Source organism: Gymnodraco acuticeps, unplaced genomic scaffold (genome assembly GCF_902827175.1).
Source record: "Gymnodraco acuticeps unplaced genomic scaffold, fGymAcu1.1, whole genome shotgun sequence".
Lineage (NCBI taxonomy): Eukaryota > Metazoa > Chordata > Actinopteri > Perciformes > Bathydraconidae > Gymnodraco > Gymnodraco acuticeps.
In genome coordinates this window covers 100,835-245,013 of record NW_022990255.1, presented here as the reverse complement: position 1 = coordinate 245,013, position 144,179 = coordinate 100,835, and the positions used below count along the sequence as shown (strand labels likewise).

General features: G+C 40.6%; 7 protein-coding genes across 11 annotated transcripts in view; 5 read left to right on the top strand and 2 right to left on the bottom strand.

Annotated features, from left to right (window-relative positions):
• Positions 1-11,018, top strand: part of nenf (neudesin neurotrophic factor) — an 11,482-nt gene extending 464 nt beyond the window's left edge. The window contains 5 exon segments of the mRNA XM_034220603.1: positions 1,866-2,110; positions 3,592-3,652; positions 6,324-6,412; positions 6,414-6,428; positions 9,888-11,018. Coding sequence (XP_034076494.1) covers positions 1,970-2,110; positions 3,592-3,652; positions 6,324-6,412; positions 6,414-6,428; positions 9,888-10,064 — 483 coding nt within the window. The 5' untranslated portion in view covers positions 1,866-1,969 and the 3' untranslated portion in view covers positions 10,065-11,018.
• A 190-nt stretch (positions 11,019-11,208) lies between these two features.
• Positions 11,209-34,062, top strand: ezra (ezrin a). The gene is made up of 13 exons (XM_034220599.1): positions 11,209-11,483; positions 17,032-17,115; positions 19,181-19,276; positions 20,365-20,639; positions 20,955-21,038; positions 21,704-21,850; positions 23,248-23,344; positions 24,409-24,572; positions 25,322-25,452; positions 28,815-28,975; positions 30,334-30,426; positions 31,564-31,851; positions 32,916-34,062. Exons 1-13 carry the CDS (start codon positions 11,472-11,474, stop codon positions 33,078-33,080), a joined length of 1,797 nt encoding a protein of 598 aa, XP_034076490.1. The 5' UTR covers positions 11,209-11,471; the 3' UTR covers positions 33,081-34,062.
• A 7,959-nt stretch (positions 34,063-42,021) lies between these two features.
• kcnk3b (potassium channel, subfamily K, member 3b) lies at positions 42,022-48,542 on the top strand. Its single transcript, XM_034220598.1, has 2 exons — positions 42,022-42,366; positions 43,316-48,542. Exons 1-2 carry the CDS (start codon positions 42,084-42,086, stop codon positions 44,185-44,187), a joined length of 1,155 nt encoding a protein of 384 aa, XP_034076489.1. The 5' UTR covers positions 42,022-42,083; the 3' UTR covers positions 44,188-48,542.
• A 4,174-nt stretch (positions 48,543-52,716) lies between these two features.
• marc1 (mitochondrial amidoxime reducing component 1) lies at positions 52,717-67,070 on the top strand. Its single transcript, XM_034220622.1, has 7 exons — positions 52,717-53,028; positions 56,646-56,816; positions 57,414-57,567; positions 58,954-59,094; positions 63,413-63,474; positions 65,141-65,212; positions 66,759-67,070. The coding sequence occupies exons 1-7, from the start codon at positions 52,778-52,780 to the stop codon at positions 66,883-66,885; spliced, it is 978 nt and encodes a 325-aa protein (XP_034076513.1). The 5' UTR covers positions 52,717-52,777; the 3' UTR covers positions 66,886-67,070.
• Positions 67,071-73,007: 5,937 nt separating this feature from the next.
• On the bottom strand, positions 73,008-90,741 carry hhipl2 (HHIP-like 2). Its single transcript, XM_034220620.1, has 10 exons — positions 90,388-90,741; positions 89,194-89,583; positions 88,507-88,769; positions 85,122-85,265; positions 83,779-84,116; positions 82,772-82,898; positions 78,699-78,844; positions 77,417-77,498; positions 77,186-77,268; positions 73,008-73,634 (listed from the first exon to the last, which is right to left on the bottom strand). The coding sequence occupies exons 1-10, from the start codon at positions 90,739-90,741 to the stop codon at positions 73,192-73,194; spliced, it is 2,370 nt and encodes a 789-aa protein (XP_034076511.1). The 3' UTR covers positions 73,008-73,191.
• Positions 90,742-95,291: 4,550 nt separating this feature from the next.
• wdr32 (WD repeat domain 32) lies at positions 95,292-114,693 on the top strand. Its single transcript, XM_034220610.1, has 7 exons — positions 95,292-95,943; positions 98,691-98,804; positions 101,059-101,256; positions 106,980-107,182; positions 107,534-107,614; positions 109,647-109,792; positions 110,932-114,693. The coding sequence occupies exons 1-7, from the start codon at positions 95,474-95,476 to the stop codon at positions 111,301-111,303; spliced, it is 1,584 nt and encodes a 527-aa protein (XP_034076501.1). The 5' UTR covers positions 95,292-95,473; the 3' UTR covers positions 111,304-114,693.
• A 2,589-nt stretch (positions 114,694-117,282) lies between these two features.
• LOC117549042 (otoferlin-like) overlaps positions 117,283-144,179 on the bottom strand; it is a 48,790-nt gene continuing 21,893 nt past the window's right edge. For 4 of the 5 annotated variants that reach the window (XM_034220614.1, XM_034220616.1, XM_034220617.1 and 1 more), the window contains 22 exons: positions 143,029-143,163; positions 142,143-142,304; positions 140,460-140,579; positions 139,146-139,307; positions 138,379-138,541; positions 135,718-135,791; positions 135,344-135,370; positions 135,111-135,242; positions 134,938-135,007; positions 133,836-133,942; positions 132,724-132,861; positions 132,403-132,534; positions 128,252-128,379; positions 127,466-127,636; positions 126,646-126,806; positions 125,499-125,641; positions 124,255-124,343; positions 123,996-124,094; positions 123,279-123,520; positions 122,405-122,583; positions 121,981-122,081; positions 117,283-117,835 (listed from right to left, as the gene is read on the bottom strand). In XM_034220614.1, the coding sequence (XP_034076505.1) occupies positions 117,655-117,835; positions 121,981-122,081; positions 122,405-122,583; positions 123,279-123,520; positions 123,996-124,094; positions 124,255-124,343; positions 125,499-125,641; positions 126,646-126,806; positions 127,466-127,636; positions 128,252-128,379; positions 132,403-132,534; positions 132,724-132,861; positions 133,836-133,942; positions 134,938-135,007; positions 135,111-135,242; positions 135,344-135,370; positions 135,718-135,791; positions 138,379-138,541; positions 139,146-139,307; positions 140,460-140,579; positions 142,143-142,304; positions 143,029-143,163 (2,916 nt within the window). In that variant the 3' untranslated portion in view covers positions 117,283-117,654. Of the gene's footprint in view, positions 117,836-119,047; positions 119,459-121,980; positions 122,082-122,404; positions 122,584-123,278; positions 123,521-123,995; positions 124,095-124,254; positions 124,344-125,498; positions 125,642-126,645; positions 126,807-127,465; positions 127,637-128,251; positions 128,380-132,402; positions 132,535-132,723; positions 132,862-133,835; positions 133,943-134,937; positions 135,008-135,110; positions 135,243-135,343; positions 135,371-135,717; positions 135,792-138,378; positions 138,542-139,145; positions 139,308-140,459; positions 140,580-142,142; positions 142,305-143,028; positions 143,164-144,179 lie in introns of those variants that run through there. The other variant, XM_034220615.1, reaches the window with a different exon arrangement.

Here is a 144,179-nt window from a genome sequence, read left to right as displayed (position 1 = left end):
TTTGCACATTTTGCTCAGCCTCTCCCCTTAACTCCTAACAGTCATCATCATGTCAACCACAACACAGAGAAATACTGATAGAAATGTGTGTGTAGTTGTTGATACATTGCTGACAGAGGGAACTACATTTGAATACAGATTTAAGAAGTATCAGTTTTTGAGCATGTAATAAGCACGTTTTGTCTTGACTATATTACAACTATACTATAATAAAATAATATAGTATTTATATTATCGAATTGATTATGATTATTAGTAGAAATAGTTTATTTGCATTAATTATATTTTTTAATGAATATATGAACGACATACATGCACATTTACCATTTACCTCACTGTATAAAAAAGTAACTGTTGATAATAATAATAATAATAATAATAATAAACAGGAATTATATTTGCAAAGTACTTTGTTTCCAAAAATAATTGTTTCACTCCTGTCGGTTGGGGGGGGGCTCATCCCTCATCTCACAATAGGCGCGTTCACACCGGAGTACTTTTTCCCGTTTAGTTCCATTGGTACCTCTTATTTTTCGTTCACACCAAAAAGAGTACTTAGTGCCGGGCGGGAACTTTAACCCCCATTTTTAGTGCCTGCTAGAGAGGTGGGACTGTCCTGGGGAGAAAAAAGTACCAATTGGCTGGGCGAATTGCAAACCACGTCCCGTAAAACTGAAAAGTTTTGTGAAGCCGCCATTGTATTTGCTGGCATTAGCATTATTAGCATTAGCCCCAAGCACCAACGGAGAGAGAATAACTTATGGCAACACAAAAAAAACATGGAAGCGGTGGAGTGATGAGGTGTCGGCGTTCTGGCGATTTACTCAGAAGGTTTCAGTAGCTTCTACTGAAGCCAGTCTTCTACTGAAGCCAGTCCCCAACTCCGGGGACTTCCGGCCGGGGACTTCGGGTGGCAGTATAGGCATGGATGTATAATAAGAATGACGTGAAGTTGTTTGCGGCCTGCCAGTAAACCCAAAAGCAGAAGAAGACGTCAGCGGCTTCAATTGCGTAATCTTCCCTCAGGGAATTTAGGCCCCGGCCACACGAAAACGGCTAAACGCATAGGATTAACGCAATCGCAAAAAAGCTTCCGTCCACACGCAATATTCACCGGATAGTGTCTGTCCACACGAGACCGCTCCGTTTAGCTCCAACCGCTGGAGAAGCTGCAGTACATATGCAGGAGCCTGTACGTGGCGCTGTAACTTCCTCCACAAAAGCAGCGAAGAAGCATGGTTGTCATGGTTGCCCTTCTATTCTCCGCAGTGGGGGCTGAGGGAAGCGGGCAGAGTTTTTCGCCAGTCAACGTGTATTTATTAAAGTTTAAATCTTCCGGACAAAATTATAAAAGTGCCGGTCAAAGGTCTTCTTTGTTATTTATTGAGCTTTAAAACAAATGAATAACGACTCTATATAATATAATAATAAAATACACGGAGCCTCTCTTTTTCCTCCCTCTCTTGGGGGGGGCACTAAGTGCCGGCACTAAAAGTACAGCAAAGAAGCCTACTTGGTGTGAAAGCGGCTAATCGCTTGGGGCCCCAAGTTGGCCAGGGACGGCCCTGATTAAACCAGTTAACCAAAAAATGAAATAAAAGCATTAAAAAAGTAAACAAAATGTAATTTAAAAATCATCTCTTAGAAAAATTGGCCAGCTAGGCGTTTATACAATTATTTATTTATTTCCATATGTATTATTGTATTTATTTAGTCCTGTATTTGTTTCCACGTGTATTCATTATTTAATTTATTTATGAATATATGTATTTCCGTTTTCATTCATTTATTCCTTTATTTATTCTTACATGTATATATTTATTTAATTATTTATACTTATGTCATGTTCCGTCCTTCATATAAAGATGGAATCGGTCGAGGTCGAGAGGTATCCCTAAATATTCCGACGACATTGAATGCATCACCGCTTCCCTCCAGCAGCAACACGGAAGTGGATGAAGTTTCTGCCATGGCAACAGCGAGAATCTGCGTCCTGCTGCTCGTCCTTTCTGCGACTTTAGCGGAAGATTTAAAACTAAAACACAAAACCTCCAGAGAACCTGTGAGACTTTTCACCGAGGAGGAGCTGAGCAGATACGACGGCGGAGAGGTGTGTCTGTGTGTGTGTGTGTGTGTGCGTGCGTGTGCGCGTGCGTGTGTGTGTAAATGCATGTGTTTATGATCAGTGGTCGAAAGTGACTAAGTACGTTTTCTCAAGTACTGCTACTTGTACTTTAGTTGCATGTTTTAATTTATTTCTTTACGTTTTTTCTACTTTGCACTCTACCCCACTACCAATCAGAGGTCGATTATGTACTTTTACTCCACTACATTTATTAGTACATTTAGTTACTAGGCAGATTTGGATGAATGATGTACAGAGGTGGGAGAAGTACTCAGACTTTGTACTTGAGTAAAAGTAGAAGTAGGCCTACTCAGATCTTGTACTTGAGTAAAAGTAGAAGTATTCAGATCTTGTACTTGAGTAAAAGTAGAAGTAGTCAGATCTTGTACTTGACTAAAAGTAGCAGTACTCAGATCTTGTACTTCAGTAAAAGTAGAAGTACTCAGATATTGTACTTCAGTAAAAGTAGAAGTACTCAGATATTGTACTTGAGTAAAAGTAGAAGTATTCAGATCGTGTACTTGAGTAAAAGTAGAAGTACTCAGATCTTGTACTTGAGTCAAAGTAGAAGTACTCAGATCTTGTACTTCAGTAAAAGTAGAAGTACTCAGATATTGTACTTGAGTAAAAGTAGAAGTATTCAGATCGTGTACTTGAGTAAAAGTAGAAGTACTCAGATCTTGTACTTGAGTAAAAGTAGAAGTACTCAGATCTTGTACTTGAGTAAAAGTAGAAGTACTCAGATCTTGTACTTGAGTAAAAGTACTCAGATCTTGTACTTGACTAAAAGTAGAAGTACTCAGATCTTGTACTTGAGTAAGAGTAGAAGTACTCAGATCTTGTACTTGAGTAAGAGTAGAAGTACTCAGATCTTGTACTTGAGTAAGAGTAGAAGTACTCAGCTGTTGTACTTGAGTAAAAGTAGAAGTAGTCAGATCTTGTACTTGAGTAAAAGTAGAAGTACCAGAGTGTAGGAATACTCTGTTACAGTAAAAGTCCTGCATTCAAAATGTTCCTCAAGTGAAAGTAGAAAAGTATCAGCATCTAAATATAGTGAAAGTAGCGACAGTAAAAGTAGTCGTTGTGCAGATTGGGCCATTTCAGAATAATATATATGATATGTTTTATAATGATTGATCATGAAAGTGTTCTCAAAGCTGGTGAAGGTGCAGCTAGTCTGAATGACTTTGTATACTGCAGGGTAGCTGGTGGATTTACTCCAGGTGGAACTAAAGTCTGATTTAACACTTGATTAGATTTACCATCATTCATCCACATCTGTAAAGTAACTAAAGGTATTAAAATACATGTAGTGGAGGAATTAACCTTTACCTCTGAATTGTAGTGTAGAAGTACTAAGTAGCATAACATGGATATATATATAGTATATGGTTCATGATAACGGTTTGTATCTGGATTTATCAACATGTGTATCTTCTCCGTTGTGTTCTTGCCGCCCTGTTTAGGAGGGTCAGCCGATCTACATGGCGATAAAAGGAGTTGTGTTTGATGTCACCAAGGGGAAAGGTAAACAAACCCCTCCAACAAACCTGAGGGAAATCAAGATATCATGATCTACTAGATAAAAAAACAAACGTCTGATAACTTAAATGTGTTTTTTCCATTCAACAAAACCTCAAAAGAAAGTACAATAGGCAAGGCAAGTTTATTTATAAAGCACTTTTCAACACAAGGCAATTCAAAGTCCTTCACAAAAATGAAAGACATTAAGAGCGTAAAACACATTAGAAACATTATAAAAGCAAAGATAATAAAACATGAATAACAACGTAGAACCTTTCTTTTTAAAGATAGCTGCAGATGTTATTGCTCTTCCTCTTACTACTCTTTTTAACCTCTCTCTCAGCACGAACAAAATCCCAAAAGTATGGAAGTCAGCGTATGTCCTGCCACTACTAAAAGGAGGGGAGGCCAGCTTATTAAACAATAATAGACCCATCTCTAAATTGTCAGTTCTGGCCAAGGTTATTGAACGCTTAGTGAGTGAACAGGTAAAGGTGTTTTTATGTAACAATGACATCCTGTCTAAACATCAGTCAGGCTTCAGAAAGCAACATAGCACCATCACTGCCACAATGAAAGTGGTGAATGATATTACGAGTATTTTAGACAATAAGCAGAGTTGTGCAGCTCTATTTGTTGACCTATCCAAAGCTTTTGATACCGTCGATCATCGCATCTTAAAGCAGAGGCTGGTCAGTATCGGCATATCCAGCCATGCAGTGGGTGGTTTGTGAACTACCTCTCTGAAAGGTCCCAATGTGTTCAGTTTGATGGTCTGTCTTCTGAGTGGTTAAACATCACTAATGGTGTACCACAAGGTTCAGTTTTAGGTCCACTTTTATTCTCCATCTATATTAATAGTTTAGGTGAAAATGTCGAAGGAGCAACCTTACATTTTTATGCGGACGATACCGTTATGTACTGTGCAGGTCCCTCGATTAACGAGGCTGTTGTTAAATTACAGGCTGTTTTTAACATTATTCAGGCTCAGCTCTCTGAACTTAAGCTTCTTTTAAATGTGGATAAAACCAAGGTAATGCTCTTTTCTAAAGCTAAAGCTAAAAATACACCAGAGACTGCTTTGGATATTGTAACTACGCAAGGAATACAACTTGAAGTGGTTACCTGTTACAAATACTTGAGTATCTGGCTTGATGACTGTCTCACTTTTAAACTTCATGTCAATAACCTGCTTAAAAAGCTGAGGGTTAGGCTAGGTTTCTTTTACAGAAATAAGTCCTGTTTCTCTTTTGAAGCCAGGAAAAGGCTCTGTGACCTTTTTACCTGTGCTGGACTATGGTGATTTGTTATATATGAATGCACCTGCCAATTACCTGAGCAAGTTAGATGCTGCGTATCACAGTGCACTGAGATTTTTGACAAATTGTAAAGCACTTACGCATCACTGTACCCTGTATACCAAGGCGGTTATGCCATCACTTACTGTACGGAGGCTCAGTCACTGGTACTTTTTCATTTACAAAGCCATGTTGGATAAACTACCATCTTATATCTGCTCCCGGATCTCTCTGCGAATTGAAAGTACTTATTGCCTGAGATCGCATGCTGTGGTTTTATTAAATGTGCCAAGTGCTAGGACTGTCTTAGGGAAGAAAGCTTTTAGATGTGCAGCTCCACTAACATGGAACAGTCTGCAAAAAGAATGGAAAATTACCAAGCTAGTACCACTACATGTTTTTAAAGCTCGGTTGGATGCTACACAATCAGATGCTGTTGGTACCTGTACTTGTGGTTAGATATGTAAATTGTAATCCCTGTACATTTTGCTGTATGATGTCCTTTTGTTGTTCTGTTTGTTTATGTCTTCTTGTGGAACCTACTGCTGCAGGTCTCCCTTGAAAAAGAGATCATTGATCTCAATGGGATTTTACCTGGATAAATAAAGGTTTTGAATTGAATTGAATTGAAGGTACATGAATGAAAGTTACAGTGCAGTGTGAGATGTGAAGAGTTCAATTAAAAGCAGCGGCAAAAAGAAAAGTCTTCAGCCTGGATTCAAAAGTAGTCAGAGTTGCAGCGGAGTTTGTTCCAGATATTTGACCAAAGTCTCACATTCCTCTACCCCTAGTCTTCTCGTGAAATGATAGTTCTTTTGACACTTTTCTAACCTTTTTATATTCCTTTCATCCATTTCTTTCTATCAGGGTTGGAGTTATGTGGGAGCCAATGGGAGGGTCTGAGCTCCTATGAAAGCAGTGAAATCATACATCTGTGGGGGTCGCTAATACATTACCAACAACCATTATTTTAATCACAAATAGTGCATTTTTCTATGTAACAATGTATTCTTTACGTTAACGAGGTAACACATGTTTTCCAAAAGAACTACGCATCGTATTCTCTCTTGAGAGACAATATGTCTGCACTTCAGCTCCAACGTGTGCAATCCATACCTGTGAGCGTGCTGCGCGAGCCCGAAGAAGATTCTTCACCCGTTATTTACGTTATTACCCGGCTGTTATTGATATATTTATCTCCGCTCCTAACGTTAGTTTTAAAGACCCCCATGAAGCTCAGATTATAACTCGAACCCTGCTTTCGATCATAGACACATTGTCTCCCGTTTGAAAGTGTCCAGCCTTAATGTGAATCTACACTCAGACTACACATGTATCCACTAACAATTCCTGATGTGTTATTTTTCCCGCTGCAGAGTTTTATGGAAGAGACGCTCCCTACAACGCTCTGGTGGGTAAGGACTGCACTCGGGCGGTGGCTAAGATGTCTCTGGACCCTGCAGACCCTGACATCAGATACTGTGAGTTTCATTTCATTTCAAACCTTTATTTACCCAGGTGTATCCCATTGAGATCATTGATCTCTTTTTCAAGGGAGACCTGCTCAAGTAGGTTCCACATGAAACATAAACACATAAACAAAAGGACATCATACAGCATCATTACAGGGATTTATACTTTACATAACTATCCACATGAGCAGGTACCAACAGCTTCCTTAGTTTATCACAATACATCCACCCATTGTTCGACTGCAGCGTTTCCCATAGTCACAATGTATTTGCTGACTCCCATGGGGGAGGAGCAGCGACATCTGACACCTGAGTGTGAGGCTACGAACAGAAAAGCATTCATGTAATTATACAGTACTTACACACTTTGTCAAATTCAGAAAAGCTTTATTTGCAGGACCAAAGCACATCGTACAGGGTGGTACAACAGTAAGAGAAGCTGATCAGATTACCCGTCAACCGAATCAATATTATTTGAATACTTAATTAAGTGTCAATGCACCAAATGTTCAAAAGCTTCTTCCTGTTCTTTATTTTCCATATCTATAATAATGACATGATACTAATATAATAGTCAAGTCTATTTTATTTAGGTCCCCTGTTATACTGTTTTTCATCAATATATCACAGGTCTCAGATATATACAGAGCCTGTCTCTGATTGGCTGAAACACCTTGGTTGGTGATTGGCTAATGGTTACACAAGCCAAAACATGTTACTTATGACATCATCAAGTGGCCAAAATCTGATCAGCTGATACATGTTGATGTAGAAGAGACATGAAGAAGAGGGGACACATGTTGATGTAGAAGAGACATGAAGAAGAGGGGACACATGTTGATGTAGAAGAGACATGAAGAAGAGGGGACACATGTTGATGTAGAAGAGACATGAAGAAGAGGGGACACATGTTGATGTAGAAGAGACATGAAGAAGAGGGGACACATGTTGATGTAGACGAGACATGGAGAAGAGGTGACACATGTTGATGTAGAAGAGACATGAAGAAGAGGGGACACATGTTGATGTAGAAGAGACATGAAGAAGAGGGGACACATGTTGATGTAGAAGAGACATGAAGAAGAGAGGACACATGTTGATGTAGAAGAGACATGAAAGAAGAGGGGATACATGTTGATGTAGAAGAGACATGAAGAAGAGGGGACACATGTTGATGTAGAAGAGACATGAAGAAGAGGGGACACATGTTGATGTAGAAGAGACATGAAGAAGAGGGGACACATGTTAATGTAGAAGAGACATGAAGAAGAGGGGGACACATGTTGAAGAGACAGAAGAAGAGGGTACACATGTTGATGTAGAAGAGACATGAAGAAGAGGGGACACATGTTGTATTGTAGACGAGACATGAAGTTTAAGAAGGAGACACATGTTGATTGTTAGAGTAGAAGAGACTGAAGAAGAGGGGACACATGTTGATTGTAGAAGAGACATGAAGAAGAGGGGACACATGTTGATGTAGAAGAGACATGAAGAAGAGGGGACACATGTTGATGTAGAAGAGACATGAAGAAGAAGAGGGGACACATGTTGATGTAGAAGAGACATGGAGAAGAGGGGGACACATGTTGATGTAGAAGAGACATGAAGAAGAGGGGAGGGGACACATGTTGATGTAGAAGAGACATGAAGAAGACGGGGGACACATGTTGATTGTAGAAGAGACATGAAGAAGAAGGGGACACATGTTGATTGTAGAAGAGACATGAAGAAGTACGAGGACACATGTTGATGTAGAAGAGACATGAAGAAGAGGGGACACATGTTGATGTAGAAGAGACATGAGAAGAGGGGACACATGTTGATGTAGAAGAGACATGAAGAAGAGGGGACACATGTTGATGTAGAAGAGACATGAAGAAGAGGGGACACATGTTGATGTAGAAGAGACATGAAGAAGAGGGGACACATGTTGATGTAGAAGAGACATGAAGAAGAGGGGACCAATGTTGCATGTAGAAGGAGACATGAAGAAGAGGGGACACATGTTGATTGTAGAAGAGACATGAAGAAGAGGGGGACACATGTTGATGTAGAAGAGACATGAAGAAGAGGGGACACATGTTGATGTAGAAGAGACATGAAGAAGAGGGGACAATGTTGATGTAGAAGAGACATGAAGAAGAGGGGACACATGTTGATGTAGAAGAGACATGAAGAAGAGGGGACACATGTTGATGTAGAAGAGACATGAAGAAGAGGGGATACATGTTGATGTAGAAGAGACATGAAGAAGAGGGACACATGTGATTGAGAGACGATTAAGAGGGGACACATGTTGATGTAGAAGAGACATGAAGAAGAGGGGACACATTGTTGATGTAGAAGAGACATGAAGAAGAGGGGACACATGTTAATGTAGAAGAGACATGAAGAAGAGGGGACACATGTTGATGTAGAAGAGACATGAAGAAGAGGGTACACATGTTGATGTAGAAGAGACATGAAGAAGAGGGGACACATGTGATGTAGAAGAGACATGAAGAAGAGGGGACACATGTTGATGTAGAAGAGACATGAAGAAGAGGGGACACATGTTGATGTAGAAGAGACATGAAGAAGAGGGGACTCATGTTGATGTAGAAGAGACATGAAGAAGAGGGGACACATGTTGATGTAGAAGAGACATGAAGAAGAGGGGACACATGTTGATGTAGAAGAGACATGAAGAAGAGGGGGACACATGTTGATGTAGAAGAGACATGAAGAAGAGGGGACACATGTTGATGTAGAAGAGACATGAAGAAGAGGGGACACATGTTGATGTAGAAGAGACATGAAGAAGAGGGGACACATGTTGATGTAGAAGAGACATGAAGAAGAGGGGACTCATGTTGATGTAGAAGAGACATGAAGAAGAGGGGACACATGTGATGTAGAGGAAGAGGGACACATGTTGATGTGAAGAGACATGAAGAAGAGGGGACACATGTTGATGTAGAAGAGACATGAAGAAGAGGGGGCAACATGTTGATGTAGAAGAGACATGAAGAAGAGGGGACACATGTTGATGTAGAAGAGACATGAAGAAGAGGGGACACATGTTGATGTAGAAGAGACATGAAGAAGAGGGGACACATGTTGATGTAGAAGAGACATGAAGAAGAGGGGACTCATGTGATGTAGAAGAGACATGAAGAAGAGGGGACACATGTTGATGTAGAAGAGACATGAAGAAGAGGGGACACATGTTGATGTAGAAGAGACATGAAGAAGAGGGGACACATGTTGATGTAGAAGAGACATGAAGAGAGGGGACACATGTTGATGTAGAAGAGACATGAAGAAGAGGGGACACATGTTGATGTAGAAGAGACATGAAGAAGAGGGGACACATGTTGATGTAGAAGAGACATGAAGTAGTGGATTTTGAATAATAGGTGACCTTTAAAAGTCCCAGATAAAAACGTGTTAATTAAAGGTCTTGTTTCCCCCCCCCCCCTATAGACGGGCCTCAGCGAGGACCAGCTGGAGTCTCTGGAGAGTGTGTTTGAGGGAACGTATAAAACCAAGTATCCCATCGTGGGTTACACCGCGTCTCGAATCCTCACGGAGGACGGGAGTCCCAACAAAGACTTCAGACCTGAGGACCAGCCTCTCTTCCAAAGCAAAGATGAGTTCTAACCTCATGTTGTTGTTTTATGGAAGCTATAATCGTGAAGAAGGTTTTTTTTTAAATCCCTCGAATGCTGAGTGCATTACGTGAACAAGAGAAGAACAAATACATATAGAAACGTGTTTTATTGATATTTACTTGAACTAAATGTTTACATTATGCTTTATTATGTCTGAGAGCTTTAATTGCACAGTGCCTTTCAAACCATTTCAACACTTTAACCCTTTTTCTGTTAAGATTAGGAAATACTGAGTAGACATATTTAATAAAACTCATATTTGATTTAAGTATGTTTTATCATTTTGTATTCATCATTGATAGCGAAGAGTTTAATCTTTAGGCTATACAAATTCAGAAAATGTTCAAAAGTCTTTCAGAACTCATGGTTATTGTGTCTTTCAAATGTATGACTTTGTCCAAAAAACCAAATAATGTTTCTGTCGATTGAGTCTTCCAATTTTTGAATTGTCGTTAGATTTTCCTACCCAGTGGTGTCATTAAAATGCACTGCCCTCTAATATATATATATATATATATATATATATATATATATATATATAATTAAGGAGGCAATAGGCAACTTTTTAAGTCGTTCTAATGCTGCTCAGAGTCATTGAAGTAAACTGATGTTCCCTCCCCTCCTCTTGGCACATGTGAGTACAACATGAGCCACTTTTAGCGACGACTTTAATTGAAAAAGAGTTGATACCACTGCCCTGCATTTAGTTTTCTGCTTTTAGGGGTTTCCCCTCTCCTGTAGTGTGCTCTATTGGTTTGTGTGCATGTAAATGGTCTGCAGAGGCTAAAATCCCAAAGTTCCATGACATCACTATGTAACGATAAACGATTTGACCCTGAACATGAGCATTATATGTCCTCTTTAAAGATAAAAACTTGTATATTTCCACATCTCTGTGAATCCTGATTTTGTTGTTCCTGTCATTAAAGTGTGTACATCTGAACCTGCTCGAGACCTTTCTGTCCCCTGAGTCTCACCACCAGCAGACGTTATCTTGATGTCTTTATGGCCGCTCATGACTCACTCATGTCACCTCCAGGCAGGCAGCATGATTAGCTCGTCCGGGCCTTTTACAGCCGTGCACGCGCCGACCAAAGGTCACCACTTCCTGTGCTGAGGCAGGAGATTGTCTTTAGGTGGAGCTGTTCGTGGCCTCGCTGCTGCAGGTAAGTCCTCTCTCTGGAAAGTGTGTGTGATCGCTGCGCCTCCCACGTCACTGAGAGCGATCTGCAGCCGAGTTCAAAGGACATCAGCCCTGCCCTTGAGTCTGCCAGCGGAGCGGAGCTGCCTTTTTTCTTTATCAGGTGGAGATTCTGCTGCCAGTCACCCACTGCAGCCTCGGTCCGCCTGGGAAACAATTTCTTCTGCTGGATCCCCCTCAAAAACATCCGCCAAGATGCCCAAAACAGTAAGAATCTGTGATTAAGTTCGTTAAATACGTCACTTCAAAGTCTCTTCCTGGTTCACGTGTGAAAGAAAGAACGTGGGTTTATATGTTAAAGTGACGAAAAGCAGATTTGAAGCTCAATAAGTGTGTTTTTATAGTTTTAAACACATTTGTCTCTCTATGTTTAAGCTTGTGAGTTGTTTCTATATGAGCCACCTTCCCTTCTTCTTCTGCTTCTTGGTCTTTACTCATTAACCAAATGTAGAGTTTGACCCATGCTGCACACATTCCTGTCAGAAACAATGCTACTTAAACACTCCTTTATCACCACAGCTAGACAGAGTGTGGTCGAGCAAAACTGATTATAATCACGTTAACCAGCTTTGAAGTGATTTTGTAATCGTCATGAGTGACTTTCACCAACATATCATGACTGTATGCTTTAATAACTGTTTTCTCCCTCTGTGATTCGGCAACAATAATCAATGTTCCGTTAAAAAGAGTCCTAAATGTCCTTAGCTAAGTTTCAGCATCAGTCTGTAGGAGAACTGATAAGAAGGTTGCATTACGACATCAGATCGCAGCGTATATTGACTTTCCCAAGGAGAAAGCCTTTCCCAAGGAGGTCATTCTGACATTTACCTCCATTTTACTCGCGTTAAACTCCACATTTTAAAGTCATGGCAGCAGGTTTAAAAGTGTTAATCAGGAACATTCTTAATCAAAGATACCAAAAAGAACACGATGTTAGACAATAGAAAGATTTAAATGTATTCCTGCTCCAGTAATGTTGCTTTTAACCGTCAATGATCGGAGGAAAGGTCGGCAGCATCAGGTGGAGTTAAGGTTTTCTGGGTAAATGGAGAAACTGGTGCCGGTTTCATAAATGGATTTGTGTTGCCTAAGTCTCAGAGTGTTTATCTTTATGACACTCAGGGTGTGCTCCAGTGTAACTTCATAAAAGGATTGTGTAACCTCGACCAACTCAAAGTGTCCTGCAGCTGATTTCAGAGCCTTTACTTTAAAATACTGATATCACACTGTCAACATAGTCTTTGTAACATCCATACAGGACTGGAAATGTGCTTTTTTCCCACTGCAGTTGTATTTACCTTACATAACAAACTTTACATACGTTTATAACATATGATGTTTTGTTATACATCAAATTACCTAAGAGTTTATCCAAGTCACGCTGAAATATCTGTTTTTAGAACATTTAATGTAATTTCTTGTGCAAATATTATCGTCTCAAATGGGAGGTTTTACTTAAAAAAAGTTCTAGTTTACAGTATTTTCAAAATGTAATACTTTTACGTTATACTTCAGGTACTTTTTGCTGATAATACTTCATTTAAAGAGGACCTATCATGCAAAATGCACTTTTTGATGTATTTTATACATAAAGATGTGTCCCCGGTGTGTGAGGGAACTCACGCAGCGTCAGAAAATAAAACCCTCTCTCTTTTCCTCTGTACCCAAATCTCTGAAAACGGGGAACAACGGAGCTGATCCAGATTTGAAACAATGCCCGACTGTTTTGGACGTAATATGGTCGGTGTTTACATTAGCATCGCTAAAACTCAGAGCTAACCTGTACTGGAGAGCATGTGTGTGAAGAAGCAGGAAGTAAAAAGGAACTCACCTTGTGGTATAACCGGCAAGAGAGAAAGCCTTTGAGCTCCAAACTGTTTCAGAGAGAATCCATGATAATCCATGATATGGCGTTTCATCACGGTAGCATTTAGTTTAGACAGTAGCTGCCGGGTCCCGCATGAGCTCAGACCCCTCCTCTTTAAAGCTTTATACCCAAAATCAGCACTTTTGAAACAGGAAGTGAAATAGAGGGATATGAGGTACTGCTAGAATGGGTGATCTGCAAAGCACTTCATAGACATGTTTTTTATATATTTTTATATATCTGAGACCAATAAAAATAGCATGATAGGTGACCTTTAAGTGAAGTTGTGAATGCAGGGCTTGGAGTTTTACTTGTAGTAAAGTATTTTCTAGCGGTAGAGGAAGTATTCAGATCATTTAATTAAGTAAAAGTACTAATACCACACTTTGAAAATACTCCATTACAAGTAAAAGTCTTCAGGTAAGAGTGTTCCTTAAGTAAAAGTACATATCAGCTAAAAGTACTCAATAGGCGCATTCACACCGCAGTACTTTTCCCACAAAGTTTCATCAGTCTTCCGAAGAGGTACAGAGGAAGCTGGAGCACAATCGGCCATTGTTGTTGTTGAGGTCTCAGCTGTGAGGGGTTTCCGCGCGGTTTGGCTTTATGATGGTTTTATTATTATTAGGGCTGTCAAACGATTAAAATTTGTAATCAGATTAATCACAGCTTAAAAATTAATTAATCATGATTAATCACCATTCGAACTATGTCCAAAATATGCCATTTATTTATGTATATTGTTGTGGGAATGGAAAGATAAATGAAAGAAGGCGGATATATCCATTTAACATACAGTATCTATGTTTATTATAACATTTTTCTGCGTGTCAAAATGAAAGACAACCCACACACCTATCAATCATCAAACTGTGGGGTCTTAATTCAGTACATTTCTATCAACGGGGGAGTACTTCAGGAAAGTCGACAGAGGGGGGGGGGGCGGCGGCTAGTGGAGTACTTCGTGACCACAGTGTGAACGTTGTGATCAGCTGTTTTAGCGCAGTGCTCCAGTGAAGGGGGGGAGTCTCCCTCCGCAGCCGGTTGGCGTAGTTTTGGCACAATTCCGTTGTACAGACCGGCGTTAACAGCAGCCCTGCCTGTGCACACGGAGACCGACTCTGTCGTCCGGTGATCTAACCGTCTTCTGGAAAAGCTTCAAGTACGTCGGTACGCAAATGCGCTTTGTGACACAAGTGACGGTGCGCTTTGTGACACAAGTGACGGTACGCATTTCAGAGAGATTACGCACATAACCTGCGTACCAGTTATGTGCACCCCTGTACTACAGCAAAAGTATTCTCCGTCGGGACTTCCTGCAACAACACCACGCCGTTATCAAAGATGTTCTATTGAGAAGACGATCACTACGTGACAAAAGTTTTCAAAACCGTGGCTACTGAAATCAATCTTACTAACTGCTGTCTGTGCAATTTACTACGCGCGAGTTGGCAGACTTTATTTTGCTTACTTTAACATCATTTTTCATGGTGGGGCTTAGCCATTTCTGGTGTAGCCTACCCCAGCCATACCCTGGCGCTGCCACTGGTGGCACGTATGGGGCGGGCCATTCTGCACATGCGTTAAATGCGTTAAATATTTTAACGCAATTAATTAAAAAAATTAATTACCGCCGTTAACGCGATAATTTTGACAGCACTAATTATTATACAATATTATATTATTCTGTGAAACTACATATTAGAGTATTTTAATGCTGTTATTTGTCGTTGCCGGGAACACTTTGAATACTTTGTGTACTTCTGGTAGATATATTATATAAATATAATATGTTATTTATGTAGAAAGTACCTAGTAACTATATCTGTAAAATAAATACATACATTACAGTACAGTACATTTACTCAAGTACTGTTCTTGAGTAAAACATTGAATGTGAAGATACTCAAGTAAAGTACCTCAAATACTTTATACTTTTACTACATTTCTTTGGCAAATGTTGTACTTTTTACTCCACTACATGTATTGTACAGATGTAGTTACTAAGTACTTTGCAGATTTAGAATAACAATAGCAAATATAATTAAATATGATATACATTATTCTATAATAGTATAGGTTAAGCCACCCAGTACTACAGTATATCAAGTATTTCAAATAAACCCCACACTCACCAACATAGTAGTAATGAACACATTAATGCAATAATACACACACTGCCTTAAAATCAGTACTTTTAATTGTGGTACACTGTGATGCTAATATCTAACTTGTAATTGAGTATTTGTACACTGTAGTTTTGCAAATTGTACTTAAGTAAATGATCTTAATACCTCCTCTACTACTAGAAAATACTTCACTACTAAGTAAAAGTCCAAGCCCTGCATTCAAAACCTTACTTTAATGAAGTATTAACAGCAAAATACACTTAAAGTATGAAGTAAAAGCGCTCAACGATGAACACAAATTAACACGTTTTTTTTAAATAGCAGGAAAAGCAACAAAACCTCAAATTTCAGACGATTGTTAATCTTTTATTTCAGCTGTACTTACTTACACTCTTAGGTCATTTGGTTTATAACAAAACATGATATTTTATAATCTCATATAAAGTACGTTATGTAAGGTTAGTAATAGTAGCATGAAAGCAAAGAACTAAAGTACCTCAAGTTTTAGCAGATGTTGAGTAAATGTACTTTACGATTTTCATGCTGAAACCCTCAGATGTACGTGTCAGTTGAATCGCTGTGGTAATTAATAAAAAAATGTCGATTTTTCTAACGCCTGACAGGTCTAAAGGCGATTTGTCTCCGCTCATATTTTGATAATTTAATCTGTGTAGGGGCAACCTTGTGGCACCTCTGCAAGGATAGTCCAAAGTCTGACGAGATACAGAGCAATTAGGGTTTATGAACGACCAACAGCTCCACATTAAAGGCATCACGCACGCACGCATGCACACACACACACACACACACACACACACACACACACACACACACACACACACACACACACACACACACATACTATGTATACATCAGTTCAGGGGACATTACATTGACTTATGCATTTCATGAAGACTTATCCTAACTTATCCTAACCTTAACGGAAGACTTTTCTTTTTGTCGCTGCTTTTAATTGAACTATTCATATCTTAGACTGCACTGTAACTTTTATCCATGTATTTTTTCTTTTAATGTTTATTTTATTAGCTTTTCTTTTTAATGACTGATTTTAAATGCCCTTTTCTTAATGTCTTTCATTTTTTGTAAAGCACTTTGAATTGCCTTGTGTTGAAAGGTGCTATATAAATAAACTTGCCTTGCCTTGCCTTGCCTTGCCTTGCCTTGCCTTGCCTTGCCTTGCCTTGCCTTGCCTTGCCTTGCCTTGCCTTGCCTTGCCTTGCCTTGCCTTGCCTTGCCTTGCCTTGCCTTGCCTTGCCTTGCCTTGCCTTAACCATAACCAACACATGCCTAACCAAGTCTTCACCCTAAAATTAACGACTCCCCTCATGAGGACCTCCATTTTGTACCCATAAGGGAGGCGAGTCCCCACACGTGACTGTGTAAACAGATTTAGGTCCCCACAAGTATAGTAATGCTAGGCCACACACACACACACACACACACACACACACACACACACACACACACACACACACACACACACATTACTTTATTATGCATGAGTTTAACTTCAAAGAAAAGCTGTTTCGTAATGAAGCAGTGAAAAGCAAAGGTGGCAGAATTAACAAGCACATTTTCTGCAACTTAAGGTAGAAAAATGTGGTTAAATGCATGATTGGTGGATTCAGATGTATATATATTGGTACATACATGCTTTGGTTTAATAGAGAGGGTTTTTTTTTGCGTTTACAAGCAGAAATCCCTGTTTTATCGTCACTGAACAGCCTTTTTTCTGCAGGTCAACGTGCGCGTCACCACCATGGACGCAGAGCTGGAGTTCTCCTTCCACCCGAACACCACCGGGAAGCAGCTGTTCGACCAGGTCTGTGGGAAAACACCAGAAAAATATGCACTCATATGTAGGATTTATTATAGTTTTCTGTCGTTTGGGACTTCGCTCTCATTGCTTTCAGTTTTCTTGCACATACATTAAAGTTATGCTTTGCTATCCTATGAAATGCACTGGAATGCAAGAAGAAATTAACGTAAAATGAAAGCCATGAAATACATTTGAAGTATACCTCCAAAAAGATAGCTTACTTCCAACAATAGTGGTTGTATATCAAACAGCAATAACCACCTCCAAAATATATTTTAGTAAATAATATTGGTATTATAGAGCAATGAAACCACACTATTTTTATAATTATTTAAATGTATTCTATTGGGTAATAAAAGTGTTGTATTGTTATATCAGATGGATAATATAAATCTAATTAGATGTTTGTTTTTTAAGATAGAAACACATTTTATTAGGTAAGATCTTATTAGATAAAATTATTTTAATTTATCATTTTTTATTCTTGTGGGTTTGTTTTTTTTAGATAAAAATGCATTTCAATTTTTTATGAAAACTGTGTATTTTTATAAAACATTCCTTATTTTCTATTCACATTTTTCTTTTGATTGACTGGTTGCTGCAGCTGTAGTTTTAAGGTCCCTGTCTGTCTTATGATACACATCAAAACTGATACAAAATGTGAAATGCACCCCCAACGAGACTGTTTCCTCCCTGAATAGTTGACTCATTGAAACACACCCAAAAGCCTAATCCCCACTAACTTCCACTGAAGGTGAATCACCTGCAGACAGAAGAACGCCCTCTTTCCTCAGAGTTTACTGAAGCACTAAACCTTTGTACTGAACATGAACGCAGCACCGTCTTAAAGGGGTCCTCCTGAAGCTCAGCTACTGTCACAGAAACCTTATCATAAGTCAGACTGATGCATTAAACTGTATCTGTGCTGTATCACATCCAAAGGTGGTTTAATTCAGCCTCTCGCACCTCCTTGATTCCTCCACTTGACTCCCTGAGCAGAGGAGGCGAGGAAGAGACTCGAGGAGAGAGAAGTCGAGGAAACAGGCATTTAGAGAAATGAGAAATGAGGCATCAGCTGCCCACTGTTTTTCACATTGCTGTACTTTATGACCTCTGTAACAAAAGCATAACAGCTTTTACATATACTTGGATTTCAATTCACTACATTGCTAAATGTGACAGTGTACAGAAGCAGGCAGCAGCCAGGACGATGTGACTAAGACGTGCTAAATGACCACATAAGTCTACGGTCTATCAGAGCATTAGCATAGGAACATAAAACAATCAGGCGAAACAGAAAGAGGGCCAACATCTCTATTTACAACCATAAAAAGCAAGCAGGGGAAACCAAAAAGAACTCAGAGATGTGTCCTGTCTATCTGCTTCTTCACACACACACACACACACACACACACACACACACACACATACATACATATATACATATATAACAGAGTCACACACACATAACAGAGTCACACACACATAACAGTCACACACACACACGCACACACACACACACGCACACACACACACACACACACACACACACACACACACACACACACACACACATACATACATATATAACAGAGTCACACACACACATAACAGTCACACACACACACACACACACACACACACACACACACATACATACATATATAACAGAGTCACACACACACATAACAGTCACACACACACACACACACACACACACACACACACATAACAGAGTCACACACACATAACAGTCACACACACACACACACACACACACACACACACACACACACACACACACAGAAAAAAACATTGAGACAGGCCTTTAACATGTCCTGTGTGTGTGTGTGTGTGTGTGTGTGTGTGTGTGTGTGTGTGTGTGTGTGTGTGTGTGTGTGTGTGTGTGTGTGTGTGTGTGTGTGTGTGTGTGTGTGTGTGTGTGTGTGTGTGTGTGTGTGTGTGTGTGTGTGTGTGTGTGTGTGTGTGTGTGTGTTGTGTGTGTGTGTGTGTGTGTGTGTGTGTGTGTGTGTGTGTGTGTGTGTGTGTGTGTGTGTGTGTGTGACAGGTTGCTCGGACCATCGGTCTGAGGGAGATCTGGTACTTCGGGCTGCAGTTTGTCGACGCTAAAGGATTCATGACCTGGCTGAACTACGACAAGAAGGTAAACGAATGTTTTCCCTGAAGGAGCGAGAAGAAATCTGATATACGGTTTAGTTCTTGTTCATTAAGCTCTATCCTGCTCTTCCTAAATACACCATACTCTAATTAACTATATTTTACTTTTCATATATTTCTTATGTTCCTTGTTAGGGTTGATGATGGATTTTAGTCTGGATCTTACGTTATTATTTTTGACTAAGGAACACCTGGTGCCAAAGAAAGTACACATCCTGCTGGGCTAAAGCTGCACAATTCATCTACATTTGATCAAAACTGTAATGTGCACTTTATTCATATCGCGGGAAGCAAAGTATTTGTTAAAGGCTAAATATGAGTTAAAACCGGCATATGGATTGTTATCTACAGATTTAAAGAACCGTATTTGCTATTTTCCAAATTGTGCAGCCCTAGCACGTTCTACTGTCATCTATCACACTTTCTATTTATCCTCTACAGCACATGTGTCAAACTCGAGGCCCGGGGGCCAAATCAGGCCCTTGGTGGATTTAATTTCGGCCCGCAGGATCATTTCTAATGACTATTAGATCTGGCCCGCCGGTATATTGCACGCACACCTTCACTCCATCCTGAGGGTCTCCTCCGCTCAGAGCCTGAGCCCAAACATTGATGACCTTGCACCCAAGATGAGATGCCAAGTATCTGAGCTAGCATCACAGAGCAGCACACTGAGTTCAATGGATGCTTCCTTCTGCACTTTCTCTCAGGACAACAGGGCATGTTTGGTTTGCTCTTTGAGGGGAATAGTTTTGTTGAAGCTGTTGTTGGCCTGTGGGAAAATGTACTCATAAGACATGACTCTGGAAAAGCTGCAGATAGAGCCATAAGAAATGAATGCAACTGATTATTTAATGTTTAATGTTGTTTTTATAGGCAATAATTTAAGCTTTGTTAGTTCCAGGTTTAATATGTGCAATAAGTTCATTTCAATAAGTTCTGCAATAAACATTGAACCAGTCCGGCCCTCCACTAGTACCCATTTTCTTTATTTTGGCCCACTGTGTATTTGAGTTTGACACCTCTGCTCTACACTTATGTATTTAATCCCCTTCCTCCCCTCCTCTCCCCCAGGTGATGTCCCAGGATGTGAAGAAGGAGACCCCGCTGCAGTTCAAGCTGCGGGTGAAGTTTTACCCCGAGGACGTGTCTGAGGAGCTGATCCAGGACGTGACGCGCAGGCTGTTCTTCCTGCAGGGGAAGGATGACGTCCTGGGGGAGGAGGTGTACTGCCCCCCCGAGTCCGCCGTGCTGCTGGCCTCCTACGCCGTGCAGGCCAAGTACGGAGAGCAGGATAAATCTGCCTTTCAGCCCGGATACCTGTCCAACGAGAAGCTGCTGGCCCGGAGGTGAGAGGGGGGGTTAGTAAAGTACACACATCCTTTACTCAAGTAGAAGTACAGATACTCGTGTTTAAAAATACTGTGGTAAAAGTAGAAGTACTGACTAAACTTCTTTACTCAAGTCAAAGTAAAGAACTTTGAAATGTACTTCAGTAAAAAGTACCCATAGCTAGCAGCTGCTTTAAAGAGTACCTGACCTAAGAAGTGGTCTTCAGTGTGTTTCTGATCACTTCTCCCCCCTCAGAGTGCTGGAGCAACACTATAGTAAATGGTAAATGTTCTGCATGATATATATTGATGTTTACCTCTGTGATATCTCAGAGTTCTGGAGCAACACAAGCTGACGAAGCAGCAGTGGGAGGAGAGGATCCAGGTCTGGCACCAGGAGCACCGCTCCATGCTCAAGTGAGTCATGAATAACCCTGATGTTATATCTAACCGCAACCTCAGGATACTGCAGAAATATAATTTTGTATTGCTATCAAATGAAAGGGGAAGAATACAGACTGGTCTTAAAAATGTTTTATGAGAAAGCACTTTGTAACTCTGTGTGCTATCTATGAGTCATTCTATAATTTAGGGTACATTTCACCTCAACAAAACATTTCATTTCTTTATTACTTTAAAAAAAAAAAAATATATATATATATATATTTTAAAGTAATAAAGAAATGAAACCTTAATATTACACCACGATAAGCTCTTATTTGATCTTATTTGATGAAAAACTACACAAAAAGTAAACACATCTATATTGTTGCTTAAAACCAGATATGGATTATTATTAATATTCATCTGCCATCATATTTAGCAAAACAAATTCACAGACTGGCACGCTATTAAACATTTTTTTAAAGCGAAATCTTCCGGTATTAAGTATTATTGTTATTGTATAATTATTGTTATTTAACTAAATCACTGCATGAGTTATACATGTCTCTCTTTTTTTACCAGCTTGGTAAAATCTTAATTTAATTGGTTATCTGAAGTCGCCCCTACTTAATAAAAGTCTAATTCATAATTGTAAAAAGATCTCCTAACCTGATGACCTGTGTGTTTGACCCGGACAGGGAGGAGGCGATGATCGAGTACCTGAAGATCGCTCAGGACCTGGAGATGTTCGGCGTGAACTACTTTGAGATCAAGAACAAGAAGGGATCCGACCTGTGGCTCGGAGTGGACGCTCTGGGGCTCAACATCTACGAGAAGGACGACAAGTAAGACCATAGATCAGGGAATTGTTGGAGAAAACCTTTGTTGAAACAGAGAAATGTCTGGATGAATTGAAGTAGATGTTGGCCCCATTTAACAACAGCCAGAACGAACTAAAGAAACGTTGTCATTTTCCATTATACACTTTAACTTATAGTTTAATATTTTAACAAAATCCCAACACCAAGTAACCCTGCCCTGTTGTAAAATAAAAACATAAATTCAATGGTAAGCATGAAAAACAATTAATAAAGAAAGAAAAGCAAAAAAACAAAATATAAATACAATTACTAAATAGTAAAATAGTGAATTAAACAGATGTCTAAAATGTCCTCATTGACTTCAATTCTTAGAAATTGTTTAAAGGGGACCTATCATGCAAAATGCACTTGTGATGTCTTGTATAAAGATGTGTCCCCGGTGTGTCGGGGAACTCACGAAGCGTCAGAAAATAAAACCCTCTCTCTTTTCCTCCGTACCCAAATCTCTAAAAACGGGGCTACAACGGAGCTGATCCAGATTTGCGTCCGATATGATGTAATATCTGAAATGTGGACCCACGGTCCAATCAGAAACGTTGCTATCAGAAACAATGCCCGACTGTTTTGGACGTAATATGGTCGGTGTTTACATTAGCATCGCTAACACTCAGAGCTAACCTGTACTGGAGAGCATGTGTGTGAAGAAGCAGGAAGTAAAAAGGAACTCACCTTGTGGTATAACCGGCAAGAGAGAAAGCCTTTGAGCTCCAGACTGTTTCAGAGAGAATCCTTGATGATCCATGATATGGTGTTTCATCACGGCAGCATTTAGTTTAGACAGTAGCTGCCGGGTCCCGCATGAGCTCAGACCCCTGCTTTTTATTTTAAAGCTTTATCCCCAAATCAGCTCTTTAGAAACAGGAAGTGAAATAGAGGGATATGAGGCATGGCTAGAATGGGAGAGCTGTTTGGTATTTTGAGCAAAACACTTCATAGACATGTTTTTTATATATTAAAATATATTATATATTATTTTAATGTTCACAGTAGCAGCACATAAGAAACATTGTCTTTATATATTCACAAACAAGAAATGCTTGTTTTGTATACATAAGTATTTAATAAGTATTCCTCCCATTGGCGTTATAATGTATCTCCTAAAATACCAGATGTTTTTTTATTGATTTGATGACATCCAGTTTAAGAGCCAACAAACTCCCAGTCATCGACCTCTGCTGCCTGTCTTTCAGTCTGTGGAGTTATAAATATCACGTTTGACCGCGTGGCTGATGTTTTGAGAGGCCATTGACCGACTTCTCCTGATTCTGCTACAACGTGAAGCTCTGATATCACATGTGTCAGAGCTAAGAGTCTTCTGACTGAGAACATGTGATGTAAACAAACTCTGTCTCCTCCTGCAGACTCACTCCAAAGATCGGGTTCCCCTGGAGCGAAATCAGAAACATCTCTTTCAACGACAAGAAGTTCATCATCAAGCCCATCGATAAGAAAGCTCCTGTAAGTATTTCATAAACCTTAAGATCCTAAAAGAGATTAATACACATTATGAGAATCAAACAAGTACACAGACTTTCCTTCTTAGGAAGTACAACCATCCAGACTAAGTTTAGATTGGCCTAAGCAGCTCAATGCTTTTTAAAGGTCACCTATTCTGCAAAATCCACTTCTTCATGTCTCTTCTACATCAACATGTGTCCCCTCTTCTTCATGTCTCTTCTACATCAACATGTGTCCCCTCTTCTTCATGTCTCTTCTACATCAACATGTGTCCCCTCTTCTTCATGTCTCTTCTACATCAACATGTGTCCCCTCTTCTCCATGTCTCTTCTACATCAACATGTGTCCCCTCTTCTTCATGTCTCTTCTACATCAACATGTGTCCCCTCTTCTTCATGTCTCTTCTACATCAACATGTGTCCCCTCTTCTTCATGTCTCTTCTACATCAACATGTGTCCCCTCTTCTCATGTCTCTTCTACATCAACATGTGTCCCCTCTTCTTCATGTCTCTTCTACATCAACATGTGTCCTCTCTTCTTCATGTCTCTTCTACATCAACATGTGTCCCCTCTGTGGAAAGAGACTCTGAAAGTTTCAGGAACAAAGATTCTCTCTCTTTTTGATCCATTTCTATAAAAACCTGTCTGAAAATGAGCTGATCAGATTTTGGCCACTTTATGATGTCATAACGATGTTTTGTCTTGTGCAACCATTAGCCAATCAGCAGCCAAGGTAACCCCCCCCCCCCCTTATCACCTGAATCTCCTCCTAGAGCACCATTGAGTTCTTTGTAACCAAATGTCTCTCAGAGGGGCGTGGGGAGGGGCTCCTTATTTTCATCTAAAGTAACAGACAGAGAATCAGCACTTTGGAAACAGGGCTGAAACAGAGGGGATTATGGGTAATGCTGCAATGATCTGTTTGGTGTTTCAGCCAATCAGAGACAGGCTCTGTATATATCTGAGACCTGTGATATATGAATGAAAAGCAGTATAATAGGGGACCTTTTAAAAGAACGTTTGAAACCAGACCCTGACATGGTGACTTTTCTTTTTCTTTAAGGATTTTATTTTCTACGCCCCCCGCCTGAGGGTCAACAAGCGCATCCTGCAGCTGTGCATGGGGAACCACGACCTGTACATGCGCCGCCGCAAGACCGACACCATCGAGGTGCAGCAGATGAAGGCGCAGGCCAAAGAGGAGCGCATGAGCAAAAGGATGGAGAGGTAAAAGGGGGGGGTCTGTAATGTTCTGTAATGATCTCTAAGACAGAGGTTCTGCTGCAAAGAGCCTCTGGCATATACAAACATATTCTCACAAATGTCCTTTGGATTAAATAAATGTATTAGAAAGATATTAGACATCTATAAGAAGCTTAAAACACAACCAAACCTTTTTTAAAGTGTGCAGATCAGCATTATTATCTCATTAATACTAATACACCTCTGTATATACTGTACATGTTATATATTGTAGTTCAATGTGCACATTTTTACTGTAATTTCTTATTTTTATATAAGTAAATATTAGTTTTTTTTATATTTTATTGGATATTTTGATACATTTCTATAAATATTAAAAATGTATTTCACATGTTTTACTTTAATTGGCTTTGTTTATATTGTTTTTCTTAATTGTTTTTATTTAATTATTTTGAATTCTAAAATTGTCACAAAACCCAATTTCCTCCTGGAAAAATACAATAATCTGATGATGTATTTATTAAACTGCCTGCAGTGACAATACATCAAGAGCAGTGAGAACTTAAGTGTTTCATATTCATTCAGTTGTAATGCATTTGTAAAAAAGAAACATTTGAAAATACATTTTATATCATGATAATATAAATACATTTAAACTTTTCGCGCGGCAGATTACCGTAGATCCCACTTTGAGAATAACTGCTCTAGTGATTTCTATATTTCCATGCTGGGATTAAAATGTATAATCAGTGTTTTGTTCCTGTGCTCTGCAGGGAGCAGCTGGAGAGCGAGAAGAAGAAGAGGGAGGCCATCGAGAAAGAGAAGGAGGAGATGGAGAAGGAGAAGCAGGAGCTGATGCTGAAGCTGCACGCGTTCGAGGAGACCACCAAGAAAGCAGAGAAAGGTGAGAGAGACACAAAGCTAACATTTCAGACACAAACCGCTCATAATATCCTGCAGAAACACACAGCACTGCCCTCCTCTGGTCATCTGCTTGAACTACATCTCAGTTTGAACACTTTCTTGCCAGAGTCAGAGAATAACTGGGCCCTCATGTCTAACAGTCATGTCTTAGCTTTCTGAACAACTTCTTATTTTGAAGAATGATAACAGCTGTGTGACTGTTTGATAACAGAACGCAGACTTCTGAACTAGAAATCAGTAGCGACATGAATTCAGCTTCATAGTAAATGCTTAGAAAGAAATGTCCCAGGCTGCATGATGGTCTGATTTGGGAATCACTTTTGCACGTATGCTTTAACCCTCCTGTTGTCTTCGGGTCAAATCTGACCGATTTACTACTTTCATCGATCAGAACTTTTTTGTTTTACATTCGATTGCATCAAGGCTTCATGATATCCTTCACAGTAGACATGTGAACATATACAATTGCTGATCACCACTTTCATTGAGTTTTGGATGATTTAGTCAACTTTGTAACACCCATGGTGTTCCCGCTCAAACATGACCGCCATAAAGAAAAGGAATTAGTAACCATCCGGATCAGATAAAACACACACACAAACACACACACACACACACACACACACACACACACACACACACACACACCACACACACACACACACACACACACACACACACACACACACACACACAACACACACCACACACCACACACACACACACACACACACACATACTCTAGATGTGTCCCCCCCCTTATGTGCCCATCCCCCCACGTGAATCACACCTGGCACACACAAACACACACTCACACACTCACACACACACACACACAAACACACACACACACACACAGAACAATTTGACACATTTCCCGCTCTTATGTGCCCATCCCCCCACATGGATCACACCTGGCACAAGCAATACATGTTCAGTGTCTGTTCTTTGTATATTTACTGCAGTTTTTCATGTATACCAGTAGTCTGATACAATATGTACAGTTTGAAAGGGTGTTAAATGAAATTTGGTGATGATTAATGGTTTTTGTGTTAATGTAATAGCAGTTTAAACAGGACCGGTCAAATTTGCACAAAGACAATAGGAGGGTTAAATCAGTGGTTCCCAGCCAATGTATCCCAAAGAAGTCCCATAAATATATATATAAGGGTCCCCATATGATTAAAAATGATAGTATAATGAACTTTTTAGGACTATTTGCTAAATGTCTTGCTTTTGTTCTTGTGAAATACAGCATATTTGACCTCCCTATGGCTCTGGAAGACAGTCAAATCTGCCGTTTGTAGAAACAGACCGGCAGGAAGTAAAGCAATGTACGGCTGTGGACGTCTTTCAGACACCTAAAACAGTTTTAAGTGTGCGCTATATTTTGAATATTTTCACTGGTTACCTCACTGTCAGACATCTATTATCTGGAGCGTAGCAACCAGACTCCACTTATTAAATGGAATAAGTGAGTTTGTGGCGGTTATTGGTCTAAAGAAGCCTGAATATGTAGGTTAGTTTGTGTTATTGTGTGACTGGTGTATTATGGGTTTAATTCGGATTCACAAACTAATTGTAGATCAGAAACTCCTGAGTCCGGCAAAGAAAGATGTCTGTCGTTTTAATGGAGTCTGGTGGTTTTGAAGAACACATAGACGTAGTTATTTTAGACTCCTAAAACAGTCGCTTTCTCTGTGCTATGGCCTTTTTCTTATTTTTTTTGAGGGGTGTGAAATAAATACGTGTATGCTCTCTTCAAAACCACCAGACTCCCCTGACAGAAACTGTGATTTAACCTCAAAGAACACAGGAGTTTCAGGTCGGCTGCTGCCTCGATCAGTGAGTTAGTAAATGGTTGATTTGGATTCACTAAGGTCTCACAATAACACAAACACACTTCCCAAATCGTGGATCAGAAACCAGAAACGCTTGTGTTCTGTAAATTAAAAGTATTGTTTATGTCAATGGAGCCTTGGACACTCGAACCAAGTGAGCCCCTTCACTTTTTATATGTGTGTGTCTAAAAAAGGCTTAAATGCTCTTTTGGGGCGACTGTGGCTGCTAGCCAAAAGGTTGTGGGTTCGATCCCAGCCCGTGCAGTCAACATGTCGATGTATCCTTGGGCAAGATACTTAACCCTGAGTTGCTCCCGATGGCCAACGGTGTATGAATGTTAGGTCCTACAGCACATGTGTCAAACTCAAGGCCCGGGGGCCAAATCAGGCCCTTGGTGGATTTAATTTCGGCCCGCAGGATAATTTGTAATTCCTATTAGATCTGGCCCTCCGGTATATTGCACGCACACCTTCACTCCATCCTGAGGGTCTCCTCAGCTCAGAGCCTGAGCCCAAACATTGATGACCTTGCACCCAAGATGAGATGCCAAGTATCTGAACTAGCATCACAGAGCAGCAACCTGAGTTTAATGGATGCTTCCTTCTGCACTTTTTCTCTCACGACAACAGGGCATGTTTGGTTTTCTCTTTGAGGGAATAGTTTTGTTGAAGCTGTTGTTGGCCTGTGGGAAAATGTACTCATAAGAAATGTCTCTGGAAAAGCTGCAGATAGAGCCATAAGAAATGAATGCAACTGATTATTTAATGTTTAATGTTGTTTTTATAGGCAATAATTGAAGCTTTGTTAGTTCCAGGTTTAATATGTGCAATAAGTTCATTTCAATATGTGCAATAAGTTCATTTCAATTTTTTTTTGAGTTTGACCCCCCTGCTGTAGAGTAAGGTTACACGGCTCTGTATGAATGGGTGAACAAGTTCAACATGTAGTATGTAAAGCGCTTTGAGGGGTCTTAAAAGACTGGATAAAGCGCTATATAAGTACAGTCCATTCACCTTTTACAAAACCACCAGACTCCATTGATAACCTCAAACAACACTGCTCTACTTCTGACTCCATTAGTTACTTAGTTTGTGTCATTGTGTGAACTTTTACCACTCTAAAGGCACACAATAGCACACATAAACAAACCGACTGAGGCCTCTGTTGACTAGAAGCTCACTTGTTCTACAAACAAAAATTCCTGCTTTTTTTGCAATGGAGTCTGGTTGATAGAAAACGGCTTCAGTTCCCTTCAAGGCAAAGAGGTGAACATATTCCATAGCGTACACTTGGCCTGATATTGGCTTTTAAGGTGTCTAAAACAAGTCCACATTATCACATTGCTTCCCTTCCTGCTGACTGTGTAGAAGTGCCTCCTCTTCAAATGATCACTTGTAGTCGTATAAATCTATATTTCACAGATTTATAACAGCACCAGCATGCGGCGAGAATCCGAGCAGAGATTTTATTATTTGTTTGATGAGTGCCGTTGTCCCTCAGAGCTCCAGGAGCAGCTGGAGAGGGCTGTTCGGCTGGAGGAGGAGAGGAGGAGGGTGGAGCAGGAGGCCGCCCGGCTGGAGGCGGAGAGGATGGAGGCCATCATCGCCAAGGAGGAGCTGGCCAGGCAGGCGGAGGATCAGATGAGGAACCAGGAGCAGCTGGTGAGTGGAGGAGAGAGGCGTGAGGAGAGAGGAGAGGAAAACACCAGGAGCACATCCCACACTCAGGAGGAACACACACACAGGACAAACACACACATTCAGGAGGAACACACACACACAGGACAAACACACACATTCAGGAGGAACACACACACAGGACAAACACACACACACAGGAGGAACACACACACAGGACAAACACACACATTCAGGAGGAACACACACACACACACAGGACAAACACACACACATACAGGAGAAACACACACATACACACACACACATACAGGAGAAACACACACACACAGGAGAAACACACACACAGGACAAACACACACACTCAGGACAAACACACACACACACACTGGAGAAACACACACACACAAATACAGGACAAACACACACACATACAGGACAAACACATACACACACACACAGGAGAAACACACACACACACAGGAGAAACACACACACACACACTAGATAAACACACACACTGGATAACACACACATACACATACAGGAGAAACACACACACACTAGATAAACACACACACTGGATAACACACACATACACATACAGGAGAAACACACACACACTGGATAAACACACACACTGGATAACACACACATACACACACACACACACACACACACACACACACACACACAGGAGAAACACACACACACACACACACACAGGAGGAACACCCACACACATACAGGAGAAACACACACACACACACACACACACACACACACACACAGGAGGAACACACACACAGGACAAACACACACACACTGGAGAAACACACACACAGGAGGAACACACACACAGGACAAACACACACACACACTGGAAAAACACACACACACACACACACACAAATACATAGGATAGACACACACAGGATCAACACACACACTGTTTTTAATGCAGAGTACTCTGATTTATCAGGATTACCTTTCTCTTAAAGCGTGAGAAAAGTCTCTTAATCAGCTTAAAAACAAAATATAACAATTGGAGGTAAAAGGTTTGATAATAATGAATAAAACTACAATAAAATAAACACTAAAATAAAGGAAGACATAAGACATGAAATACAAAAAAGGAATAATGATAAAGATTAAAACACAATTTAAAAGGGAATGTCTCACAAAGATAATAAAACTATGAAATAAATACAAATAAATAAAAACCTATAAAATAAATAATAAAGATTAAAAGAGGATGTCGCACAATTTTACTCGAGATAAACATTGAATGCCGTTCTTTAATTGCTCATGACACCGTGTCCATCATGTTGATTAAGTCTAAGTATTTTGATCTATTTCTTTATGTTGTGCTCCTCCTTCAGGCTGCAGATCTGGCCGAGTACAGCGCCAAGATCGCCCTCCTGGAGGAGATGCAGAAGGAGAAGGAGGAGGAGGCCGAGTCCTGGCACAGCAAGGTGAGGATCAGCGGCTCCACCAAGACTCAGGGGTACCTCGAAATGTCAGAGGCGTTTCCTGCTCGTGTTTTATTATTAACAAGCCTGTTTTTTTAACAGTATTTTCTTTTCCATGTGTGTTTTATTCAACACCAAGGCAAATGAGCAATCAGCACCATATGCAGTATTTACAGTAGGATATAAGCACTTACAAATAACGTAATACACAATTATGTTTTTGTATGCAGATTGTTTTTTCTTAGTTTATTGCATTATTTATTTTGCCCACTACTTTGCATTTCACCACTTATGTTACTTGTTTCCAATACATTACACTTTAAAACATATTACTTTGTACACTTGTATAGAGCAGGGCTTCTCAAACTTTTTTCAGTCATGTACCCCCTGACCGACCCCGAAAATGTTTGATCGGAAAAGCCTATACAAATAATTCCAATATAGTGATGTTCCCTCAGTGTGTGATTTATTAACTCCTTCATGCATTATAACAAACTAAGGATATTTTCATTTTATGCATGAAAAAAGAAAAACAAATTAAACTTTCAAAGGACTTTTTCAACTGAAGTAATATCTGTTTAACAAACCAATGAACAAAATGATATATTATGCAAAACTATAAAATACAATACATCAATTTGACATTCAGGTTCAAGGAATATTTGAAATAAAATGGTGTTTTCTATTTAACTTATTGTACTAAGATTATTTTTGTAATCATGCATGGTATTTTTTTAATTAACTTTTTTTTTGTTTTTTAAAAAATCTCACGTACCCCCTGCAGTACCCCAACGTACCCCCAGGGGTCCACGTACCCCCATTTGAGAATCACTGGTATAGAGTATATTATATATGTTTACAGTTAGTAATAGTACTCTAAAGTGTGTCTTTATATTGTGTATCTGTATATCTTTCGACTGTATTGCTGATTGCAATGCCTTGATAACCCTCGGTAACAAAGTAATGTAACACATTTTAAACACACGTCTATTCAAAGACACAAAGCCAAGTTGTCATGGTAAGACCTGATATCTAGCTCTGCCTGCGACTGTTATTGGTCCATAAACTGGTCACACACAGTCATACCAGTACTAATAATAAATCATGCAGATGAAACTAACCCTCTCCTCCTGGTCGTAGGCTCGGGATATGGAGGAGAATCTGGAGAAGACGAAGGAGGAGCTGCACAACGTGATGAGCTCCTCTCACTCATCCTCTCCTGAAGCTGAGGCTCCTGCTGAGGCTCCTGCTTCCTCCTCTTCATCCTCCTCCTCCTCGGACAGTGAGAGCGACCACGAGGAGAACAACAGCGAGGAGAACAGCACCTACAGCGCCGAGCTGCAGACGCAGGAGATCTCCAACCACCGGGAGGAGGAGGAGAGGCTCACCGAGGCCGAGAAGAACAAGCGGCTGCAGAAACAGCTGCAGGTCAGTGCTTCGGATCCTTCATTTACTTTATTATTTGCCCCTCTTGTTTGTTTGTTTGTTCACCATGTAAAGTGGCCTTGGTTCCCTTGAAAGGCGCTATACAAATGTAATCTATTATTTTTATCACGCCGGATATATATATTATATTTATATATCAACACCACTTTTTGATTTTTGAAGTAAAAAGCTAACGTTGGGCTATAAAGGAACTACAGCACGGTCACATGACTTCACGTCACCACCGCTAAGCTAAAGGCGGCTAATGTTGGGCTATAAAGGAACTACAGCACGGTCACATGACTTCACGTCACCACCGCTAAGCTAAAGGCGGCTAATGTTGGGCTATAAAGGAACTACAGCACGGTCACATGACTTCACGTCACCACCGCTAAGCTAAAGGCGGCTAATGTTGGGCTATAAAGGAACTACAGCACGGTCACATGACTTCACGTCACCACCGCTAAGCTAAAGGCGGCTAATGTTGGGCTATAAAGGAACTACAGCACGGTCACATGACTTCACGTCACCACCGCTAACCTAAAGGCGGCTAATGTTGGGCGTGATGACGCTTAGTCGTCTCATTTCGACACTTGTTAGCAACCGCCATTTTATGTCGTAAAACAAAACGTTAAAATCTCTTCAGCTTGTGTTAAACACAGACCTTAGTTCAGACATCCAACCAAAAGTACGTTAAAAAACCATTGACTTCCAGATGAGAGAACCGGAAGTAGTAAAATGCTGACTCATTTCCGGGTTTTAGGACTCATTTCTGCACAACTCTATAGCCTAAAGTTAGCTTATTACTTGTGGTTGTTTCATTAACGCTTCAAAAAACATAAAGTGGTGTTTATATGTGGAGATTATCCTGCTGAACAAAACGTGTTAAACGTTGAAATTATTTTCTGCAATAATCCAAAATCACATGGAAAAATCCCATTGACCTTTTGTGTGATGCTAGCTTCAGTATCGTCCTACAAACATAATCCCTGCTCCACTCTACAACAACAACTCTAAGAATATAACTGAAGTGTATTTGCTGTAACCATCTGTGTTTCCCTCCTCAGGCCCTGAGCTCCGAGCTGGCAGAAGCCCGGGACGACAACAAGAAGTCTCAGAACGATCTTCTTCACGCCGAGAACATGAGAGTCGGCCGCGACAAATACAAGACGCTGCGTCAGATCCGCCTGGGAAACACCAAGCAGAGGATCGACGAGTTCGAGTCCTTGTAGAAAACCTCAGAGACCCGAAAACATCTCAGAAATACCTCACAAAGGTTCAGCTTCTAATCAGAGTGTGAACACATCTGCACACAGGGGTGGAAAAGTACAAGTACTCGAGTAAAGTACAATTAAGAGGTACTTTACTTGAGTACTTGTGTTCTATTTTTTAGGGTGAATTGCACACAATATTAAGTTGTTGTAATTTATGATTACAAAACATTTCAATATTTATCTTGCAACCCTGCATTTACTGGTAATAGGTAAATACATATTGACTCATAATTATAGGTTAAGATATCCATCAGCAGTTTATGAAGTAATTCAAATTGGCTCACTTTCACTAGCTGTGATGATCACGTTAATGCATCACTAATCATGTTCCACTCATTTAATATATATATGATTTTGAAATAGGCCATTAAGCACATTAGTATATTTTTATGTCAATACATACTAAAGTAAGATTTAAATAAGTATACCTATTTTTTTTAATGCAGTAATACTTTTCCTTCATGTTTGTGGCACTAGTACTTCGTCCACCTCTGTATGCACTCACCTGATTAAGAAACAGGAAGTCAATAGCTGATCCGTGTAAGATGAGTTTTATTTTATTGGTTTAACTTTGATAAAATGTTTTTTTTAGCACTCAAACATCTCCAACGTGCTTTAGTCATTAAAACATTGGCATTAATCTAATGTGTTCCTGATATACTGTACGAACAAATTACTTCCGTTATCATAAACGATCAAATTAGCTTTGTAATTTCCTGTTATATAATAAACTGATGTGGTTCATTTAGATTTATTTAATGAATTTTCCATTAACGCAATCAGTGATTTTGCAGCTAACAATTATTTGTGTTCATGTATTGATGATTTTTGGATTGATACGTAATGTTTCTAAGTTGTGTTGTCCAAACCAAAGTCGAAAAAAGAAACTGTAAAGATTAATCAAATTGTTGTCAACTATTAAATTTAAATTAAAAAAGTATTTTGAGTAATTTTCATTCTTTTTTTTAAAGTCATAATCCTCTGATACACCTGAACATCAGCAGGAGAGGACTCTTTAAAGTAGAGACACTACATACTGATATACACCTGAACATCAGCAGGAGAGGACTCTTTAAAGTAGAGACACTACATACTGATATACACCTGAACATCAGCAGGAGAGGACTCTTTAAAGTAGAGACACTACATACTGATATACACCTGAACATCAGCAGGAGAGGACTCTTTAAAGTAGAGACACTACATACTGATATACACCTGAACATCAGCAGGAGAGGACTCTTTAAAGTAGAGACACTACATACTGATATACACCTGAACATCAGCAGGAGAGGACTCTTTAAAGTAGAGACACTACCTACTGATATATACCTGAACATCAGCAGGAGAGGACTCTTTAAAGTAGAGACACTACATACTGATATACACCTGAACATCAGCAGGAGAGGACTCTTTAAAGTAGAGACACTACATACTGATATACACCTGAACATCAGCAGGAGAGGACTCTTTAAAGTAGAGACACTACCTACTGATATATACCTGAACATCAGCAGGAGAGGACTCTTTAAAGTAGAGACACTACATACTGATATACACCTGAACATCAGCAGGAGAGGACTCTTTAAAGTAGAGACACTACATACTGATATACACCTGAACATCAGCAGGAGAGGACTCTTTAAAGTAGAGACACTACATACTGATATACACCTGAACATCAGCAGGAGAGGACTCTTTAAAGTAGAGACACTACATACTGATATACACCTGAACATCAGCAGGAGAGGACTCTTTAAAGTAGAAACACTACATACTGATATACACCTGAACATCCGCAGGAGAGGACTCTTTAAAGAAGAGACACTACCTACTGATATACACCTGAACATCCGCAGGAGAGGACTCTTTAAAGTAGAGATGGTTGTCAGCAGGTTGCTAGACGACCGGTGCAGCCAGTGGAGCCGGTCTGTTTAAATAACCACTGGGCAAATATGTTATCGTATACAAACAGATATATTTAACAACCTCAGAGAGCCCTTAATGCTGCTGAGGAGTGACAGCTCCTACGGATGGAAAGCCGCAGGTCGGAAAGATGTGTGTTTGTGTTGGAAGTACTCAGATGTTTTAATTACAGTAGAAGTACTTCAGTGTTAGGATGTGGAAATGATTTCACACTGGAGGAAGGTAAATTAAACAAAGCTACCGAGAGAGGAAACTAGTTTAAGAACATGTCGTTCGAACTACTTTGCAAAATTAAATTGTCAATAAAGGACAAAAAATCAGTGTAATATTTGTTTAAAAGTCACATGGGAGAAAGAAACGAGATGAGTGCCTTCTTGTTCACAGGTCATAAATGAAGCAGACAAATAAAATATCACACTATGTGAAGTGTGCGTCACTTTTTAGTGTCCCCTTGTTTTCGTTGTGTTTTCCGCTTCTTGCAGCGTTTGGTTTGTGCAGCTTTTAGTAAACGCTGCGCATGTTTCCTCAAGGTAGTGAAAGATTTCTAAATGTTGGATGTTTCCTCAAGTTGCTGTCGATGTTTCTCATAATGGAAGTGTTTCGAACACGTTTGCATCTGTCAGCCACCGTACTTGGGCTCATAATACTGTCTAATTTGACAAATACTCCCCTACTTTAAAAGACCATATGATATGTACTTTTACTTTAGTAAAGAATCTGAGTACCACCACTGCCATTATGCATACTGACTACTTTCACTTATATATATTTTGAACAGATATATATGAATATTTTAGAGAACTCTTGGATTGTTTCAATAGCTGCCATATCATGTGACCCAGTGATCCAAAGTCAATGCAGCATTGTTTTATTTTAAGTTTTTTTTACCATTTTATGTGAATATTTGTATGATTTTTTACTCTTTTTTAAAGGTAAATCATCTGAATACTTCTTCCACCACTGCCAATATGCATGACGACTTTTACCTTCTGTGATTTAAGTATATATTTAAAGCCATTTTCACTGATATACACCAGAACATCAGCAGGAGAGGACTCTTTAAAGTAGAGACACTACATACTGATATACACCTGAACATCAGCAGGAGAGGACTCTTTAAAGTAGAGACACTACATACTGATATACACCTGAACATCAGCAGGAGAGGACTCTTTAAAGTAGAGACACTACATGCTGATATACACCTGAACATCAGCAGGAGAGGACTCTTTAAAGTAGAGACACTACATACTGATATACACCTGAACATCAGCAGGAGAGGACTCTTTAAAGTAGAGACACTACATACTGATATACACCTGAACATCAGCAGGAGAGGACTCTTTAAAGTAGAGACACTACATACTGATATACACCTGAACATCAGCAGGAGAGGACTCTTTAAAGTAGAGACACTACATACTGATATACACCTGAACATCAGCAGGAGAGGACTCTTTAAAGTAGAGACACTACATACTGATATACACCTGAACATCAGCAGGAGAGGACTCTTTAAAGTAGAGACACTACATACTGATCTACACCTGAACATCAGCAGGAGAGGACTCTTTAAAGTAGAAACACTACATACTGATCTACACCTGAACATCAGCAGGAGAGGACTCTTTAAAGTAGAAACACTACATACTGATATACACCTGAACATCAGCAGGAGAGGACTCTTTAAAGTAGAGACACTACATACTGATATACACCTGAACATCAGCAGGAGAGGACTCTTTAAAGTAGAGACACTGCATACTGATATACAGCTGAACATCAGCAGGAGAGGACTCTTTAAAGTAGAGACACTACATACTGATATACACCTGCACATCAGCAGGAGAGGACTCTTTAAAGTAGAGACACTACATACTGATATACACCTGAACATCAGCAGGAGAGGACTCTTTAAAGTAGAGACACTACATACTGATATACACCTGAACATCAGCAGGAGAGGACTCTTTAAAGTAGAGACACTACATACTGATATAAACCTGAACATCAGCAGGAGAGGACTCTTTAAAGTAGAAACACTACATACTGATATACACCTGAACATCAGCAGGAGAGGACTCTTTAAAGTAGAGACAGTACCTACTGATATACACCTGAACATCCGCAGGAGAGGACTCTTTAAAGAAGAGACACTACCTACTGATATACACCTGAACATCCGCAGGAGAGGACTCTTTAAAGTAGAGATGGTTGTCAGCAGGTTGCTAGACGACCGGTGCAGCCAGTGGAGCTGGTCTGTTTAAATAACCACTGGGCAAATATGTTATCGTATACACACAGATATATTTAACAACCTCAGAGAGCCCTTAATGCTGCTGAGGAGTGACAGCTCCTACGGATGGAAAGCCGCAGGTAGGAAAGATGTGTGTTTGTGTTGGAAGTACTCAGATGTTTTAATTACAGTAGAAGTACTTCAGTGTTAGGATGTGGAAATGATTTCACACTGGAGGAAGGTAAATTAAACAAAGCTACCGAGAGAGGAAACTAGTTTAAGAACATGTCGTTCGAACTACTTTGCAAAATTAAATTGTCAATAAAGGACAAAAAATCAGTGTAATATTTGTTTAAAAGTCACATGGGAGAAAGAAACGAGATGAGTGCCTTCTTGTTCACAGGTCATAAATGAAGCAGACAAATAAAATATCACACTATGTGAAGTGTGCGTCACTTTTGAGTGTCCCCTTGTTTTTGTTGTGTTTTCCGCTTCTTGCAGCGTTTGGTTTGTGCAGCTTTTAGTAAACGCTGCGCATGTTTCCTCAAGGTAGTGAAAGATTTCTAAATGTTGGATGTTTCCTCAAGTTGCTGTCGATGTTTCTCATAATGGAAGTGTTTCGAACACGTTTGCATCTGTCAGCCACCGTACTTGGGCTCATAATACTGTCTAATTTGACAAATACTCCCCTACTTTAAAAGACCATATGATATGTACTTTTACTTTAGTAAAGAATGTGAGTACCACCACTGCCATTATGCATACTGACTACTTTCACTTATATATATTTTGAACAGATATATATGAATATTTTAGAGAACTCTTGGATTGTTTCAATAGCTGCCATATCATGTGACCCAGTGATCCAAAGTCAATGCAGCATTGTTTTATTTTAAGTTTTTTTTACCATTTTATGTGAATATTTGTATGATTTTTTACTCTTTTTTAAAGGTAAATCATCTGAATACTTCTTCCACCACTGCCAATATGCATGACGACTTTTACCTTCTGTGATTTAAGTATATATTTAAAGCCATTTTTCACTGATATACACCTGAACATCAGCAGGAGAGGACTCTTTAAAGTAGAGACACTACATACTGATATACACCTGAACATCAGCAGGAGAGGACTCTTTAAAGTAGAGACACTACATACTGATATACACCTGAACATCAGCAGGAGAGGACTCTTTAAAGTAGAGACACTACATACTGATATACACCTGAACATCAGCAGGAGAGGACTCTTTAAAGTAGAGACACTACATGCTGATATACACCTGAACATCAGCAGGAGAGGACTCTTTAAAGTAGAGACACTACATACTGATATACACCTGAACATCAGCAGGAGAGGACTCTTTAAAGTAGAGACACTACATACTGATATACACCTGAACATCAGCAGGAGAGGACTCTTAAAGTAGAGACACTACATACTGATATACACCTGAACATCAGCAGGAGAGGACTCTTTAAAGTAGAGACACTACATACTGATATACACCTGAACATCAGCAGGAGAGGACTCTTTAAAGTAGAGACACTACATACTGATATACACCTGAACATCAGCAGGAGAGGACTCTTTAAAGTAGAGACACTACATACTGATATAAACCTGAACATCAGCAGGAGAGGACTCTTTAAAGTAGAAACACTACATACTGATCTACACCTGAACATCAGCAGGAGAGGACTCTTTAAAGTAGAAACACTACATACTGATATACACCTGAACATCAGCAGGAGAGGACTCTTTAAAGTAGAGACACTACATACTGATATACACCTGAACATCAGCAGGAGAGGACTCTTTAAAGTAGAGACACTGCATACTGATATACAGCTGAACATCAGCAGGAGAGGACTCTTTAAAGTAGAGACACTACATACTGATATACACCTGCACATCAGCAGGAGAGGACTCTTTAAAGTAGAGACACTACATACTGATATACACCTGAACATCAGCAGGAGAGGACTCTTTAAAGTAGAGACACTACATACTGATATACACCTGAACATCAGCAGGAGAGGACTCTTTAAAGTAGAGACACTACATACTGATATAAACCTGAACATCAGCAGGAGAGGACTCTTTAAAGTAGAAACACTACATACTGATATACACCTGAACATCAGCAGGAGAGGACTCTTTAAAGTAGAGACACTACATACTGATATACACCTGAACATCAGCAGGAGAGGACTCTTTAAAGTAGAGACAGTACCTACTGATATACACCTGAACATCCGCAGGAGAGGACTCTTTAAAGAAGAGACACTACCTACTGATATACACCTGAACATCCGCAGGAGAGGACTCTTTAAAGTAGAGATGGTTGTCAGCAGGTTGCTAGACGACCGGTGCAGCCAGTGGAGCTGGTCTGTTTAAATAACCACTGGGCAAATATGTTATCGTATACACACAGATATATTTAACAACCTCAGAGAGCCCTTAATGCTGCTGAGGAGTGACAGCTCCTACGGATGGAAAGCCGCAGGTAGGAAAGATGTGTGTTTGTGTTGGAAGTACTCAGATGTTTTAATTACAGTAGAAGTACTTCAGTGTTAGGATGTGGAAATGATTTCACACTGGAGGAAGGTAAATTAAACAAAGCTACCGAGAGAGGAAACTAGTTTAAGAACATGTCGTTCGAACTACTTTGCAAAATTAAATTGTCAATAAAGGACAAAAAATCAGTGTAATATTTGTTTAAAAGTCACATGGGAGAAAGAAACGAGATGAGTGCCTTCTTGTTCACAGGTCATAAATGAAGCAGACAAATAAAATATCACACTATGTGAAGTGTGCGTCACTTTTTAGTGTCCCCTTGTTTTCGTTGTGTTTTCCGCTTCTTGCAGCGTTTGGTTTGTGCAGCTTTTAGTAAACGCTGTGCATGTTTCCTCAAGGTAGTGAAAGATTTCTAAATGTTGGATGTTTCCTCAAGTTGCTGTCGATGTTTCTCATAATGGAAGTGTTTCGAACACGTTTGCATCTGTCAGCCACCGTACTTGGGCTCATAATACTGTCTAATTTGACAAATACTCCCCTACTTTAAAAGACCATATGATATGTACTTTTACTTTAGTAAAGAATCTGAGTACCACCACTGCCATTATGCATACTGACTACTTTCACTTATATATATTTTGAACAGATATATATGAATATTTTAGAGAACTCTTGGATTGTTTCAATAGCTGCCATATCATGTGACCCAGTGATCCAAAGTCAATGCAGCATTGTTTTATTTTAAGTTTTTTTTACCATTTTATGTGAATATTTGTATGATTTTTTACTCTTTTTTAAAGGTAAATCATCTGAATACTTCTTCCACCACTGCCAATATGCATGACGACTTTTACCTTCTGTGATTTAAGTATATATTTAAAGCCATTTTTCATACTTTTTCTCAAGTCAAATATCTCCTTTGTCCACTGTCAAACTGCATAATTACTACTTTCACTTTTGGTAATTTAAGTCAATCAATCAATCAATGTTTATTTATATAGCCCAATATCACAAATGTTACATATGTCTCAGTGATCCCGGCGTATATATGGACACAAAAAAGAGATTTGGGGGAAACTGGGTTAATCGGAACATGAGAGTACACAGGTACAAACAGCCAGAAAGACGGAGTAAGGTGCCCCCCCCAACAGTCCAAGCCTATAGCAGCTAAACTAACGTGTCTACATACATGCACTCCCTTAGGATAGGTTGAGGGAAAAGGGTAGCAAGTAAGAAGTAGGAAACAAAGGTGGAGAGGCACACGCAGGGAGAGTCCCCACTGGAACCTGAATTTGTCAGAGGTAGGAGTGGGTCAGTGACTACGTTCCACACTCCCCGGCCAGGCTAGGCCTTCTCTGCAACCTGTTACCCTCTAATAAACCTCGAGAGGTCATAGAGGGGAAAGGTTTGGATAAAGTTTTAAGTATAAGATCTAAGTTTTTAGGATTTAAGTGAAAGAGTAAGAACTCAAATGTGTAGGTGAAGAGGCACAACGTATCTACGTCAATGCACTCTTATTAGATTATTTTATTTTATCACTATGCTTTATCAAAAAGGAAGGTCTTAAACGCACTCTTAAAAACGGATAGGGTGTCTTCCGCCCGAACACAAACTGGAAGCTGATTCCACAAATGTGGAGCTTGATAAGAAAAGGCTCTGGCTCCCATTGTACTTTTAGAGACTCTAGGAACAACCAACAACCCTGCATTCTTGGAACGCAATGCCCTAGTAGGACAGTAGGGTATAATGAGTTCTTTAAGGTAAGATGGCGCCTGCCCATTAAGGGCTTTGTAGGCGAGAAGAAGAATTTTAAATTCTATCCTGTGTTCTATAGGGAGCCAGTGTAAGGCAGCCAGAACAGGAGTAATGTGGTCCCTTTTCCTAACTCTGGTTAGTACACGAGCTGCAGCATTTTGAATCAGCTGAAGCCACTTGACTGACTTCTTGGTACACCCTGATAATAAAGAGTTACAATAATCCAGCCTTCAAGTAACAAATGCATAGACTAGTTTCTCTGCATCATTCAATATTTGAACCATTTTGCATACTTTTTTTCTGAAGTTATATATCTGAGTACTTCTTTCACCACTGGCAGATCTAAATATAAGTCTGTGACAAATACTCCAAATACAGAATCAGCCCAACTGTGATGTGGGGGTGGTGCTGAGAACAGCTCCGGCTCCAAAAGTCACAAACCCCTCTGTTGGATACGCGAGGAGGAGCAGGAAGGACGCAGGGGAAACAAAAAAGAAGTGTCTCTCCATTTTTCTTTTCTTACCATGAAGAGACAAAACGCCCGGACCCTCGCCCTCATCATCAGCATCCTCACTTACCTGGTGGTGGGGGCGGCCGTGTTTGAGACCCTGGAGTCGAAGCAGGAGAAAAGCCACAAGAGGAAGCTGGACGCCAGGAAGCACGAACTCATGCGTAAATACAACTTATCCAAAGGGGACTTCGAGGAGCTGGAGCACGTCGTCGTGCAGCTCAAACCGCACAAAGCCGGCGTGCAGTGGAAGTTTGCGGGGTCTTTTTACTTCGCCATCACTGTGATCACAACCATAGGTGAGCGGAAGTTCATTTATTTACACATTAAGAGCATGAGGGGGGGGGGGGGGGGCTGCGCTGAGGTGTAATTCAGCGATTCAGAGGCAAAGACAGTAAACAAGTACAAAACAAGATGGAGAAACTTTGTGGGATGATATCATAAATACATAGGCATTGTTAAAGTGATGGAGGGAATCCTAAAAGCCTACAGACGATACAAAGTGCGTAAAGTCAGTAACAGTGCCTCCTTGCTGAATTAAATGTTATTATTTATTTTTAATATAATATTTATTTTGGTGATGTTACATATTTGTATCAAAAAATCTGAATAGAATTTTTTTTTCATGTCCTTGTTTTTCATATTTTATTATATTTTTAAGATACTGGATTTTTTTCAATGACTTCTATGTCCTGTGACCAAATAATTAATAATAATGAATACATCTTCACTGGACGATAGACCTCTTTTTAAAGGGCTTTTTCTATTTTATATAAATATTTTAATGGAAAAATCAGTTTTCTTTTTATTCTTAGATTTTTTTCAATAGTTTAAATATTATGTTTGTACTCATCAAAGTGTCAATTCTACATGTAAAAGTACATTTGTAGCATTTCAAAACTGCTTTTTTGCTATCATTCCAACTTTCAAAATCTAAATGTCCAGTCCTTGCCTCATCCTCGTCAGATATCAGCTTGTAACTCTCAGTCTGACGTGTAACCTGCGATCTATCCTCCTTTTTTATTCTTAAATCTTTTCAATAGTTTACATATTATGTGCCCTAATTAATCACATTTTTACTTACTCAAAGTGTAATTTCTACTTGTAAAAGTACATTTGTAGCATTTCAAAACTGCTTTTCTGATATCATTTCAACCAGCCAGAGCTTAATCTCCAGTCCTTGCCACACTACGTCAGATAGCATCTTGTAACTCTCAGTCTGACGTGTCTCCTGCGATGTCTCCTCAGGTTACGGCCACGCGGCTCCGAGCAGCGACTCGGGGAAAGTGTTCTGCATGTTCTATGCCCTCCTGGGGATCCCGCTCACTCTGGTGATGTTCCAGAGCCTGGGGGAGCGGATCAACACCTTCGTCAGGTACCTGCTGCACCAGGCCAAGAAGTGCCTGGGCCTGCGTCAAACGGCCGTGTCCATGGCCAACATGGTGACGGTGGGCTTCTTCTCCTGCCTCAGCACGCTGTGTGTCGGAGCCGTGGCCTTCTCCCACTGCGAGGGATGGAGCTTCCTTCACGCCTTCTACTTCTGCTTCATCACGCTCACCACCATCGGCTTCGGGGACTACGTGGCGCTGCAGAGGGACGACGCGCTGCAGAACGACCCTCGCTACGTGGCCTTCTGCTTCGTCTACATCCTCACGGGGCTCACGGTGATCGGAGCCTTCCTGAACCTGGTGGTGCTTCGCTTCCTCACCATGAACACGGAGGACGAGCGACGGGACGCCAGGCAACGCGCGCTCGTTCCCGTCGGTAAACCCCGAGGAGAGGTGGCTCGACTGCTCCCCCTCTCGGCCTCCACCTCTTTAGCAGAAGACGCCACCAAAGCGAAGGATTTGAAAGGCGTCTACACCGAGGTGCTGCACTTCCAGACAATATGCTCCTGCTTGTGGTACAGGAGCAAGGAGAAGCTGCGGGGCTCCATCCCTCAGGAGCTGATGTTATCGAACCCCTACATGCTGCAGAGCAGGAACTGTCCTCACTACGTGGAGCCGGGGTCCACGGGATGTGTTTGTAGTCCACGTCAATGCTCGAGCATCAGCTCCATAACTACAGGCCTGCACCTCTTATCTCCATTCAGGATGTTTAAGAGACGCAGCTCCGTTTAAAACTCTCGATACCGCAGATTTCAGCACAGAACAATGTGTCTAGACTGCCAGAGAGCCGGCCTCACAGCAGAGACAAGACTGCTAGATGTTTGTGGTGCTATAATCCCAGTAAACAGTAGGACAAGACAACTCAAATATCAGTTTGAGGAAGGGTGGCTCGCTATGTTTGGAAGCAATGATGTGCAAAAATGAAAGAATATTTCTTAGTGCGAACAACGAAAGAAACAAACCAGGAAGGTATTTGTAGAAATGTTTCACAGGTTGAACGTGCCATGTACTATATATGAGTTTCATGGAGAAACCGACGGCATGTTATGCGAAAACGTTCAAAACTTGAAAGGGTTTGAAACGTTCAATACTTTTAATGTCAAAGGATATTATGCACAATAGCCACAGCGTTGTTGTTGGCAATGGAAATCTGAAGTCCCAGACCCCGCTTAGAGTGCAGCATACAATATACTGAAGACTTAAAAAGAAAAAAGACAATAAAATAGACCAAAATGCCAACGTAAAAGTCAACTATTAACGTTTAAAAGTCATGTTAAGTTTACACATTTGCAGGTAACTACTCAAAGGATTCTCTGAGTCTGTTTGCACATTACTTCTTTGAAGGTAGATGTAACCTGTGGGTGTTAACAAGTCGTGAAATTAGACATCTACCTGTGCGCACACACTGCAGACCACGAGGTGTTCAGGGTAAACAGGTGACAGCTGAACAGGTGCTGCTCCAGGAACTACAGGCGGAGTCAGTTGAGGAACTGCACAATAAGAAATGGAGAGATAACATCATTTTACCTCACCTACTGGACTTCAAAACATCTGGCATTTGTCTTAAACGGGAAAAGTCTAGTTTGCATTCGTTATTTTTCTGGGACAATTTGTAGGGCTCCGATCAGAGTCTGTGGGAAAAAGACAACACAATGGACATGCTAAATTTCGCCTATTTCCTGACGATATGCTATGAAATCAACAGGGATTTGGATAATTATTATATTGTATTAACGTACAAAACATACAATTAGCATGCTCTACTCAATACAACCAGTCAATTGACAGAAACAGTCATTAAACCTCCATGATTGTCGTTAAACACACTAGAATGACAAGATAAATCCATCTTTATTTATATATATATACCCCTTAATTCATAGAGTTAAATGTGGAAAGGAACATGTTTTAAATGCTCTTCTCAAAGCAACCAGACTCCATTGGCAGAAACAATCATTTTAGATTGCCGATTGTCGTCAAACAAACTTTATTCAAACACAAATGTGCCTCGTGCAGTCCTTCTGCTGTTTGCAAAAAGACTTAGGATATTCTTAGTCAACCAACACTCGATTAGGGGATTTGATTGACGGATGAGTTTCTCAAGAGTCATGCAAAAGTATCAATGTATCTTGCGTTTAGCACATTATGGGCTCATAGGTTTTTGAAGATAAATCCTTCAGCTTAGAAAGACGACTAATTTACCCAATACATTGACAAAGAATCACATGGTTGGAGAGTTTGAAAGAGAGACTGACTAAGTCATAGATATATAAACAATTACTGTTCATTATCTCTGCTTTATGTTGCATTTGTCAAACCTGAAAAACACAGAAAGACACACTTGTCTACGGGGAATGGAAAAGGAGTTTATCGCCTATTTTTAGCAGGTTTTCTGGTGTTTAAGAAAAACTGCATGCTTGCGCTAATTTTGGAAGGAAAGGGTACAAGACTTCAGCTCTGCAGTAAATTCCCATTTAGTGTTTTTTTGTTAATGATCTCATGCTGGTTTAACTCAGAGGTTATAGATTGATGCAGCACCAGTTTAGACGTTGTGGTTTAATACAAGACAAAACCATAAGAAATCGTGATTCTCAGAACTATATTAAAGCTGACACTCTGATAGCTCAACGTGACTCATATTTCTGTGTAGCTGCCTCTGTTATTGTGACTTTTCAGAGCTCTCTGTCCAAAATTCTGGTGCATCAGTCACAAACGCTGCATTATGTAACTACACAAGTGGGAAAAGTTCAGAAAAAACACGATGACATACCCCGAACACAGTAAAACTGCATTAACACAGAAGCAGGTTGATCACAAGTAGACACTCAGCGGCACCGACTGAAAAAAGCTTTTAAAAAGACCAACATTAACAAAGACGGTTGGCTGCAGTGTGAGGGGTTTCTGTTCATTTGTCCAGCCCTGTTTCCCCCAGTTGTTGATATTAATCTAGCCTTGGCTTCACAGTGTTTTCAGGAACTGTAATCCAGAAGTTTGTGAAGTGCACTTTAAGCGAACAGTTTGGGAAATAATGAGCTGGAGATATGAGGAGGTTAGCTTAGCTTCGAATAACAACTGGAAGCAGAGGAAACAGCCGGGCTCTGTCAAAAGTTCAGATACAAATAGCTCCAACAACACTTCACTGCTAACACGCTGTTTATTGTTTGTTTAGGGGGAAAAGGTTTTTGGTTTAACTGCTAAATGAGACAATAAACTTGTATGCCTGTATCCTAAAGACACAGATTAAGCAAAAGAAAAGGATAAAGATGAAGCTAAAGGTGAAGCTAAACATTAATGTAAAGGTGAAGCTAAAGATTAAGCTAAATATTAAGCTAAAGGTGAAGCTAAAGATTAAGCTAAAGGTAAAGCTAAAGATCAAGCTAAAGATTACATTGAAGATTAAGCTAAAGATGAAGCTAACAATTAAGCAAAAGATGAAGCTAAAGGGGAAGCTAACAATTAAGCTAAAGATTAAGCTAAAGGGGAAGCCAGCACCGGGGAAGCTAAAGATTAAGCTAAAGGTGAAGCTAACAATTAAGCTAAAGATTAAGCTAAAGCCAAGGTGAAGCTAAAGATAGGGCTATGATGAAGCTAAATATAGGGCTATGATGAAGCTAAAGATGAAGCTAAAGATAGGGCTATGATTAAGCTAAATATAGGGCTATGATGAAGCTAAATATAGGGCTATGATGAAGCTAAAGATGAAGCTATTGATGAGAGACTGATATCACTCTCACTTTTTAAATATGTTACTTGTTAGCTATTTAATTAGGCCCAAAAAGCCTCCTGTTAGCTTAGCCTATAGCATACATACTGGAAACGTCTTAACTGGCTCTGTCAAGGTTTATAAAAGTAATCTTACTAGAACCTCTAAAAGTAACTTATTAACATGTTATATATTGGGTGTTTAATTCATTAAATTACCTTACATAAAATCAGATGCAATCAAACAAAACCCATCAGATATTCTTGTTGTTTGTCTGTCTAAATCACATATATTTCAGACAGTTGATGCAAAGTAATTTTAGGAGCAGTTTGGAGTGGCAGATGGGACGAGGTTTTGTGTGTTTGTACAATGGATAATAAACTGGTTGTCAATCACACATAAATATGCCATGTTAGACAAAAAATACCCACCCTTAGATACAGTTCCTTGCATTTCTGGGGTTATTTTGGTGTTGGCATGATTTGACGTTTATTTATGGCAGCTGCAAATGAGATAACTGACACATTTCGGGATCAAACCTTAATTTAATTTAGGGAAAAAGGGCTTTCTTAAATGTTTGTCCACAGATGATATACTAACAACAGAGAGTATCACATTTTAACCTGTTTTTCTTAAAGGCATTTTGGGAAATGTTCAACCAAGAGAACTCTGCTTCTTCACCATACTAAAAAAAGGAAGTGCAATAATGTACTTTATTACAAGTATAAGTCCTGCATTTAAAAAACGTATTTCAGTAGAAGTACAAAGAAACTCATTCTGCAGAAAAAGGGTTGCTGTGAAAAAAGTACAATATTCCCAATATTATGAAACGCATGAGATACAAATACTTAAGTTAAATACTTTTACATTTGTACTCAAGCAGAAGTCAGAGTCAGAAAAGATAGGAATGGGGGAAGATGGATTATTTCTTGTAGTTTTAAGACATGTATTGCTTTGCATTGTGGGTGGAAATAACAGCGATTTGACGCCAAATTAACATAAAAACGTACTATTTAATCTGGCTGTGATGCCAATTAAGGAATTTATGGAAACAGACTGTTGTGATGGACTTCTGAAACACAAAAGTACTGTTTGCATGTGATAATGGACAAGGTTGTTTTATGCTTCTGACAGCAGCACCCTACTGTATATGTTATGCAAGTACTGTATTAGTTTTAAACCTTGCTGCACAATAATTAACAGGTTTCTCTGTTAAAATATGACAGGGGGCAAAGTACTTGAACACCTACGTACTTGAAGTAGTTGTACTTTTTTTTAAATCTTAACTTGCCAAGAGATGTGTGCACAGTTGAGACTTATAATTTGTTCGTCAAGATTAATCACACTCTTCAAATCGATTTCAGAACAATATTATACTATTTTGCTCTAGATTAGAACATCCATATAAAATATTAAAAAGATGGATATTGTATCCAATAACTCTGTCTTTTAGTTTTGTTGTTTGTCGTGGCTGTCCTGATGAATCATTATTTTAAAGAGAAGATTTTTGCATGACTGTACACAATACAAGTATAAGATGTAGTCATGTGGTTTTAGCGTCTTCAAGCTGTTCCTCAGCCTGTGCGGTGTGAGAAAAGCCTGCTGAATGTATAGAAATGACCGTTGGGTCCAGATGGTTTCCCCCTGTGAATCCTGACTGAAGTCCAGCTCTGGACAACCTACAGCAGGTTAGTCACGACAAGCACAAAGTATGGCGGGTATTTATTGTGTCATAGTATGCGGCATTATGTATATTATACAACTCATCATCATGTGAGAACTAGGCGGAGAATACAACGGAAATACTTCAGATTTAGGCTTAAATACTGTTGATAATGCTTTTCAATTAGGACACCTCTAATGTTGTTTCTTGTTTGTTAATACAGCTTGGCTTTTTGGAATACCTTAGGGGTACATAATAACTTAATAATTCCCTCAAAATCTTAAATAACTTTCCTGAAAAGAACAATGTAAATTGGTTGTATATTTAAGATGAAATTTCAATTAGTTCAAATTCATTTCTAGTGTGATCTTTAGTGCTTAAAGGCAGTACGTGCATACATGCCATTTTTTTTGTACAAGAAAACCAAATGTCTCTAGAGTTAAAGTGATTTTTCTATTTTCTATGCGACTGCGCCCACTATAAGATATTTATAGGTTCATTATGTGTTCCCAAATGGAGCTCATCAAACCATCTGGTGAAAACTCCTTCATTTTTTCACATCACATCATTTAAATAGCCCTAACAATTATATTATTCCCAAAATATTGTGTTATATATTAACTTTATATGACTCAATATGAAAATAATGTGGCAATGATGCAGGAAAGGGCATGAATACAGTGAATGAGCACAAAATCAGGAATATACAGTACAAAACTATCCTCATGAGTCTAAAAATGGATGAAATCACACATTTAAAGTCACCACAATTAAGATATGATACATTTGTTTGCTTGCCACTGCAACATCAGACCAGATTGTAAAGCCTGGCCCTGAGCCGGCGTGTGAATCGGCTCGCAGCCATTAGAAGTGCGGAGAAAAGCAACAGAAGGAGTATCCATTCGACAAGTCCCTGTATTGACCCCCTGTGGCAGGAGCATCTGCTGTTTTTTTTATTTGGACATAGTCCTGGGTATCTATGTCAACGACAGAAATAGTTTCACAGAGAAGGAGAAGGTCAGCAATGGCATTACGTCACTTTCTGGGCAGGTTAAAACTAAAGGTGTCTGTCACTTATATATGTGCCAGTTTGGACACTTTAAAAGTGCGCTTTTTCATGTTTTCAACTAAAATAAGTATAACAATTTTTTTGTATCCCTGTTTCTGCAAATGCAAGTTTCTTCGATGAAGCCTTGGGCAACATCAAATTCATCATATTGATTTTTAAAGTAGGCTATAGCTAAACAACAGTTCATTTTAGGTTGTATAGGGTTAACATTACATTATATGTCACTTGTTAGATGCTTTTATCCAAAGCGACTTACATAATACTGTGGGCAATCCCCACAGGAGCAATAGTTCAAAAGTTTTGTATATTTACAGACTGTTGCAAAAACTAAGAATCTTATAAAAATCAGGTTTAAAACTAAAAAAACACAATTAAAGATGTCTGGAGTTTTATTTTTGTTATTAATTTAAATGTTTTGTCCAAGAGATGCTGATTTGAAACCGTTGTTAGATACAGTTACAGCATTTCCTGTTTCTGCCGGAGAGAGGGGAGTTTGTCCCAAAGCTTGCCGCTGTATTTACACCCTCCATCTGACAGGAAGGAGCCTCGTTGAGCTGCGAGGGGGGTTGCTAGTGGATCATCGCCGGAGCTGTATTAGATTAACATTAACATGCTTATTGTAGTTGTAAGTGCACTGCCTTGCGGCCTGTAGCACCATCCTTGATGGAGCATATGTGTGGGCTGGACCTGTATTTTACAGGAAAGGAGTGAGCAGAGGGTCGTGTTGTCGATTCTTGTTCAGTTTTCTGTGACAATCTTCCTCACCCTCTCAGACTTTGAGTTGCGCGCGCTACTAAAGAGACGCGCTACCATGGAAACCAAACAATGGTGTACCTGTATTAAAGTCAGAGTGGAAACAGTCCTGCGTAAATCTGATTTTGTCAGAAATCGGGAGAAATGCGGGAGAAATATGACCCCGGGAGGAAACCGGGAGAGGGCAATGAAATCGGGAGTCTCCCGCGAAAATCGGGAGGGTTGGCAAGTATGGGCCCGACCCTTTAAACGACATACAGTAAGCGGCCGCTTAGGGCCCCGCAGCCACTAAGGGCCCCCTAGCAAACAAAAAATGGGGAAAAAATGATAATCTCAGTATAACTGATAAGTATGTTTAATTAATTTAGTTAATAATCCTAGATTGCCTACTCTCAAAGTCATGTATTATATTATTGAGTCAATAATATAATACATTAACCGTGCTTTACCTGAACCTCATCATGACACTAGAGAGGACGGCAGGACTGTAATTTCCCGTGTTCAGTGAATGCAACAGAGGCAAGACACCAGACCAACCAGAGAGTTGAATGGAAATAAACATCTGTCTTATTGGCTGACAGGTACTCGGACTCAGAGCTTTTGAAGATGGACATAAGAAAACATTTTCTTAAAAATGACGACAATTCTCAAGTGGTGGCTCACACAACAACCCCAGAGCCACCACTTGAGCCAAGCAAACAAGGTATGTAAATGTCAGTAAACTTTCAAGTTATGCGAACATGTAAGCAAAGCATAAATTACAGCTACGTTGACGTTACTTTGAATCGCGGGGGTAAGCAAAACCGTTAGCAAGTAGCTATAGCTAGCCAGATATATTAAATAAACACTTTGTCATGTAATCTTCTAAATGTAATGTTTTTTAGCGTTACCTGGTGATTTCATAGAAAGCTCTCTGGGAAATGTTGACTTACTGTTCGACATGAAGCTAGAAGCTAACTTACAGTTGATCCTGAGTCCTGTCAGTTAAAGTGTTTCATAGTTAGCTTAGCTAAGCATCAACCTAGCACTGAAATATATGGATGTTATGTGACAGTATTTCTGAGAAAAAGTCAGCTGAAATGGTGGCATAGTTGCCACTGCTTTACGTATCGACAGCATGTTTGCAGCAGTAAATGTGGCTGTCTGGCCACTGACGTTGCCATAACAACACCTGAATTTAAATGTGCAACCTCTTTTTGTGACAGATTTTTGCATGAAATTATAATTCTTCTGAATGATATTCCTATTGACAGCTAGTTTCTATGTGAACATTATGAGATGGACAGCCAGAGAGAATAAATGAAAAACAGTTATGAAATACTATATGACAGTAAAACAAGAATACAGTTTAAATGGGGAGTTATTTGTAAAATATCCATAAAGAAAAAGAAAATCTGTTTACAGTTCTGTTTCATATGGGTGTTGAGAGATGTATCCATAGATCTCTTAATATTGCTCTCAAAGTGCACCAGATTGATGCTTTTAACTTCAATATTTAAAAAAAAATCTTCCCGGGGGAGCATGCCCCCGGACCCCCCTAGAGGAGGTGAGGACCCCCCTAGAGGATGTTAGGTCCACGGTGTTTACATACTTATTTATACAATATGTGTGCTTATGCTAACATCATAAGACAAAAGTTGGTTCCGTGTTGTGTGTAGTGAGACCACGCTAGAGTGAGGGGGGCCCCCAAGCCAAAGCTCGCTTAGGGCCCCCAAAAGTATAGGGCCGGCCATGGTCATACCTATGCAAATTATAAAGTTGTGTATATTTACAGACTGTTGCAAAAACTAAGAAGCTTATAAACATCAGGTTTAAAACTAAACAATTAAAGATGTTTGAAGTTTTATTTTAGTTATTAATTTGAATTTGTTGTCCCAAAGAGATGCTGATTTGAAATAGTTGTTACATACAGTTACGGCATTTCCTGTTTCTGCCAGAGAGAGGGGAGTTTGTCCCAAAGCTTGCCGCTGTATTTACACATAGACTGTATATATATTTACACCACCTCCATCTGACAGGAGGGAGGTGGGGAGTGTCACTCCGTCACGGAGGGGTAGGGTCGAGGGAGTGGTTTGGGATTGGGCCACAGTGTGAGTTCAGAGTCCGAGGAGAAGCAGCTGTGTTCCCCAGCAACATGGAGCTGAAGACCCTGGCCCTGAAGGCGTTTGCACAAAACAAGCAAGCCGCCCTCCTCATCGGGGGAGCCGGCGTCGCTTTTCTGGGACTCGGCCTCGGTTATAAATACCTGCGAAAGCCAGAAAAACTAGTACGTGTGGGCGTAGTGTCTCAGCTCCTCATTCACCCGCTGAAGTCTGGCAGAGCCGTGTCTGTTCCCCTGGCGGAGTGCCTCCAAATCGGCCTGAAGTTTGGAGAGCTGCAGGATCGGTGAGAGTTAAGAAGTTGGATCTTATGGTGGGATTCTGGATGCAAGTGTGCTGTGGAGAAGCACACTTTGATCTAATTTAAAAGTTGGCATTGAAATGAAAGATGAATTCGCCTTATCAAGTTAAACAAACATTTCAACACTAGTTTTCTGCAGGATCAGTGAGGTTAAAGGTTGATATGTTGTTATTGTTGGTGCATATCATTGCTTAGGAGAGCCACACTTTTGATTTAATGTAGGAATTTGCAAGGTGTAAAGTAACTAAGTACATTTATTTACAAGTAGGCCTACTACTGTACTTAAAGGTGGAGTAGGCTATGTAATTTTGGAGAAACCAGCTCGAGTGCGCTAGAATTTGAAACTACGCAGCCGAAATAAATCCACTTCCTTACAGAGCCCCTCCTCCAACAATATAACAAAAAGTGTTTCTGTACTTTCTTGTACTTGAGTATGTTCATGTTATGCTACTTTATACTTCCAACCCACTACATTTAAAAGGTAGCTAATGTCATTTTACTCCACTACATTTAACTACATTAAACTAGGACTAACTCTTTAAGTCAAATGTCACAAAGGAGTCAAATTATTTAAATATTTTACAAAAAGTCAATCAGAAATGTGTTTGTCAGTACATTTTAACAGTAACCTGCTACTTGATGCAACAATATTATCTAGAAATGTCACATACATAAATATAATTATAATATATATATAATATAATTTACTTTTTATACTTTAAGTACAGTTACTCAAGTAAAGCATCTGAATACTTCTTCCACCACTTAAAAATCACTATATCAAGTTAAACAAACATTTCAACAATATCTTTCGGCAGGATCACTGAGATAATGAGATTTAAAGGTTAATTGTTTCCGGGCAGTGGAAAGTTAGCACTCGAGTTAAGATAAACCTTTATTTGTCCTTGGAGGGAAAATCAGGTGGCATAGCATTAATGGAAATACTTTATTTGACATCTGCACAATAACCATGGAGTTTTGGCAAAGAAAAAGTATCAGGCTCCTCCAACGTACAACATTCTTACCATGCAAAGAAAAAGACATAAAATAAATGAGTGCAGTAGACATAATGGTGCAAGAATTAAAAAAATACATGCATATATGATAAGTTAATCATTCAATTACATACTGCACAGTAGAATAAATACTACTGTAATATGATATACAAATGTGAGTGAGATGAGAGGGAAAAGCTGAGAGGACAGTTTGAGTTCACCCTGCACAAGAAAACTAAGAATACAAAATAAAAATGTTGCCTAAACACACGAGGGTGTCTGGATTCTGCATGGCTCAGTCAATAATCAACATAAACATGTAAATAAGTATTGTAATGGAAATTGTAATGCTCCAATGTCCTATATCCTTTGCCATTACTTCACAGGAGGGTTTAGAGCAGGGGTGTCAAACTCAAGGCCCGGGGGCCAAATCCGGCCTGCGACTTCATTTTCTGTGGCCCCACAAGAGCTCTGAAAGAATATAACATGTTTATTATACGGTTACATGGCGATTTACAGAAGCACATTGCTCAAATTCATTCAGAATTTGACTTTAGGCGCGTTCACACCGGAGTACTTTTCCCCGTACTTTTCTCGTTTAGTTCCGTTAGTAGGCTACCCCTTATGTTGCGTTCACACCAAAAAGAGTACTTAGTGCCGGGAACTTTTACCCCCATTTTCAGTGCCTGCTAGAGAGGTGGTACCAAAAAAGTACCAATTTCTATTGGCTGGGCGAATAGCAAACCACGCCCCGTAAAACTCTGAACGTTTTGTGAAGCTGCCATTGTATTTGTGGCATTAGCATTATTAGCATTAGCCCCGCGCACCAACGGAGAGAGAATAACTTATGGCAACACAAAAAACAACATGGGAGCGGTGGAGATGAGGAGTTGGTACGACAAAGTACTTGGTGTGAAAGCGGCTTGTCACTTTTTTTTCTACACAATGTCACTTTTTTTTCTTCCAAATGTCACTTTTAAAATCATTTTGTGACATTCTCACTGAAGAGACTTGCAATTACTTGCCCTAGAGAAGTTATTACCCTATCAGATAATAATCCAATGCGGAGGCAATCATGTAATATAATGCATTATTTTATCTATAACATATTTATGTATTTTGATGTAGTCTTAAAGTTACAACCGGCCCTTTGAGTGCAACCATAATTCCTATGTGGCCCGTGATTAAATTGAGTTTAACACCCCTGGTTTAGAGTGATCCAGACGCAGACACAAACAGATGATTTTCCGATCCATTGCTGCAGTTTAGAATGATGTTTTATTTAGCATTGTACATACCAAGGTTTAATTACAGTCAATAGTTGTGGTGAGCATCTGCCGGGCTGGTGGAATCGGTGTGCTCTTCTTCCTGTGTCCTCGTCCTTTCCTGTCACCTGTTTTTTGTCTTTTGCCACCAAGTGTTCAAAATAGTATTGCACTATACATATAAATAAAGTAAACTGAGACACCAACAACACCCATAAAATGGCTCCTACAAGTATAAATAGTGATTGTTTTCAGTAGAGCTGTTCTCTGAACTGTCCAACATTATTATAAAATAGACCAACTTTAATTTCTATATTCAAATGCAGCAATCCATGAATGTAGGACAAAGTGGACCAATGGAAATGCTTTTATTTTGTTGCACATTTGGATTAAATTACAATCCTTGCAGATCTTAAAAAAATAAAGATCACGTTGCCTTTTAAGAAATGATTAGGTTACAGGGCAAACGTAACAAAATGAGATGCAGGTAAAACTAAAATATTAAATAATTAAATACAAAACCATAAAAAAACAAACAATAGAAAACTGATAAACAATAACTGATAGGATATAGCTAACAGATAACGGATATATCATAAATTGACTCCTAAATATTTTAATTATCACATCTTACCACAAAGTCATTAGACAAGTTTGGTGTTTTATAACTCACCCATTTTTCCTCAAGGACATGAACTTTAATTATTTTACTCGTTATTTCTTCCCCTTGCAGATTTTTTACATTGTCCAATCATCTATATTATACAGGGGTGTCCAAACTACGGCCTGCGGACCATTTTGAATCGGCCCTCAGCAAATTCAAAAAGTATAATGGAATATGGCCGACAAATGCAACTTGTGCTTGTCTTATATTGTAGTTCATAAATATACATGTAAACATATATTACACAGTAGTATTCATGTGTTAATAAGACCACTTTTCAAATAAATTCAATTAAAGTTGGTAACATTGTCATATCTTAGTTGATAAGAAAAAAGCCCAATGACTTGTTTCCATAACAAGCTTCAAATACACCCTTCCTATTTCTCCTTATTATAATCACTCTGAGGCTTTTGTTGTAAGGGATGAGCTGCCAACACTCACAAGCATCATGTACCTACATTTGATTGATTTTGCTAACTTATAACTGAACTTATGAGGCAAAATACCTCTAGTGAGTGGCCCCGCCCTTCGTTAATTTTTCTGTATGTGGCCCTCAAAAGTTTCGACCCCCCTGATCTCGGACATATGGAGTGAAATAAACATCCAGAAAACTGCAGGGCTTCCTTACAGAACCATGTTTCATGTATGATTCCTTTATTAATGTATGTTTCCCTGCAGACACTGGCTGGTGGTGACGGAGGAAGGTCACATGGTGACGGGCCGACAGCAGCCTCGCCTGGTCCTCCTCTCTCTGACCTGCGAGGACGGCCATGCTTGTTTGAGCGGCCCGGACATGGAGGAGCTGAGATTCCCCGTCAACCAGCCCGACAACAGCGTCATCGACTGCAGGTCCAACAACATGTCTGACTGTCAATACATAACTGTTCATTCAGCTGATGCTTTTAAACAAAGCCCCTTACAATAACTGAATCAGCCAACTCGGAACAGCAAGAAATCCTTCAAGTACATTAGCTTCAAAAGTCAAACAATTTTGAGGGCTTCGTAATAAAAGAGAACTTTTTTCTTTTTTTGTTGGACAACAACGTGATCGACTGCTGGTCCAACATCAGGGTCTAATCGAGTCTGACTCTCAATACATTACAATTTCAAACCAACTTACAATAGGTGCAAACAGCCATGAGGATAACAACTCATTAAAGTACATTTGCTTCAATAAACCAAACCATTTTCTTCGTACAGAAATGATAAGGTTTTTTAATTTAAATATCCGATTCTAATAGCAAAGCTGCAGGCGAAAGTAACAGAAGATGAGAGTTGAGTTATTTGAGTGCTGTCATGTTGTTTCAGCTCAAAACACCTGTTAATTCTGTCATTTTAGGATTTCTAGATCCTATTATTTCCATAATAAAAGATACCACGTTACTGGTACCATATTTGTTATTTTGTCTCCTATGTATGCATTATGTTGTTGTTGTTGTGCTGCAGAGTTTTTGGAGCGGACATCCAGGGTCGGGACTGCGGAGAAGAAACGTCCCGCTGGCTGATCCGGTTCCTGGGGAAGGAGCAGACCTTTCGCCTCGTGCACTTCGAACCCCAGATGAGAGGGAGGCAGTCTGAGCCGCTGCTCCCTCCCTTCGAGGTGAAGTGTGGCTTTGAGTCCCAGATTTTAACGCTTTGACTGAATACCCTTATTTAAGATTATCCATTTATATTCACCTTAATGTCAGCTTTGCGACCGCGTGTTAGGGCCATTGTAGGTAAATAAAAACCTACCTAAAGACAAGTGGGGAATTTTAGGAGCAAAAATCCCAAACTTAGAGCTCACCTATTGTGCAAAATCCACTTCTCCATGTCTCTCCTACATCAACATGTGTCCCCTCTTCTTCATGTCTCTCCTACATCAACATGTGTCCCCTCTTCTTCATGTCTCTCCTACATCAACATGTGTCCCCTCTTCTTCATGTCTCTCCTACATCAACATGTGTCCCCTCTTCTTCATGTCTCTTCTACATCAACATGTGTCCCCTCTTCTTCATGTCTCTTCTACATCAACATGTGTCCCCTCTTCTTCATGTCTCTTCTTCATCAAAATGTGTCCCCTCTGTGGAAAGAGACTCTGAAAGTTTCAGGAACAAAGATTCTCTCTCTTTTTGTCCTGATCCATTTCTATAAAAACCTGTCTGAAAATGAGCTGATCAGATTTTGGCCACTTTGTGATGTCATAACGATTTTTTGGCTCGTGTAAAAAGCATCACCTGAATCTCCTCCTAGAGCACCATTGAGTTCTTTGTAACCAAATCTCTCTCAGAGGGGCGTGGGGAGGGGCTTCTTATTTTCATCTAAAGTAACAGATAGAGAATCAGCACTTTGGAAACAGGGCTGAAACAGAGGGGATTATGGGTAATGCTGCAATGATCTGTTTGGTGTTTCAGCCAATCAGAGACAGGCTCTGGATATATCTGAGACCTGGGATATATTGATGAAGAACAGTATAATAGGGGACCTTTAACAAACAACTTAATTGAATTTTCTCTGAGATAATAAAGTCAAACAAAAACAAAGAACATTCCAAGATGCTTAGACTGAATACTCCTATTTAAGATAGATATCAGCTTTGCGACCGCATGTTAAGGCCATCGTAGGTAAAACAAAGTAACAATTACACAGTCAGGAGAGGAGTGAAATGTTCTGAGAGAAAAAAAGAACTCGATTAAAGTGGTACATTTAGGAGTAAAAATCCCACATTTTTAAAACAACTTACCTGAATTTCCCCAGAGATAATGAAGTCATTAAAGAATGTAGAAAAATCCAAGATTAAGATATTTAGTTTTTACTCAATATCAACCCCTCCTCTGGCTTTGTGGTTTCTTAACAGCCTTGCCATCAAATTAAAACTATATTTGTAAAAAGTTTTGAGAAAAAAAAGAAAATAATGGTTTTCTTTCTGCTTTTTTAAAGCTGTTCACAGTTTGAGTGTTCCCAGAATGTCCCAAGCAGAAGAACAGAGTTTATTTCTCTCCACTAGGTGGCGTACCCGGACGAGGCTCCTGTGATGCTCCTCTCCGAGGCCTCCGTGCAGGATCTGAGCAGCCGGCTGGAGGAAGGCGTCACGACGAAGCGTTTCCGCCCAAACATCGTGATCAGTGACTGTGAAGCCTTCGCTGAGGTGGGTTTCGACATCTGTGAATAAAGCTCTGGGGCCTCATTTATAAACGGTGCGTACGCACAAAAAATAGCGTACGCAAGTTTCTACGCAATGTTTGCGATTCATAAAAAACTAACTTCACGGGAAAATGTGCGGTCCTCCACGCAATCTCTGACCCATGCGTACGCACTAAGCACAAAACCGGGAGAGACGAGAAACTGCGACACCGTTGGCAGAAGGAAGAATGGAGAGAAATATGTGGAAATAATACCATAAATAAAATGTTACCTCTCATTCATCATATATGAAGAATTCATTTTCAAACATTGATTAAAGCCAATCTTAAAATGATTTAACAAACGCCTGTTTGAGACTCCTCAGTGCACACAAACACATAACTTGGAGAAATAAACACAACACATTAGTTGTGTTTCCTTTAACTGGTGGATATAGGGTTGCTGCGGGGGGGTGGTTGAGATGCACAGGCTGCAGTGGAGACGCTGCGCACAGCTGATCGACAGCTGGAACACAAACCACCAAATACAAACAAATAATTCAGATCCAGTCATCATGACTCCACTCCGGGGGGATTCCCCGATCACTTCTTACAGTCTCTCATCAAGGGGGGGTCTCCTGTCCCCGGTACAAACACACTGCCTGAGGAAAGCTATGTGTATTTATTTTGTCATGAACCTTTTTCGGACCACTTATTTATTTATTTTGGTGACGATCCGACCTCCATGCTGCTGCTCTGGTTCAAACTGCATCCACCAAACAATATGATTTATCTCCACCTCCCCAAAATAACCAGAATCTGACACGGTGTGAGATGTCTGTTTTTAGCTGTTCTGTCGTCATTTCCTGCGATCTTCTTCATGAAGTCAGTCAGAATTAATGAATGAATGGGTGTTTATTTGACTATTTATAGGCAAATATGGGCGTTACGTGAATTTGCTTTGTCCCACGTAAGCAACCTTCCCACGCCAATCCTACGCACGGCTTTATAAATGAGGCCCCTGATCCCTCTGAACATAAATCTAAACACACCAAGGCAGTCCTGCAAAGATTAGGGGGTTTTCCTTCTTAAAATATCAGGTTTTTTCCGTCATAAAAGCTCAAGAAATACAGAATATCTGAGAAAACAAATTACATTATTATAAAATAAACTTAATTGGTGAAATTCCAAAGAAACTTCACAGTATATAACGTTAAAAAAAAAGCCTTAATCTGGCATCAATCATTAATATAAAGCAATATAATTCATATTGTATAAAGTATTTAACCTTTTTGTACTTTGTGTATACTTTGACGCTGACACTTGTGTACTTTTTTTTTCACAAGTATTTTTATTGGGCCATCAATCTTAAAACATACAAACTGTTGACATAAGATCACCCGATTTTACATTTTTTTTACAATAAACATGGCATAGTAACCATCCCCCCACCCCCCTACAAAACAAAACCGAAAAGCGTCACAATACGATATAAAAGAGGAGCAAAAATAAGTAAATAAAAAATACAAGAGGATATCATAAAAGCACAGAAATACAAACAATGCACATTGGGCTGCATGACCATTCACACGCCAAAGGAGACAATCACTTATCATTGCCTTATAACCGTCCAGTCTCAAAATAGTAGCTACGGCGTACATTAATGAGTAATAGGATTATCTAATCCCCTAAAGAAGGAATAGAATTAGCAAAAGAGAGAATAGGATCCCAGGTTTTGCTAAATTTATCAGAGCATCCCCTTATACTATACTTAATCTTCTCTAAGTATAAGAAAGACATTAAGTCTTTCAACCACGACTGAGAAGATGGAGGTTTCTGGTCCTTCCACTGCAGTAAAATACGTCTGCGGCTTACAAGTGAAGCAAAAGCAATAACATTGCTCTCCTTGTTAGTGAAACTAGAGAATTCCTCATGGACACCAAAAATAGAAATTGAAGGGCTAGGAGCCACCGGCTTATTGAAGGCCTTCGAGAGTGTATCATAAAAAGAGGACCAGAATGAACCCAGCTTTGGACAGGAGAAAAACATGTGTGTGTGGTTGGCTGGAGAGAGAGAGCATCTATCACACATCTCACTTGTGTCAAACAGTTTGCTAAGTCTAACTTTGGTCAGGTGTGATCTGTGTAGGACCTTAAACTGTGTCAGTCTGGCGCAAGATGTAGAGTTGACTCTGTCTAGGGCCCCCTGCCACCATTCATCTGAAAAGGTAACCCCAAGCACTTCTCCCAGGTGTTCCTAGTCGCTAAAGGAGATGATAATGCTGATAAGATTAACTTCCCCACGGCTGAAATGACTCCACGGACTACAGGGGACAATAGAATTGTATCAACGAGAGAATTAGGCGGTTGATGAGAGAAATTGGGGAAGTTACAACGAGCAAAGTCTCGGATTTGAAAATATCTAAATAACTGAGAGTTTGGAAGGTCAAATGTAGTCTTGAGAATATCAAAGGAGACAAAAATGTTATCAACAAAAAGTTGTTTGAAATAAACCAACCCTTTCTCCTTCCACAAAGAGAAAACTGGGTCCAGAGATGAAGGAAGAAAAATATGATTATTACAAATCAGCATTAGCAGGGAAAGGGAAACCATTTTAAAGTGGCGTCTAAATTGCCTCCAAATCTTTACAGTAGATTGTACAATTGTGTTGGATACGCATTTAGCAGGATATGATTTTAAGGGGGCACAAATTAACGACGATAAAGAGATAGAGCCACAAGACCGCGCTTCCATCTGGCACCAGTCTGTAACGGGGGAGTTGTGCCAAGTGTGAATCTTTTGAATATTGGCCGCCCAATAGTATGCCAGAAGGTTAGGTAGAGCAAGGCCACCATCTTCTTTAGCCCTTTGTAGGACAGAATATTTTATCCTTGGGGTCTTTCCTGCCCAAATAAAAGATGAAATAATCTTGTCTCAGTCCTTAAAAAAAGGTTTGGGGAGGAATAATGGTAAACATTGAAAAAGGAATGAGAATCTGGGAAGCACATTCATTTTGATTGAATTGATTCTACCTACAATCGACAGAGGGAGAGAGTTCCAGCGCTGTAGGTCAGATTTAACCTCCTTCACCAACTTCAAAACGTTATGCTTATGAAGTGAGGGGAGACTATGCGAAATATTAATGCCCAGGTACCAGAAACTAGAGGAGGCCAAATGAAAAGGCAGACTCTGGGCCGGAATCTGTTTTTGCCGCAAGATTAAGAGGGAAGCATTCGCTCTTACTGATGTTCAACTTGTATCCCGAAAAGGAACCAAAACGTCAAGAATCCCATTAATACTGGCCGTAGGGTTCGAGACATAGAGCAGCAAATCATCCGCGTACAGCGAAACCCTGTGTTCAACCCCATTCCTATAGATACCTGTAAAAGCTGGTGAGTTTCTAAGAACGATGGAAAGTGGCTCGATTGCAATTGCAAACAGTAAAGGCGACAGGGGACAGCCTTGGCGGCAACCGCGTTGTAAGGGAAACAATTTGGATTGAGTGGAGTTGGTAGTCACACTAGCTGTAGGAGCACTATACAACAATTGAATCCATGAAATATATCTTTGACCAAAACCAAACTTGTCAAGAGCTGAAAATAAATAACTCCACTCCACTCGGTCAAAAGCCTTCTCCGCATCCATAGAGATTACCATTTCAGCCTCTTGTGTGCTAGACTTAGACATTATAATATTAAGGAGGCGACGAATATTTGAGGACAACTGTCTACCCCTTATGAAGCCAGTTTGATTACCTAAAAGAATGTTTGGTAGACAGGGGTCCAGACGGCTAGCCAGGGTCTTAGCTAATAGCTTTATGTCAGAGTTGAGCAAACTAACAAGTCTCCAGCTGCTACGTTCTGCTGGATCTTTGTTTTTCTTTGGAATGAGTGAAATTGATGCTTGAGTTACGGATGGAGGAAGGGAACCACGCTCTAAGGAGTCGACACTTGTGTACTTTTACCTGAGTAAACTTGTGCATGCTGTACTTTCTTTGTTAATAAACAAATGTGTTGTATTAGCAAGAGGCAGCATTACAGTCCAGTGCTACTTACCTGAGTCGTTATATATCCACTTTAGAAGATAAGATGGATTATTTATCATGAACATCATCGTGTAATGAAAGCAGTCAACCCTACGATATTAACATCCAATTATTTAGTCAAAACTGTAATCAAATCCATCCCTTATCACCTTAAACATCGTCTAACCGATCAGATGAAGGTTTTCCCTCGTGTGTAAGGAGAAACGATCATTTGGTCCTTTTCTCTCGTGACTAATCCCTCACCCTTTTCAGTGTGAGCAGCGCGGACTAAATTTAACTCAAACTGTTTCTCTTTTTCAGGACTCGTGGGTAGATATCCAGATCGGCAGCGTGAGGCTTCAGCGTGTGAAGTCATGTGGACGGTAACTCGGAGGACGCTTCACACAGATTTGAATCACGTTATCCTTTCACCTTATGTAGCCGTTCCTTTTTCCCACTTCCGGTTCAGATGCATGTGTTAGTCCGTAGATCAGGGGGGTCCAAACTTTTTTCACCGAGGGCCACATACACAAAAATATACGAAGGGCTGGGCTGCTCACTGGAGGTATATTGCCTCATAAGTTCAGTTATAAGTTAGCAAAATCAATCACATGTAGGTAAATTATTCTTGATACTTGAAAATGCTTTAAGAAACACAACAGCCTGCATCACAGCTCTCCAGAGGGTTTACTTTATTTAGTTAGCAGCTCATCCCTTATAACAGAAGATTGCTTATGATACGAGGAAATATGAAGGGTTTATTTCAAGGTTGTTAAGAAAAAAGCCCAAATACAAATTTACATATCAACTTAGATTTGTTCACCTATCATGCTATTTTTAGGCAATAGCATAGGTCTCAGATATATAAAAAACATGTCTATGAAGTGTTTTGCTCAAAATACCAAACAGATCTCTCATTCTAGCCATGCCTCATATCCCTCTATTTCACTTCCTGTTTCAAAAGTGCTGATTTGGGGATAAAGCTTTAATAAATTGATCAAAATAAATAGGAGGGGTCTGAGCTCATGCGGGACCCGGCAGCTACTGTCTAAACTAAATGCTGCCGTGATGAAACGCCATATCATGGATCATCAAGGATTCTCTCTGAAACAGTTTGGAGCTCAAAGGCTTTCTCTCTTGCCGGTTATACCACAAGGCGAGTTCCTTTTTACTTCCTGCTTCTTCACACACATGCTCTCCAGTACAGGTTAGCTCTGAGTGTTAGCGATGCTAATGTAAACACCGACCATATTACGTCCAAAACAGTCGGGCATTGTTTCTGATAGCAACGTTTCCGATTGGGCCGTGGGTCCACTTTTCAGATATTACGTCATATCGGACGCAAATCTGGATCAGCTCCGTTGTTCCCCGTTTTTAGAGATTTGGGTACGGAGGAAAAGAGAGAGGGTTTTATTTTCTGACGCTGCGTGAGTTCCCCGACACACCGGGGACACATGTTGATGTAGAAAAGACATCAACAAGTGCATTTTGCGTGATAGGTCCCCTTTAAATGACTGAATTTATTTGAAAAGTTGTCTTAACACATGAATACTACTGTGTAATATATTTGAACATATATATTTAACAAGTACATTATAAGACAAGCACACGTTTCATTTGTGGGCCATATTCCATTATACTTTTTTTTAATTTAAAGATAACGAGTAAAATAATTAAAGTTCATGTCCTTGAGGAAAAATGGGTGAGTTATAAAACACCAAACTTAATGACTTTGTGGTAAGATGTGACAATTAATATATTTACGAGTACATTTTTCAACATGAATACTGTATTTGAACATAATATATTTAAGAAGTACAATATAAGACAAGCAGAAGTGTATTATACTTAAGTCTTTATACTTTTTTAATTTGCTGAGTGAGGGCTGATTCAAAATGGTTCCCAGGCCGTAGTTTGGACACCCCTGGCATTCTTCCGGTTTAGCACGAGCAGCTTTGTGTACATTACTTGCACAACAACAATGAATACAGACCCCTCCACCCTCTGTGAGTGGCTGCAGGATGACATTTGACTTCTGATGTTTTCCAGGTGTGTTTTCACCACCGTTGATCCTGAAACGGGAGTGATCTCCAGGAAGGAGCCTCTGGACACACTGAAAAGGTACAATTCGACTCAAATATTATAAGAGGAAGTGTATTTTTCTAATCACAAATGTTTATCACACTTCAGCATAAATTGGGAACATTTGTATTTCATGTATGGCTGCAATTTAGGATTGTTTTCATTATTGATTAATCATTTAATATATAAAATATCAGTAAATGGTGAATAACGTCCATCCTAGGTTCTCAAAGTTTTGTCCGTCCATATTCACATCATTTGATATAAAACAGAGAAAAGCAGCAATTATCTATATTTCAGACGCTGGAAACAGCATTTTCTTGCATATAACAATTATCTATCCATCCATCTTCTCCCGCTTATCCGTGGTCGGTTCGCGGGGGTAGCAGTTCCAGCAGAGAGCCCCAAACTTTCTTTTCCCTGGTGACATCAACCAGCTCTGACTGGGGGATCCCAAGGCGCTCCCAGGCCAGCGAAGAGATATAATCCCTCCACCTGGTCCTAGGTCTACCCCTTGGTCTCTTCCCAGCTGGACGTGCCTGGAACACCTCCCTAGGGAGGCACCCAGGTCGCATCCTAACTAGGTGCCCGAACCACCTCAACTGGCTCCTTTCGACGCGAAGGAGGAGCGGCTCAACTCCGAGTCCCCCCCTCCAGGATCCTTGCGAGAGTAAAAAGCTGTTCCGTCGTTCCACGACCAGGACGGAATCCGCATTGTTCCTCTTCAATCTGAGGTTTGAGATTGAGGAGGAACAATATAACAGTTAACTTATTACAAATATAGTTGCCGATTATTCTTCTGACAACTTTCTAATTAATTACTTGGCTGATCTGTGCAGCTCTGATTTCATGTAATCCAAATTCAAAGCTTAACATTTGGCTGTTTTTCTCAGTACTGACTTGAACGACTCTTATTTAATTATTTATATGTAGCATCATTGAGTTCTGTGTCATTTTCGATGTATCTAATCTTGTATTATTTTCCTCTCTTTAGTTAATTTAAATGTGGTTTCTTTATCATTAATGAGTTCGGTCAGTCAAACGCACCAAAGTGGACTCTTTCCCTCAAGGAAGTGTATTTCTAAAAACTAAAAGTGGCTTTTTTCCCGTCTGACTTCACACTAAAAGCCTTAAAACTCTTCCTGATTGCATTTCAAACCGGAGAGACGTGATGTAAGGAATACATATGTATTGTTACACGTCATATGAATGAAATGATTGCCATGATAATACAACAGGAGAATGGAATGGTGTTTGGCGATTAGGCCCCGGTTTGCAGGATAATCATTCAGGAGGGAAAGAACCGCTCCGATGAAATCCCCGGGGTCTAGACACTGGTGGTGGTGATGAGTAGGTGGGACCGGTCTGAAGGAGGAAGGTTTAGCTTTGTCCTGGAGGAGACGGGAGGCGAGAGGGGTGGAGGCGGGTTGTCACCTGAAATGACAACTGACAGGGACAATTGGCTGCTGAGGGGTGATGCCCTCGCATTTAATGAAGGGGGAGGGAGCAATAGAGTGACATGTAAGTGACTCATTGTTAGGTCTTCCTAATTTAACTTGCGCTAAAGCTTTCATTTCTTTCACAGCTATCGCCTGTGCAAACCCTCGGACCAGCACATCTACCAAAAGTCTCCTCTGTTCGGGCAGCTGCTCGTGGTGAAGCAGGCGGGGATCCTGCAGGTCGGAGACGTCGTGTACAAGATCAGCCACTGATAACATGATAACTATTAACACTTTCACGGTATAATCACTGTGCTAATCCACACTGAAGAAAGCACTTAGATGCTGTGTGCAAATGAGCCACAGAAATGTTCACTGTCTTTTAATGGTGCTGTGATTCACACACATGAGGTAAAGCTGTTGAAAGTACAGTAACAAACATGTGTTGTTGTTCCATTTGACTGCATACTGTATTCTTTCACACATACGGGTTTTGGGCCGAGGGCGACACCGTACTTCCGGTATCCACCATTTCACACGAGGTGCAAGCAGAATATCATAGTCTATTGCCTTAATCAATATCTAGTCAACTCTAAAATACCACATATATGCATTGGCATGATAATATTATTGTGACAAGTGGGGTATTCACCTGGTGTGATAGACGTAGATGCTGCCAAAATCGACCGAAGGCCACTTTCGAGAGTCGTTTTTCCATACATCTGCAGGCAGTCTGTAACAACCCACACAGCTCTAGTTTACGCTGCTAACGACCTAGAGCACACCCCTCAAGTCCAGAGATGTAATCCGAAGACATGCAGCGATTTCTTCGGTCGTTAATTCAGAAAAAAAACCTACTGCGCTCTGCCTGGCTACGTTAGCTAGCTGTTTATATTTGCACCTCCAGGATATTAGCACCTTCAGGAAAATGGCGTATTTATATATATATATATATATATATATATATATATATATATATATATAGCACGTGTTGCATTGTGGGTAGCTCGTGACGTCACTGTGTGTGAAAGAATATGCGATATCAGTAGTTTTGTAACACTACCGGTGCTTGAATTAAAGAATACTTGAATTGTCATCTCGAGGTTGCTTTGTGTTTCTTTTTGGTTGTTTTGCATCTTTGTGTCTCTTTATCGTAAAGATGCATCTCTTTAGACATTGTAAGTTTCTTCTTTGTCTCTTTCGGCGCTTTTCCACTGCAGGGCCTCGCTCGGCTTAGTACGGTATGGCTAGGCCCGGCTCACTTTATGCTGCGTTTCCATTACAGTTTAGGAACTGGGGCAGTAACTATAGTAACGCAGTGTAGGCGGAGCCGTGACGTTATCTTCAATGTGAACCACAGAAAAACAACATCAGCCGTTAGCTGTTAGCACTCAGAGCTCACAGCTCCTCATATCTGTTCAGAAACTAGACAGAAGTTAAACAAGTACAAACCACAGACTGTCTGTGTCATGGCGAATACAGTCGCTGGTTTATTTATGTCTGTATAGGCCGTTGTTGTGAGTGTGGACGGTCGGAGCATATACTGCGTTAGCTTAGCCAAGCTACATTTAGAAAACATGCATTTTAAAAGGTTTTTCTCTGCCGTCTGTCCGCAGACTCGTCAAAGCATTAATTCATGGTTTTTAATAACCGGTATCAGTATGTTGTTACTTCGGCACCATTTTGAAACGTGTATTACAATTAAATCACGGTCAAATATGTTCATCTTGTTGTAGTTGTGTAGCCCCCTTGCCAGCGATTCTCTCACTAGTTTAGCATACTCAGCCCGGTTGTTGGCCCGGAAAGAACCTCGATTTTGGAGAGCCAGAAAACTGTGAAAAAGTACCCGCTAGCCGGAACTACGCCAAGTGGAAACGTGCCCTTAAACCGCGCTGTAGTGGAAATGCGCCAACATTTGTGTCTCCTGGCTTGTTTTGTGTCTCTTTTTTTGGTTTATTTACATATTTGGTGGATATTTGCATCTTCCTCTGTGCCTCTTTTTGATTGTTGGTGGTGATTTTTGTGTCTCTTTTAGATTATTTTTGTCTCTGGTTGATTTGGGCCTGTGTTTTGCTCCGTTAGTCCCTCTTGCAGGGCCGGCCCTTGGCATAGGCAGTATAGGTGAATGCTAAGGGGGCATCGTCCCATGGGGGGGGGCAACAAATTGAGAAAAAAAAAAAAAGTTAGAAATTAAAAATAAATATTTTTTCTTATTTCATAACAACACAATTTCGGGCAGCAAATTAGTCAGGGCCGGCCCTGCCCTCTTGTGTCTCTTTGTAGTCCTGTGTCTCCTTGCCGTGTATTGTGTCTCCTAGTTGGCCTTTTTGTGTCTCTTTTGCATATTTCTGAGGAGATAATCGCCTTTTTGCATTTTTGTTTAGTAATTCTGTGTCTCTTAAGATGCATCTTTTCAGACATTTTGAGTCCTATATCTCTGTGGTAGTTTTGCGGCTCTTTTTGTCCCTTCTGTGACTTCCCAACAAGAAATACTAGCCTCTCCTCCAGGGCCCCCAAACCTGTGGAGCCCTTGGTCCTCTGCCAAATATCCCTGATCAGTAATCATGCCGTGACTCGGAGGCCCTACAAATTGTACGTTTGTCCCCGACACAGAAAGCTGGCTGCTCATTTTGGGTTCTAATCATTACCTTGGGCTGAAATCTAACATGTAAATCCTGTCACCTACTTCCTCTAAGAGCAGCCTCTTACATGTCAACTTAACTGCAAGGAATTCAACAAAAAAGACACTGAAACACACCCTCTTCATGTTGTGTGTGATTTCACGTGACAGTGAAGAGCTTCTTCAGACGTAAAGTGCCCCCTCTAAGGGTCCAAACTGCCTCAGGTAATGACAAAAACGAGCTGTTGTGTCTCAAACGTAAGAGGAAACAAATGTGTTGAAACACGAAGTTGAAAATCCAAAATGCCTCGCCGTGTGTTTTTATTCCAATCGGGGACGTTTCTGCACAAATGAGTAGTTACGGGGGTCTGTAATTTGCAGGGTCCTTGGTTAAAAGAACGCATAGAGGACACATGTAGACGCACATTTAATATGAGTGCAACCCTGTATATTTACACCTCCTCCACCACTTTAAATAAAGGTGCTAGATGTGAGGAGTGATGTGGGGAAGACCCCCGAAAGTTTCCACACTAGCGTCACCTTAGAGAAATACTTTAATTTCATTCTGCTTTGTTTTGAGACAAAGCTTCACTGAAATCTAACGAGAAGAACAAGACCTGATGATAAAACAACATTATTTCTATTTCTATAATGCAGCCGCAGATGTTATGTCATACTTGTGGGGGAAACTTCTGAAGCAATTGGAAACAGGACTCAGAGGCACGAGGAGAGCTGGAGCTTTGATGGCAAACACTGACGGTTTATTTGGAGCTTCGGCCGGAGAATTGACAAAACCGGTGGTGTGTCACGAGGTGTCACAGCGGTTGCCAAACCAATTCTGAAGAACTCTTTCTGCAGCTCGAGGTTTTAACTAGTTCAGAGTGTAATAATCAACATTCTTCATCAGCGAGACTAAACATTATGGACCCTGAATCTAACTAGAGCTCTCGTCTATAGGAAATAATGTGCGCCAGGGAACCTACGTCCCTGAACAGTAAACTACCTCATGGCGGCTTGTGCTCTTACATCGACTGGCAACAACAATGCGCCCAAGCTGCTGCTCCTCAAGAGAGATAGCAGCAATACCCAAGGCCGTAGACCTATGCCGTGGGAAAGGAGACAGTGAAGAGAGAAAACTATGAACTGGGTCGAAGGTTGAATACTTAAGCAAATTATTCCCTAACAATACTGTGGTATGTTTTTACATCATGCCATGGTATTGTGTGGTGAGTGAATGTCATGTTATAGAAAACGAGTACATTTACTGTATGTCAAGTTATGGAAAAGTACGTTTTTGTCATGGTACTGAGAATCATGGTAAGGAATACGTGTAGGTCATGTTTGATAGAATAGTACATTTATATCATGATTTCCATGTAATTCTAGAGCCTATAAGGTTAACCTTTGCCATGGTGTGATATGCACTGGCTGGTTGAGTTAATGCTATATTTTCTCATAGTACATTATTATCAGTATATTGTATTTTCATTTTAATCGTAGAGGATATAAATCATTCACACCACACTCGACTTGAACTAAAACAAACACAATACAACAAAACAATATACTTTTTTAAAACCCATGTTATACTTGCATGGTAAATGTATGCCATGTCATGGTAGATGTTAAAGTACATGGTACGACTTAAGTTCTTTAAAAGATGTAAAATGTGTCATCATGACATAATGTAGGTTAACAGTTTCACATGAGTAACAAACCAAAACCTTTAAATATGTCCTGGTAGTGAGATTATGTCACGCCATGTTGTGTAATGTCATCCTATGTTAGCGTTATGAAGGCGTTCATGAAGCTTGGGCTAGATCAGTTTCACCAGAATCAAAACCTCAAGTTACAAAAGAGTTGTTTCTTTATATAAAACAACTTAGATCTGAATATTGGCAGCACGGAAACTACATTTAGAGATTTATGAAACCTCAGAGTGGTCAGCATGTCCAGCTGTGATTATATGAGACACAGCGGTTTAAGTCATGATGAGTGGTGAGGAGCTCAATTACAGAGCTACTGTACACACACACACACACACACACACACACACACACACACACACACACACACACACACACACACACACACACACACACACACACACACACACACACACACACACACACACACACACACACACACACACACACACACACACACACACACACACACACACACACACACACACACACGTATACATCACTTCAGGGGACATTACATTGACTTACATGCATTTCCTGGAGACTTATCCTAACCTTAACCTAACCAAGTCTTCAGACTAAAATGATGTCCCCATAAGGGAGGCGAGGCACACGTGACTGTAAACAGATGTAGGTCCCCACAAGGATGGTAATGCTAGGCTACACACACACGTTTATTTGCAGTAAAATAGGAGCTCTGCGGTTAAAAATAAAGAAATCTGGATCGTATTTTTAACTAATTTAAGTGATTTAAATACAGAAAGAGTGGTAGTTAAATCACAAAATAAAGTGTAAGGAGTCATTAGATGCATGATAGTGTGCAACAGCTGTGCTTTGAACTTTAAAGGAATACTTTAACATTTTAGAAATTGTGCAGTGTTAAATAAGATTAATACAGCTCACGTTTCATCTAAATGGAGAGTTTAAAGGGACAATACGTAACATTGTACTGTATGATAATATCAAAAACATGCCTGATTGTGTAATTTACAAGCTTAAATAAGTAATAATAATAATAACTTTAATTTATATAGCGCCTTTCATCAACCCAAGGTCACTTAACAAAGAGACATATAAGGACAAAACATAAAACAGGGGGCAGAAATGTAAGTGGGGGTGAGTTATTGTTGGAAGGCGATGTTGAACAGATGAGTTTTAAGGGTTGATTTGAAGATGTTGAGAGAAGGGGCGTTGTGGATTTCTGCAGGGAGGGAGTTCCAGAGGGGGGGGGGGGGGGGGGGGGGGGGGGGGGGGGGCAGCGACACTGAAGGCACGGTCCCCGAAGGTGCGGTGGCATGAATGGGGAATGGAGAGCAGGCCGGAGTCTGAGGATCGAAGGGTGCGGGACGGGATGTAAGGGTGGAGGAGATCTGTGAGGTACTGAGGGGAGAGGGCATGGAGGGACTTGTAGGTGACGAGGAGGAGTTTGTAGGTGATGCGGGACTTGACCGGTAGCCAGTGGAGGTTGGAGAGAGTGGGGGTGATGTGCTGCCAGGGCTCGGTGCGTGTGAGAACCCTGGCAGCTGAGTTATTGTCACAATAGATACATATATTTCTAATTAAATACAGAAATGTTGAATTTATGTGTGTATTTATTCATCAATTTGCTCATTATTCCTTTATTTTTTTTTATATCCAATAACTGTATTTATTTATTTAGTGAAATACAAATAAATGTATCTATAGCAGTGTTTCTCAAACTTTTTCATACCAAGGACCACTTAACCACTAAAAAAACACTCGCGGACCACCTAACTCCACAAATATAAAAAAACACATCGTTTTTCTAGAACAGATTACAAATCGCCTGAATATTGTACAAACAAGTGGCAACATGTGTGACGAAGGTGTTGTGCTGGGCTATATCATGCAATCGAAAGTGAAACTTAAGCTCACTCCATTGCGGAGATATTCCCGCGATAGTGCGGAAAACTTAAATGTATTTATTTATTTAAAATGTGAAATTGTACCAATATACTCACGGACCACCAGGGGGCGCTCACGGACCACACGGTGAGAAGCACTGTGTACCTTGCTTCCTCAAAAAAAGCAGCATAAATACAAGTGTATTCCTTTATTAAAGCATTTATTATAACGTGTATTATAACAAGTACTGATATATTAAAGTTTGGCCTTTTTAACCTTCCATAAATCTATCTCTCGGGAAAAAGCGAAGCACATTTCTGAAAAAATCTCAAACAATTCCTTTAAAACAAATAGAAATGTACCCAAAATAATAACAGAATAAATATTTTAAAGTGCTTTTGCATTTTTAGCTTGCTTCCTTTTCACCTTGAGTGTATTTTGCATTGTTCTGATTGTTCTCACATTCAAGTCTGTCTGAGTTTTGTTCGTGAACTTCTGTGATTTCTTCCACTTCAAGCTGTTCTTCTCGTGCAGGATTGTGCGATTCTTCGGGCTGTTTGTGTTTTTTAGAGCGTTGCTTTTTAAATCATCCGTTGCTTTTGGTTGTTGTTTGTCTCTGACGCTCGTCTTGGATATCTTCTTCAGAGTCTTCTTCTTCTGCTGCTGGTTCAGCTTCTTATTTTTCTTCCATGGCTGCAGCTTCTTTGTTGTGGTCGATGTTGTCGTCGTTGCAGGCGTGACGAGGCTCGGCGTTGTCGTCGGTTTGGCGGTGAGTTTGAATTTTCTCGGTGGTGGTCTCGTTGGTTTTTCGTTTGTGTCCAACACAGTCACTGAAAAGGGAATACAAGTACAATTTACACAGTTTAAAAGATGCACATGTTGCATTTTCTTAAGCCTGGATTCAATATTTAAAAAAACAGACCGGGTGTTATTCTACCTGAGTTCAGTGTGTTTGTTAAAGGGTCCTCTCCTGCTGATGTTCAGGTGTATATCAGTATGTAGTATCTCTACTTTAAAGAGTCCTCTCCTGCTGATGTTCAGGTGTATATCAGTATGTAGTGTCTCTACTTTAAAGAGTCCTCTCCTGCTGATGTTCAGGTGTATATCAGTATGTAGTGTCTCTACTTTAAAGAGTCGTCTCCTGCTGATGTTCAGGTGTATATCAGTATGTAGTGTCTCTACTTTAAAGAGTCCTCTCCTGCTGATGTTCAGGTGTTTATCAGTATGTAGTGTCTCTACTTTAAAGAGTCCTCTCCTGCTGATGTTCAGGTGTATATCAGTATGTAGTGTCTCTACTTTAAAGAGTCCTCTCCTGCTGATGTTCAGGTGTATATCAGTATGTAGTGTCTCTACTTTAAAGAGTCCTCTCCTGTTGATGTTCAGGTGTATATCAGTATGTAGTGTCTCTACTTTAAAGAGTCCTCTCCTGCTGATGTTCAGGTGTATATCAGTATGTAGTGTCTCTACTTAAAGAGTCCTCTCCTGCTGATGTTCAGGTGTATATCAGTATGTAGTGTCTCTACTTTAAAGAGTCCTCTCCTGTTGATGTTCAGGTGTATATCGGTATGTAGTGTCTCTACTTTAAAGAGTCCTCTCCTGCTGATGTTCAGGTGTATATCAGTATGTAGTGTCTCTACTTTAAAGAGTCCTCTCCTGCTGATGTTCAGGTGTATATCAGTATGTAGTGTCTCTACTTTAAAGAGTCCTCTCCTGCTGATGTTCAGGTGTATATCAGTATGTAGTGTCTCTACTTTAAAGAGTCCTCTCCTGCTGATGTTCAGGTGTATATCAGTATGTAGTGTCTCTACTTTAAAGAGTCCTCTCCTGCTGATGTCCAGGTGTATATCAGTATGTAGTGTCTCTACTTTAAAGAGTCCTCTCCTGCTGATGTTCAGGTGTATATCAGTATGTAGTGTCTCTACTTTAAAGAGTCCTCTCCTGCTGATGTTCAGGTGTATATCAGTATGTAGTGTCTCTACTTTAAAGAGTCCTCTCCTGCTGATGTTCAGGTGTATATCAGTATGTAGTGTCTCTACTTTAAAGAGTCCTCTCCTGCTGATGTTCAGGTGTATATCAGTATGTAGTGTCTCTACTTTGAAGAGTCCTCTCCTGCTGATGTTCAGGTGTATATCAGTATGTAGTGTCTCTACTTTAAAGAGTCCTCTCCTGCTGATGTCCAGGTGTATATCAGTATGTAGTGTCTCTACTTTAAAGAGTCCTCTCCTGCTGATGTTCAGGTGTAGATCAGTATGTAGTGTCTCTACTTTAAAGAGTCCTCTGCTGCTGATGTTCAGGTGTATATCAGTATGTAGTGTCTCTACTTTAAAGAGTCCTCTCCTGCTGATGTTCAGGTGTATATCAGTATGTAGTGTCTCTACTTTAAAGAGTCCTCTCCTGCTGATGTTCAGGTGTATATCAGTATGTAGTGTCTCTACTTTAAAGAGTCCTCTCCTGCTGATGTTCAGGTGTATATCAGTATGTAGTGTCTCTACTTTAAAGAGTCCTCTCCTGTTGATGTTCAGGTGTACATCAGTATGTAGTGTCTCTACTTTAAAGAGTCCTCTCCTGCTGATGTTCAGGTGTATATCAGTATGTAGTGTCTCTACTTTAAAGAGTCCTCTCCTGCTGATGTTCAGGAGTATATCAGTATGTAGTGTCTCTACTTTAAAGAGTCCTCTCCTGCTGATGTTCAGGTGTATATCAGTATGTAGTGTCTCTACTTTAAAGAGTCCTCTCCTGCTGATGTCCAGGTGTATATCAGTATGTAGTGTCTCTACTTTAAAGAGTCCTCTCCTGCTGATGTTCAGGTGTATATCAGTATGTAGTGTCTCTACTTTAAAGAGTCCTCTCCTGCTGATGTTCAGGTGTATATCAGTATGTAGTGTCTCTACTTTAAAGAGTCCTCTCCTGCTGATGTTCAGGTGTATATCAGTATGTAGTGTCTCTACTTTAAAGAGTCCTCTCCTGCTGATGTTCAGGTGTATATCAGTATGTAGTGTCTCTACTTTAAAGAGTCCTCTCCTGCTGATGTTCAGGTGTATATCAGTATGTAGTGTCTCTACTTTAAAGAGTCCTCTCCTGCTGATGTTCAGGTGTATATCAGTATGTAGTGTCTCTACTTTAAAGAGTCCTCTCCTGCTGATGTTCAGGTGTAGATCAGTATGTAGTGTCTCTACTTTAAAGAGTCCTCTGCTGCTGATGTTCAGGTGTATATCAGTATGTAGTGTCTCTACTTTAAAGAGTCCTCTCCTGCTGATGTTCAGGTGTATATCAGTATGTAGTGTCTCTACTTTAAAGAGTCCTCTCCTGCTGATGTTCAGGTGTATATCAGTATGTAGTGTCTCTACTTTAAAGAGTCCTCTCCTGCTGATGTCCAGGTGTATATCAGTATGTAGTGTCTCTACTTTAAAGAGTCCTCTCCTGCTGATGTTCAGGTGTAGATCAGTATGTAGTTTCTCTACTTTAAAGAGTCCTCTGCTGCTGATGTTCAGGTGTATATCAGTATGTAGTGTCTCTACTTTAAAGAGTCCTCTCCTGCTGATGTTCAGGTGTATATCAGTATGTAGTGTCTCTACTTTAAAGAGTCCTCTCCTGCTGATGTTCAGGTGTATATCAGTATGTAGTGTCTCTACTTTAAAGAGTCCTCTCCTGCTGATGTTCAGGTGTATATCAGTATGTAGTGTCTCTACTTTAAAGAGTCCTCTCCTGCTGATGTTCAGGTGTATATCAGTATGTAGTGTCTCTACTTTAAAGAGTCCTCTCCTGTTGATGTTCAGGTGTACATCAGTATGTAGTGTCTCTACTTTAAAGAGTCCTCTCCTGCTGATGTTCAGGTGTATATCAGTATGTAGTGTCTCTACTTTAAAGAGTCCTCTCCTGCTGATGTTCAGGAGTATATCAGTATGTAGTGTCTCTACTTTAAAGAGTCCTCTCCTGCTGATGTTCAGGTGTATATCAGTATGTAGTGTCTCTACTTTAAAGAGTCCTCTCCTGCTGATGTTCAGGTGTACATCAGTATGTAGTGTCTCTACTTTAAAGAGTCCTCTCCTGCTGATGTTCAGGTGTATATCAGTATGTAGTGTCTCTACTTTAAAGAGTCCTCTCCTGCTGATGTTCAGGTGTATATCAGTATGTAGTGTCTCTACTTTAAAGAGTCCTCTCCTGCTGATGTTCAGGTGTATATCAGTATGTAGTGTCTCTACTTTAAAGAGTCCTCTCCTGCTGATGTTCAGGTCTATATCAGTATGTAGTGTCTCTAGACACTACATACTGATATACACCTGAACATCAGCAGAATGGACATTCTGAACATGTCTGGTATGCAAACACCATAAAGACGTTTTATAAGAAGAAGAAGTGATAACATTTGAAGGTGACGTACGCTCTCGGGGCACGAAGGGAATCTTCTTCCCTCTCACTTTGACCGGCAGCGGCTTCTGCTTACATTTCCCCGGAGGAGCTCTCCTGCAGAAATGAAACACAACATTGTACACATGCGTTGGAAGAAATTTTTTCACAGAAAGCAAATGTCACCATGTATAATAATAACATAAAACAAACGTGTTTTTAATTAAAATCACATTCTTTATTGTGAGCTGTATGGATGCTTCACCTGGAGGGGTCCACAAATTTGAAAACGGTCCCATACGGAGACGTGGCACTCGGGTACGCTGTGGCCAGGAAATAAAGCTCCCCTGAAACAAAAATGGAGAGTATTACTTAGTACATGATTTCATACTAAAGTGGAGTGTAACAAAGTAGATATAGTGATAGATATTTAACTCGAGTACTATATACTTCCACTACATTGTGGAGAGACGTATAGCACATTCTACATTTACCACTCATCAGCATCAGAAACAGGTTTATCACCAGGTAGGTTAACACAGGGGTTCCCAAACTTTGCCATGCCAAGGACCCCATATAGCATTATCCTCTGGCGGGGACCCCCCTGTTGCAATCTTTTTTTTAAATGATGTGTACAAGTGCCTCCCAATGGAACATGCAGTGCGTTGCCACTACATTTGGGGCCTTCTGCCTGATCGAAGCTGTCACTTCTGCCTGATCGAAGCTGTCACTTCTGCCTGATCGAAGCTGTCACTTCTGCCTGATCGAAGCTGTCACTTCTGCCTGATCGAAGCTGTCACTCCGCTAGCTCCATAGCCCCACTGCCCCATCTGAACACACACCCACACAACGAGACCAGTCAAGTCCGTTTGAGATGATGTACTCATCTAAAACTTGGAACATGTCTCTTCCTGTGGTCCTACCTTCCAGTGCTTTGCAAAATAATATTTCCTCAACAAAGTTGTCTTCTGAAATAAATCTGATGTATGCAAGCAATTCTGCAACATTTGCTACATCCGTGCTCTCATCCAGCTGCAGAGCGAAACATTCACTAGCTCTCACTTGCTCCGAAAGCTGAGCAGATTTTCACTCGCAGTAGCGGCAGCTCGATTCTGATTGGCTTGAAGGGCGGTCGTGTGATTCAAAAACAAAAAATACGAAAAGATTGGCATCAAAGGACACATAGATTGATAGATATGCAGTTATTAATAACATTAAAAAAAAAACCTGTTTCCCTCAAACTTTGAGTGACCCCCCTGGCGCCTCCTGAAAATTATAATAACATTACAAAATATAGTGAAATATAGCAGTATTTACATTGAATATGGTTGAAGTAGAATTGGTATAAAATATGTGTAGTAATGAACAACATATTCTTTTTCCATATAAAAACACATGCTTTAATGTAATGTTGCAGTACCGTGCTTCTGTACTTCGACTTAATTCACATTTTACATGTAAAGAAGCATCCTTAGACCATGGTAGATCTACTTTAACTCAGCTATGGATCTTCATGCATGATTTATAGGGTTGAGAATAGTTGTTACCGGCTTCGTCTTCGCCGAAGGAGATGATGAACTTGTGGTGGTGGTTGATGAGTCCTGGAAACGAGCAGGTTTTTGTTTCTCCCATACAAACACTCTTCTCCCTCCAGCTGCCCGTCGTCTTGTCTTCCTCCAACGCCATGATGCGACTAAAGGATGCATTTAAAGGTCAGCTATTATGCAAAATACACTTCTCCATTTCTCTTCTACATCAACATGTGTCCCCTCTTCTTCATGTCTCTTCTACATCAACATGTGTCCCCTCTTCTTCATGTCTCTTCTACATCAACATGTGTCCCCTCTTCTTCATGTCTCTTCTACATCAACATGTGTCCCCTCTTCTTCATGTCTCTTCTTCATCAACATGTGTCCCCTCTTCTTCATGTCTCTTCTACATCAACATGTGTCCCCTCTTCTTCATGTCTCTTCTTCATCAACATGTGTCCCCTCTTCTTCATGTCTCTTCTACATCAACATGTGTCTCCTCTTCTTCATGTCTCTTCTACATCAACATGTGTCCCCTCTTCTTCATGTCTCCTCTACATCAACATGTGTCCCCTCTTCTTCATGTCTCTTCTTCATCAACATGTGTCCCCTCTTCTTCATGTCTCTTCTACATCAACATGTGTCCCCTCTTCTTCATGTCTCTTCTTCATCAACATGTGTCCCCTCTTCTTCATGTCTCTTCTACATCAACATGTATCCCCTCTTCTTCATGTCTCTTCTACATCAACATGTGTCCCCTCTTCTTCATGTCTCTTCTACATCAACATGTGTCCCCTCTTCTTCATGTCTCTTCTACATAAACATGTGTCCCCTCTTCTTCATGTCTCTTCTACATCAACATGTGTCCCCTCTTCTTCATGTCTCTTCTACATCAACATGTGTCCCCTCTTCTTCATGTCTCTTCTTCATCAACATGTGTCCCCTCTTCCTCACGTCTCTTCTACATCATGTGTCCCCTCTTCTTCATGTCTCTTCTACATCAACATGTGTCCCCTCTTCTTCATGTCTCTTCTACATCAACATGTGTCCCCCTCTTCTTCATGTCTCTTCTTCATCAACATGTGTCCCCTCTTCTTCATGTCTCTTCTACATCAACATGTGTCCCCTCTTCTTCATGTCTCTTCTTCATCAACATGTGTCCCCTCTTCTTCATGTCTCTTCTACATCAACATGTGTCCCCTCTTCTTCATGTCTCTTCTTCATCAACATGTGTCCCCTCTTCTTCATGTCTCTTCTTCATCAACATGTGTCCCCTCTTCCTCACGTCTCTTCTACATCATGTGTCCCCTCTTCTTCATGTCTCTTCTACATCAACATGTGTCCCCTCTTCTTCATGTCTCTTCTACATCAACATGTGTCCCCTCTTCTTCATGTCTCTTCTTCATCAACATGTGTCCCCTCTTCTTCATGTCTCTTCTACATCAACATGTGTCCCCTCTTCTTCATGTCTCTTCTACATCAACATGTGTCCCCTCTTCTTCATGTCTCTTCTACATCAACATATGTCCCCCTCTTCCTCACGTCTCTTCTACATCATGTGTCCCCTCTTCTTCATGTCTCTTCTACATCAACATGTGTCCCCTCTTCTTCATGTCTCTTCTACATCAACATGTGTCCCCTCTTCTTCATGTCTCTTCTACATAAACATGTGTCCCCTCTTCTTCATGTCTCTTCTACATCAACATGTGTCCCCTCTTCTTCATGTCTCTTCTACATCAACATGTGTCCCCTCTTCTTCATGTCTCTTCTTCATCAACATGTGTCCCCTCTTCTTCATGTCTCTTCTACATCAACATGTGTCCCCTCTTCTTCATGTCTCTTCTACATCAACATGTGTCCCCTCTTCTTCATGCCCCCTATACATCAACATGTGTCCCCTCTTCTTCATGTCTCTTCTACACCAACATGTGTCCCCTCTTCTTCATGTCTCTTCTACATCAACATGTGTCCCCTCTTCTTCATGTCTCTTCTTCATCAACATGTGTCCCCTCTTCTTCATGTCTCTTCTACATCAACATGTGTCCCCTCTTCTTCATGTCTCTTCTACATCAACATGTGTCCCCTCTTCTTCATGTCTCTTCTACATCAACATGTGTCCCCTCTTCTTCATGTCTCTTCTACATCAACATGTGTCCCCTCTTCTCCATGTCTCTTCTACATCAACATGTGTCCCCTCTTCTTCATGTCTCTTCTACATCAACATGTGTCCCCTCTTCTTCATGTCTCTTCTACATCAACATGTGTCCCCTCTTCTTCATGTCTCTTCTACATCAACATGTGTCCCCTCTTCTTCATGTCTCTTCTACATCAACATGTGTCCCCTCTTCTTCATGTCTCTTCTACATCAACATGTGTCCCCTCTTCTTCATGTCTCTTCTACATCAACATGTGTCCCCTCTGTGGAAAGAGACTCTGAAAGTTTCAGGAACAAAGATTCTCTCTCTTTTTGATCCATTTCTATAAAAACCTGTCTGAAAATGAGCTGATCAGATTTTGGCCACTTTGTGATGTCATAACGATGTTTTGTCTTGTGTAACTATTAGCCAATCAGCAACCAAGGTAACCCCCCCCCCCCCCCCCTTATCACCTGAATCTCCTCCTAGAGCACCATTGAGTTCTTTGTAACCAAATGTTTCTCTAGAGGGGCGTGGGGAGGGGCTCCTTATTTTCATCTAAAGTAACAGACAGAGAATCAGCACTTTGGAAACAGGGCTGAAACAGAGGGGATTATGGGTAATGCTGCAATGATCTGTTTGGTGTTTCAGCCAATCAGAGACAGGTTCTGTATATATCTGAGACTTGTGATATATGGATGAAAAACAGTATAATAGGGGACCTTTAAAAGGCAGTAATTAATACAGTTATTAAACAATAATCTGGGTATAGAATCACTCCTGTACAAATCCTGCTTTAAATAATGAATTTATTTTAGGTTTTGTTCATAACAAAATATGGAAAAAAATCTATAATTTGTGTTTTAATTTGATATGAGGCCTTATATATGAGGATAGTCCTACAGTGTTGTGTCTCGTCAAATGTGTTAGTTATTTGTATGTATTTTGTCATTTCCTGTTTTATTTTGTACTTACCTCTTGTCTTTCATTTCAGGCCCCTGACGTGTTTCCACCTGTTCCCACTCACCTCATGTTTAAACAGTCCTGTCTCTCCCCTGTCCCGTGTCAGTTCGTCTTGTTTGTTGCTCAGAAAGGATCGCTTTTCACTCATGTCAGGTTTTGTTTATTTTGTTAGGGTTAAGTTTTTATTAAATCCTCTTTTTGTTACGCTAGTTTTTTCCTCCTTGTGAGCGCTTTTTGTTATTTCCACTACCTACTCTGTTAAGAGGGATTACCTGATCTGTTAAAATAAATACACTTTTTAATGACATTCAAGACTTTGTCTCTGGGTCGTGCGTTTGGGTTCGTCAGTTTGTGTCGAGGTCCTGACATACAGTTTATTTTAAGGACTGTAGAAATGCACTGAAATCACAGCCAAAACGTCTTCTCGAGACACATCTTTTAAGCATTCCCCTAATCTTAATCCTCTAAAATGTATTTCAATCTCCCCTTGTTTAATGTGACATGTTCATTTTTGTTTAAAATGTTAAACACCCTGTAGTTTAACTTTGAACAAAAAGCATTATATAACACAGGTTTAAGTTAAAGGACATAACTGTATTTGTATACAGCCTATAATGTTTATTTTATATATTTAAATGTACTGTACTGTATTGTAGTTTTCTTGACTATTACTTTAATTGTGTTTTTTTTCATTATTTTATGCATTATGTTTTGGGTGTATTTGTGAAATGTTGTGTTTTATGAAACAGGTTTTTTTGTGTGGAATATCTTGTTTATTTGTTGTGAAATATGTTTGAGTTTGGACCTTCAGGGCCACCATATAATCCTTCACTTTTGGAAATCAATGTAATCTGGACAGACGTGATCCCTGTAGTTCTGTACTAGTCATTCAGAAATGCACGTTTTTTTTTAGACAACAGCTGAGCAAACAAGTTGTTCCTTGTCTTCTGAAAAGTGTCTTTTCTTTTATTGGCGTAGATCAACTCATCTTACCCACTCATAAAGTCTCCGAAGAAGTACAGGCCGTTCAGATTGGGTGATTCACATCCTCTGTACACATACCCCCCCGTCACAGACTTCCCAACATGATGGCTGTACGCAAATATAGGAAGGACGTCATCTGCCGAGGAGAGAGAGAGAGACGATTTAAAAACAGTCTGAAGAACCAAAATTAGATTGAAAGTGATCAAAGTAACAGGTGGTTAGGAGGCAGGGTCTCTTCATCAAAATGGTAAGAAAATATGGAGTTTTGCGAGTTTTACGAGAGCCAAAGTATCTGCTGAGGTCTTCTCCTCTCCAACATGTGGACACACTTATACTCGGTATAAACCTTGAATAAAGCAGTTTATTTTGTATGTAGCTTGGCGGGAAACCGTCGTACAGCAGAGGTTTGCTTTTGTTCGTTAATCTTGTTTCTCTTAAAGTGGACCTATCATGCTATATTTGAAACATATATTGTAGGGCCATACCTATACAAAACATGTCTGTGAAGTGTTTTGCTTCAAATACCAAACAGATCCCCCGTTGTAGCCATGCCTCATACTGCTCAAACCCCTCTGTTGCAGCCCTGTTAGAGAAACGCGGATTTTGGGTCCTTAGCTTGAAAAAAAAAAGGAAGAGGAGGCGGAGCTAATGCCTGATCAGAATTCTACTGGAGATAAAGTTAAATTCTGCTGTGATAAAACGCCATCCTGTTCTAAACCACATCAAGGATTATTTCTGAAACAGTATGGAGCTCAAATGCTTTTTCTCTTGCAGGTTTATCACAAGGTGAGTTCCTTTTTTTATTTCCTGCTTTTTAAACACATGTGCTCTCCAGCACAGGTTAGCTCTGAGTGTTAGCGAGGCTTGCTCATGTAAACAAAGACGAGATTACGTCCAAAACAAAAAAATAAAATAAAGTGATTTTATGACAGCTTTTTGCAGACAATACTGACTCAAGCTGAAAGAGGTTAAAGCGCCTCAAAAATAACTTTTGATATTTATCAGAAATGACTCACTTAAGGAGGAGTTCTGGCACAGTTTCACGTCGTAGCACTCGAAGCCCTCCTTGGCTCTCCATCCGTAGTTCCCGCCCTTCACGATGATGTCGATCTCCTCGTAGCGGTTCTGACCCACGTCTCCGCAGAACATCCTCCCGCGGCCCTGCAGAGTCCCCGGGTCCCCGCGGTCCACGGAGCAGCGCCACATGTTCCTGACCCCGTATGCAAACACCTCGGGGCGGGAAGAGGGGTCTCCGAGGAACGGGTTATCGGGGGGGATCCGGTACTGAAGAGCACCGGGGTCACCACCGTCTACATCGATATCGATACGCAGGACTTTACCCAGAAGAGCACTTCTTGGGGGGGGGGGGGGGGGATTTACAACGCGTAGATAGATTGTGGATTAGCTTTCAGATGTATTGATATTTTTTTTAGTTGGATAGAGAGACATCCTCAGCTGTAACACCCGAACACACCAAGTTGAAATTAAAAACGAACCTGAAGCAAGCAGAGATATTTAAACCGTTGTAGTACCATGTAGAAAGTGGTTGAAACTGCAATGGTTACATTTTGGAAAAAGATCACTATAATTAATATTAATGTAGCTGGTTAGAAGTTAGCTTATTCATATTTAGATTTCAATTTCTAGTTAGCTAAACAATGTAGAAAGAGTTGAAATTGTGAAAAGCAATGGTTAAATGTTGCAAAAATATAACCATATGTAAGTAATATTACTGTAGCTGGCTATAAGTTATCGAAGCTAATTCATATTTTCGTTTTCATTTCTTATTATTAGACCAGACTATTCAACGTATAGATATATTGTGGATTAGCTTTGATATTTATTGAGATGTATTTTTGTTTGATAGAGAGACATCCTGAAAAGACAGCTGTAACACCCGAACACAAGTTAAAATAAAAACTAAACATGAAGCAAGTAGAGATATTTAAACCATTGTAGTACCATGTAGAAAGTGTTTGAAACTGCAATGGATACATTTTGGAAAAATATCACTATAATTAATATTACTGTAGCTGGTTAGAAGTTAGCTTATTCATATTTAGATTTCAATTTCTAATCATCAATTATCCATCCAGTTTCAATTTAAATGTATAGGGGGACTATTTTGCTGTTTGGGGATTTTCTCTCAAGGCGGGACATCTCTAAGCTGTTGACCAATCACATCAGAGCCAGCCAGCTAACCAATCAGAGCAGACTGGGCTCTGGTTTCAGACAGAGGGTGAAAAGAGGTGCTGCAGAGCTTTTTGAACATGAAAGCATGGAGACATGTCCCAGTAGAGGCTCATTAAAAGGCCTCTTAGTAACTGATAGGGCTGTTATGGTTAGAGGATGTTCTTACTTGTTTTGTGCGTTGCCAAACTTCCCAAAAGGATCTCCGGCTTTTCCTCCGTCTCCGGTGAAGATGTACAAATATCCGTCGAGTCCGAACAGCAGCTGGCCTCCGTTGTGGTTCGCAGCCGGCTCCTCGATCTCCAGAATGACCCTGGAAGTCAGAGATGGCAAAAGTACACACATCCTTTACTCAAGTAGAAGTACAGATACTCGTGTTTAAAAATACTCTGGTAAAAGTAGAAGTACTGACTAAACTTCTTTACTCAAGTAAAAGTAAAGGCTTTGAAATGTACTTCAGTAAAAAGTACCCATAACTAGCAGCTGTTTTAAAGAGTACCTGACCTCCCTTTATATTAATAGAACAATAATGTCATTGTTAGCTAATGAATGTTTCCATGCTGAACAACGGCAACATGACAACGTTTCCATTGGTCCCTCTTCTTTAGAGAAGACCAGGAAATGATGGATACACGGATCGTGTTCAAATCAATAGGCACGCAATGACTCTAAAGAATAATGATCACGCACCAAACACACATTCAGACTAAAGGAACCAGCTGTTTGGGAAATGAGAGAAGTAGAAAGTACAGGTATTTGAGTTCAACATGTAAGAAGTAGAAAGTACAGGTATTTGAGTTCAACATGTAAGAAGTAGAAAGTACAGGTATTTGTGTTCAACATGTAAGAAGTAGAAAGTACAGGTATTTGTGTTCAACATGTAAGAAGTAGAAAGTACAGGTATTTGAGTTCAACATGTGAGAAGTAGAAAGTACAGGTATTTGTGTTCAACATGTAAGAAGTAGAAAGTACAGGTATTTGAGTTCAACATGTAAGAAGTAGAAAGTACAGGTATTTGTGTTCAACATGTAAGAAGTAGAAAGTACAGGTATTTGTGTTCAACATGTAAGAAGTAGAAAGTACAGGTATTTGTGTTCAACATGTAAGAAGTAGAAAGTACAGGTATTTGAGTTCAACATGTAAGAAGTAGAAAGTACAGGTATTTGTGTTCAACATGTGAGAAGTAGAAAGTACAGGTATTTGGGTTCAACATGTAAGAAGTAGAAAGTACAGGTATTTGAGTTCAACATGTAAGAAGTAGAAAGTACAGGTATTTGAGTTCAACATGTAAGAAGTAGAAAGTACAGGTATTTGTGTTCAACATGTAAGAAGTAGAAAGTACAGGTATTTGAGTTCAACATGTAAGAAGTAGAAAGTACAGGTATTTGTGTTCAACATGTAAGAAGTAGAAAGTACAGGTATTTGAGTTCAACATGTAAGAAGTAGAATGTACAGGTATTTGTGTTCAACATGTAAGAAGTAGAAAGTACAGGTATTTGTGTTCAACATGTAAGAAGTAGAAAGTACAGGTATTTGGGTTCAACATGTAAGAAGTAGAAAGTACAGGTATTTGAGTTCAACATGTAAGAAGTAGAAAGTACAGGTATTTGTGTTCAACATGTAAGAAGTAAAAAGTACAGGTATTTGGGTTCAACATGTAAGAAGTAGAAAGTACAGGTATTTGGGTTCAACATGTAAGAAGTAGAAAGTACAGGTATTTGGGTTCAACATGTAAGAAGTAGAAAGTACAGGTATTTGAGTTCAACATGTAAGAAGTAGAAAGTACAGGTATTTGGGTTCAACATGTAAGAAGTAGAAAGTACAGGTATTTGGGTTCAACATGTAAGAAGTCAAAGTCGTCAGAAAAATAAGTAGTGGAGTAAAGTACTGATACCAGAAACATGTATTTAAGTACAGTAACAAAGTATTTGTACGCCACTACTTCCCACCTCTGCTGAAAGTTGTGTTCAATCACAGTTTACTAGAAGTTATATTTGTTGTCTTTCAGGAATAGATATCAGGTTGCTACGATTCTTAAGTATTTGATCTCTTAAGAGCCGATGCTTTAGTGCAGGCGAGTCAAACTCAATTTCATCACGGGCCACATTAGCATTATGGTTGCACTCAAAGGGCCGATTGTAACTTTAAGACTATATAAACATACATATATATATATATTTAATATATATAAAATAATGTGTTATATTACTTTATTGCCTCTGCATTGGATTATTATCGGATAGGCTAAAAACGTCATAAATAACTGCGTCTGAAAGTCTAGGGCAATAAGTGCAAGTCTCTTCAGTGAGAATGTCACAAAATTATTTATAAAGAAGTGACATTTTGAAAAAAAAGTCAAATTTAAGATGCATTGTGGGACATGTAGTGTATGGACATCGTGTTTCTGTAAATCGGCATGTAACCGTATAATAAACATATTACATTCTTTCAGAGCTCTTGCGGGCCACATGAAATGAAGTCGCGGGCCGGATTTGGCCCCCGGGCCTTGAGTTTGACACCCCTGCTTTAGGGTTTTGGTTGTGATATACAGCAGAAAACATGTTGATGCACAGCACAGCCCTGGAGGGGGAGACGGTGAATGTCTTTCAATGGGTAATTACATCAGAGCATCTTCCTCATCATCATAGAAAAACAAAGCAGCTCTCTCTCATCGTCAGTGTAGCAATCTACAAAGTAACGTTAAAGTAATCAGATTACGTTTGTCTGTAATGCAGAAACACATTACAGTTACTAAGAACTACATGAGTCAAAAGGTAACTAGTAGTATAACTAATTACTGTCTGCAGTGAGTCATTTAGTAAAGTAAGTGTTTGAGTAACTACCCCAGTGTCGTGTCAAATGATCAAATAATCATTTTAAACATATAGTCTTATACTCTGATTGCCTTTTACACTGTTAAGTTGTATGTTTAGTCTTGTATGTGTTTAACAGAGACATATGTGAAGGTTTTAGATGTCAGGAGGGCAAACGGAAGTGTAAGATGGGGATTTAGAAATGGTTAAGGACAAGGGGGTTTAATGGTTTAATGGTGGGATGGCGGACCAGCTGTTTCCTCTCATGAATATATAGCAGGAGAAGCAGAACTTCTTTATCCTCTGAGGATGATATCTGTTCCTGCATTTCAGATCGATTTCACTTTCACATTACATCGATGCACACAATGTCTGTTTTCTTTTTTTATTGCTGCCGAATTTTATTCCACTTTATTCCATTCTATTTCTGTCAATACTGCTATATTTTTTATTATTTTAAATATATTTTTTTATGTTATTATAGTGTTCTTAAAATAGTTCTCTATCTGTGTTTTACATTTTAGTTTTACCTTTATGTATGCACCGACGACACCAAGTCAAATTCCTCGTACGTGTCAACCTACCTGCTAATAAACCTGATTCTGATTCTGATTGTATATTGACTTTTTTTTCTTTTTCTTTATTACTTTATTAAATATAACAAAAAACAAACTTTGTCCATGAATCGTCTATCATTTTCTCTTAAGAAATTCCTCCACAGCCAAACACTGCTCAGCGTACCTCTCTGAGTTCGGGTCGGCCACGTTCACATCGTGTTCGGACGCCTTCATCTCGCTGACCCTCACTTCCTCCAGCTTGCTGTCCACCAGGATGGAGTAGTAGATGAAGAAGCGTCCGTTCTCTCTGTACTTTGGGTGGAAAGCCATGCCCAGGAAGCCCCTCTCGTCCCCCAGCCAGCCCGTGGTCATCACCTCCCCGCTCAGATCCAGGAAGGGCGTCTCCAGCCGGCTGCCGTCACGCAGGTAGACCCACACGAAGCCCACCTGGGAGGGAACGTCTTAATGAGCGCGGTAATAAGAATCATAGAAGCTTTCAGGAGAGAGGATTCACCGCTTCAGGCTGAATGTAATATCTTTCTCAATGCCTGTTTAATAGTAGTACATGATAGACTCTGGGAACTTAACTTAATTCACCCTTGCTTGCATTTAAGACTAGAGAAATGCCATTACTCTGATTGGTTAGCTGGCCAGCACTGTTGTGATTGATCAACTGCTTAGAGATGTCCCGCCCCTTAGTCTATCACAAACAATGTGTTGGAGAGCCAGCCAACAGAAGCGCCAGTGTCCCATAATGACGTCACTATGTTCAGGAAGTAAACAAAGGGGTCCAATGGAAGCGTTTGCAGATCATTTACATGCACACAAACCTAACGAACACACTACAGGGAAGAGCCCCTTCAAACAGCACCTGCTCTGCGATGAACATGCGATGCGTGCCGTCTCCGCTGTGCAGCATCAGCACCGGGTTCCTCAGGTTGTTGGCCACCTCCGTCAGGCACAGCTGCAGACAGCCCCGGGGGTCCTCGGCCACGCGGCCCAGGTTGCTGTTGAGGTTGGAGCTCTGCAGCACGTTGGGGTAGCAGTAGTCCTGGTCCTGTAGGTCCACCAGGCTGCAGAAGGTGGAAGCGTCTCGCTGCGACGTGTCCTGCAGCAGCCGGTTCTCCGTTAGATATATCACCACGTGGCCACATTTACCGTGGAACTCGGAGCAGAATCCGGAGCAGAGGCCCGGCAACTCTCTGACGGGAGTGTAGGGGTCCTCGGCATCGAACAGGTGGGCGGCGTACGGAGAGCACTCCTGGAGAAGAACCACCAGACACTGCTGATTATCACAGAGGCGTTTCACGGCTAGAGGCAACACAGGGAAATTAAAGGGACACCTTGGCTGGCTTCAAGGACTTTTGACTGTAGATCAAAGCGGAGGCATGGAGTGACCCTTTTACCTGCTTTCCCACTGACAAATAGTGTGTGTAGCTTTTTTTAACACGCAAAACCAGCTGAGGACTGATTCAAAGCTCTCCCACTAAAGACAAAAGCCAGATGTTAGTAAAGAAAATGTTTTATAGGACAAAGACCAAATCTGGTTTTGAAAAAAGGCACTCGGCCCCCTTTCCCCTAGGTACGCCACTGTTTTACAATATATGGGAACATTTAATAGTAATATTTAACTAATTTCAAGATTTGTAATGGAGTTATTAAAGTTATTTGTAGGAATTATAAGCGTTATTTACATGTTTTTGTAAAATTCTTATAAAAAAACTACGAAAAAACAGGTCCCCCCTCATCACAAAATCACCTCTGAATTCTGCATGACTTTTAATTGAGATTTGTATGAAATGAGATAAAAAGAAGAGGAATTATAGAAAGTAAATACAAGTTGCATGATGCCTGATATTATATGCTGCATTATTTTAAATGTAAATATGTATTAAATCAGATGAGAGAACAGTACCAATAGCAGACTAAAGAGGTTGATAATGAGCATGACTGTAATGATGGTTTGGATGAAACTGAATGTAGAAGCACTTAGCAATGTTTTAATCTGTGCCAGCAACGTGTTATGCCCATTGCATCACAAGCCACTATAAAAGCATGTACCCACCTGGCACAAGACCTCCTTCAGCAGGTCCTCACACAGATCTTCCCCCCTCGTGTCCAGCTGGTCGATGATGTCCCAGTATCTCTCCGCGATCATGTTGTCCATCTTCTGGTCGCAGCAGCCGAACTGCTCGTACTGCGTGCAGAACTCCAGGTGCCATAAAGGTTTGAAAGGTGGCGCGAAGTCCAGACACTGAGGGTGCGCTGAGGCCGGAACCAGCACCATGACGGACACGAGGAGAGGGAAAAACGCGGGAAGGATTGAGCGCTTTTTGGATGAGCTCGGACGTGACACCGTGCGTAAATACGCGCAGACGGCTCCACTTGGATGAAGCGCAGCATCCCGCATACCTGTCATTTTTCCCGTCTGCAAAGGAGAGACTTCCACTGTTTGCTCTCCTTTATGCGTGCGCGTATACATGGATGCATGTGCTATAGGCGTGTGTCAAAGCACCAGCCAATCCCTGCGTCATATGCCAGGTACAAAAAAAAACAAACAACGCACCTAAACTCCAGTAAACTGCATCCCGTAATTAGTAACACATAACACTAAATACATCTGTGATGGTTCGCAAAGTTAATTAGGATGTCTTTATTCTAAATGTTCACCACCGCAGTGATGTTGGTGGAAGAATACTCACAATGAACTCGAAAGGACACACACACACACACACACACACACACACACACACACACACACTCATACACACACACACACACACACACACACACACACACACACACACACACACACACACACACACACACACACTCACACACATATATACATTCACACATACACACTCGCACGCACACACACATACACTCACACATATACATACATACACACACACGCACACACACACACACGCATACACACTCGCACGCACACGCACACACACACACACACACACACACACACACACACACACACACACACACACACACACACACACACACACACAGAAGTGGTAGAATAAGTATTCTTTACTTAAGTCAAAATACAAATATTTCCAAAACTACATTAAAAGTCAAAGTTCCACATTAAATTATTAATCAAGTACAATTAGAAAAGTTTGATCAGTACCATGTGTAATTCAACTTACTGTAATGAAGTGTTTTTTTATGCAAACCCCTTATCTGAAAAGTAACTTAAGCTTTAAAACAATATAATATAGTGCAGTAAAATACATTTCCCCTTTTAAATGGACTTTAGTAGAAGTATTGATAAGCAATAAAAAGGAGGTACGGTACTTGAGTAAATGTACTTAGTTACTTTCCAGCAATGCAAACACACAACAAGGGTACAGTTTCCAGGAATGCATACATCAACACGCAGCCACGACACAAACTGTAATTAAGTCTCTCAGTCAAGTCGGTGTGCCTGCAGGCAGCGTGAGTTCCAGCAACAGTTTGGCAGCAGCTGCTTCATCCTGTAAATGTAAAAACGGTCCCGGCACGTCAAACTCTGACTTAATGTTAAAGCAAACATGTCATCATTTACTAATGCTGCCAGAGAGAAAGAGTTATGGCATATTATACAATGCGTTCCCAAAGCACGGCTTATTAAGTAACTCAGACATTGGAAACCTTTAGAAGACGGTGACACGTTTTTAAAGTGGCCCTATTCTCCTCATGTTCAGGTGTATATGTAGTGTCTCTACTTTAAAGAGTCCTCTCCTGCTGATGTTCAGGTGTATATCAGTATGTAGTGTCTCTACTTTAAAGAGTCCTCTCCTGCTGATGTTCAGGTGTATATCAGTATGTAGTGTCTCTACTTTAAAGAGTCCTCTCCTGCTGATGTTCAGGTGTATATCAGTATGTAGTGTCTCTACTTTAAAGAGTCCTCTCCTGCTGATGTTCCGGTGTATATCAGTATGTAGTGTCTCTACTTTAAAGAGTCCTCTCCTGCTGATGTTCAGGTGTATATCAGTATGTAGTGTCTCTACTTTAAAGAGTCCTCTCCTGCTGATGTTCAGGTGTATATCAGTATGTAGTGTCTCTACTTTAAAGAGTCCTCTCCTGCTGATGTTCAGGTGTATATCAGTATGTAGGGTCTCTACTTTAAAGAGTCCTCTCCTGCTGATGTTCAGGTGTATATCAGTATGTAGTGTCTCTACTTTAAAGAGTCCTCTCCTGCTGATGTTCAGGTGTATATCAGTATGTAGTGTCTCTACTTTAAAGAGTCCTCTGCTGCTGATGTTCAGGTGTATATCAGTATGTAGTGTCTCTACTTTAAAGAGTCCTCTCCTGCTGATGTTCAGGTGTATATCAGTATGTAGTGTCTCTACTTTAAAGAGTCCTCTCCTGCTGATGTCCAGGTGTATATCAGTATGTAGTGTCTCTACTTTAAAGAGTCCTCTCCTGCTGATGTTCAGGTGTATATCAGTATGTAGTGTCTCTACTTTAAAGAGTCCTCTCCTGCTGATGTTCAGGTGTATATCAGTATGTAGTGTCTCTACTTTAAAGAGTCCTCTCCTGCTGATGTTCAGGTGTATATCAGTATGTAGTGTCTCTACTTTAAAGAGTCCTCTCCTGCTGATGTTCAGGTGTATATCAGTATGTAGTGTCTCTACTTTAAAGAGTCCTCTCCTGCTGATGTTCAGGTGTATATCAGTATGTAGTGTCTCTACTTTAAAGAGTCCTCTCCTGCTGATGTTCAGGTGTATATCAGTATGTAGTGTCTCTACTTTAAAGAGTCCTCTCCTGCTGATGTTCAGGTGTATATCAGTATGTAGTGTCTCTACTTTAAAGAGTCCTCTCCTGCTGATGTTCAGGTGTATATCAGTATGTAGGGTCTCTACTTTAAAGAGTCCTCTCCTGCTGATGTTCAGGTGTATATCAGTATGTAGTGTCTCTACTTTAAAGAGTCCTCTCCTGCTGATGTTCAGGTGTATATCAGCATGTAGTGTCTCTACTTTAAAGAGTCCTCTCCTGCTGATGTTCAGGTGTATATCAGTATGTAATGTCTCTACTTTAAAGAGTCCTCTCCTGCTGATGTTCAGGTGTATATCAGCATGTAGTGTCTCTACTTTAAAGAGTCCTCTCCTGCTGATGTTCAGGTGTATATCAGCATGTAGTGTCTCTACTTTAAAGAGTCCTCTCCTGCTGATGTTCAGGTGTATATCAGTATGTAATGTCTCTACTTTAAAGAGTCCTCTCCTGCTGATGTTCAGGTGTATATCAGCATGTAGTGTCTCTACTTTAAAGAGTCCTCTCCTGCTGATGTTCAGGTGTATATCAGTATGTAGTGTCTCTACTTTAAAGAGTCCTCTCCTGCTGATGTTCAGGTGTATATCAGTATGTAGTGTCTCTACTTTAAAGAGTCCTCTCCTGCTGATGTTCAGGTGTATATCAGTATGTAGTGTCTCTACTTTAAAGAGTCCTCTCCTGCTGATGTTCAGGTGTATATCAGTATGTAGTGTCTCTACTTTAAAGAGTCCTCTCCTGCTGATGTTCAGGTGTATATAAGTATGTAGTGTCTCTACTTTAAAGAGTCCTCTCCTGCTGATGTTCAGGTGTATATCAGTATGTAGTTGAACAATTGACATGGTGCATAAAATCAATCCAGCCTCACAAGCCAGACAAGTCATCACAGCTGATAACGCCTAGTAAAAGTCTGTTTTAAAAGGCGTCTAAAGAGCATTGTAGAAACACAGGAAGCCATGACGTCGTGTATGAGCAACAGTTCGGCAGCAGCTGCTTCATCCTGGAGATGTAAACTGTCCCGACGCTTCAATCTCTGACTGAATGTTCAGGCAAACATATCATCATCTATTAAAGCATCTTCACCATGTGTTACATAACTCAGCACGCTAAACACAAAAGCTCTATATATTGTTCAGATTTTAATGTAGTATTTATTATCCAAGATTATATACTTAAATGCAGAGGTGGAAGAAGTACTCATATCTTGTACTTGAGTAAAAGTACAAGTCAAAACATTCATCACCAAGTACTGTACTTAAGTACAATTTTGAGGTACTTGTACTTCACTTGAGTAATTCCATTGTATGCTACTATGTAATTCTTCTCCACTACAGTTCAGAGGTAGATGGTGTACTTGTACTCCACTACATAGGTATTTAATACCTTTAGTTACTTCACAGATGTGGATGAATGATGTGAAATATAATCAAGTGTTGAATCAGACTTTAGTTCCACCTGGAGTAAATCCACCAGCTACCCTGCAGTATACAAAGTCATTCAGACTAGCTGCACCTTTACCAGCTTTGAGAACACTTTCATGATCAATCATTATAAAACATATCATATATAATATTCTGAAATGGACCAATCTGCACAACGACTACTTTTACTGTCGCTACTTTCACTATATTTTGATGAGAATACTTTTCTACTTTTACTTGAGGAACATTTTGAATGCAGGACTTTTAATTGTAAGTATTCTTGCACTCTGGTACTTCAACTTGTACTCAAGTACATGATCTGAGTACTTCTACTTTTACTCAAGTACAAGATCTGAGTACTTCTCCCACTTCTGGTGAATTGTAGGCAAATAAAATAATAAAATAAAGTGCAGCATTCTTCCAGCAGATGGCAGCAACCAATCTACGCATGCACCTGAAAATGGACAAGGAAGCGGATATTCGTCATTTCTTTAGCAAATTATTGCGTTTGTTTTGGTGAAAGCTAAACTGTTAAGTTAGTTAGAGTAAACACATTCAACTTCTGCCGGGGCCCTTCAACTTAAAACATTTATCGATACAAATTGATGATTTAGTTCTTAATTTCACTTGCTAAATCAGTGCTATATAATAAAACAAGGAGTAGCCTTTATAACATATTGATTTGATGTGTTTCGTTTTAAAAAGGTAGAAAAAAAACGAGTGTGTAATTTTATTTTGAAGGTGAATTCTGTTCTCTTCCGGTTGCATTTGTGTCGATTCGTGTTTGTGTTGACGCCGTGCTGCCAACATATAATTCAGTAGCCTGTGCGGGTAAAATCGCCCAACATGGCACCATAAAACTGGGTAAAAAACACGGTTTCATGCTCCACAGGTGACCGGAGTCAGGCAGCTTTTTTCCCGGGAAACACCGCCGCCTGTGCGGGGTCTGGAGCGGCGACAATGAGCTCGGAGCACCGGAGCGACAGCGAGGACGCGGCGGAGGAGGAGAGGCCCAACAGCGGCTCCAGCGACAAAGAGGAGGACCCCGACCTGGACGACTCGGATGCGGAGGATGAAATCGCCCCGACAGTGTCTCCTTCGCCCCCGGGGAGCGGTGGGATCAGGCCGGAGCGCAGAGCGAGGTCCACGGCGTCAGAAGCGGCAGGAGAGCCGCGCTGCGATCCTGCCGCGTCCACCGCGCCGCAGCCAGGGAGCGGCGAGGCGGCAAGCGCGGAGCTCCGCAGCGGCAACAGTGTGTTCTCCTGGCTGCAGAGCAGGACTATAAGACGGGGGGTGTTTGTGGACCCTGCCCGGGATAACTTCCGGACAATGACCAGTTTGTACTGCTCCATGAACCCGGCCGCGGAGTCTGTGAACCTGAGCACTCAGACCCATGGAGCGGTGTTCAACCTGGAGTACTCCCCCGACGGGTAAGAGGGTATTATGGGCCTTTAACCCCGAGTTATGCAGACAGGGAAGCGACTTTTTGAGTTGAGTTTATTAACAGTGCAATGCCTGGGTTAATTTCCCTATGCAATTTCCTGGGAAGAGCCTGGTGTAATCATCCTCACTGCTTCCATGTCTCTGGATTCACATCATCCAGGGATCACTTCACCTGTCAAGGAAATTGGATTGGACAGACAGACAAAATACATCTTTATAGAAATGTGAAATGTCTAAAATTAGATGCAAAACGACAAAAAATGACCACAAACGTCCTCAACCAGAAAGCACACACATAATGACTACAAATGACCCAAAACAACTACACAGAGATCTGAAGCGGCTGAAAATAGATTCCAAGCGACAACAAGGAAACACAAAATGACAAAATAGAGGGGTAAGAGGATATGTTGGGCCTTTGAGTTATGCAGACAGGTTACATACTTTTTGAGTTTATTACCCGTGCATGTTTCTGGAAAGTGCCTGAATGCACCGTACATTCATCCTCACATGCTTCCATCTCTCTGGACTTCACATCATCCAAGGATCACTTCCCCTGTCAAGGATATGCATGGGGAAACACAACACGATTATAAATAGACACTAAATGACCAGAGAGACAGATAAAAGGCCCAAAAACATACACCTCAAGGATGCAAACAACCATACACAGCTGCAAAGACATAAGAGGCAACTATTTAGAAACGTAAAATGTCAGAAATTAGATGCAAAACGACAAATAATGACCACAACCATAGTCAACCAGAAAGCATAACTACACCGAGATGTGAAGCGGCTGGAAATAGATTCCAAACGACAACAAGGAAACACAAAGTCACTCAAAATAGAGGCAACACGCTCTCCATTAAAGTTATGTTAGGACAGACTCCCCCGGTGCGTTAGAGCAGTGGCTCTCAACTGGTCAGGCCTCGGGACCCACTTGTTCCTTTGTCAATAGATCGCAACCCGAAATTTGAACCACTCAAATCTATTCAACAAAAAATCGTGCTGTAATGTATACGCCTTTCAGCATACAGTATTAATGAAAGTGAAGTGCAGTGCATATATCCCTTATATCCCTTCACAGAACTAAAGCATGCTTTTAAATAAGGTTTAATGAGATGATGGAATCAAAGATGAACTGTATAACATCAAAAGGCTCACATGCTGAAAACCCAACCCCAGCAGGGGGTCTGGGGGGATTCTCCCCCAGGAGATTTTTAGAAATACTAACATAAACTATGCATTCTGGTACTCTGAGAAGAAAATAAATACATCTATTACTACCCGACATATTAATAATATTGTATGCCATTGTTTGTTTTTCACTTAGTTCTGACAGCTTGCTGCTCCTCACAGAGAGAAGAGCAAAGAGGAGAGAGTCTGTGTGACTTACTTTAAATTGTGGGTAAGGGTAGATAGCCCCCATTGTTCTGTGACCTGTCAGTCATCAGACCGGGGGTCATATTTCATTATGTGTTCATTGTTATCTGAAGTTGTACTCATGGATGTATAAAGAAGAGTTCTACCGCAAAGTTATTCTCCGTGGGGACTTCCGGGAACACTCTTGATTCTGATTGGCCAGAAGACTCGAAAAAACATCAGCAAAGATGTTTTATTGAGAAGATGATCACTACGTGACAGAAGTAAAAGTAATACAAGTTTGACTTTTTAAAAAAAATTCTTCACTCATACATTTGCGACCCACTCGAAGCGGGTCCGCGACCCACCAGTTGAGAACCACTGCGCTAGATGATATTATGCCTTTAACCCAGAGTTATGCAGACGGGGTACTTTCTGAATGTATTACCAGTGCCGTTTCCTGGAAAGTGCCTGAATGCATTATTAAATTCATCCTCACTGCTTCCTCTCTGGAGCAAGGTTCGCTTCACCTCGCAGTCAAGGAATATGCACGGGGAAAAAACACAAAACTCAAGTTAAACCAACTTAAAGAGTAAAAAAAAACTAACTAATAGCTTCTACAAACAACCATAAACTGATGCAAAGACATACAATACATCTATTTAGAATTGTTACCTGTCAGAAATGAGATGAAAAATGACTAAAATTGACCACAAATTAACTAAAAAATATATTTTAACTGACAACAAGGAAGCGTAGGACTAAACATGGATGCAAAAGGACGAGGAGTTGATAGAAAACAATCACAGAGACACAGAACGAATGGTGTCTTTTGGAGAGACTTCGAAGAAGACAGTGTCAGGAGGACGAGCCATGTTTACCATGTTCTTATATATTAAAGGCATTCTTACATTTCTCTGAGCAAATTGCAGATACAGTATCTATCCGTACAGTAGCCCAAAATAATCATGCTTATGTGCCTGTGTACTTCGCTCCTTTAGTCTGCCATCAATTATTCCGTACATATATAATTGATCTTAGTTAGAAGTTGTTCTTGTGGGTTTATGCATTGTTGGAGCTGTTTGTGTTGAAAACCACGATAAGAAGATCTGCGGATTAGAATAGAATAGATAGGAAGCATTTATTGTCATTATACAACGAGAAGAGTAAAGCTACTCCTTTTTAAGGTGCAATCAAAACATTCAGAAAAGACAACAAAGACATGCAGCGTCATACATACATAAAATAATAACAAAATAAAATGCAGGACATAATTCAATAGCAAAATAACAAAGATTTATGGTTTGAAACGTGGCCCTGGACATCCCTTAGTTCGTCCTCTCGTGTGATTTACTCGTGTTTCCGTGCTCAGGTCGGTGCTGACGGTGGCCTGCGAGCAGACGGAGGTCCTGCTGTTCGACCCCATCTCCTCCCGACACATAAAGACTCTGACGGAGGCTCACGAGGACTGCGTCAACAACATCAGGTAAACAATCACACTGTACATTTCTGTTCTCACTCGTCCCCGGCTTGAGCTTCAACCTCAGGATCCATGTATCTGTGGTCCTCTCCAGAATGGAAGGAGTCATCACATACAGAGCATCAACTAGTTCCTGAACAGTGTCCTTCACATGCTGATATCCAAGAGAGGGAGTTACACAGTCACAAGATGGAGGAATAGAAAGCAGTATTCAATGTTTACTTCAGATTAGCTCCACGTCAGAAATGAGCATGCTTGTCATATGTCCATCTCCATAGAGGCTGAATCATCAACCTGTTAAGCCCGAAGGTCCCCGCCGGCGGGTACTTTAGTTTTTTTTTTTTCACGACACTGTGTCTCAGGGGATCTTAATATTTAAGAGCCTATTAATGTGTTATACCAGATTAACGGGAATAATCTCAGCTAACTGACGATACAAACCATGTTTACCAAAACAAAACACAAGTCTCATAAGAAGCATCTAAATGACCCTTGAGCGAAAAATGCTAACCTATTACTGCACCGATAATCACTCCTAGCTCCCTTATTACTTATCCTAGGTGCACATCCAACACATCGTTTATGATCGCAAGGAGACACAGAATCTCAAACTCGCGACGTTATCAACAAAAACGTACATCAAAACAAGTGGCGCTAGGTAGCCCACAACGCTAACATGGCTTACCTTCGTCTTTGTCTGGTCTAAACTGGTCTTCAATGGCAGTAAAACGATAAAAACGATGGTGTAGTTAATCCATAGGTTAATCCAATGTGACTGCGTCCCCTTTGAAATGTTCTGATAATCCATAAGCAATAAAACAGCTTTTCCGTTGCTTGATATCAGAGCAGCGATATTTCTCCCCTCTCCTGCAAGCTAGCATGCGCAGAGAGGCCACCATTTTTTTTTAACATGAGTGTGTGCGGGACGATTCCCCTCGATTCCATTGGCTCTGACGGTCAGAAAGAGATGTCACATGTCAACATCCAGCAAGGGGGGCCAGAGATATGGAAAATCCACCCAAATGGCCCCAGAAGAGGGTTTTTTTGCTAAATCTCTCTAAAAAGGTCAAATATCACTTGTTTTGCATCAATCTTGATACAGGGAACTTATTATATGTTGTACTTTGGATCCCTAAAGCTTTTAGTCTACTAACCCATCATCCAAGGTTAGTTTTCACTATAAGTACAAAATAGTTTTTGGACGGACACTATAATTTACAGTTTTTTACCATGTTCAATCTGAATTTTCTTTAAAATAGAAAACATCTATATTGAATCTGACTTCTCTACATCCAACTCACAGGTTTATCATTACTTTGAGAAAAAAGATTATTAATTTAACCCTTTTAGAAGGGAAGATATGGTCATTTGTTCTGGGAATGTCATGTTCGAGCCTGAGACCTGAAAAACAGGCTTGGGGCCTAACAGGTTAATCACATAGCTATCATACGCCTCAAACAGTCCTGATGCTCTTCTAGGTAATCACACATCCTGTCATGTTCACAGCTACAGTTGGGATACCTTTGTTATCATGTTACTCTCATGTTGGAAGTATTGTACAATGCCTTTGTCTTTTTATGCTGCTGCAACGCAAACATTTCAAATTGGGATCAATAAAGTACTTCTTATCTCTTATCTTATCATCGTCAGGGGGGGTCATAAAGTTCGCCTGCAGCATCCTGGCAGAAAAGGACACATTAAATTCAAAGTGCAGGGGTGAATACAATCAGCTGCTTTCCATATCTTAAAGGTCCCCTGTTATACTGTTCTTCATCAATATATCACAGGTCTCAGATATATAGCCTGTCTCTGATTGGCTGAAACACCAAACAGATCATTGCAGCATTACCCATAATCCCCTCTGTTTCAGCCCTGTTTCCAAAGTGCTGATTCTCTGTCTGTTACTTTAGATGAAAATAAGGAGCCCCTCCCCACGCCCCTCTGAGAGAGATTTGGTTACAAAGAACTCAATGGTGCTCTAGGAGGAGATTCAGGCGATAAGGTGGGGGTGGGGGGGGTTAATGTTGATGTAGAAGAGGGGACACATGTTGATGTAGAAGAGGGGACACATGTTGATGTAGAAGAGGGGACACATGTTGATGTAGAAGAGGGGACACATGTTGATGTAGAAGAGGGGACACATGTTGATGTAGAAGAGACATGAAGACATGAAGAAGAGGGGACACATGTTGATGTAGAGAGACATGAAGAAGAGGATTTTGCATAATAGGTGACCTTTAAAGTCTTCTTCTCCCTGCAGGTTTTTGGACAATCGTCTGTTCGCCACCTGCTCCGACGACACCACCATTGCATTGTGGGATCTGCGTAAGCTGAACTCGAAGGTGTGTTCGCTGCACGGCCACGCCAGCTGGGTGAAGAACATCGAGTACGACACCAACACCAAACTGCTCGTCACTTCGGGGTTCGACGGGAACGTCATCACGTGGGACACCAACAGGTGAGAGAGAGGAGATTTTAGGTTTAGTCATTGGACTCCTTTGTTTACTTCCTGAACATAGTGACATCACTTGCGCTGCTATTTGCTAGCGCTCCAACATATTGTACGTTTTCCTCAGTTTCCCCTCTCCTCTAGTGTGTTCTATAGGTTTTAGTGCATGTAAATGGTCTGCAAAGGCTAAAATCCCAGTGTCCCCATCAAAGGGAGTTTCTATCCCCCCCCCCCTCACAGTTAGGCCTGTCGCGATAAGCAATTAATTGACCTATCGTACGATAACAAAAAATGAACTCGATAACTTTTCTGACCTCGATAAATTGCCGTTTACATGCGTGTTTGTTTACATAAGGATGTGACCAGCATTTTAGCCCGGCGCGCTGTGGCTGCCGGCCCGGCGCGCCGTGAGGGGCGGGGCTCACACACAGCCAGGTCAGGACACTCCGCGCGCAGCGTAGCAGCCTAATGAATAATATAGAGACAAGCAGGAGACAACGTGTGACTTACTCGAGGGGAATTTGAAGTTAAATGGAATTGGTTGCAAAACCGAATACCACATCTCCGGTGTGGGAATATTTTGGATGTAAGCCAAATCAACGAGGCGAACCTACGGACTTGAATGAGCCGGGCGGTGTGTCGCATTTGTTTTAAAAAGGTAGCAACAAAAGCAGGCAATACGACCACCCTTAAACTGCACCTGAAACACAACCACCCCATTCCGCTTTCCCAGCTTGGAGCAAACACGGCAGCTGGAGATGGAGAGCCCCCACATTCCTGACTTACTTTATTTAAAAAAAAGTGTTCAGTGTGTTCTATAGGTTTTAGTGCAGGCATCCTCAAACTACGGACTCCGGTCCGGATCCGGACCGAACCAGCACTGTCTCCGGACTCTGAGCAAATTATACTTTTCATATGTATTATCTCTCTGTATTATATGTGAGACATCGCCACAACGCATTCGCAACGAGTCAAAATTCTCCGCTATGTCCACTGCAAACAGCGCTCTGCATGTCTGACTGTTCCACTGTGTTCCACCTGTGTGTGTCAACGCTTTGGTCCAATCACATTCAGCATCCAGTCAGCGTTTTTTTCCCCCAAACAATCTGCGAATCAGAGGCACAGTAGGGCGGGTCTTCGTGGAATGCGGGTGGGAAAAATGTGTGTGTCTCTTTCAACCTGTCTAAGTCAGAGCGAGAATTAAAACAAAAACAAAAAAAATTCAGAGCGAGAGTTAACAGCTCATCTAGTTCCATCTGTACTGTAGCTAGTAGCCTAGTTTCACCTACCGGGGTGGCAACTGACACCCTAAAAATAGGCCTTGCCACCCCAGCTGCCACCCCAGTTGGCAGCTTTGTTTTGAAAGAAAAGTTGTGGCTCATCGGACATTTATGAGAGAAAGTCTCTAATGTCCGAGTGCAAGTGAATGCAGCACAAGATGCACGTCATGTAACCCCTCCCCCGGTCCTGGCGCGAGCGTGGACATATGATTGGCGGCGATTTCATTTTTAACTGGACGGCGCAAAACGAGAAGCATTCGGACCCAAGCACTGAAGGAATGAGGTATTTGCGGTCTGACAGAGAAGAGACTGTCAGTGTGGCTGTACTCAGCATTGAATCAAAACGCACTAAAGCTGTTGATCTTAATACGTTTGTGAGGCGTTTTGCTGAACAAAATGGTAATCGCCGCATTCAGCTGTAATAGACAACTTGATGCTCTGCTCACGGATGAGCATACACAACTATTAAGATGATGACCTTACGTGTGTAAATATATTTTTTTCTTTGAGGGGGTCTGCCCCCAAAAAACTGTTTTAAGTCCTGAGAAAGTCAAATAAGACGGTGTTTAAAACTACACTGCCCAGCCAAAAAAAAGTAACCACTTTGATTTAACTAGGCCAGTAGGTAAGGACTTTCCACTGGATAATAACTGCAGTATAAAAGAATGCATGACTGAAGTGATGGAGACCATGTGAAGGCAAACAAAAAGAGGAAATAACAGGTCAAATCAAACAAATCCCCCTCTCAGATTCCACAGCAACCAGAAGAACATAAATACTGGCTGGTGATTTGATTCATCAGCTTTGTGATGGAATATAAAATGCACAGTGCATTTCCTTAGCTGTGGGTGAGTCCACTGACACCACTGACAATGCTCAGTTGCTGGTGTTTGTGAGTTTTTATGATGAGGCAAAGGGGGAGTTTGTTGAAGATGTGTTGGGCCTGACGAACCTCAGTGGACACACAAGGGGCAAGACATTTATAAAGCAATAATGGGAATGCTGAATGAAAGAGGGTGCAGCTGCCTTTATTCATAACTGTGCAGCTCTTACACTGCGACTCTGAGGGGTCAAGCACAGACACAATAACAATGAAAACTGCTGCATACAGATTATTTTTGTTTTTGCAACCTCGTGTTAAGAATCTTGTTGCAATTGTTTAAAAGTTTGAATGACCGTAATAAACGGACCTTTGTCTTATTGAAACATTTATTTTGGACCTTTAAGATTTGTATTTGAGTACCCCTGTTTTAGTGCATGTAAATGGTCTGCAAAGTCTAAACTCCCTCTGTCCCCTCCAGAGGGAGTTTCTCTCACACACACTCCCTGAAAGGCCTCAATTGGACTCCTTTTTAATTCCTGAATATTACATTACATTACATGTCACTGCATTGTTAGACGCTTTTATCCAAAGCGACTTCCATACATTCAGTACTGAGGACAATCCCCACAGGAGCAATTTGGGGTGAAGTGTCTTGACATGCTGACTGCAGCGGGGTTTGACCCCCTGATTCAAAGTCCAGCATACTATCGACTGAGCCACAGCCGCCTGTTGAATATAGTGACATCATTACAGAACACTTAATAATAAATAATAATACATTTAATTGATATAGCGCTTCTCATCTGCCAAGACAAATCTCGAAGTGCTTCACAACAAAGGACACTGATAACATTTGAGGGATAAAAATAAAAAAAAGTCGGAGATAACAATGGCAGTACTCCAGGTGTGCCATGCTCAAAGTTTATTGGAAGGCCTGCCGAAAGAAGAGGGTCTTAAGGCCGGTTTTGAAGACCTCGGTGGAAGGGGCAGATCTCAGCTGATCTGGGTGGGAGTTCCAGAGGCGCGGGGCGAATGAGCAGAAGGCTCGGTCTCCTATTGTTCGGAGACGTGTGCGGCGGGGATGTAAAGAACAGGAGCGGAGAGAGCGGGGAGATGTCTGTGTGCGGATGAGGTCACAGATTATTGCAAAAATCATAATCTCGATTATTTGTCAATAATTTATATCACGATTATTAAAAACGATTATCCATTTACTTTGAAAACATCCATTTATTGAAAAAAGAAATGTGAACAGAATGTTTTTAACAGTTGATTACCCTGAACTTTAAGTAGAATTCAACTGAAAAACCAATACAAAAAAAAAAAAGTCGTTTTATTTCGATGACGTTGTTTTCGTTGCAAGCCAAAATCGTAATTGCGATTTAAAATACGATTAATTGAGCAGCCCTATCACAGAGGTATTTTGGGCTTTGTCCATTCAGGGCTTTGTACGTGAGGAGCAGAACCTTAAACTGGATCCTGTAGTGGACTGGGAGCCAGTGTAGTTGTGCAAGTATGGGGGTTATGTGTGGCGTGTGGCACAGTGGATCGAGCGCTGGTGTTCAAACCCCACTGCAGTCAGCATGTCGTTGTGTCCCTGAGACACTTCACCCCAAATTGCTCCGGTGGGGATTGTTTCTTTGGATAAAAGCGTCTAACAAGTAACATGTAATGTGTGCAGACCTGTTTGCACCGGTGAGAACTCTGGCTGTACTGTTCTGGACAAGTTGCAGGCGGTGATGGATTTGGCGGGGAGACCGGAGAGGAGTGCATTGCAATAATCTAGTCCTGTCTTTCGGTGTCATCAGTTGAGTGAGGGCTTCAGTCGGGAAATGTTTTTCAGGTGAAAGAAGGAGGTCTTGGTGATGTGTTTGATGTGGGCTTGGAAAGACGGAGTGGGGTCAAACCTTACACCGAGGATGGTGACAACGCAGGAGAGAGAAATGAGCTGACCATCAAGGGAGGGGCTGATGTTGGCGGCCTTGGCAAGCTGGTCGGTGGAGCCTATCAGGATTGCCTCCGTCTTGCTGCTGTTGCGCTGGAGCTAGTTGGTGGTCATCCAGGAGCGGATGTCTTCCAGGCAGGTGTTTAGTGTTTGGATAGTATCGGTGGTATTGGGTTGTGTTTTGATATAGACTGGGTGTCGTCAGCATAGCGGTGGAAGTTGATGTTATGTCTGATGATATGACCCAGAGGTACTAGATAGATTACACTTGTGCTTCTATTGGCTAGCGCTCCAACACATTGTACGTGATAGGCTAAGGGGCGGGACATCTCTAAGCGGTTGACCAATCCCAACAGAGCCGACCACCAGCTAACCAATCAGAGCAGACTGGGCTCTGGTTTCAGACAGAGGGTGAAGAGAAGTGCTGCAGCATGAGATGAATAAAGAGCTTTTTCAACATTGCTATCACTTAATATTGAACCAGGATCTAAAACGTCAAAACTAATAAATCTCTGTCTTTATAAAAGCCCTTTCCCTTCAAGCCGATGTCAAATAAAACCTTCCCCTTTATCTCTGTACGGTTTTGTAAATGGGTTTTCTGGCTGTGATTGGACATGATTCCTCCTGAAGAGCTGGAGTTTCTCTCCCTCTAGACCAGTGGTTCTCAACTGGTCAGGCCTCGGGACCCACTTTTGGGTCGCGACCCACCAGTTGAGAACCACTGCTCTAGACAGGCCCTTTGTTTCCAAGCCATTCTAAAGAGAATACCGCTTTTGTTTGCCATTTGCTTTGTATGGTTTTATTTTTTATTTTGGTGTCTATTATGAGAACGTGTTTACTTCTCTCATTTACTCAGTTTTTTTATTTACATTGTTGTTGTTTTCTTTCATGCTGGGGTATATTTGATCTGCTTGTTGGCAGTCTGGTTTAAATGTGCACTGTTGCATCTACAGCAGTGCTTCTCAAAGTGTGGTCCGCGGACCACTGGTGGTCCGTGAGTATACTGTAGAGCAGAAACACTGCTCTACAGTATGTATTTGACTGTCCAATGACATTCTGTATGATTGTTCTTTATAATGTAAACATTCAAAAATAAAGTTTTAAAGGACAGACGGATAAAAAAAATAAGAGAATACCTCTGATCAGTGTTTCCGCCAGACCAGGGCTGAGAGGGCGTCCACCCTGAGAGCGGGGGGGGGGTTGTCACGTCGTGTCACATGACTTGAATTTTGAATTGAGCCGTCCCTTTATAGATACTATCTCTTTACGTATTAGTGATGGGAATTCCGGCGCTTCTTAGTGAGCCGGATCATTTGGCTCGGCTCACTAAGAAGAGCCGGCTCCCAAACGGCTCTTCATGTTACCACAGTTCACCACGGAGCCTCAGTTTCGCCGCTGCGAGGCTCCGGCGCTCCACTAGCACCCCCCGCCAAGGCTCGCCGGCAGTACACTTTCGGTCACAGGAACACGCTTTGCTGGTGGCGAAAATAATCCCACCAGACTCCTTTCCCCCTCCAACAGAAGGACGTCCTTGTCCTTTTTCCTTTTCGTCATTTCAAGCGATAAAAACTCGATCTTCTCTCGAATTATAGATTTTTTGTCAAATGACGGCAAGACGCCCCCCTGGCGGAAACGCTGCCTCTGATCTATTAAGCCCTCAAACCTCCTGTTTGTCCCTCTGCAGGTTCACGGAGGACGGCTGCCCGCACAAGAAGTTCTTCCACACGCGGTACCTGATGAGGATGCGCCTGACGCCCGACTGCTCCAAGATGCTCATCTCCACGTCCTCGGGGTACCTGCTGATCCTGCACGACCTGGACCTCACGCAGTCTCTGGAGGTCGGCAGCTACCGCATGCTGCGAGCCCGGAGGACCCCCCTCAGCTCGGGTAGGGAAACACTCACCAGCAAGATTCCAGATTCAAGGGTTTTATTGTCTTATGCACAAAGCTAGTGTGGAAATAGCAATGAAAATCTTATGACACACATTGCATGGATACAAATGCATTGTTTTTAACAGTACTTGCTGAGCCCTGGTGTTTTTATAGAAACCTGAAAAATTACATTTATTGTGTTTTACGTTGTTATTGTATCTTGTAATATTAAAATGAAGACTTTCCATATTTCAGGCTGGTTCCATTATTGAAATCCTTCGTTGACTCACCATGAGCATCTGTTGTTATTGTCCTCTCGATTGTGATTTGTTGTAATTAAAACGTTTATTTATTTCCGCCCCTCAGACGGAGGCTCGTCAGCGTCTCGGTCGGCAGGAACTCCTCGTCACGGAAACGACTCGAGCAAGATCCACGCTCCCAGAGAAGGTCAGAGGAAAACATATCTCATCATCATAAAGTCAGCCTGAAGCATCCTTTGTGCTCCAGTCAGTCCTCTCAGTAAACACAGAGCTGAATCCAGATCCGATGCTCGCTGAAGGCTCTCAGGTTTTCTCTCAGTGATCGTGTTGTTATGTTCAATGTTTGTTTTTCATGTATTGTGTCTTGATATTTGTCTGTTGGTGTTACACATGGAGCTGCCGTGAAGCAAGGAGCATTGGTTGTTTTTGATCTGACCATTAAAGGTCACCTATTGTGCAAAATCCACTTCTTCATGTCTCTTCTACATCAACATGAGTCTCCACTTCTTCATGTCTCTTCTACATCAACATGTGTCCCCTCTTCTTCATGTCTCTTCTACATCAACATGTGTCCCCTCTTCTTCATGTCTCTTCTACATCAACATGTGTCCCCTCTTCTTCATGTCTCTTCTACATCAACATGTGTCCCCTCTTCTTCATGTCTCTTCTACATCAACATGTGTCCCCTCTTCTTCATGTCTCTTCTACATCAACATGTGTCCCCTCTTCTTCCATGTCTCTTCTACATCAACATGTGTCCCCTCTTCTTCATGTCTCTTCTACATCAACATGTGTCCCCTCTTCTTCATGTCTCTTCTACATCAACATGTGTCCCCTCTTCTTCATGTCTCTTCTACATCAACATGTGTCCCCTCTTCTTCATGTCTCCTCTACATCAACATGTGTCCCCTCTTCTTCATGTCTCTTCTACATCAACATGTGTCCCCTCTTCTTCATGTCTCTTCTTCATCAGCATGTGTCCCCTCTTCTTCATGTCTCTTCTACATCAACATGTGTCCCCTCTTCTTCATGTCTCTTCTACATCAACATGTGTCCCCTCTTCTTCATGTCTCTTCTACATCAACATGTGTCCCCTCTTCTTCATGTCTCTTCTTCATCAGCATGTGTCCCCTCTTCTTCATGTCTCTTTCTACATCAACATGTGTCCCCTCTTCTTCATGTCTCTTCTACATCAACATGTGTCCCCTCTTCTTCATGTCTCTTCTACATCAACATGTGTCCCCTCTTCTTCATGTCTCTTCTTCATCAGCATGTGTCCCCTCTTCTTCATGTCTCTTCTACATCAACATGTGTCCCCTCTTCTTCATGTCTCTTCTACATCAACATGTGTCCCCTCTTCTTCATGTCTCTTCTACATCAACATGTGTCCCCCTCTTCTTCATGTCTCTTCTACATCAACATGTGTCCCCTCTTCTTCATGTCTCTTCTACATCAACATGTGTCCCCTCTTCTTCATGTCTCTTCTACATCAACATGTGTCCCCTCTTCTTCATGTCTCTTCTACATCAACATGTGTCCCCTCTTCTTCATGTCTCTTCTACATCAACATGTGTCCCCTCTTCTTCATGTCTCTTCTACATCAACATGTGTCCCCTCTTCTTCATGTCTCTTCTACATCAACATGTGTCCCCTCTTCTTCATGTCTCTTCTACATCAACATGTGTCCCCTCTGTGGAAAGAGACTCTGAAAATTTCAGGAACAAAGATTCTCTCTCTTTTTGATCCATTTCTATAAAAACCTGTCTGAAAATGAGCTGATCAGATTTTGGCCACTTTATGATGTCATAACGATGTTTGGTCTTGTGTAACCATTAGCCAATCAGCAGCCAAGGTAACCCCCCCCCCCCCCCCTTATCACCTGAATCTCCTCCTAGAGCTCCATTGAGTTCTTTGTAACCAAATGTCTCTCAGAGGGGCGTGGGGAGGGGCTCCTTATTTTCATCTAAAGTAACAGACAGAGAATCAGCACTTTGGAAACAGGGCTGAAACAGAGGGGATTATGGGTAATGCTGCAATGATCTGTTTGGTGTTTCAGCCAATCAGAGACAGGCTCTGTATATATCTGAGAACTATAATATATTGATGAAAAACAGTATAATAGGGGACCTTTGAAGTATTATCGTATCTGAGGTTCTGCCAGTGTAATAATTAAGGAGACTATAAGACCCTCTCCTCTCCTCTCCTCCCTCCTCCCTCAGGTCTGTCTCCCAGGAACAGTCTGGAGGTTTTGACTCCAGAGATCCCTGGAGAGAGGGACAGAGGGAACTGCATCACGTCTCTGCAGCTGCACCCGAAGGGCTGGGCGGCGCTGATCCGCTGCTCCAGCAACATGGACGACCAGGAGGTACAAAAACATCCTCATGTTTATTCATCTGAAGTTAGATACCTGTTAATGCATCTAGATCAGGGATGGGCAACTTGGATGGTGGTGGGGGCCACATCATTTATGTACTGGCCACCAAGGGGCCGCAGATTCACTTGAAACACACACACACACACACACACATGCATATAAACACACAAATTCCATGTATTGTATGTAATTATTAACAAATATGTCTTTCATTGACATTTTTCAATCTTTCAGGGAACATCCTCTAATAAGCTCACTAAACAAATATCAGTTCACAGACATGTTATTTCATTTTTACAAGTGGCATGTTTGTATTGAACAGGTTATTTAACAGTGGAATAAAACTATTTTAAACTTTTGGAAAGCACGGGAAATGTGTGTGCGCTAGTGGAGCCTCGCAGATGGGGGTGCTGCAGCCCCCTCAGGAGCTCCAACAAGCCGTGTAGGATAGAGAGTGAATACACATACTATACAGAGATGCTGTGAGAAACCAATGTGAGTTTGGAACATTGAACAATGTAAATCTATTCGAGTAGACCTCAACAATGGAGTTATGATCAATAGAAATGGCCATGACCTGTAACGTCACAGCAGGCATAACAGCCGGTGTTTCTTGTGAGTGTTTCCATGGGAATATTTGCCCATCCCTGATCTAGATCTATGCAACTTCATCATTATTCTGCGTTTATTTAGGAAAACCAACAGACATCTGCACGTCCGCTGCAACCATCAGTTATTTAAATTACAGATTTTCATTTTTGCAGTTGCATTTTTATACATTTTAATATATTGGTTTTTATTCTATACCAGCTTTTTAATATATATTCCTTTGACTTTTTTAAATGGTGTTTTACATGTGTGTTTTTTTGCTGTGAAGCCCTTTGCCTTGTGTTGAAAAGACCCCTGCCTAATCTAATCCGGCTACATTTACACATGCTTTGCTGTTAACCGATAAACAAGAATAATGATAATAATTCATTTAAATCTCCCCTAAAAGGAGTTGCAGTAAGGGATGCTTTACTATTAACCAAAAATTGTCATTTTTAGAGCACTAACGTTCTTCTTGAAACTTTGTCCTAAATCTTTTGTAAATGTCTTACATTGTGCTCTATAACCCCCCCTCTCTCCAGTGGACCTGTGTGTACGAGTTCCAGGAAGGCGCCCCCTCTCGCCCACTGGTCTCCCCCCGCTGCTCGCTCCGCCTCACTCACTACATCGAGGAGGCCAACGTGGGCCGGGGCTACATCAAGGAGCTGTGCTTCAGCCCCGACGGGCGGCTCATCTGCTCCCCGTACGGCTACGGCGTGCGGCTGCTGGCCTTCGACGAGAGCTGTGGCGAACTGTCCGACTGCCTGCCCGTGCAGACCTCCGTGCTGAGGGAGATCCGCTCGCTCTACTCCCACAGCGACGTGGTGCTCACCACAAAGTTCTCCCCCACGCACTGCCAGCTGGCCTCAGGGTGTCTCAGCGGCCGCGTGGCCCTCTACCAGCCCAAGTTCTAACGGAAAGAACCGCGATCTGCAGACCTGGGGCAGAAACACTGATCAGGGTTCATGTGCAAGTGGAGAAACGTCCAGAAATAGTCGATTTCTACGATTTCTCTCTACCAGCCCAAGTTCTAACAAAAAGAACCACGCTCTGCAGACCTGGAGCAGAAACACTAGTCAAGGCTCAATCACTCAATCTTCATTGGTTCATGTGCAGGTGCAGAAAAAGAGTCAATTTCAAAGGTTTTAAACTCCTAAAATCTAAAATATGCAGATGTCTCTTGTGCAAAGACTAGGATTAACCAGGACTGTACGCTACTTAGTTAAAAACGTTTAAAACTTGGCACAAAAATGAGTCAAAAGCACGACTTTAAACCTTGCTTTTGCAGAAGTTGCAGAAGAAGTGTATGACTAATCAACTTAGGAAGTATACCAAATCCACAAATGAGTCGAGTTTAAAAGGGTCAGCAACAACATTTATACCAATTAGTTTAATTAAATTGACAATATTGAGTTTAATCGCCAATAATTCTGCAAAAAAAAAACACTTTAAACTTTGCGTTACTTGGAAAAACGTCCTTAAGCATAAAAAAAGGAATGATCTACTATAGAAATAACCCAAAACCACAAAGAAGTCACCTTGTAAGCAGCCAGATCTAATGTCTAATTGTTAATATGGATTTTTTTGGTATACTGAAAGCAAAACAATCGAGGGATATTTCCCAATAAATCAAAAATCTTTAGGATCCCTGAATTACTTTTCCTAGCATTTGTTTTAAAGTGCTCAATTGGACCAGAAGTCTGGAGTATTTTAAATATTCTGCCTGATGTGTGATGTAAAAGGAAATATTTAGGTTTCTCTGCCACACAACTCTTCAAAAGCTCCTTCAAAAAGATCTAAAGATATTCAACTAAAGTTCTTCTGAACCCAGGTCTGCAGCTGTGACACAAACTAAAGAGGAAGAAGAGGAGGAGTGGATTTAAACTTTAAAAACGACATTTTTGGGGCTTTGCAAACAGACTCCTGAAAGCCCGACTGTTGAAGCTTAAAAAAAAACGTTGTGGATTTTTTTTCGTACTAAAATCGGGAGGAAAACTGATTTTGGAGACTTCCAGATGTTTCCGTCTCGGGATACAAACACTAAAAATGTTAATTTAACAACAACAGGAAGTGGCTGCGTGACGCCTTCTCTCCACAGGTGCTCCAAATCTGACCTTCGTAGTTAAAGGACCTCATCACACACACACACACGTTTCTCTTAGTTTTTACTGTTTTTTTTATTGTTGTCCGCACTTGTTCACGGTGTTTGTTTATTTGTTTCGTGTTAAAATTACTTCACAGTTTGTCCACTTTTAATCTAAATCCTCAAACAAAACATGTAATTTCATGAAAAGTATCTTAAAGTTTCCCACTTTGACATTCTTCAGACCCATTTCCAAGATAATACTCTCCTCAATTACATATGTCTTCTCTAATAAATACAGCTGACATTATTCTGAATCGTCCTTGATACATGAAGCCCCTTTTGTCCAACAATTTTAGTTTGCATCTGTTGCCTCAGCGTTGTTCGTTTAACCTTAAAATAGTAAATACTTTGACTTGTTTTTTCTTGTTTGATCACCTTGTAAATCACTGTTCGGCTTTTTCTCCCCCGTCCCTGTTTTGCATCAAATCCAATCCCAAATGGATGACTTCTACGGTCCCGCTGTTGTTCATTCTCTCTCTTTTAAACACGCTTTAGGAGCCCAACACACACACATGTTTAATTGTCTCATGCAGAATAGAAATTAGGTTGATTTAAAAGATAGATATTACTACTATGCATCTCTGTCTTTATGAAGATTCTCCCTCTTCTCTCCAGGAGCTTTAGATGCCAACATGTGTTTTGTAAGCTGGGAATTTAATTGAAACTATTATGGGTGTTAAAAAAACTTTTTTTTAAATTTGAATTTAATTTAAAACAATTAATTGACATTCTTTCGAAATACACTTATGCTTCTTGCAGAAAGGAAGCCGGTTAGCTCGACTTAGCTTAGCACAAAGACTGGAAACAGGGAAAAGTCTGTTTTAAAAAAAAACGTTGTTGTTTTTTTGTGATTTGATGTATTGGAAATATTATTATTTATACAGTACACCTTTTCGAATGTACTTTTTTGGCGCCTGGAGCACCACAAGCTTTCTAGTTCCATACAATTCAATTTATTTTTGAGTGAAATCTTCCCTTTTTAAGGCCTCGAATCATCACGTAATATCTTATATAACTGTATAACCTGTATACAATTGGAAATGTAAAAAATGTTGTTTTGGGAGGGTTACGGACCAGACTACTTCCTGGTTGATAACAAATCAACTCTCTGGAGTGAGACAACAAAGAAACAGTCCGGGATGTAACCTTCCTCATTAAATCTTGTTTTAACATTTCAGTTTTGGTACAAAATGTCAGAAATTCAAAAAAAGTGTCCATCCTAGTTCTCAAATTAAAAGGTGATATCTTTAAATGTCTTGTTTTATCAGTAAAAAAACCCCAAAGATATTCACTTCAATATGATATCAGAGAAAAGCTCTGGATTTAGTAACTTAAGGGAAGCATTTAAAGACATTTTTGCATTAAATATTTTTTGTGTCAATCAACTAATCGTTTTAAACAGGTTTAGCTATTTCAAATGTATGCTAAGCTAAAAAACGTTGTGCTAAACTAAGCTAATAACTTTGTGCTAAGCTAATAACTTTGTGCTATGCTAAGCTAATAGCTGCTAGGTGTGGCTTCGTATCAACCTTCTAAAAACGCACTGCAAGAGAGTGTAAAAAGGATATTTCCAAAAAACTTTTGAAAACAAAAAATACTGGATTTACACTTATTTAATTTGAGGTGAAAATAAGAAAATCTTCTGAACATAGGTAACTCATATTATAATTTAAATTCCCAGCTCACGCCATGGTCCTGTTTGTAAAGAGGAAGGATGCTTTTCACACTTTGTACCTTTTTGTTTCAGTCTCTTCGTCTAATTTCAGTCAATTTAGGGACTTTTTTTCATGAATATTTAGCATTTGTAGCATATAAATATTAATCTGTCTGAACTGGGGTTTTTTCGGGCTGCCACGCTGTATAACGCTGTCATGTTTTATCTGCCATTTTCACTTCAGGTATTGCAACTGAAAAACTGGGATTATTTTTATGATTTTGATCTATTTTTGTTATTTTTTTAATGTCCCACTCTGGGTTTTTTTCTTTGTGGATTCATTGAATGTTCTCGATGGTTTCTGGTGTCACGTCTTGAGGACAAGAGACGAAGAACTTATTTTCTCTGTTTCCTAAACTGCTTAAAACTGAAAGTAATCCCGACAATGAAGCTGAAATGGTACTTATTATCACTGAAATAAAAAGGTTAGCTTGTTTTGCACTGCTTATTGTTTGAGTCCAGTTTGTGTTGTTCTTCAGGAGAAAAGGGATAGTTTGGAGGTTTTAAAAACAACAAGGCTTTCCTACTCTCGGAGTGTGCCCTCATACCAAAACGTAGATTTCCCCCGTAAAATGTTATTGTGATGCCAGAAAAAAATATTTCTGTTCTTCAAAAACGGTATAATTACTCCAAAAATATAAAAATGTTGTCAAATAGAGCGTCAGACGGCAGAGAAAGCTTTGTTTTTACGGAGCTCCGACGTCACGTTGTTGTTTACCTTTGCGGCGCCATCTTGTATACGGGCGTCATGATTTATCTTGTATCAGAGCCACAGTATAGAGCGGTGCAGGGATGACGTATTTACCCGGAAGTAAGCTGCGCATGGGTTCCCTCGTCAAAAAAGCAATGGGATTTCTCCATAGGATTTAGGAAATAGCGCGAAATAATAATAATAAATTGTAGTGCGATAGCGCTTTTCTTGAACCCAAAGACGCTTTACATTTGGGAGGGAGGTTAGACAAACAAAACAAAAACAAAGCCAAAAAAAAACAAAACAGAAAAGTGGTCAGGAGGAAGTTGGTTGAGAGGGGGGGCGGCTTATGGATACAGAGTTGAAGAGGTGGGTTTTGAGGCGGGACTGGAACAGGGTGAGGGACTCAGACTCACGGAGGTCTTGGGGGAGGGAGTTCCAGAGCTTCGGGGCTGCCACAGAGAAGGCTCTATCCCCGAAGCTCCGGAGTTTGGCCTTGGGGATGGAAAGCAAACCGGCTGAGGTGGATCTGAGGGACCGGGGTGGTTGGTAGAGGATGAGGAGTTCAGTGAGGTAGGGGGGGGGGGCCAGATGGTGGAGGGCTTTGAAAGTGAGGACCAGGAGTTTGTAATGGATGCGGTGTAAAACGGGCAGCCAGTGGAGTCCTTTGAGGACCGGGGTGATGTGATGCCATGATTTGGTGTGGGCGAGGAGTCTGGCGGCTGCGTTCTGGACACGCTGGAGTCTACTGAGGGGTGTGGAGCTGATGCCGTAGAGAGGAGTGAGTTGCAATAGTCAAGGCGGGAGGAGATGAAGGCGTGAATGAGTCGCTCAGCTGCAGGGCAGGTGAGAGAGGGACGGAGTTTGGCAATATTGCGGAGGTGGAAAAATGAGGTTTTTACAACTTGACGGATGTGGGGCTCGAGGGAGAGGGTGGGGTCAAATATAACGCCAAGGTTGCGTGCCTGGGTGGAGGGGGAAACAGGGGTGCCATCAATGGTGACTGTCAGGTTGGGGGTTTTGCTGAGGGTGGATTTGGAGCCGATGAGGAGGAGTTCAGTTTTATTGCTGAAATAAGGTCTGTGGAAAACGAACCTGTTTGATAAATGCACGTTTTGTTCAGCCGGATAATCTCCACATGTCTACCCTGTCTCTATAATTTTCGAATAATCAAAAATGTAATCGCCAGAAGCAAAATGCTAACGTTATGCTATAAAGGAACTACAGCAGGGTCGCTGCTTCAACGTCATGCCAACTTCAGATCCATATTCAAAACACACAGATTCAAAATGGTCCAAGTTGAAGAGTTTGTTTGAACAGTTTGCAGGAGGCAGGGGGTGTTTCTCAATCGCGAGGATGCTGGCTTGGTAGTCGCGTACTTCCAAGTCACTTCCTTCAGAAACGAAGCCAGTATGCTTCCAAGCCACGGCTTTGGAAAATGAAGAAGAATGGAACAGACTAACAAGTGTGCCACTCTCTAACGGTTTCAACATAAACTGTACCGAAAATAAATACGATGTCTATCTAATTATGAACTTGCTTTACTTTCACAGAACACATTTTTGGTGATAACAAACAAATGTAACAAAGTAACATATTTACCAACACATGTTCTACGCCACTACATACTTACATTTAAATGTGCTGCGTCGGTTCAGCCATTCTCCGCAAGGTTTTTTTAAATTGGTCCGTGCGCAAAGCATTGTGGGGATTTTAAGGACGCGAAGTCGATTACCCTCGAAATTTCCCCCAAACCAAGGACACGGCCTCGGTGGAATTCCAAGTATGCTGGAGATTGGAACAGTCCTTCGGCGGCACTCGATGACGTAGCATCCTTGAAATATTGGCTTGGAAGCCAGAATCCTCGAGATTGAGAAACGGCCCGGTACTTGCTTTCAAGCAGAACAGGGCAAACAAACTTAGAGGAGTGTTTACGTGTTCGGCGTAATGACGTACAACGGCCTCGACAACTTCTGTAGTCCTATTCAGCCACTTGGTAACAACCATCGTTTTTCAGACACGTCAACTCTTCAGAAATCACCAGTGGGGTCACAGCTGATGGATTTAATGTCGAAGAACAAAACGTGATCGGTCTCTTCAATGTGTCTCAACCACAGACCTGATTTCCAGATATTTTATGAGACGAGGGAACAGGAAGTGCTAAAATGCTAAAAACTCACTACTTTGTTTTAGGACTTGTCACCACTCTATTACACCTGCAGGATTGTCCCTCAAAAACCCCTGTATAGTTTGTCGGGGGAAAAAAGTCATTGTGTAGTATTTTGAAAATACCAATACAAAAGTAAAAAGCTTCAACCTGTGCACAAAGACCAGACAGATCATTTTAGGGTTAGAAACATGTGTAGTTTGTACTTTATTCACAAATCAAAAGTCAGTCCAATACGGCACACTGTTCAGTTCACATGAAATCAACACAAAGGCGACAACCTTACCTAGCAACAGCAGCAACCACAACAACCAGAGAATACTTAACAATAATAACAATGATAATTTAGGCAAAAACAAAACTTACCGTCATTCTAAAACAATAACAAATGTGCACCACTATGTGCAGTAATGAGCGATTACATGATGTGTACTGTAGCCTTTCTAAAGCGTAAAACCTATGACTTGATGGTGTCTTTTGTCAAATGCCAAACCACTTTTCCATGAACACAAAATGAAAAGTGAATTATTAAAAACCAGGAGACATCTCAAGCGCCCAGCATCTTCTTCACCATGTACCCCGGCATGTTGTAGAGGAACAGTCCCAGGATAGCCAGCAGAAGGAGGACAGAGACGATCTTGATGGTAAGCCACCTGTACTGGTCACAGATCAGGTGTTTCGCTGCTTTGAAAGGGATGAGGAACCACAGGAGAGCGATATCTGGACGGCTGGGGGGGCACAGAGACAGAGAGGGTGTTAGAAACTTAAACAAATATTGGTTTAAAATGGAATATATGTATGTCATGAGTTAATAGGCTTTATTACACGCAGGGGCGCCGCCAGGGATTTTGGGCCCCATGAAAAGATAATCACTTTGGTTACTTAAACATTTTTTTCTTAATGTTCTAAAATAGTTTGGGCCCCTGTCAGTCACGGGCCCTTAGAATCGTCCTAACTTTTCACCCCTTAACGGCGCCCCTGATTACACGGCAGAGTTGAATACTCAATTCTTATTAGTCAATTTGGTTGTTCAGTGTTCTGCTCTTTCTCGATAGCAGACCGTTGCTAGGAATAACAGACCGTTGCTATGGACACTTTGATAAAGGGACTATGTGCTGTAACTTCAATCCGCAGAAAAATAACCGGACAATTATCATTATAATTCATGATGGCTGAACCGTCCCCAGTCAAGAACAGAAAGACAGTGTCTTAATTTGGATATTTATTTTAGTAACACTGTATGTCGTACACAGAACTAGTGTCTGAGTTTCGACCGTGTAGTTTTGTCTCAAATCGCACTCGGCAGATCGCACAAACAAGGCACATGCCCCTTGATTTTGGAGGGTTACAGACCAGACTAATTCCTGGTTGGGATCAGAAACTTGATCGAAATGAGACAACAAAGAAACAGTCTGGGATATAACCTCCTTAAATGGCAATATCTTGTTTTACCATTGCTATCGCTAGAACAGACTATCCCTTAGAACGAGGGATTGATTAGGTATAATAATGAATAATGCGTGTTATTTATATAGTGCTTTTCCTGGTGCTCAAAGTGCTCTACAGGCAAGTAAAGAAAAATAACAACAAAACAAAAAGTGCTAAACCAGGTGGAATAGGGGCGAGGGGTTAATGGATTAGGAGTTGAAGGCAAGAGTGAAAAGGTGAGTTTTGAGGGCTTTTCTGAATGACGTGAGAGTGGTTTGTTTCTTTATCATATACACATTTAAATTGTATTTATATATAATATTTGCAAGAGAATGCGAAGAAGAATTGCCTGAAGAACCTCCAGGCAAAATGTACGCTTCTACTTTATTCTGCGAGCTGAAATGCATCTGATTATATGACACATTAATGATGTTCCTTCAGTTTCTGAATGCACACACATACGACAGATAAAGACACGTAGAGTAAATACAAATGACAGGACAATTAGAAACTTGTGTTCATAGGTCAATTTATGGATGTATTTGAAATATACACAGACGCTTAAACAGGACGTAATACAAGCAACAACTCCAACACAAATCCTACATCAAGTTAATTTAACTGGAGTAAAGAAACATAATAGTGCACTTCAATAATTTCCGTCTAATTGCACGACATTCACAAAGCAATTCCAATTCAAACTAAATGCACAAAGTTATCCTCTGCTGGTTTTTCACTTCTTTTAGACGCCCATCATCTTCTTCACCATGTACCCCGGCATGCTGTAGAGGAAGAGTCCCAGGATGGCCAGCAGCAGGAGGGCAGAGAACAGTTTGATGGTGAGCCACCTGTACTGGTCACAGATCAGGTGTTTCGCTGCTTTGAACGGGATGAGGAACCAGAGGAGGGCGATATCTGGACGGCTGGGGGGGGGCACAGAGACGTAAACACAGAGTTACAGGCAGAAAATAACATGGAGTAAACACAAAGAGTCATTTTTGAGGTAATTCCCATTCCTAAACTGTCCATTTTCATGTTGGGAATCATTTTTTAATAGGTCATAAATGTCTATTTATGTCAAGGATGCTCAGGGATGTATATTAATTATACTGTACTGACAGAGGACAGAGGATTTGTCTATTCTTTCCTTAAAGCTCTGTTAAGGCGTAATTTCAGAGCCACAGTATAGAGAAGAGAAATTACTACAGGGACCTATACCTTGTTTTTTTAAAGGTCACCTATCATGCTATCTTTAGGCAACAGCATAGGTCTCAGATATATACAAAAATATAAAAAACATGTCTATGAAGTGTTTTGCTCAAAATACCAAACAGATCACCCATTCTAGCCATGCCTCATATCCCTCTATTTCACTTCCTGTTTCAAAAGTGCTGATTTGGGGATAAAGCTTTAAAAAAGGAGGGGTCTGAGCTCATGCGGGACCCGGCAGCTACTGTCTAAACTAAATGCTGCCGTGATGAAACGCCATATCATGGATTATCAAGGATTCTCTCTGAAACAGTTTGGAGCTCAAAGGCTTTCTCTCTTGCCGGTTATACCACAAGGTGAGTTCCTTTTTACTTCCTGCTTCTTCACACACATGCTCTCCAGTACAGGTTAGCTCTGAGTGTTAGCGATGCTAATGTAAACACCGACCATATTACGTCCAAAACAGTCGGGCATTGTTTCTGATAGCAACGTTTCTGATTGGGCCGTGGGTCCACATTTCAGATATTACGTCATATCGGACGCAAATCTGGATCAGCTCCGTTGTTCCCCGTTTTTAGAGATTTGGGTACGGAGGAAAAGAGAGAGGGTTTTATTTTCTGACGTTGACACACCGGGGACACATCTTTATGTATAAAAGACATCAAAAAGTGCATTTTGCATGATAGGTCCCCTTTAATATCCATACAAACTTGTGAGGATTTAGTTAATCTGAAACTAATTTATAAGATCAGTTTGATTCTTCTCAAATAATTTGTTGTTATTTTTAAACTACTGCAAGTTTTCTGTCAAACCATTAAATGAAAATGAACATGAACAAAGTACATCTGTGCAAATCTAAACGGGATATTGACAATAATAGTTTTAAAATGACTCAATTCAAAATGATGAAAGATTTGATGAAACTTACCGTGTAAAAGAAAGGAGATCGCGAACTTGGTTGAAGTAAATTCATGAAAATGTCTTTCCTCATTTCGTAAAATTGCTCTTTTTTAAAATTTGTAAGTTCATATTTAAATATTGTTATGCTTGTTTTATGTTTGAGGACTCACCTGCTTTGTTTATTGATAATTTAAATGTGTATTTATTTGAGTTTTTTTATGTGTCATAATATATCTTTTTTTTGTGTATTTACGTCGAGGGTGAAAAGTATTCATGAGATAAAATAACCTCTAGGGCTGCACAATTATTTGAAATTAAATCGAAATGCAATAGAGTGCCGCAGTGACGCGTCCTAAAACCCAGAAGTAAACTCCTTCCAGTTCCTTCGTCAAAAACGCAATGCAATTTCTCCATAGGATTTAGGAAAATAGCTCGAAATAAGGTCTGTGGAAGAGGAACCTGTTTGATGAATGCACGTTTTGTTCAGCCGGATAATCTCCAAATGTCTATCCTACTTTTATAATTTTCTAATCATAAATCTAGTCGCCAGAAGCAAAATGCTAACGTTATGCTATAAACGAACTACAGCAGGGTCGCTGCTTCAACGTCACGCCGACTTCAGATCCATATTCGAACATACAGATTCAAAATTGTACGAGTTGAAGCGTTTGTTTGAACAGTCTGCAGGAGGCAGGAACTTGCTTTCAAGCAGAACAGAAACTAACTTAGAGGAGTGTTTACGTGTTCGGCGTAATGACGTACAACGACCTCGACAACTTCTGTAGTCCTATTCAGCCACTTGGTAACAACCATCGTTTCTCAGACACGGAAACTCTTCAGAAATCACCAGTGGGGTCACTGCTGATGGATTTAATGTCGTAGAACAAAACGTGATCCGTCTCTTAAATGTGTGTTGTGTGGCAACCACAGACCTTACAGTATTTCGAGCTATTTTCCAAAATCCTATGGAGAAGTTGCATTGGTTTGTAGTCGAAGGAACCGGAAGTGGTAAAATGCGAACTTACTTCCAGGTTTTAGGACGCGTCACTGTGGCACTCTATGACTAGAGTAATATTCAAATAGCAGGGAACATAATATTTGTTGAGGCAAATCAATCATTTGTATTGAAGTATTGTGAAGCAGGAGAGATCCCAGCCTACAAATCATATTCTAACGACTTAACAAAACATGTTTTTCTTCTTTAACAAATCACACCATTATCATTTACTATATTTTTCATGATAATGGGAATCGGGATAAATTATTTTTCCAAATTGAGCAGCCCTAATATCCTTAATAATGTTATAAAATGTAGACAACAGAACATCCTTCATACTTTGGTTTCTCCATGGGGTCCGGTTCGTTTCGTCCTTCTCCCACTGGGCTCCTCTCGGCCTCCTCTCCTGTCAGGAGGTGCAGCTCTGCTTCCACTTTCCCCTAAAATCAAAACAACAAAAAAACCACTCTCAGTTACAAAGTGCTGTTATCTAACTCATAATGCTCTATTTTGAGGTTTAACATCAAAGAGGAAAAATTCTGCTCATGTTCAGGTCCATTTTGTATTTGTTTCTCTACTGTGACAGACATGCCAATTGGAGCGTGACTGTTACATAGTGGTGTTACTGTGTTCTTAAACGTTGGGATTTTAGCCTTTGCAGACCATTTACATGCACACAAATTTATTTAACACACAACAGGAACCCATAAAAATCACAATAGGGCCTCTTTAAAATATGTGTTACTTTTTTACTGTGACTCACCGTGAGTTCAAACTCGTCGTCTTCATTTCTCGCCACAAACGGCCACCAGCCTTTGATCCTCTTCTGCTTGAAGATGGAGATTGAGGGCATCTCGCCTTGGTTGGTCACCATCTCAAGGGTGCACTGCTTGGCGGTCTTTGCACCGCGTGGAAAACGATTCAGGTCCAGCTCAATTGCACCTATAAAGAGACATTAAACAAAGAAATTAAATAATGGCGTCCCCCAGGGCTCTGTACTTGGTCCCCTGCTTTTCATCATGTTTGTCCTGCAACTTGGACAAAAATCCTTCGTCACCACGACCTCTGATTTTATTGTATTCTGATGAAAACTAGCTCTATCTTTTCAACAAAAACTATTACTGCAGCCACCTTCACAAACCGCCTCTGTGACATAAAAAAATTGATGCAAAACAACTTTTTCAAACTGAACTGCGACATATTAAAAATCACAATTTCCCTCCTCCTCGTCTCAGACCTTTTGTTTAATGTGTTGTTATTTTCTTCATTTGCTTTTAAAGCCGCTTTGAGCACTGCTACCCTCTAAATAGATTATATTTTAATTCTACGGCATTAACAGTTGTTCACACAAATTAAGGGTTATCATAATAATAATAAAAATACATGACACTTATATAGCGCTTTTCTAGGCAAGGCAAGGCAAGTTTATTTATATAGCACCTTTCAACACAAGGCAATTCAAAGTGCTTTACAAAAAACGAAAGACATTAAATTCTAGGAACATTCTACGAACTCAAAGACGCTTTGACAGAGAGTAACACAAAAACGAAGAAAATATGTAACGAGACAAACAAAAACAGAAAAGGGGGGAGGGGGGGAGATGGTCAGTACTAGTAATAGTTTTTCGTCCACTGCACCTAAGAAGTCGTCCGCAGAGAAATGGTCGGCGTCCCACACTTGCAGGTTGAGTCGAGCGGGGATCTTGTACTCGGTCTCGTCCCAGGCGAACATGGACTCTTTTTTCGAGATGACGATCTTCTCCTCGGCCATGAGGTAGTCGAAGGGGTAGACGTAGCGCCAGTTGAAGTTTCCCTCCCCGGTGATGGAGTGGTAGTGGACGTCTGTGTCCTGCTTGTCCTCCTGCTGCCCTTTCAACCAGCTGTCAGAGGGAAAAGAGGTAGGAGGGATTCACAATATTACACAAAGCAAGCAGCGTTTGAATAGTTTAGTTGTTGTTTTTGTCAACCAATCTAATGACAGGGCTATTGTGGGAAAGACTGAACAATCTCGTAATTTTTTTTTGTTTTTCCCGTACTTTTTTCTCATGTATTGTGAGATTTTCGTCTCATACATTTGAGTTTTTTCTCATACATTGTAAGATTTTCGTCACATACATTTTTGAATTTTTTCTCATACATTTTGAGATTTTCGTCTCACACATTTTTGAGTTTTTCCTCAACAAATAATACTTTTCACATTTGTTATTACCTACAATGGCCTTAATATGCTGTCCTACCAATCTAAATCATGACAAAATAATAGTTTTTAAATGTATTGTGCTTTAGTCTTTAGTTGTGCCACCAAAAATAAAAATGTAGAGACAGGAATGATTTTAAATAAAAGTCTCTGATTACCCTCGGACAAAGATGTCACTCGATTTCTCTCCGGTGAAGATATCATCGTCCTCCAGAACGACTTCATCTGTGTTCCAGACGATCACCCTCAGCTCAAACCTGGACACAAACAGAAATGACAGACAGGATATAAAATAAAACACTTATCAGTAAAACCTTAACATTTCTTTAGATAAAAGCTCAAGTACTGTTGGATTTGTTCAGCACAGTTTCCAAAAAACGTATGTAGTGTTTGTAAATGTTTGATTAGAGAACGTACTTCTTTGGTCTCCTGGGTGAGATATCGAGGGCAGGACCGGGTGCCGTCATATCTTTAGGGAACATGTCCACCCACATCTCAATCCTCCCCTAAAAACAATTTTGAACCACAAGGGGTGTATGGTGTTAAGGTAGGCAAACACAACTTGAAAGCATACATTCATTTAGTTTAAAGATTAAAGCTAATTTTTTGTATTTATTTATAGAAGGACCATGCATACAAAAATATTAATCTCAGCAAAGAGAAGAGATGCAATATGCCAGATTATAGCTAATAGCTAATTTCCATCTGTGGTCCTCAGACAGGTTCATAACATTTGATACATTTGATTTATATAACCCAAAATCAACAAAAAATACCCTTTGTACAGATCAACTAACATGAATGTAAAAACAACATACTAAGATAGACAATCCAATTGAAAAAATGACATGTATTAAATAAATAAAAATAGATAATATATATATATATATATATATATAAAATAGATCGAATAGGTTTAAGTTTAAATGCATTAAATTAAATTAAAAAAGAAAAAAAGAAAATTTCAACAATATTTGTATTGAAGTTTTCAAATATAACGAACATTACACATACATAAAACGGTGAGTCTAGGTGGCAGATACAGTGTACGATCAAATTAATAGGCATGGAAATAAACACAGGTCAGTATAAAGATGATACAGGGATAACAAAATCCTCCTCCTTACCTACAAATCCCTCCATGCCCTTGCCCCCCAGTACCTATCGGACATCCTTCACCCACATGCCCCACCCCGGAACCTGCGGTCCTCAGACTCTGGCCTGCTTCCCACCCCCCGCACCAAACTGCGAACCTACGGGGACAGAGCCTTCAGTGTGGCAGCCCCCACCCTCTGGAACGCTCTCCCTGCGGAGATACGCAACATCCCCACACTTGAAGCCTTCAAAAGGACCCTCAAGTCCCATCTGTTTGCCAAGGCTTTCGGCCCCTAAATCGATCTGTTGTTCTGTTTGTCTGTCTTTTGTTTTGTTATGTTTGTCTTTGCACTATTACTTGTGAAGCGACCTTGGGTCCCCTGAAAGGCGCTATAGAAATCGAAGCTATTATTATTATTATTATTATTAACAAAGTACAGAATAGGACCCATTTATAACCGAAGAGGGAAGAAGACAGTCCTAGAAGTTTGTTTTATGTGGGAGTTAAAGAACGTATCCTGGTTGAAGATGAAGTATAGTTATTATGGTTACACTGAACGACTCACCTGTTCGATGCCAGGTTTGTCGGGGTGCAGCAGCGGTCTGGTTTCCACGTGTTCTGGGACCAGTTTGCAGCCGACCTTTGGGATTTCCTCCCAGTGCTTCAACACGGTGAGAGCCAGATGTTCTTCTGTCTGTCGCTTCAAACCTGACAAACATCAACAAATCAGTCAAAAAACAGATTTAAAATCACTCTTGTTGTATTTTTTTAAGCAATACGCTGATATTCCAAAGCAATTTAGATAAAGTGTGGAAGTTAAGTCCTTATTTATGCATTTATATATTGAGAGATTTCAGTGATTACAGGACAGGGGAAGACAAATACAAGGTCACATACAGACAAGATACAAATTAAAACAAAGAAATGACAAAATAATATGGGTGACAAAAACCGACTGAATGATTCAACATGGGTATAGACTACTAAGTGTGTGTGTGTGTGTGTGTGTGTGTGTGTGTGTGTGTGTGTGTGTGGTGTGTGTGTGTGTGTGTGTGTGTGTGTGTGTGTGTGTGTGTGTGTGTGTGTGTGTGTGTGTGTGGCCTAGCATTACTATACTTGTGGGGACATAAATCTGTTTACACAGTCACGTGTGGGGACTCGCCGCCCTTATGGGGACAAATTGGAGGTCCCCATGAGGGGAATCATTAATGTTAGGGTGAAGACTTGGTTAGGTTGTGGAAGAGCGTAGGGCTCCGGAGGGTTAGGGTTAGGCATGTGTTGGTTATGGTTAAGGTTAGGATAAGTCTCCAGGAAATGCATGTAAGTCAATGTAATGTCCCCTGAAGTGATGTATACATGGTGTGTTCTTTTTCTTTTTAATGATGCCCTTTTCTTAATGTCTTTCATTTTTTGTAAAGCACTTTGAATTGCCTTGTGTTGAAAAGTGCTATTTAAATAAACTTGCCTTGCCTTTGTGTGTGTGTGTGTGTGTGTGTGTGTGTGTGTGTGTGTGTGTGTGTGTGTGTGTGTGTGTGTGTGTGTGTGTGTGTGTGTGTGTGTGTGTGTGGTGTGTGTGTGTGTGTGTGTGTGTGTGTGTGCACAAGTAAAAGAGATATATATATATAAATAATAAAAATGATACAAAATAAACACTAAAGAGAATAATAATAATAAAATGGGTTATTAGTTTATTGAGTGAAACGCTCATCTACCGTTCTCATCCTCTATCTCGGTGGTGGCCATGAACACTCGGTTCTCCACCTTCACGCGTCCCGCCGGGCCGTAGTGAGGTCCGTCCAGCTTCCCGTCCTTACAAAGCTTCGCCAGGATCTGAGTGGGTTTCATCGGGTCCCGCCACACGTTGTAACCATAGCTAGGGGGAAAAGAAAAAAACCAATCACATGATCTTAGTCTTTAGCTCATCTGTTTCATGTTTATTTTGAAAAGTGTTCTTCCCCTGTGTCTTGGTTAGTACACTAGATTCAAATAGATAAATAAAAAAAACATGATTTTGTGAACTACCCGAGTCATTAGGGGTGGGGTAAATAATCGATAGAGCATAGTATCGCGATACTTTGTGTGGCGATATTGTATCGACACACATGGACGCCAAGTATCAACATTTTATATATAAACTATTCATATTGCAAATCACAATTAGCTTGGCAAAGCTACCATCAAATTCTGAGCAAGCTAAGAAAATAACTCAATCAATCACCTACTCTATATGCAAAGACCTGCGTCCATACAGCGTTGTGGCAACGAAGGCTTTTGTCACATGTTAAAGGCACTGGAACCCAATATATCATGCAATCATATATATCTATATATATGCGCAATATATCGTATCCCAATACTTAGCATATCGTAGAATCGCATTACTAGCAATAGTATCGTATCGTGGGGAGCCTGGTGATTCCCATCCCTACGAGTCATCCTGTTGCTTTACCTTTCCTGTATTTAAATATTAACCCAATATTTGTCCACAATCTCCCCACACTGCTCCAGAGAGTTTTTAGGTTTGCTTCTTACATGGCGTAGCTACTTGTGAGGCCACACGTTGCTCTGTGTTTGCTGTAGAATCGGTTCTCCAGGTCCAGTTTGGTTTCTCCGATCAGATCGTCGGTTCCCACCAGGTCCCAGTCGTAGATCGACACAGTGAGAGTGGAGTCCATCGGGAAGGTGGCCTCCACGTCAAAGGATCTGATCACAGGAGGAACACAGCATATGTCTGGTTTTAATGCAGATTCAAAACATGTTAAAGTCCTAACTTGGGTCATACATGTACAATGGTTTAAATAAGGTACATATAAATAAATAAGGGAGGGAGGTGATTGCGTAGAAATAAATTGGACATTCTCTCAGATTCAATTGGTAACTTTAAAAGAATAACAAAGAAAGATCTAGGAGTTAAAACTTGAATTTTCTGAGATTTTAAAGTCACAAATTCACAAAAAACAATTAAACTACATAAAACTTTTTTCAAAAAGTGAAGCGTTGTGGTTATAAAGATATAAAACACTTATTTTCATATTTGTTTCCTCGTAGTTTTATGACTTTATATTCTCTGAGATCATACTTTTTTAAAATTGTAAACATACAAATGAAGTCACAAAATACCCCTCAACCCGGCTTCGTAAAAATGGTCTCAAGATTCTCACGATTTGAATTTTTGTGTTTCCTGTTTTATTTGAACATAAATGTTCCCCTGGTGTCGTACTTCCTGTGTTTCCCTCCCGTGCCTGACGAGCTCATTGTGCGCTGGGGTCCTGATTACCTCCTGCCTGTGCCACAGTAAATAAATAATGTTTTACTTACTTTCCAAACAGAGGGTTGAGCTGTTTTGAGATGTAGTTCTCTTTGTCTTTGATCTCCGTCTTTCCCAGTTTGATTGCGATGTACGGATCGGCTTTCCCATTAATGTCGGCTGGATGCAGATCAGTTGCCTTACAAAACAAATGGGCTAATATAAGTACACATCATACACACATACTGCATGATTTCCTGCATGTACTGTTTGATTATTCAATCTTTATTTCAGACTCAAGGTCCATATAAAAAAAACAGATAAAAAATCAGTCCAATCACAGCGAGCCACACATGCTCACTATCTGTAGAGGCTGTTGCGCCAATGTCTCCAAATCATGGAAGAGAACCGAGTAGAACTCTTCACAGGGTTAATTAAAAATCGAGATAACATGATTGTCAGAGTCTTCTAGGCGACACATGAATTTGTCCTCCGAACACATCACCCCCATCCTCATCCAACTCCACTGGCTCCCTGTTCAATCCCGTATCAACTTCAAAAACCTACTGCTCACTTACAAAGCCCTACATAACCTGCCCCCCCCCCCCCTCCTATCTGGCTGACCTTCTTCAGGAGTACACCCCCTCTCGCTCCCTCCGCTCCTCCTCTGCTGGTCTGCTGACCGCCCCCACCCCACGCCTCGTCACCATGGGTGCTCGGGCTTTTAGCTGCACTGCTCAGACTCTGGAACTCCCTCCCCCCGCACATCCGACAGTCAGACACAATCACCATATTCAAATCCCAATTAAAAACCCACCTGTTCAAATCTGCCTACTCACTGTAGTGCTCCCCATTATATGTTTCATTTGTGTCCACTTGACTGTCTCCTCCATGATTTCCTGTTTGTGTTTTTATCATGTTCTGTTGCCTATTAGCGGTTTTTTATTTATTTTTAACAAATTGTACGGTGTCCTTGGGTGTCATGAAAGGCGCCTAAAAATAAAATGTATTATTATTATTTCTTAAAAGGGCTTGACAGGCAGGTACCCCCAAGCACTGGCTGGCACTGTGCCATCTCGGTACCCTGACCAGCAACCGTAAAGCATCATTATATGCAACTTTTAGTTTTTGCATGCTGCTAGCCTTGTAGTTACTCCATAGGTGAGCCTTGTAGTTACTCCACAGGTGAGCCTTGTAGTTACTCCACAGGTGAGCCTTGTAGTTACTCCACAGGTGAGCCTTGTAGTTACTCCACAGGTGAGCCGTGTAGTTACTCCACAGGTGAGCCGTGTAGTTACTCCACAGGTGAGCCGTGTAGTTACTCCACAGGTGAGCCGTGTAGTTACTCCACAGGTGAGCCTTGTAGTTACTCCACAGGTGAGCCGTGTAGTTACTCCACAGGTGAGCCTTGTAGTTACTCCACAGGTGAGCCTTGTAGTTTACTCCACAGTGAGCCGTGTAGTTACTCCACAGGTGAGCCTTGTAGTTACTCCACAGCAGGTGAGCCTTGTAGTTACTCCACAGGTGAGCCTTGTAGTTACTCCACAGGTGAGCCTTGTAGTTACTCCACAGGTGAGCCTTGTAGTTACTCCACAGGGAGCCTTGTAGTTACTCCACAGGTGAGCCTTGTAGTTACTCCACAGGTGAGCCTTGTAGTACTCCACAAGTGAGCCTTGTAGTTACTCCACAGGAGCCTTGTAGTACCCACAGTGAGCCTTGTAGTTACTCCACAGGTGAGCCTTTGTAGTTACTCCACAGGTGAGCCTTGTAGTTACTCCCACAGGTGAGCCTTGTAGTTACTCCCAGTGAGCCTTGTAGTTACTCCACAGGTGAGCCCGTGTAGTTTTTACTCCACAGGTGAGCCTTGTAGTTACTCCCAGGTGAGCCTTGTAGTTACTCCACAGGTGAGCCTTGTAGTTACTCCACAGGTGAGCCGTGTAGTTACCATCCCAGGTGAGCCGTGTAGTTTCCACACAGGTTAGCCGTGTAGTTACTCCACAGGTGAGCCTTGTAGTTACTCCACAGGTGAGCCCGTGTAGTTTACTCCCACAGGTGAGCCGTGTAGTTACTCCACAGGTGAGCCGTGTAGTTACTCCACAGGTGAGCCTTGTAGTTACTCCCACAGGTGAGCCTTGTAGTTACTCCACAGGTGAGGCCGTGTAGTTACTCCACAGGTGAGCCGTGTAGTTACTCCACAGGTGAGCCGTGTCGTTACTCCAACAGGTGAGCCCTTGTAGTTACTCCACAGGTGAGCCTTGTAGTTACTCCACAGGTGAGCCTTGTAGTTACTGCCACAGGTGAGCCTTGTAGTTACTCCACAGGTGAGCCGTGTAGTTACTCCACAGGTGAGCCTTGTAGTTACTCCACAGGTGAGCCTTGTAGTTACTCCACAGGTGAGCCTTGTAGTTACTCCACAGGTGAGCCGTGTAGTTATCCACAGGTGAGCCGTGTAGTTACTCCACAGGTGAGCCTTATAGTTACTCCACAGGTGAGCCTTGTAGTTACTCACAGGTGAGCCGTGTAGTTACTCCACAGGTGAGCCTTATAGTTACTCCACAGGTGAGCCTTGTAGTTACTCCACAGGTGAGCCTTGTAGTTACTCCACAGGTGAGCCTTGTAGTTACTCCACAGGTGAGCCGTGTAGTTACTCCACAGGTGAGCCTTGTAGTTACTCCACAGGTGAGCCTTGTAGTTACTCCACAGGTGAGCCTTGTAGTTTACTCCACAGGTGAGCCTTGTAGTTACTCCACAGGTGAGCCGTGTAGTTACTCCACAGGTGAGCCTTGTAGTTACTCCACAGGTGAGCCTTGTAGTTACTCCACAGGTGAGCCTTGTAGTTACTCCACAGGTGAGCCTTGTAGTTACTCCACAGGTGAGCCTTGTAGTTACTCCACAGGTGAGCCTTGTAGTTACTCCACAGGTGAGCCTTGTAGTTACTCCACAGGTGAGCCGTGTAGTTACTCCACAGGTGAGCCTTGTAGTTACTCCACAGGTGAGCCTTGTAGTTACTCCACAGGTGAGCCTTGTAGTTACTCCACAGGTGAGCCTTGTAGTTACTCCACAGGTGAGCCTTGTAGTTACTCCACAGGTGAGCCTTGTAGTTACTCCACAGGTGAGCCGTTGTAGTTACTCCACAGGTGAGCCTTGTAGTTACTCCACAGGTGAGCCGTGTAGTTACTTCACAGGTGAGCCTTGTAGTTACTCCACAGGGTGAGCCGTGTAGTTACTCCACAGGTGAGCCTTGTAGTTACTCCACAGGTGAGCCTTGTAGTTACTCCACAGGTGAGCCTTGTAGTTACTCCACAGGTGAGCCGTGTAGTTACTCCACAGGTGAGCCGTGTAGTTACACCACAGGTGAGCCGTGTAGTTACTCCACAGGTGAGCCTTGTAGTTACTCCACAGGTGAGCCGTGTAGTTACTCCACAGGTGAGCCGTGTAGTTACTCCACAGGTGAGCCGTGTAGTTACTCCACAGGTGAGCCGTGTAGTTACTCCACAGGTGAGCCTTGTAGTTACACCACAGGTGAGCCGTGTAGTTACTCCACAGGTGAGCCTTGTAGTTACACCACAGGTGAGCCTTATAGTTACTCCACAGGTGAGCCTTGTAGTTACTCCACAGGTGAGCCTTGTAGTTACTCCACAGGTGAGCCTTGTAGTTACTCCACAGGTGAGCCGTGTAGTTACTCCACAGGTGAGCCTTGTAGTTACTCCACAGGTGAGCCTTGTAGTTACTCCACAGGTGAGCCTTGTAGTTACTCCACAGGTGAGCCTTGTAGTTACTCCACAGGTGAGCCTTGTAGTTACTCCACAGGTGAGCCTTGTAGTTACTCCACAGGTGAGCCTTGTAGTTACTCCACAGGTGAGCCGTGTAGTTACTCCACAGGTGAGCCTTGTAGTTACTCCACAGGTGAGCCTTGTAGTTACTCCACAGGTGAGCCGTGTACCATGGTGCACAGAAAGCTTTAAAAAGTGATACCTTGACATCTTCAGAGCACTTGTGAAATGTCCGCATTAATATGTTTGCCTGGGCATACAGTTTGCAGCGCTGTCTATGGATGTATTTGTCATCTGTGAGATCATCAGAGATATAATGACCAAGGTACTTGATCTCACTGCACACAAGAAGAATGTTGCTACTGAGAATAACATTAGGAAATACAGCCTTTTTATCCTCTTTAATGTTCTGTATGATTTTCTGCATGATCTGTGTGTCTATAGCTCACCCTGATAACGTAGATACGGACGAGGATGTTGATGGGATCGTTGTGAGGAATATTCTGGAACATTCCCATGTTGGAGTCGAAGCTCATGTCTCTGGGCATGTCGTCCGAGACTTTGTACATGCACATTGAGCCCTAAAGACACACAGGTCAAACAAATGTATGCGTATATTACAATACTAGGAAAACAAAACTGTTCCAAGACACGTAATGCATTCTGTTCTCGCTGTAACGGTCTTCTGTTGGCTCAAGAAAAGAGAAATCTATGACATGCTGTTTTTAATTTATATAAAACAGTTTTTAAAGACCAATTGATGTTCTTACTTTGAATTTTCCAACGATCCTGTCTTCATCGGAGCCGCTCTGGTCTTCATCGTCTCCTCCTTTCCCTCTGAACAGGTTGAAGCTGTGCAGCCAGTCCTCGAAGTTATCATACTCGCTCTCCAGCTCCTTCGGGTACACCTGGATTGGGATTCATCAAGAAATGAAGTCAGCGTTCAATTATCTATTTTTTAAGTCACTTTTCCAGGTTATACCAATCCCACCTAGTCAAAGTGTGTATATATATATATAATGTGTAATTGTAAAGTGATTTGAGTGCCTTGAAAAACGCTCTAATAAAAAATGTAATGAATTATTATTATTATATACAGTAAGTATCCCTAAACAGCAGTAGGGCGGCAACTAACTATTATTTTGTCATAATTGACTAATCTTATTATTTAAAAGATTACTTAATTAATAGTTTGGTTTATAACACGTGGGTTTGCTGTCCTGGCTCCAGGATGGTGGAATGAGCTCCCCATTGACATCAGGACAGCAGATAGCTTGCACACCTTCCGGCGCAAACTGAAAACTCATCTCTTTCGACTCCACTTCGAGCGATAGAATTATTAACGAAGCACTTATATACTAATAAAGGACTGGCTTATCTAAAGCCAGTTGAGTAGCACTTGAAATTTTTGGCTCTATGAAACCTGATGTACTTATATGATTCTGTTTTCTTCAAGGTTGTGTCTTCCTGGTCGAATGTACTTATTGTAAGTCGCTTTGGATAAAAGCGTCAGCTAAATGCAATGTAATGTAATAAGATTTCATAAAAATGTCCATGCCAGTTTTTTTTAAGTCAATATTTGATTTTAAACGTCTGAATGATATTGTTTTTAACTGACTTTCTAGTTTAATATGAAGAAAAACAACGAGAAAAGCAGGAAATCTTAACATTTAAGAGGCGCAACAATTTGAAAACTGAAGTCACTTTGGTACTTTTATAAAGTATAGTGTCCTATGTTCATTTTTTTTTGCAGTAGATTTGTCTATTATAGAGAGTTATAACTGTTTGTTTTATATTGTGCATTATTTAATTATATATCTTTCTACTGTTGTGTTAAGTGTAATAACTGTATGTTCATTGTATTCGATAATTCTTCCAGTACCTTCAGTTCGTCCAGTTTTGGCTTTTTCTTCTCGAACGGATCGATCGTCTTTTTCTTCTTTCCTTTCCCTCTCTTGGCTTTCACAGGAGGCTCATCGGGTTTGATGTCTGAGGTTAGAGGGGGAGGGGATGGAGGAGCAGAGTGGACATGTATCACACATGAGAGTTTCCAAATGCCATAGAGTTGTAACTACCGATGTACACAGGTCAGTTGGGACACTTGGCAATTGTAAACTATAATATTTCACTGGTTCTCGTCTTTTTCCGCATTTAAATCAAAGTAAATGTACAATAATGCACCGTACAATACAGTGTCGCATTAGCTGGTATAATATAATTGACTGCATTACAGATACAGATGTGCAGCCTGGTTGGCACAACGCAGAATCAATTTTTTTTAATGATCACTCTAGTTTTGCATTGACGACTTTCAATGTGAGCATACTGTATGACTACTATGCTATAAGGGAGAGAGAAAGCAGGAAATGAAAAGCTACACAAGGTATTCTTTTCCTGCTGATGTCTTTAAAATACTATGGCTGGTTTATACAACAAACAAAATACATTTCTGATCGTTGACTAATTAGTTTGCCGCTGCATTTCAGGAGGGAGGGAGAGAGAGAGAGATCACGCTTGTGAACTGTCAACGGGGGGGACGGACGGACGCTCGTGAACTGTCAACGGGGACGGACGGACGGACACTCGTGAACTGTTAGCACCGGTGTTATGCCGTGTTGTGCATGCCCACTGCCACAGCGTAAAGCAAAAACTCAAAGACATATCAATGATTTGTACGGCAAAGTTAGGTTTGGAAACGATATCATTTCCTTTTTGGAGGGCATGCATAACACCGGAGCCTCGCTGCGGGGAAGCTTTGGCGCTGTTCTGAGTTTGTTCTAATCGACCGACTGCTTTCATAGACGGAAAATATTCGGTTAACGCGACCTCTGCTTACACTAAACTTTTATTCTCATAATTATACCCGCCACTTCTTCCAAATTAAGATAATCTTCTCCTTGGTTTAGGGCTCAAAGTTCCTGAAAGCATGCTGGATAATATAAAACGTTCATATATATAAAATAATCAAACTTTTCTGGTTGTACCTCCATCTGTAATGTCCATGTCATCTTTGTCCTCTGAATCTGAAAGAGCAGCTTCCTGAGACTTCAGAATCTGCAGGAGAACAAGGTCATATCATTTAAAGCTCAATGTTATCCAGCTATTTATTAGGGCTATACGTTCACAAAATGGCGTTATGTTTTTTTCTGTTTCTCACCTCTGTTAGAGTTTCAATGGAGACAAAGTATTTGGACCACCAGTCCAACATGCTCTCATCCAGTTCCTCCTCATCAACCTCATCTCCCTTCTTCCTCTTCTTCTTCTTCCCCTTTGCCCCCTTGTCGTCATCCTTATAACACAAGATGCATTCAATATACTGTCAGTACATTTTCAGGGCTTCTTGCTCAACGTAAAATATGATATAACAGATTATTAGAGTAGTTAGCTTACCTCGACTTTCACCACAGCATCAGAGCACTGTGTGGAAGATCAGATCACAAAATGTTAACAAATTACTTTTGTGGGATTACTATTCAAACTCAAATACTATGAATACATGATACTTAAGATGGATAGGTAGATAGGTAGATAGGTAGATAGATAGGTAGATAGATCGATAGATCGATAGATCGATAGATCGATAGATCGATAGATCGATAGATCGATAGATCGATAGATAGATAGATAGATAGATGGATAGATGGATAGATGGATAGATGGATAGATAGATAGATAGATAGATAGATAGATAGATAGATAGATAGATAGATAGATAGATAGATAGATAGATAGATAGATAGATAGATAGAAAGGTAGAAACTTACAGAGTCCAGTTTGACCACGGTCTCCATCTTCTTAAATCCAGGCTCTGGATCCAAGCTGACCACAACTATTTCCTCTGAAATTCAAACAGATAAAGTGAATTGTTGTATCTATGCAATAGGAATTTGGATTCCTGCATGATGCTTAATGTTGGAACCTTTTTATGCTACGTAGACATGTTAGTCTGTTTATCTTGTAACTTAAATCAGTGTGATATATTTCCTGTACAGTACATGTTTCTGGTGTCAGTACTTTACTCCACTACTTTCTTTTCTGGCGACTTTTTACTTCTTACATTTTGAACACAAATAGCTGTAATTTCTACTTCTTACATGTTGAACTCAAATACCTGTACTTTCTACTTTCTACATGTTGAACACAAATACCTGTACTTTCTACTTTCTATATTTTTAACACAAATACCTGTACTTTCTACTTCTCACATGTTGAACACAATACCTGTACTTTCTACTTCTTACATGTTGAACCCAAATACCTGTACTTTCTACTTCTTACATGTTGAACTCAAATACCTGTACTTTCTACTTCTTACATGTTGAACCCAAATACCTGTACTTTCTACTTCTTACATGTTGAACTCAAATACCTGTACTTTCTACTTCTTACATGTTGAACTCAAATACCTGTACTTTCTACTTCTTACATGTTGAACTCAAATACCTGTACTTTCTACTTCTCACATGTTGAACACAAATACCTGTACTTTCTACTTCTTACATGTTGAACTCAAATACCTGTACTTTCTACTTCTTACATGTTGAACTCAAATACCTGTACTTTCTACTTCTTACATGTTGAACCCAAATACCTGTACTTTCTACTTCTTACATGTTGAACTCAAATACCTGTACTTTCTACTTCTCACATGTTGAACACAAATACCTGTACTTTCTACTTCTTACATGTTGAACCCAAATACCTGTACTTTCTACTTCTCTCATGTTGAACCCAAATACCTGTACTTTCTACTTCTTACATGTTGAACACAAATACCTGTACTTTCTACTTCTTACATTTTGAACTCAAATACCTGTACTTTCTACTTCTTACATGTTGAACTCAAATACCTGTACTTTCTACTTCTTACATGTTGAACACAAATACCTGTACTTTCTACTTCTCTCATGTCCCAAACAGCTGGTTCCTTTAGTTTGAATGTGTGTTTGATGCGTGATCATTATTCTTTAGAGTCATTGCGTGCCTATTGATTTGAACACGATCCGTGTATCCATCATTTCCTGGTCTTCTCTAAAGAAGAGGGACCAATGGAAACGTTGTCATGTTGCCGTTGTTCGGCATGGAAACATTCATTAGCTAACAATGATATTATTGTTCTATTAATATAAAGGGAGGTCAGGTACTCTTTAAAACAGCTGCTAGTCATGGGTACTTTTTACATTTCGAAGCCCATACTTCTTTACTTTTACCTGAGTAAATGAATGAATGAATGAAAACTTTATTACAGACTCAGGGTCCAGATAAAAGACAAGGCATTACATATAATAAATTACATACACAGCGTAAAAATAATTCATAGTTTAAGAATAATTTAAATCAGTGTCCTACAAAGAGACAACTATACCAATGTCTCCACAGCTGCGATTGGTAGCGTGTAGTACTATACCTTATGTTCGATAAGGCCAAGAGGATTTCATTATCACAGTCATTAAGCCGGCAAATACATTTATACATAAGATTTCTTAAAACAGCTTGTAGAGTATTGACTCCTGCAGCCACAAACATTTCACTTGCACCAGACCATCGAGGTCTCTTCAGCAATATTCTCATGGCATCATTATGAGCTACTTGAAGTTTCCGTAAACTTGCTTTTCTGTAGTTTGACCACAGACGTGCCGTTTAGAGCGGTGTGCAAAATGCTCTGAACAGAGACATCTTCACTCCATCTGTACATGCACCAAACCTACGTAGGAGAATGTTTGCTTGTGCATACATCATGCGGCATTGCCTATAAATATCTTCATCATCTGTCATTTGTTCTGTAATAAAGTGTCCAAGATATTTTAACTTATTACAGACACTAAGATTAATATCAGACAATTTAAAATCAGGACATTTCAGACATTTATCCTCTTTGGTTCTAAAGATCATGACAACACTCTTACTGGCGTTGTATTTGATGTCATGTTCCACACCATACACAGAGCAAACAGCAAGAAGCTGCTGGAGACCAGCGCTAGATGGACTCAGCTCAACAAGATCATCTGCATACATAATATGGTTCACTAGAGTGCTACCAAGCATGCATCCAGTATTACAGGCTCTCAGTCGCTTGGACAGATCATCAATATAGAGGTTAAAAATAACTGGGGACATAATTCCACCTTGTCTGACACCATTGCTAACCCCAAATGGGGCTGAGACCCTATTGCCCCATTTGACTTGCATAGTCTGGTGGCCATACCAGAAGACCAGAATTCTCACAATGTATTTGGGCACCCCTCTTTGACTCAGTTTAACAAATAACTTCCTATGATTAACACGATCAAAGGCTTTAGAAGCATCAATGAAACACATAGTAAAGAAGTTTAATCAGTACTTCTACTAGTATTTTTAAACACGAGTATCTGTACTTCTACTTGAGTAAAAGATGTGTGTACTTCTACTTGCATATATCTGTGTACCTGTGGTGGTCCAGTTGTTGGCCTGCTTGTCGGCCGCTCTGTAGATGAATTTGCGCAGGCTGGAGACGGCGTTGGACCCGACCAGAGTGTAGCGTCCGAACGCTCTGCAGTCCACCACCCGGATGTTCAGAGGGGGGTGCAGCAGCTCGTTCTCAGGCAGGTCCTGAAACACAACAGCCAGGATTAATGTGATTTGCGAGACTCATTACACAGAATAATATATCTCTGAACGCCACGGTAAATACGATTTTAATTTAAAGCTACTACAAGGAGTACAAACTGGTATTAACTGAACCGGTGTCAAATGAAGGTCTCTACAGTATGTGACCAACATAGGGTCCGAAAACCAGGGTTATATTTTGGGGTTATAGCTGATTATAATGTCTTTAATTATAAGGACTGTGCATTAATGCACGTTGATTTAAAGAAAAGGATAATCTAATTCACATCTGCATTCCCTGGGCATGGTCCGTATCACACTTACAGGTATACAGACGGATCAAAGTAGAGATCTATGAAATATAAATACATGCACATTTATCAGTACAACTATTATATTACAATTAAAGACTCAAATTGGATTTAATTTAAGAAACCAGGACAGGTTCAGCGAAGGGGAAAGGGAATAATTGACTGTTACATTTGGAAAACACTATAGTTTTTACCCATAATGGCCGCTAAAAACTACACTAACAGAAAGTTCCTTGTAGTTGCTTGAATAAAAAGTGTGAAAAAGACAAAATGGAGTCATTAAAAAGATAAATTACCACTTCAAAGCACTTGACCAGGGTGCTAAAGTTTGGGTTCTTCTTGTAGTTTGCGATGAGGGAGGATTGGACGCCCTTTCCGGCGCATTCGATGTCCACACGAGGCCGATCCACCTGAGCCAGGTTCACCCTCTTCAGGTCCCTCAAACCCCAGAACAGAACCTGAGGGACAGGTTTAGTTTACTGTCCTTACAATGCTGTTTTTAAACTATTCTGTCTGTTGGGAAAATACTGAATGAAAAGTCAGAATTTTCAGAAAAATTAAGAATTTTCAGAAAAATTAAGAATTTTCAGAAAAATTAAGAATTTTCAGATTTTCAGAAAAAAGCCAACATTTTTAGAAAAAACTCAGTATTTTGTACACGACAGGATGTATGATGATTACCTACAAGAACTGGTATTCCTCTATCTTATGACTGTGTACTGTAACTCCCTCTCTTGTGTATCAGCATGTGAAGGACACTGTTGATGCTCTGTATGTGATGACTACTTCCATTCTGGAGAGGATCACAGATACATGGATCCTGAGATTGAAGACGGTGACGAGTGAGATTTTTCTAACACTGTATCTCGTTTATGCATGGTTTTTATCAATCTGTTATTCCATTATGTTTATTAAACATAATGGCATTATAATGTCCGTCTTTTCACTGAATTGTCGTCTTGAAAAGGGTACTCACAACAATTCCGCAACAACTTCCTCTTCACCTGTTGCTCTTGTCATTTCAACGTTAAAAACAATAAAATGGCATGAATTGCTTCATCTATCCTCTGCTTCGAGCCAGTTAACTAGCGGGCCTTTTAGAATACCCTGGAACCGAGGGGAACTCTGAAAGAACACGCCCATTGGCTACAAATCAATATATGATTGGTTGATCAAACTGTCAGTCCAAACGTACGCTCTCATTCAGTGCAACGGCCAGGGCATTCGATCAAGGATGTAGAATACCTTGGTGAAGGATATTCTACCCAGAGACCCAGAACAAGATCTGATTGGTTGCTTTCTTTTCTAACACAAAACCACTGAAATGCGTAGTGCATGGTCCGAGAAGGAGAAACAAATCAACGTAACTCTAATATTACAGATCAACAACACAGATACCATTCTCATTTATTCATTTTATTTATATAATTAAATCGATTTTGTGTTTTATCTGAGTGTTCCAGGGTATTCTCTGAATACCTTGAAGGCCCTGACGGTTCGCCACTGAATAAACGTACCTTACCTTATTGTCCTTTCTGTATGTACATGTATGGACCAATCAAACCAATAGATAAAATGTCAATAGATTAATAAATAAAGCACATGTTCACCTCGATCCGGTACTTGCTGAGCACCGGTCTGATCCCCAGAGGAACCGGCAGGATGGGGCCTCGTTCCAGATCTGTGGGGCCGTCTATTGGAGGCAGGTCAGCCTTTCCATTGGGGCCAATCTAACAGAAGACACAAGATACACATATTAAATCATCATCTCAAGATCTGACGATTTAAGTCTTTTTAAACCCTCACAACTAGATTGTGCCTAGATCGTCACACAACACAGATTGTATTGTAATGTGTCTTTGACTGTGTATATATATATACATATTTGCATACATATTTTTGTATACATTTGTTCTTGTATTCTGGATTGTGGGAAACGGTACTTCGATCACTCGTCTGAACACACAAACTGGAAGATTGACAATAAAGTTGACTTTGACTTTTGTATAACCACTGATATGCAATACAACTATTATGTGCAATATGAAATGACTGGCTGCTACTTCAATACGCTGACTGTAAGACTTCAATACGACTGAAACACCACTGTTGAGAGATGCTATGTGCAATAAACACTATTTAAAGACTGTTACATTTAACAATAAAATGTTTAAGAAAAATATGTATTCAATAAAAAAAAAAATGCTTTAATTCTAAAACATTTTTGAATTTGTTATAATAATTATATATGCATTCATTTTATAATATTCTACTTTTTTGATACCATGGACGTGTACTTATTTTAAAATGTTAATGTGTGCTTGCCTCTTTATTTAATAAGTCCCTCTAACACTCTATTAATCACGTTTTTTCTGCACATTTCCTCGCTGTCGGAGGATTTCAGATTTTTGTTGTGTTTTAAAATGTTTTGACATCATGTATGAGGGTTTTCAGTCTGTGGCTATAAGTGTGGTTTTATTGTCTCGTGCTTTTACATTAGTTTCTTTTTGTCCTATAGAGAGGCGAAGTCCCTCCCTTTCCTCCTTGGGACCTTATTTCTGAAAAAGTATGTATTGAAGTGAATGGCGAGAGAAAGATTATCTTTCGATCCCGTTTGAATTGTGCCACGAATTACACATATGATGTTTGTCAATTTAAAAGATAATTTTGCAAGTTAAAAAAATTACAATGTAATAAAACTGTGAAGTAACACTTTGTTTTGTGTGAAACCGCTCAATGAACTACATCTCCCATCTCGCACCACACACCCAGACGGCCGTCACGTTGAAACATTTCACTTCTTTCTTTCAGAATGAGGCGGAAAGTATTAAAAGAGGTGAAAATCACTCCAAGTCTGGGCACGTTGAGAGCTGTGCACACACACAAGGGGAGTTAGTCGGTTCCGTGAGAGCCAGCATGCGGGACCGGGACTCTGGGATTTGTAGTCTTTCTAGTTGCGTATTTTTCATAGTCTTATATTTCAACAGTTTTACGACAAACTGAGACTTTTTTGACATGGAAATGATTTTTTAAATTGACAAACATCATGTGTGTAATTCATGGCACAATTCAAACGGGATCGAAAGATAATCTTTCTCTCTCCATTGACTTCAATACATACTTTTTCTGAAATAAGGTCCCATGGGTCAGAAGTAGATGGGCGGGACTTCGCCTCTCTATCGGTTTTGTCTAAATGTATTTATGCTGCTTTTTTTTTTATGTACAGCACTTTGGTCAACTCTGTTGTTTTGAAATGTGCTATATAAATACAGTTGGATATCTGCTGCACTAACCTGCAGCAGTTCGAAGGCGGCCAGCATCTCTCCGGCGGTGCAGTTCCCTCTGTAGATCTGGTAATACTCCAGCTGGGGGGGGAAGCGTGGAGGACCGTAATGTTCGTCCGCCATCTTCACCACGGGCTTTGCAAAAGTTCTGCCCATGAACTCGGCTTTACCCTGGAAACAGAACCATTCATTAACGTTCAAACCTTAAGACAACCATTCTGGTTTGAATATTTGAAAGAATGGTCTTTTTAGCCTACCATATTCAATGTGTTGATATTACAATGCAACTAATTAATTAATTTGTCCTATGAGAGGAGAGAAACATGGCTGATATGCACATGTTTCCAGGCAGACTAGATAAAAACCATTGAAGATCAAAAAGAAAATAAACAAAAATAACCAGTAAACTGCAAAACAGACACATATAACGTATAAAGATGACTTAATATGAAATGAAAACATCTCTCTTGCAGTTAGTGGTTATTAAGAGTCCAAATCCTGCGTTACAAATCACAAAATATCACTTTTAAAGGAATGCAACAGGTCTAAGTTTATTCCTCCTAATGGACGTTTCTTATTCCTCTTGCATGCCTTTTTCAATACAATCTACTACAGGACATCAAGCCATCACGATCCACACTCTACTTATCCAGAGGGCCATCCAAAACAATGGTGTTATTGACAGGAGCAAATATAAAATTGTCAGTCAGCAAAGTCATTCTTTCAAATATCATTCATATCAGAGTGGAAACACATTACTTGAGGTCATATTAAACATATTAGACTCATTAAATGATATGCTAGTGTTACATTTCAAGTGAAAAACAGACTCTATCTGGTAATTGGAGCTGTGCACATTAATACAAATGTTAGTATTATTTAGGACAACCCTCACCACTGTGTCTTGGTCGTAGATTTCAATAACGATGATTGGAGGGTCGTCTCTCAGCTCTGTTGCCTCTCCGAATAACTCCACGTTCTCAAACACCATCAGCTGGTCCCACGTGGGGCACAGAGTCTCCGCCAGCACCTGGGAGCAATGTTTAATATTCAGGATGTGCTATTTAATAAATCATATCTTCAGAGGTGGGAAGTAGTGGAGTACAAATACTTCGTTACTGTACTTAAGTACATGTTTCTGGTATCAGATGACTTTTTACTTTGACTTCTTACATGTTGAACACAAATACCTGTACTTTCTACTTCTTACACGTTGAACACAAATACCTGTACTTTCTACTTCTTACACGTTGAACACAAATACCTGTACTTTCTACTTCTTACATGTTGAACTCAAATACCTGTACTTTCTACTTCTCACATGTTGAACACAAATACCTGTACTTTCTACTTCTTACATGTTGAACACAAATACTTGTACTTTCTACTTCTTACATTTTGAACACAAATACCTGTACTTTCTACTTCTTACATGTTGAACACAAATACCTGTACTTTCTACTTCTTACATTTTGAACACAAATACCTGTACTTTCTACTTCTTACATGTTGCAACACAATACCTGTACTTTCTACTTCTTACATGTTGAACTCAAATACCTGTACTTTCTACTTCTTACATGTTGAACGCCAAATACCTGTACTTTCTACTTCTTACATGTTGAACACAAATACCTGTACTTACTAACTTCTTACATGTTGAACCCAAATACCTGTACTTCTACTTCTTACATTTTGAACCAAATACCTGTACTTTCTACTTCTTACATTATTGAACACAATACCTTACTTTCTACTTCTTACATGTTGACCTCAAATACCTGTACTTGTTCGTGTACTTCTTACATGTTGAACCCAAATACCTGTACTTTCTACTTCTTACATGTTGAACACAAATACCTGTACTTTCTACTTCTTACCATGTTGAACCCAAATACTTGTACTTTCTACTTCTTACATGTTGAACACAAAATACCTGTACTTTCTACTTCTTACATGTTGAACCCAAATACCTGGTACTTTTCTACTTCTTACATGTTGAACCCAAATACCTGTACTTTCTACTTCTTACTGTTGAACCCAAAT

Bases quoted from the DNA above. Each gene is read 5' to 3' on its own strand.
- wdr32 (XM_034220610.1), top strand. From the start codon at position 95,474: ATGAGCTCGGAGCACCGGAGCGACAGCGAGGACGCGGCGGAGGAGGAG. The intron at 101,257-106,979 runs GTGAGAGAGAGG...GTCCCTCTGCAG, and splicing joins ATCACGTGGGACACCAACAG to GTTCACGGAGGACGGCTGCC. The intron at 107,615-109,646 runs GTCAGAGGAAAA...CTCCTCCCTCAG, and splicing joins GATCCACGCTCCCAGAGAAG to GTCTGTCTCCCAGGAACAGT.
- ezra (XM_034220599.1), top strand. The intron at 21,851-23,247 runs GTAAGACCATAG...CTCCTCCTGCAG, and splicing joins ATCTACGAGAAGGACGACAA to ACTCACTCCAAAGATCGGGT. The intron at 28,976-30,333 runs GTGAGTGGAGGA...CTCCTCCTTCAG, and splicing joins TGAGGAACCAGGAGCAGCTG to GCTGCAGATCTGGCCGAGTA.
- kcnk3b (XM_034220598.1), top strand. From the start codon at position 42,084: ATGAAGAGACAAAACGCCCGGACCCTCGCCCTCATCATCAGCATCCTC. The intron at 42,367-43,315 runs GTGAGCGGAAGT...ATGTCTCCTCAG, and splicing joins CACTGTGATCACAACCATAG to GTTACGGCCACGCGGCTCCG.
- marc1 (XM_034220622.1), top strand. From the start codon at position 52,778: ATGGAGCTGAAGACCCTGGCCCTGAAGGCGTTTGCACAAAACAAGCAA. The intron at 56,817-57,413 runs GTCCAACAACAT...GTTGTGCTGCAG, and splicing joins AACAGCGTCATCGACTGCAG to AGTTTTTGGAGCGGACATCC. The intron at 59,095-63,412 runs GTGGGTTTCGAC...TCTCTTTTTCAG, and splicing joins ACTGTGAAGCCTTCGCTGAG to GACTCGTGGGTAGATATCCA.
- hhipl2 (XM_034220620.1), bottom strand. From the start codon at position 90,741: ATGACAGGTATGCGGGATGCTGCGCTTCATCCAAGTGGAGCCGTCTGC. The intron at 78,845-82,771 runs GTAAGATGAGTT...TGCATCCTTTAG, and splicing joins TTCGGAGACTTTATGAGTGG to TCGCATCATGGCGTTGGAGG. The intron at 77,499-78,698 runs GTAACAACTATT...TTTTTGTTTCAG, and splicing joins CTTCGGCGAAGACGAAGCCG to GGGAGCTTTATTTCCTGGCC.